The following is a 143,444-nucleotide window of genomic DNA, read 5'->3' as shown; positions in this document are numbered from 1 at the left end:
TTCATCCATTGTAAGGATCTATGTTTCACTGGGTTTTCCACGTTTTAACAATAGTGACCCAAAACAAAAGTCATCATTTCGTTTTGACAGCTGCGCTTGTAGTCCTTCCTCGGAAGATTGTAGTTTCACCTTGGCAAACGTCATCAACATGAGACGCCGAACGAACGCCGCGGTTCTCTACGCCCTTACAAATTCTCCTTCGCCGTTTTCCGTAACTCATGTCACTTGGCGTGGAGGTCAATATAAAGTGTTTAAAAATGAGATAGGATGTAAGTTATTTATTTAACTTTTCCGCAGTGCCTGTGTTGCCCGGACATGATCGAGCACAACTTCCGCTTTGTAAACCAATCAACTTTGCCTATTTTTCAGACGCGTGTATACGTGTAAATGGATTGGCTGGTTCAATTTTCTTCGTCTCTTTTTGAATTTGGTGTTAGTTCACATGGGACTGTTTATTTTCTACCAGTAACTCTATGTACTGTAGACAGTCAGGCGTATCTTCAGACACTAATGAGCTACACTACAGACTACTGCTCTACAAGTGGCAAGAATTGCTAACCTTTAAGGTGAGTCACGATTTTTACTACCGTTCGACTTAATAGACGTTACTGAACCCTTTGGCAGCTCTATTTCGGCGCAACAGTAGGTCGGCAGCTGGTGCTTTAAAACATTATGGTCAAAATAACTTTGCTGAAACATAGTGTAGATATTATTGTCAGGTACTTGTTAAGTAGTAATAGTTAAAAAATGTCGTGCAACAATGTTAATCGGTGCTAATTGGATAGCTTGCAAGTATTTAACATAGCTTTTTGTTTTATAGTTTCCTGAGTGCAAATCCCTTTTTTGAATAAAGGGTCAGCCAAGATGGAGATGAACTTGGCTGTAAAGTCTTTACTTGCCTGGGTAAGTTGAGTTATGTTAGTGGACATTACGGTGAAATGATTGCACTAATGTTTAGTTTTAACCCTTTTTTGTTTTGTTTTTTTCTCTCCAAACTATAATTTTATAGGTGAACAGTTTAAAACTCTGTGACTCAGAGCTGACCACCGATGACTTGCAGGACGGAGTGATCTTACTTAGACTTGTTTATATGCTGTAAGTATGCTGGCAATGCGGTGTAATGTTTAGCTTGTGTAAACAGGGAGTGTCAGCGACTGACAGGGTGTTAAACGTTGGTTGTGTGCTTTTGGAAAATATAGAGCTCCTACTTCCTTGCAGTAAACCTTTATTTTATTATATTTTTCTTCTTTTTCTTTGTCATTTTAGGAAAAAGCAGCCCATCCCCTGTCTAAATGATGCAACTGAGGATCGGTTCAGAGTCATTGCAGAGTTTCTAGAAAGTGAGTTTCTTTCTGGAGAGACTTCTTAAAAGAGTGTCTTTTTGAACGAGTATGATATTAATACAAGATATATGTAATAAAGGATCCAGCTGGTGAATCACAGCACTTTAGCTTATTGAGGTTTATGTTGTTCCAAACCAATGACTGAAGTACATATGATCAAAGGGAATTTCATGGTCTGATCGGGCTTAAACCGCTTTGTATTTCAAAAAGTGTTGATGTAGGAACTTAGAGCTCATCCTTACTTTAAACACATTGTTTTCTCTCCCTTAAATAACAGATATTTTGCACCTTTGGACACACCCTGCATTCCTGGGTGGGATCCAGATTGTGTCCTGGTAGATGGACTGCTACTTATTTAACTTTTTTCTACTGTTACAGGGCGTGTTTTAGCCTACAAGCCAAATTCACTCATTCATATAACACACATTAACTCTAGTGGATAAGTGTTAGTTTGGGGTTTAGTGTCTTGCACAAGGACGCTTCAGTATGTGAGCAACTGACCTTCATGTTTAAAGATGATTGGCTTTTCTTCCTGAGCCTCACTGTAAAACTTCCTCACTGGTACCATTTTTATTATAATGTGTGATAAATATATTACTGACCTGAGCATGTGTGTGTTTTGTTGTTTAGGGGACTGCAGATTTAATGCAAGCAAGAGCTCTTCTCTGCGTTGGGACCACATTAGAGATGGCATCAGCCTAACAGCTGAAATTTCAAAGGTAAAAAACTTCCTCTTGTTTTTCATTTTTCTTTTCAAAGGCCCAAAGAAAGTACTTATCATACTTCTTTATTGCGACATCACTAGGTGCTTTTGTTGCTTGTATACCATGATATGATGAATGACCACTGCACTCTGAACATGTTGGACTGCGATGTGGAGGTAAGCTGGGAGCTGCTGGTGTATTGTGGTCACACTTATACATCTCATCTCATTTACCATGAGTTGCTTGGTGCTATTATTTTTAATTCTATGTGTATTTATTTATTCCCACTCTGCTAGCGGGAACTAGCACACCTAACTAGTTCCTTTGTGATGGAGAGTGAGGGTTGTGTTTATTTGAGCGAGGAACTTGACGCTCATCTGAGAGGAAAACGTAAGTCACAAATATGTCACTTTTGTTTTTTCCCTCCGAGGTAGACTGTAATAAGAAGTCTTTAGCAAAACAAACTAACTAACTGGCTTGACTCTATCGTGCAATCTTTGTCTCAGATTTGACTTTCTCTCAAGAAATATTTGAGCAATCAGCAGCCACCTCTGGTACCAACATGTCAAGCATCTCTTCCTTCTTGGGTGATGAGTCTCCTTTCTTCCACCGAACCAGTAGAATTAAATTTGTGGACATAGAAACTGTGGCTTCTTCTTCAGTCAGGTACCAGATTTGACTTAAATATTTTCAGGTTATGTTACAATATTCATTTAAAGATATAAGACAGTTTTATGGGTTATGTTAATCCAAACTTCCTCGTATTACATTATCTTATAATATACATGATGAAAATCCACAGGTTGTCATCATTTCGTTGAAAATCTTTACCTTTCTGATCTGCTTAATTCACACAGCAGTTCTCCTCTGGAGGATGTAATGAACACACCGAAATTTCAGCTGAGGAAAATGCAGCGACAGATGATCAAGGAGCGAGACTACCGAGATAGTTTGGAGAGGGAGCTGGCCAGCAAGATTGCGCTCATTGAACAAAGAGGTACTATCTGTTGAATGTATGGTTTGCATTTTGTTAGACTTATATGAGAAATGGCAAAATTCTTGTTAAAGCACCACTCATGTTTGTCTAAGATTGTCTGCATTTTCATTTAAGCTTTTTATGCTTGTTATGTTTTCAATAGACTTTGCTTCGTGCTTTGGTTTTCTTTTTCTCTCTTTCCCAGAGTCTCGCATTAACCAGTTGCAGTACCGCCTGGATAAACTAAAGGAAGAACAAGGTGATCAGGAGCATGTTACCAAAGAACAAATTAATGAGCTTGAGATCAAGAACAATGAGTAAGTACCCAAGAACAGTGATTTATGAACCTATAACTAGGTATGGGAATTGATAAGATTTTCACGATTCCGATTCCTTTTTCGATTCTGTTTAACAACTTGATTCTTTATTGATTCTTGTTTTAAAAAAGAAGAACACACAGGTCGATTAGCTTATAACTTTGTTTTATATCTTCTCTTTGAACAAGATAGAAATTTAGGAGTAACATGGCCTTACAAACCCAACAGTGAGATCTTAAGAGATTCACAGCCTAGGCTTCAAATTAATTGAAACAGTGGGAACCGGTTCTCAACAAGAACCGGGTTTCGATTCCCATCCCTACCTATAACACCATATAAAATCATCATTTTAATATCACAACCATAACATCTAATTTCTATCCACAAAAGTTACACGATATTTTGTCATCATGTTGCTTAGCAACCCCCTAACAACAGACTAAATTCTGTACAACAGACTAATAGTCTGTACTTCAAGACCTTTGTACAGAAGTGTTTAAAGTAACATTTTTATTTATTTATTTTCCAGCTTACAGAAGCGTCTTAATGAGATGCTGAAGCAAAATAAAGACCTCAAGACAAACACTTCACTCATGGAGCGTAAAGTGGATGAGCTTGCAGATGAAAACGGTGTGCTTTCTTCTCAGGTAATAACATGCAAAATATTCTGTTTTGTTTTTTTGTTTTTTTTTAAGTTGTTGTTTGTTTTGTTTTGTTTTTTTCTTGAGGGTCTCTTATTTACAGTAAAGATCTAATGACCGTGTCTGCTGTTATGGCTTCCAAACCTTTTGAGGCAAATCTGTGATGTGAGTGAATTCTCACTCATGACAGGATTCAGTAAAGGTCATGTGCATTTCATGTTTCTGGAGAGTGTTGCACTAGTAGAAACTTGAGGAGTCTTGAGGAGTTTTTTGTGTCAGTTTTGAGATCAAAACATGGATTTGAAAAACCTTTTTATTTTTTAAACATTTTCTCAGGTGAGAGCTGTGTGCTCACAGCTTGCCGCCTTTGAGACAGAAGTTGGTAGACTGACGGAAAGTCAAACGTCTGCTCAGGAGGAGTGGAGAAACAAAAGAAACCATCTACAGTCTGAGCTCAACCAAGCAACTGCTCAAAAGGTATAGATTCACAAGAGATATTGTTTAACATGCATTCCTATGTAATTCAGAGAAATCTGAATGCAAAAAGGACAATGAATAGGAAACATCATGTCTGTTAAAGACTCAGAAGAAAAGCACATTTAAATGCTCATGTCTGCCTATTTTATTATAAATAAAGAAGAGTAGTTATATTAGTTTTGTGTTGACTGTAAGTAATCTTATTTCTCCATTGATCTCATTAAATGTTGGGTTTTATACAAATTAATTTACTGTAAGCTGCTTCCTTTCTCATTTCTCAGGAACTCCTTACAGAACAAATTCAAATCCTTCAAGGAAAGATTTCCTGTTTGGAGGATGAAATAAGCAAGGCCAGTAAGGATGAAGTAGGGGAAAATATGGGACCCATAGTAGAGGTAATTATATGTAAAAGCTAACAATTTTAAAACCAAACTTAATTGAAAATATATAAAATATTATGGTAAGCGATAAACATCTTGAATTGTTTATTTTCAGTTTAAGTTTGGAAATTTTATTTTCTACTTCATTGATTATAATTGTTGGTTCTTCTTAAATTGCCAGAGAGAAATGTTGGAGACTGAAATCAGGGTTTTGAAGAATGAGCTAGAGACTACACATTTCTCCCTGAAAAAGGCTGAGCTGGAGATTCATGCTAAAACTCAGCAACTGGAGGAATGCCACCAAGAAATTAGGGAGATAAATGAGCAGAGGGGAGTTCTTCAGGAAGAGATCCGAGTCCTTAAGCTTCAGCTTGAGCAGGTTGAGCAGCAAAAAAATGAGCAGACAGACAGGCTACAACAGCATATTGCTGCTTGTGAACAAGAAATTAAAAAACTACAGGAAATTAAGCAAGCAAAGAAAGATCTTCTTCGTCAGACTGAAGAAAAGGTGAACGATCTTGAGACAAAGTTAACTGCTGCTACTTCTCTGTTGGCTGTTAAAGAGCAGCAAATTAACAGTCTCAAAGATGAAGTTGACATTCTTACAGATGAAACTAACAAAAACAAAGATGAAATTCAAGCCAAAGAAGAAGAGCTTGCCAAGTTACTTCTTGAGAAGTCTAATGTGCAAGAAACTCTCAGTGACAAAATCCAGATCTTAACAGCTCAAGTGGAAGACCTTAATTCATCTCTCAAACAAGCGCAGCAGGAAATTCACGTGAAGCAAGACTCACTGGATAAAACCACACAAGAGAATGTCCAACAAATAGAGCTACTTCAACAACAAAGTGCTGAACATATGGAAGCACTCGAGAAGCAGAAGACAGCATCTCGAGAAGAAATGAAGAGGCTAAATGCAGATATTCATGCTAAGGAAGCACAGATGGCTCGGCTAGAGACTGAGGCCTCTACACGCTCTGAATTGCTGCAGCAAGAACTTGATGATCTGAACAGCCAAATAAAAAGCATGACCCATTCTCTTGAGATGGCCAAGGACCAGGCTCAAGCCAGAGAAGCTTTAATGGCCAAACAGCAAGAGGAAAGCACTTTGCAGATTGAGGAGCTTAGACAGCAAATTTCAATTCTTGAGGCAGAAGTGAATCAACTGAAGCAGGAAATCCAGACTAAAGAGGCTGAGGTAGATGAGATAAAGACCAACAACTGCAAGGAGTCAGAGGCTCTACAGAATGAGATCCAAGCTCTTCAGGGTCAAGTGCAGTGTTTGAATGAATCACTGAAGACTGCAACAGAGCAGGCTCAGGTTAAAGAAAACCTGCTGAAACAGAAGGAATTTGAGTTTTCTCAGGAAAAGGACTCTCTACAAAACATGATGATGACCTCAGAAGATGAGGTAAAGCGGCTGAGGGAGCAGGTCGAGGCCAAAGAAGAACAACTGGTCACACTTAGAAAAGAGGGCTCAATCCACTCTGACATGCTAGAACAAGAGATCGAAACTCTGAAAAACCAAGTATGTGACATGAGAGAGTCTCTCACAAAGGCAGAAGAGGAGTTTCAAAAGCAGCTTGTTGTGCTTGAAAAACAGGAGCAGGAGAGCGTCGTCCAGAAAGAGCTACTGCAGCGACAACTTTTTGCCTCTGAGGAAGAGATGAAGCGAATGAAAAATGAGGTCCAGGCAAAAGAGGAACAGATGGCTCTGCTAGAGACTGAGGCCTCTACACGCTCTGAATGGTTGCAGCAAGAGCTTGATGATCTGAACAACCAAATAAAAAGTATGACCCATTCTCTTGAGATGGCCAAGGACCAGGCTCAAGCCAGAGAAGCTCTAATGACCAAACAACAAGAGGAAAGCACTTTGCAGAGTGAAGAGCTTGGGAAACACATTTCAGTTCTTGAGGCAGAAGTAAATAGACTGAAGCAGGAAATCCAGACTAAAGAGGCTGAGGTAGATGAGATGAAGACCAACAACTGCATGGAGTCAGAGGCTCTACAGAATGAGATTCAAAGTCTTCAGGGTCAAGTGCAGTGTTTGAATGAATCACTGACGACTGCAACAGAGCAGGCTCAGCTTAAAGAAAACCTACTGAAACAGAAGGAATTTGAGTTTTCTCAGGAAAAGGACTCTCTACAAAACATGATGATGACCTCAGAAGATGAGGTAAAGCGGCTGAAGGAGCAGGTCGAGGCCAACGAAGAACAACTGGTCACACTTAGAAAAGAGGGCTCAATCAACTCTGGCATGTTACAACAAGAGATCGAAACTCTAAAATCCAACATGAATACTATGAGAGAGTCTCTCACAAAGGCAGAGGAGGAGTTTCAAAAGCAGCTAGTTGCACTTGAAAAACAGGACCAGGAGAGTGTCGTCCAGAAAGAGCTACTGCAGCGACAACTTTTTGCCTCTGACGAAGAGATGAAGCGAATAAAAAATGAGGTCCAGGCAAAAGAGGAACAGATGGCTCTTCTAGAGACTGAGGCCTCTACACGCTCTGAATTGTTGCAGCAAGAGCTTGATGATCTGAACAACCAAATAAAAAGCATGACCCATTCTCTTGAGATGGCCAAGGACCAGGCTCAAGCCAGAGAAGCTCTAATGACCAAACAACAAGAGGAAAGCACTTTGCAGATTGAGGAGCTTAGGAAACACATTTCAGTTCTTGAGGCAGAAGTAAATAGACTGAAGCAAGAAATCCAGACTAAAGAGGCTGAGGTAGATGAGATGAAGACTGAGAAATGCAAGGAGTCAGAGGCTCTACAGAATGAGATCCAAAGTCTTCAGGGTCAAGTGCAGTGTTTGAATGAATCACTGAAGACTGCAACAGAGCAGGCTCAGCTTAAAGAAAACCTGCTGAAACAGAAGGAATTTGAGTTTTCTCAGGAAAAGGACTCTCTACAAAACATGATGATGACCTCAGAAGATGAGGTAAAGCGGCTGAGGGAGCAGGTCGAGGCCAAAGAAGAACAACTGGTCACACTTAGAAAAGAGGGCTCAATCCACTCTGACATGCTAGAACAAGAGATCGAAACTCTGAAAAACCAAGTATGTGACATGAGAGAGTCTCTCACAAAGGCAGAAGAGGAGTTTCAAAAGCAGCTTGTTGTGCTTGAAAAACAGGAGCAGGAGAGCGTCGTCCAGAAAGAGCTACTGCAGCGACAACTTTTTGCCTCTGAGGAAGAGATGAAGCGAATGAAAAATGAGGTCCAGGCAAAAGAGGAACAGATGGCTCTGCTAGAGACTGAGGCCTCTACACGCTCTGAATGGTTGCAGCAAGAGCTTGATGATCTGAACAACCAAATAAAAAGTATGACCCATTCTCTTGAGATGGCCAAGGACCAGGCTCAAGCCAGAGAAGCTCTAATGACCAAACAACAAGAGGAAAGCACTTTGCAGAGTGAAGAGCTTGGGAAACACATTTCAGTTCTTGAGGCAGAAGTAAATAGACTGAAGCAGGAAATCCAGACTAAAGAGGCTGAGGTAGATGAGATGAAGACCAACAACTGCATGGAGTCAGAGGCTCTACAGAATGAGATTCAAAGTCTTCAGGGTCAAGTGCAGTGTTTGAATGAATCACTGACGACTGCAACAGAGCAGGCTCAGCTTAAAGAAAACCTACTGAAACAGAAGGAATTTGAGTTTTCTCAGGAAAAGGACTCTCTACAAAACATGATGATGACCTCAGAAGATGAGGTAAAGCGGCTGAAGGAGCAGGTCGAGGCCAAAGAAGAACAACTGGTCACACTTAGAAAAGAGGGCTCAATCCACTCTGACATGCTAGAACAAGAGATCGAAACTCTGAAAAACCAAGTATGTGACATGAGAGAGTCTCTCACAAAGGCAGAGGAGAAGGTTAAAGTCCTTCAGGCAGAGTTGTCAGTTGTCAAGACACTTGCAGCTGATAAAGACCAAAGTATAAACACACTCAGAGAGGAGGTCACTGCTCAAGCTAACGTGATACAAAAAACAAAAGCTGAAGCTGAAGCCAGTGAGAAACTTGTGGCTGAGATAAAACAGGAGAGCTCCAAACAGACTTATGTTCTCCAAAATGAGATCCAGGATTTGAAGGAGGAGGTGGAAAGGCTTCTGGCCAAAGAGCAGAAATTAGTTGAAACTCAGCAAGAGTCTGCTCAGCAAATAAACCTCCTTCAGCAACAACTTGCATCCGCAACTGCAGAGTTGACACAACATGAAGCAACACAAGCTGCTAACATCCGGTTGAAAGAGAATGTGCAGGAGATGCAGGTTACCACACTCAAAGAGAAGGAGACTCTTGTCCAAGAAAAACAGGTGCTTTTGGTTAGAATACTCCAGGCAGAAAAAGATCACGAAGCCATAGTTTTTGAGAAGGAAAGACTTCTCCAAGCCAACCTGGCCCTAAAGAGGGAGAATGTAGCCTCACGGAAGCTTGAGTCTGTACTGCAGCAAGAGCTGGAAATACTGAAAATGGAGAATGAGAAATTGCTGAAAGAGCGAGAGAAAGCAGAAGAAATTGAGCTAATCAAGAGAGATCTGCAGGAACAGCTTGCCACTAAATCAGAGGCTGCTGAACACTACAAGGCTCAGGTTGGTGTGACCAGAAACTGTTACAAAATATATTTTACTGCTTGTGACTGAACATCTGTTTGGATTTGTTTGAGAATGTAATCATTTTTGTTTCTGCTTATCTCTTAATATAATAACTGTTTTGTTCATGAGAATTTTTTTGTGTGTGAGATAAATGATCTGGACTAGAAAATTAAGATACGTGTTTTGAATACCACAGATGGAGAAGGCTGCAAATCATTACAACAGCAAGAAGCAGCTTCTCCAGAAAAGCCAAGAAGAAGTGGATGCTCTCAAGCTTTCTCTTGAAGCTAAAGAGCGTGAAATGCACACTATGATAATGGAAAAGAAAGTACTTCAGCTTGATTTGGACAAGGCTCAAGCCAATGAGAAGACACTTTCACACAGGGTGGCCAGCTTGGAGGCACAGGTTAGTATTGCAGTTTAAAGCATGATGATTGAACACAATAAGCAGAAACACAGAAGAAATTAAAACCACATTTTTTTTTATTTTTATTTTTTTTTAGCATTTTAACCTGTTCTGTCGCAATTTCTTTACTTTCAGCTGGCCTGTGCTGACCAGAATTTAAGAGTACAGAACAAGATTCATGCCAATGGAGGCAGTGCAACAAGCTCATGTTTCTTTGAGGTGCCTTACTCAAACTCGGGGGTTTGCACTAGAGCACAGGTGAAGAGAGCTATGAGCTCAGATAGCCTGGACCAGAGCAGTATGGAAGACTCTCTAAACTCCACAAGGTAAGTGTAGGCTTAAGGTTTCTCAGAATCTTTTTGTAGGACTTGCTCACCAAACAGACGGGAAAATAAATTAAACACACAGAACAAAGTTAAAAGATTGTTTTTCTCTAAAGAAGAGGAGATGCAAAATCTTTTAAAAGCTGTGACTTGAGTAACAGATAACTGAAGCTCATCTTGTAAAGGATGGCTCCAGCTGAAGTCAGTGTGTTCTTGGACTAAAATGCATTACATGACTCACACAATGATTGCAGTAATGCATTACAAATGGAAAAGAATCCAAATGGGATGACAAATTGATATTCATGTTTCAGGGGCTGTGGCCCATAAATTCTGACATGCCTCCACTCTGTTCCTACACACATCCTCAAACTTCCTTTCAATCCCAACGACACACCTGTGATGTTTCATGACTACTGTAGTACTGACAAAACACAATATGTCCCTCTAGACAACTAGACTAGACAAAATTCTGAATATCACCTTTGTGGTAGTTCTCACAAAAACAACTGTATACATGCAGACACTCACTGTGTGGAAGGTGAAAGTTTTACATTGGATTTGGAAAGATTTAGTGGGGGTAGTGATTAATGCACACTGTTTTCTTTCTTTTTTAAAAACAAACCTTTTCAGAAAACTCTCAGCGCCCAATGAATCCAGCACACCACTTGTTCGCAGTTCAGAACGCTTGGCAGCCAAACGCCGGGGTCTAAAGGCCGAGTCACTGGAAACTTTGTACTTTACTCCTATAAACACCAGACAAGTCAAGAGGTGCTTTTGTGGTCATACTCCTTACACATTTTTAGCCCTAGATTGGTTGTGATCTTACCAAGACGTGTTTTATTATCAAGACAAGATTTAAGAATTAGCAGTGATTATATCTTGTCCCCTAATATTGTGCGATTATGAAACACTTTGAAACTCTTTACTCCTTTAAGGAGTGAGTACTTTATTTCCTGGTTACTGTAGTAAAATAATTTATTATTCAGACCTTTTAACATTTGTTCTTAAATGTAATTTTAATGTATAAAACTGAATAGGACACAATTTTACAGATAATTGTGTCTAAATTGTATTTTATGTATTAGAAACAATACTGATTTAATTGCTTTCAAAATCTTTCATTTTCAAATTCCTTTTCTTTCTCATCCTCCAGGACCGGTGCAGAGGAAATTATGGATTCAACCCAAAAAAATCCAACTTCGTCAGTCAAACGCCGCAGAACCACACAGGTTATAAACATCACTATGACCAAGGTGGAGGAAACACACACGCTTACTGCACAATAATACACACTGATAAAATTGGTTCATTTTTAATATTCTCAGTATTTTTTTTTTTTAAAATTACAGGTGTTTCAACTTCACTCTTTATGTAATTTAGTCACTATGCTGATGAAGGTGTACTAGTATTATTGTTATTGTTTCGTTTAACCAGTTTCTAAAATTTCTCTGATGATGCCTTTCTCTAACAAGGAATCACTGTCTCAAGTTTTAACTATCATACTAAAAGATTAGTTGACTAATAGATCTTTGTGTACATCACTTGCTTGTTGGCAGCACATAATAATTGACCGCAGCACCTTAACAATATATTTAAGGGGTCCAACGTTTCCCCTTCTAAATATCCCAAAACTTCCATCCAAGTATTACTGTAGTTGTGACTGTTGATTTCTGTTGGGTAGAAGACCCCGGGCTGCGGTGAAGCTGATGAGACCTTCTACAGCCTGGCTTCAGCTCGCTCCCAGCCAAACCTTGCTAATGCAAACTCCGCCCGGCCCGTGTCTATGGAGCTGTTTGACACTCCCGCCAGAAGGACCAGCTCTGCCAGCGACCAACTCATTGGGCTTCCAGGGTACAGACGGAGCACCATCCATGTACAGCGTGAGTAAAAGGATCAGTTTTCCCTCCTGAAAGGAAAGAGTTGCAGAATCATGATGGAACTTCATTTAAGTTTGGAGTTTTTAAATCGTAATTCTAATGAGCCTTCAGAGAGAAACAGTATTATTCATAATGCAGTTATTGCATTATTCAATTACTGTATAGTTGGAGCAACTTGGGCTGCTTGATTATGGAAGAAATCATAATTACAGTTATTACAATTGTAAAGATTATTTAATTAAAATAATTTCTACTAACCACCTCCCTTTACTAGTTATAATTCACATTTTATATAACTAAATTTATATAAGTATGTAACTTGTATTTGTGGGTGATTTCAAGCTAAATTTCTGTTACTGATGTGGCCCACCTGCAGTACCTTTGTGGCCCATAAGGGGACGCTGGCCCACACTTTGGGAATCACTGTTTTTGGTGGAAGCTGAAATTGGAGCTGCACGTTCATAGTAACTAATAACTGTAAAACCTGAGATTTGTGTGTATGTGTAACTGTTTTGCTTCATCTGTTTCTTTTAAGCCACCAGTACCTTCTGCGTTGGAGCAGAAAACGAGCCTGATGGTGGACCTGAAGACTGGCTGAGGATTGCGGAGCTCCAGTCCAGGAACAAGGCCTGTCTGCCTCACCTAAAGAGCAGCTACCCTGTTGAGTCTGAGGTGATAAGAGAAGAACTTGGATGCCACATTTCTCAGATAGTGTGTTTGTTCCTAATTAAACGTCTGTATACTGAATGCACTAAAATCTTTCTTCTTTCTTCTTCTAGACTGGAAGGAGCGGTCCATTGGTTTTTACAGATGAAGAGCTGCGTACAGGTGACCCGTCAGACACAATCCGCCGAGCATCCATGGTTCCAAGCCAGCTGCGGGATTCCCTCATCTCACATCGACAGTCACTCATGTTGGGGCAGGTGGGTGCTGCTGCCGGCACTCGCTCCGACCGTCTGTCCTTGATGCCAGGCCAGCTACCCTCAAGGACCGCCAGCTCCTATCAGCTGAGGAGCCCGAAAGGCACAAAGCAGCCTTCATCCACATTGTCCCTACACCAAACTTCACCTGAGGTTGGTTGAACAGTACCATGAACGGGAAACTGTGGTATACTATTACTGGTGGAGAGTATATTGTATAGTTATTGAATAGTCATCCAAAATAAGTAGAAAAACGTTTAAAATGTAACTTCATGTTTGCTTTTTATCTCAAACTGAAGAAAAAGATGAAAGCCAGCTGCTTCCCTCGTCCACTCACCCCGAAAAACAGGAGCGTGAGCAGTGGTCCTTCGAGCTCTACTCTTCGTGCTGCCCTCAGCCCAGTGAGTGTAATTTTAGCTCACACAAAATTGTGGCAAAACTTTGTTTTTGAGCGCTTTGCTAAGTTTCACTTGCATTACTCTCAGGCTGAGCGGAGGCAGTCAATGATGTTCACCATCGAAAACACCCCTAAAAGCAATAACTACCTGAAGAAACATCTGAACAAGCTGCGCAGCTCTGCACGAAAATCCCCAGGCGACAGCTTGAAGAAGTCGCCTGCTCAGACGAGCGCACGCAAGCACCAGGAAAAAATGCCATCGGGGAGTTCACGTGGTGGTGTGAGACAAGCCGGGAGAACTGGAAACTTTAAATCACCTCAGGTGGTAACGAAAGGATCGAGGAAATCTCCCCAAGCTGCCAGCAGATCTGCAAAGTCTCCTGGATTGACAGCCAGCGCTCGCAAGGTAAACATCTGACACTGCAGTGGTTTATGAAAGGGCAACAGAACAGGGTTTTGTTTTTATTTCTGACATGTGCAACAACATTTTACTGTATTCAGATGTTATTAAATCTTGTTTTGTAGCAGTGTTGCTGAAATGCATTTTCCTGAGTTTTGGTTTAATCTTTGTCTTTTTCTTTTTTTTCAAACTTACAGATGATGCGAAGGATGAAAGTCTGACGACTGGTCAACCCTCCACATCCGTTCACCCACAAATAGTTCTTCAGGACTTTGTTTTTAACAGTTCATCATTCTTTTTCCATGTTTGTTTTGCTTCTTAATCTTTGTATTATATGTACATGTTTCTCAGTTAATCGATTTTAAATGGTATTGCAGGAAATGGATATTTTTTTTACCTGCAATTGTATTTTGATTGTTTTTAAATAAATTTCTCAATGATTTGGGAGTTCAGGCTCTTCATTTCACTGGTGGTGCCATAAATGGCCAGAACAGAAGCCTAAATTGTTGAGGCATGTCAGTGTTATTGACTTATTGCATTACCTATATGCACCCAATGCTTATTATTATGATTATTATTATTATTATTATTATTATCATCATTATTAATAATAATAAAACTGCTTAATTCACCAAAGATTGTAAGGTTTCTTACATAAAAAGTTATTATTTATGTTTTGAGATTAACGTCCAGTGACTGCATTCTCTCTTTGATCCTGGAGTAAATGTTAGGAATTAAGATGACTTACTTTAGTACTATTACTGTTTTTAAATGTCATTGAGATCTAATATATTAAAATTTCCTACAGACATTTTATTACTGTTGTTTGTCATAAAATCCAGTATTAGATTTCCAGTAATGGACATATCTTCATAGGCTGCAAATACTAAAACTGAGTGCACACTGAATAGTCAAAACAGTTCAGGTACTTCATTTCCATCAGTGTCACTGGCCGATTGAGTGACACCAGAAACACTTCATTGTAAATGAGCTGCAGAAAGATGGCGCTGATGTCCCTGTAATCTTCATCATGGGACTTTTTTTTTTTTTTATTTTTAAAGCTGCCTCTAGCAGAATGTTGAACCTTGATGTCAATATATCACATTTTATATGACAGTCTAAATCCAGTAAACGGATTTTTAAAGTGTTTACATGTGCAACTTATGTCTTTTTTTTTGTCTTATAAGAGTTGTCATTACATTTACTTCTGTAGATGGAAACACCACTGACAGAAAGGGTGCACAAAAATGATTTTAACATAAATATAAAAAATACATTGCATAATCATTGTTAAATTTAGCATTTCAGGTAAAGAGGTTAATTAAAGACTTACAAAGATGAGAAGGTAATGCAAATGTTAATACTTGCATTTCCATCTTCCTCCAGTGATATCTTGATCCAAAAGACTGTATATTCTATTGACACTACATAAGAAACATTTAGAGTAGTTAGGACTACTCCTTGGCACTCTGTGACTCTATTTTGGTGTTTTCTGAGCTTACTGGATGATCATGCATGAGCATGAGCTACACCTTGGCCCAGTGAGCTGGTATATCACAGCTCCACTCTTCCTGTAGACTCCCTTCATCTCTCTTTCTGATTGTAACACTAAAACTCATCTGCTGTAGCAGATATCTTGGATTTTTTGTTGTTGTCTTTGTTACACATTGCACACTGCGTGCATATACTCATTCGTGCATATACTACTGTACTACTAACGTACTGACAAACATTGGTTTTCTTCATGTCATTATGTTTTTGTGAATGAATTTTATTGTCTAAGTTACCATCTTCTCTTGTGTTAGAGTCTGTGACAAATGCACTGTAGACTAGACGAAGGATGGAATAAGTTAACTTCTCAACTTCTATAACTGCAATGGTTGATCAGTCATTGTAGTTTGCTGATAGTGTGTGTTTTTGTGCAGATTTGTTTTGGGATAAGAGCACAATCCAGCTCTTTGGGAGACTGATGAGCAGTAGGCAGGATTTTATAAGCTGAGCCTGACTGATACAATTTTTTTCCTGATTTTTAAAAATATCAACCCCGGCCAATAGTTTTTTCCTTCAAACACACAAAATATAGACAGGCTTCCATAATTTTTGTGTGTAGTTATTTATCATCATTAATATGACAGTGCTGTTAAAAATGTATTTGTTTTTACTGCCACAACAAGTCATGGATTACTAGTTTGTGCTCTGCTCAACTCTCCTTGGTTTAGCTGGATGTTGTTGGTGGAGATACAGATACCTGTTGCCCTCTGGTGGACAGACATCAAAACAAAATTAACACTCATGTTTGAAGGATGCCCGTCCAACTGTTCTTTATAAAATGCTTACAATTTCATTTATCAGCCACTGCAAATGCAGGTACCGATATATTAGCAGATCATCGGTTGGGCTCTAGTTCTGAGGTAACTGAAGCAGCTGTAGTGAAGAACAGAATGTGATTTGTTCTGCTGCATGTTTGCTCAGTAAGCCCTCTTCTGCAGGGAATTTTCCTGGTTTTGAGCTAAGGCTTCTACTTGGTTTGTAGAAAATTGCTGTTAGGTGTGAGAGGGAATTCCCTTTTGACTTCATTGCGAGGTCTTGACAGTGTAATGTTAAAAGTGGTTAGAAGGGTTGCCTTGGAGACACATTCAAGGATACAACAGTTTTTTGCCATTTATATTTGACCAGTTTTGTGGTTTTAAATGCATAAGTACCCAACTTAAGTAGCACCTGAAAACTAAGCGGGAGGTTCAGTTAGATTAGGGTTAGGCAAAGGAACAGGGCTGTGCTGTGGGGAGTTGTTGTTGTATGGGTTATTGAGCTCTGGCTTTTTTGGGCCTGTTTTGTTTTTTTGTCAGTTTGTGCCTTTGGGGTTAATGCTTTTGTTTCCTGGTTATGGCTGCTGTTGTTGCATCTGCATCTAGTGAAATTAGGTTAACAGTAGAATTAGGTTAAAATTGGGTTGAGCGGTAGACGGAACTACTGTTGTTGTGGTTGGAAATAAAACTCAACTTGAGATGAGCACGTTAAGTAAGAGCAACACAGATGCTGATGGTCACGTCTCTGTTTCTCCTGGGCCTTTACTTTCTTCTGATTAAGGAGAAATCTTCGTCCCAGTTTTGTCATCAGAATCCTTATATGTGAAGCATGAAACAAAAATTAAAGATTGGTTCAGGTGGTTGCACCGACTAAAGTGCTGAGGATGTCCCTTGATCAATCATGGCTCTGTAAGAGTTGCAGCTATATTTAGAAGTATTTTTACCTCACTTAATTTTAGAACCTCTCATATGTGTCAGGTGACTGCAAAACCAAACCGGACCATTAAATCATAAGTTACGGAAAGTGCTGAGACCATTTCACAAACTAAGTTCTGCCGTGTTGGGTTGCAAAAACCTTTTTCACACCAAGGCAGATCTGTGAAACAGAGAGCAAGTGTGGTCACCCGTGCGACCTGTGCTGTTGGTACAAACTATGTGAAATTTATCACCTGCTGGTTTTGTGATCTGGCTTTACTTAATAACATTGTGTTGGGTCATGTAAGGACGCTGCCACTGAATATCCATTACCCCCCAACTAAGAAAGTGCTTACGTGCTTCCTGGGTTTGGAAGAGAAATTCTCTCATGGGCTTTGTAAAAATGCTTTGTCTATGGTTTCTCTAACAGAAATAAAGAAGGTGTGGTCAGCTGCCATTCTGTTTTTTCGGCATTCCCCTCTTCTTTTAAGCAGCAGCTAGCTTCATCACTGTTTTGCATTGCTCAGATTGTGATGTGTTGGCTTTTGTTTTTGCCATCAAGTCACGTGGATGATGCTTTGCCAAGACCAAATTGCTCATGAATTCATACGCATGGTTTTCTACAATGCTTTTCTTGCTCTCTTGTTTTTGCTCCTGCTCCTCTTAAAGCATTTCTTTATCTGCCGGCATATGAGTGTGGTACGCAGCTTTAATGCTGCATATGGCTGCAAACTGAAGACTGTATCTGGGAATAATAATTTACATTTGAAATCAAATGCTTTAGGTTACTGTTGTTTTGATTTGGTGCCATAAGAATAAAATTGAATTGAGCTCGTATATTAACCAGGTGTCAACTATATTAATTCGTTTTTCAACTTAGATGAGTTGTGGCTGTAGGTGTTGTTGTTGAGCTGTGTTACGCTGTATATTATAGCTCTGTTACCTATGGAAATAGGAGTGGGATTTATTCAGTACTATTTGACATATGACGTTCTAAAGTGTCTTTGCACTGAGCCTGTAAGTTTAACAGGCTGACATCATGGAAAAATGTGGTCCTGGTGACAAAAACTAGCACAAACCTAGTTTTCAGTTTGTGATTGTAATAGCACTGTAACCACATAAGAGACCTACATCAAACTTCACAAGTGTACTGTTAAAATTGAAACAAAAGGCATGTCCGGTCACTTGGATGAGAGACATAGAGTAGTAGTGTTTCTACTGCTGCGTAATGCTACGTCCTGATGAACAGAATTTGGGAAGATTTAGAGGATCAGGCATTTGGTTGGCACTCAGCAGTAACATTTGTGTGATTGTGTGTGTGTTTGCAAAGAACACTACGATCTGCCACTCTTTTATTTAGTTAGCAATAGTTTTCACAATGATGCAGCAATTCTTGGTGACATAATAAAAAGTTGGGATTCAGATCAATGCAATCTCATTGTTACTATGACAGAAGGTACAAGCGCTGACAGTGAAAGCACCGTAGAACTGCTTTAACATGCAGTGATAAAAGTCAAACCAAATTTAGTACATACAGGTTCTTTTATTAAGTTTAAGTAACACACATCTCTGAATGTGTGTACATTTAGATTGCAAATATATTATATGTGAAAATCCATAAATGATGAAATTTAGTAAAAGAGCATGCAAACATCAACAGTTCAGAAACAAGAACAGTACAGGGAGTGAAGTAAGTGCAGTGATACTACAAACAAATACAATAAGACACGAATCACTTCAAAGAAATAAAATAAACAAATCAGTAATCCTCACTGTGGAAGGAGTTTAAATCTCTGTCCTTCATTCTCTACAGCCGGTTGAGCTGGTCTGAGCTCGTGTTGTAAATCGGGTTATTGTATTCACAGTCTAAAAAGGAAGAAACAGCAGTTCAGTATACAGTATTATTTGATTAGTAACATGCCCACAGATGAAGTCAACACTCACTGTCTTTGTTTTTCTTCCTCTCGCGGCCAACTGGAAAAGAAATGTGAGTTAATAAAGGAATCTGTGTTTTGTGCTTATTGTCAGACATTCTCCTCATTTATCATCAACTCAAACTACCTCTCTTTTGATTCTCCGCCTGCTTTGACGTGGCGTGTTGCTTGCGAAGATCGCGTTGGTTAACTGTGAAATAAAATGGATGAATCAAAATCGGACAGAACTGAACTCATAATAATAAAATCATTTAAATGTAAATATAATTAAAGATTACCGTAATAATGCCGGCTGAGACTTGCTTGCCGTAATCTGCTGAAAAGCTCTAATGGGGTAAGAGAAGACAGTTACTTCACACTGTTATTTAGAAGTCACCAGTAATGCAGTAAGTAAATTGACTTTTTCCAAGCACCTAAATGAAATCTCTGTCTGGTTCTCTGACTTTCCACCCTTTCAAAGTGAAACTGATCCACGTTTGGATAAATCCCACCACTGCTGTGACCGGGCTGTTGAGGCTGAATGCTGTCCAGATACTGCACAGCTCCACGTGAGTCATAGTGATTTCTGGGGGGTTCTGCACTTGCTGGCCGAAGGTTATCATTTTCTGTTGTTCAAAAAAAGATTTGTTTAAAATGTACTCATCATTATTTCTCAGGTGGGAGACAGTTACTTGATTGTATTTTAGCAAGTAAGGAGGGAAGAAAAGATGAGTAAACTCACCGTAGACAAGATTATTACCGTAGGCTCCTGCTGCCTGTTGTACACGCACATGTACACCCACTGGTACATTGATTGTTGGCATAGGTGGAGCACTGGCATCTGCAGTGGCACATTTGTCAGAGCAACTTAAGGGTCTATTCAGAGATTTTTGGGAAGACAGCTATTCCATGTCTTGGCAAATTTTTACAAATTTTGTCTGCTAAATATGAAGCCAGCAGGTAGTTACTGCAGGTTAGCATGTTAAACACTGAGCTGCATGTAGGAAACAACAAACCGGCCTGCGTCAGTTACCTTTTTCCAGTGAAACAGCAATGTTATTTTAGTATATATATTATATATACATATCTTTGTAATCCCAATTTAAATTCCCTTTTAGTTTTTTAGTGTTCGTAAAATATGGTAACAAGTGAAAAAAAAAATTACAAACAAAGGATGTAACACAGATATGAATGTATGGCATAGACTCTGTACCTGCAATGGTGGGAATCTCGGCACTGTCCTGTGTTTTGTTTTTACTGCAAACTGAAACAGAAGCAAACAGTGTATTACTAAACCACCCAGTTTCAGCTTTGTGTCTGACATGTCAGGTTCTCACCTATGCATTTCCAGTAGATGTAGAAGCTGACAACAACCATCAGAAGGAGTGCAGCCACACCAATACAGATGTAAATGACTGGCCACATGTCGGTGGTACGTGCACCTGCATGAAAAGTTGTGGTTTTACAAAATATGTGTCACAGGAAACAGTCGCTTAATCATTTGTCCCTTCTCGTGTAATCGGTCTTGAGGTTTGTGACCCTGGAAAGGAAGAAACTCTACAGGCTGCTGTTTAGTATTGAATATTTAACATAGCTTAAAATAAATCTCCACTTACGACTTTCCATGACTTGAACACACTGCCATCCACAGCGGTAACACCCTAGGTCAGATTTTTCAAGCTCATCAATTCTAATAGAGTAGTTCCCGTCGATTTGCTCGTTTGAAAAGACTTTGACCCGGCCATTTCTGGGGTCCAGGAACTTAACATGCCCTTGAGATGAAAGCTGGACCATCTCTGCCTGCATTGTGGCAGCGTGTTTCCATGTCACCCAATTGGAGCTGTTTGGTCGAAGGTTACATGGTAGGAGCACAGACGAGCCAAGTGAAACGGTCTTACTGATCTTCTCACAGAAGTTAACTGAATCCTCACAAGATTTTTCATCTTCAAGGAAAAAATGAAATATAATCAAGTTTAGTTAGTTCATATTCAAATGACCAAAAAGTCATCACAATAAATACAACTATATTATACAACCCTTACACATTGATTCAAACTGGCCTGTGGTACTACGTTAGTGTAAAAATTTATGATCTTTAGTAAAAATGTTAAAATGATTTAAGCAATTTTAAATGTTTCAACAGAGTAACCATATCTTATGCCAATGTACAGTTACACCAAAAGTAGTTAAAAACTGAAGCGGCAAAGGATCTGTTGATACAAAAACCACAAAGCCTGAAACAAAGTAATATAAAATCAATTATCATCATAATTTTGTGTGCTTGCTGTCTTCTCTGAAAGACCGATATTTGAAAAAAGCTTATATAGGGAATGAGAACAGACATTTTTTAATAGGTCTTACCACAGCAAAATAAAAATTTCAGTTAAAAGCGAACAATGTTTACGATGACGATAAGATTAGCTGAAGAGAGCTGACGACAAAAAAAAAATCTAAAAGCTTATAAATATTAAAGAAGATAATATTATATTATAAATATTATAGAATATTATAGAAGATATGTTATACTTGAACAACAATAAACAAACACATAAAAACAATATAGTGCATGAAGGGAAGGTTTTTTCTTATCTGATGGGTCATATGTTATATATTGGATAAAGATACTAGAAATGAAAAAAAAAAAACCCCAACTTGTTTAGTTTCTGCATACACACAAAAATTTAGGCTGACCACAAATAGTTGCACAAAACAATATTGATAAGGAAATGTGCCCACACTGACCAGTACGTTAGGTAAAATTCAGCCTTTCATTAATGCAAATATCACCCAGTGACATAACAGCAACTTCATGCATTTAGGCAAGCGGACATGATCAAAACAACCTCTTGATTTTCAAACCGAGTATCAAAATAGGGTAGAAAGGCAATGTAAGTGACTTTGAATGTGACATTGTTGTTGGTGTCAGAGGAGCTGTTCTGAGTATTTCAGAACAAAATGCTGATATATTGTGATTTTTCCACACAACCATTTCCTGTGGGCCACTTTGTCAGCTAAGAATGGGAAACTGAGGCCAAAAGTCACGCAGGGTCACCAAAATTGGACGAAAGCAATTTGAAAAAACGTTTCATAAATCTTGATATCAGCCACAACATTTGAGTGCTAGGGTCAGAATATGGCATAAATGCCTACCTGAGTATTGTTGCTGACCATATCCACAGTGTGCCTTTATGACCACTATGTACCATCATTTGATGGCTACTTCCAACAGAATCACTGTAGTCAAGTAGTCACCAGATCTTATTCTAGAGTATTTTTGGGATATGGTCGAACAGGAGATTCACATCATGGATGTGATGAATCTGCAGCAACTGTGTGATGCTATCATATCAATACGGACAGAAATATCTGGGATACTCTTACAGCAACGAGTTGAATCTGTGACACAAATCATTACAGTGGCTCTGAAGGCAAATCCCGGATTCAACGCAATATAAAAATAATATATCTAAAGAGGTGACCGGTGAGTGAAAATGCATTTCTCTGTATTAGACAACAAAATGTCAAAGTATATTTGACATTTTGACACAGTCAAAGTATATTTGACTGTCAAAGTATATTTGACAAATCAATACATTATTGATTTGAAAAGTGAGACATTAGGTGAGAAAATATTCTATCAAAAGGTAGCTATCACACCATGGATCATGATCCTGCTGAGAGAATAATTATTCTGTCTTTTAAGTTTGTCAGTCTTTTTATTTATCTGGTTATTTTTCAAATTCCCTCTGCCTACTTCAGAGCTCACACTTCCATCAATTAGTACAGATTCATTTAGATCACTGTCACCAAAAACGAGGCATAGATGGTTCCCCTCTGTGCTCTTTTGTGCAGTCTGGCTGGAGTTCATCATACAAACATTTTAATCACTACATGCCTGTAGGCTGAATTCACACCTTCACTCTTCCTAAATAAAGCGCATATAACACGCTTTGAGTGCTCCAGGAGAGTAGCAAAGCGCTACATAAGAATGAGTCCATTTACCATTTAAATCACTTGATTATTATATTTAATTAGAAACATCTTATTCTTACTTACTCTTGTTGTGTACATTCATGTCACACAAGTTTAGACATTTTTGAAAGTATACTGACTGTGAAGACCAGATTAAGATGAAGATAAAAACCAAATGAAGACCACAAAAAAGAGCATGAAGACTGACAGTGCTTCACTTTTTCACTGAACTTGTGTGATCTGTATATGGCATTCAACTAACCTTTCTCGCATCATTTACAGTTTATGTTTCCTTAATATTGACAAAATTATTTTATTAGAAAATATATTCAGTGATATGCCTTTTTCTATCAATATGAGTAAAATCGGAATGTTACAAAATCACTGTCTAAATACATTAAATTTTTCATTAACTTTTCATTAGCCGACTTCTGTCTATCTATCTATAGATTTTTTTTAAAAAACTTACCATTTGAAGACACACACATGAGGCACAGGGTAAAAAGGAGCGGCCACCTGGCAGCGTGCATCTTCCTCAGCATCTCGTACAATGTGAGCAGCACGATGCTATATTAATCTATTCATCATCACAGAAAGAAACCACAAGACCACGAGTTTCAGTTGTTTAAAACAATGGTTTGCCATATTTACCTTTATATGGGAGTTATATGTTTAGCACAAAAATCAGTGATCTTAACTGAATGCTAGTAATGCTACATTTTTAACTGACATGTGTAAATAATTACATTTCAAAGATTGATATTGTATTTCTAACTGAAAGCAGAAAGCACCTGCTGCGACATTCTGCTTTAGACCACTTCCTGTGGAAGCTTGCTGATATTTCCTGGGCAAGAGGCCCCCTTATGAAAGCCACGCATGAATACATAAAGTGATCATTAGCTACTATAATCAAAAGACAAGTAGTACATTTTACCCACATCAGTCACAATGGCTGTGTTGCTAGGCAAACTGCTGAAGTTTATTGTGGGTGTTGTAGCAAGTTGTTTAATAAAAATATCTCAACAACAAACTCCGCTAAAAATCAAAAGGCTTCAATACTTCAATACTATCCAGATTTCACCCATTTATTGAGACTAAATGTTAGTTTTTATCAAAAAAATATATTTCAAGAGTAAACTGAGCATCAAAATGTAAGTCTTAATGTGACAGTGTAATAACGTGACAGAATAATAGTTTGTTTGTTTACACTGTATCAAATGTGGTAATACTTTGTGTGGTTTTGTTACCTTGCAACTTGCGAATATATTAAAGGTCACATACTTCCACCACTCAAAACCATACCTCTGCAGTACTCAGTGATAGCGCATGGTTACTGTTGGGAAATTCTTTATACGAGTCAAGGTGTCACATCCTTTATTTAAGTTGAGTGTACAAGTACCCCATAAAAATCTCTACAATGCATGCTTGTAGGAAATGTTTACTGCTGTTTTTAAGACTCCGTGTTTCAGTTAATTTTGAGTATGTTCTATTTTTCTGTCAGCATGTGGTATCAACGATCAATCTCAGTGTTTACTTTGATTATATCACTGTTCTTTGCATTTTTTGCTGTTCCTGGCAGCTGTGTTACTATGTTTGCACTGAAATAAATAGTCGATGTGCAAAAGAGCAAAGCTTATGGTTATGGTAGTATGAAAAGTATCTTCCTTGGAAAGTTGGCTTACTGTCACGTTTAGAGTCTTTGATACCTCAGTGGTCCATGTGACTGACATGATATTACACCTTAGATGGTTCTGTGGAGTATTGTCCTGCCTTCTATTTCTCTGGTATACTTCTTCAATCTGGCCAAAGCTGTGAGTCTTTGCTTGGCAGTTTCCAAAGCTTCAGGTATGGACAGCTCGCCATACTTCTTAGGCACCTTCTTCATTACACCTTTCTGTAACTCCATTAGTTGGCTAACTTCCTCTAGTCTCCTTCTCCATGGAGGGTACTGCTCTTTGTGGCTTCTCTTTTTGTAGCCAAGCATCTCATATGTTGAGACCTGTGTGATTGCAGGGTCTTTACCATATGTCATATAACGTTCCTTGAGGCGACTGTTACTTAAAAACTATTACAATTAAAAAGGGAATTATGAAAACAACCAAAAAGTCAATGTGTTCTTTGTGTGAAAAACACATGAGTGAAAAAATTGGACAAAATCCATCAGTTTAAAAACAGAAATGAGTAATGTAAAAATATTAAAACAAGCAAACATTTTAATGAGACATCTGATTAAAGCTTCTTTCCTGATTGTGCTTCCTTGCTGCTTCATCTTAAGTTTTGTGTTTGGTTAGTCTTTTATCTTTTATCTGAGACAGTGCTGAGCAGCATCTCAGAGATACAGTTCAATTAAATTCAAATAAATTTTATTTATATAGCGCCAAATCACAACAAAAGTCACCTCAAGGTGCTTTATATTGTAAAGTGGACCGTACAATAATAGTAATCTATAATATAATATAGTGTGCAGTGTGGTGTGGTTTTGCCTCCTGCTGGCTGTTTACTGTAAAAGCTCAAATTCAAGCTTTTCATAAACAAGGTTCCTCTATGAATGCTGACATCTCTGAAGGGCTGCATGATGGAGAGCTCATTATGACTACAAAATGGAAAAATGGCAAAAATACAGTGGACATACAAACAAGCTGCAAATGAGTAGCAGTAATTAAAAAACATATGATATGTCAATTAAACAGGTGATGTGTAGGATAACCATGTTAAACTGTGCTATAGACTCTAACAGCTGCAATGACCTGTGGTAGCGCTCTTTCCTACACTGTGGGTGTAAAAGTCTCCTGCTGAACGAGCTGCTCAGTGCTCGTGCAGTCTTATAGAAGGGGTGGGAGGTGTTGTGCATGATAGATGTTAGCTTAGACAACATCCAGTCCTCCCAATTCTGCTCGATGTCCCCCTGTCATCGAGGGGGGGCCATCGCATCGATGCATTAAGGCCTTTAGTGCCTCTACCTGCATTTGTTGAGCTTCTCTCTCTTGGGTTTGAATTTGCTGATAATCCTCATCCGCCTGCATCCGCCTACTGCAAATCAGTAGCATTTGTTAGTAAGCACTCTTGATTCTCCCAGAAACATGGATGTGTAGTTTACATATTACTCATTAAACAATGACAACAAAAATGCAAATAGAACTGGTAAATGTTAACAATTAATAACACATCTAGACAGGCTCATCTGGTAACACAAGAACATTTAAATAAATTGCCTAGACTAGCATATGGATGATACCTACCACATGGAATGCAAAGATACAGTTAGCTTCCACAGTAACTCCCCTCGATACAAATTACAGGTCTTGCAGTCAACTAATAACCACAAAAGCCCTGGCCGGTAATAATCTTTTTATTATTCACAATTGCTTCATAAACGCACAGAAGGAAATGTCCAGCGCATTTAAGGCTTGGAATCACAAATTGTCTCCTGTGCACCTCCAGACTCACAGATTCTTCTCCTGGGCCATTCACACTGTTAATAACTTGATTAAGGCAGCAGCACCCAGGACAGAGGAGGTGAAGCCTAGACAAAACACAAGGCATTATTTCACAAAGAAAAAAACTAATATCCTCGTTAGGGGTGGAGCAGGTATTAACAAGGTTTAACTAATTAAGTGGTTGATTAATGTAAAAGAAAGTAGACGATTTACAATGCAGCTCTCTTTATCTCTCTTAAAGAAGAGATAATATAAATTCACATGAAATCACATTCAAACACATGTTTATTGTATTTCTACTCACATCCATAAACTAGAAAGTTTAGCATTGTCCTCACAGTCATCAATATTGGTTCTGGGATGGCTTTGATTGGAGCTGTAAGTGTCATTAATAAGTATAAATGTTCTTAAAAGATTGGAACAAGATTGTTGTCACAACACTGAATTAAATTCTGTTTACAGGAAACCTTCTTCTGTGACATTATCCTCTCCATTTTACAAAGAAAAAGAAATCTTACAGACAATAGAAGCACAAAAAATCTCAAAATTTGAGAAGCAACACACAAGTACATATACAGAGATATGTCTTTTTTGTATATGAAAAAACACCATGGTGCTTAACTACACTATTTATGTAGAGAGAGAAGAATGTGCAAGTATCATGCTTGTTGACATGAAGTGGAAGGGGTTACATGAATAGGATGTGGGACCTATGGAATCTGATGGGAAAACAACTAGTAGAAGGACCTGCTCTCACAGTTAGAGATTGATGAGGTACAACACGTATACTACGGCAAGAGGGAGCCAGGAAAAGGTCGGGGGAGATATCATCATCACCCCAACCCAAGATTGGGCACCAAGCCCCAAATACAATAGTAGAAGGGGTGTTAAGTGTGAGAGGAACTAACCTGAAAGATAGGATCATGGCGACGCTTGAAACCTGGACCCTCCGTAGCTGGTTAACAAGTTGGCATGAAGTGCCCTCTAAAGGTCTATTTAATGATGTGAATACAACACTGAACAATTCCTACTGCGACCATCACCAAGACTTATCAGCTGATCAACACTGCGGCAGCAGTGATTAATGAGATGCTGGCTAAAAAAAGAGAAGCCACAAAGAGCAGTACCCTCCATGGAGAAGGAGACTAGAGGAAGTTAGCCAACTAATGGAGTTACAGAAAGGTGTAATGAAGAAGGTGCCTAAGAAGTATGGCGAGCTGTCCATACCTGAAGCTTTGGAAACTGCCAAGCAAAGACTCACAGCTTTGGCCAGATTGAAGAAGTATACCAGAGAAATAGAAGGCAGGACAATACTCCACAGAATCATCCAAGGTGTACTCTCAGTGGCAGGGGAACAATATGAGAACAGCGCCAGCAAGCCTGTAGATGGAGCAGTACTGGAAGAGCATATGGGAGAAGGACGCAACCCACAACCACAATGCTCAGTGGCTAGTGGCTCTAAGAGTAGACCATAGCAACTTCCCAGAACAGGGTCCAGTAACCATCACGGTGGCAGACATCCAAGAAAGGGTTTCCAGTAAGAAGAGCACCAGGCCCTGACATGATCCACGCCTGACATGATTCTGACTGCACTCAATGAGTGTTTGGCAGCACAAATGAACCAGCCATTGAGACACACCCAGAATGGCTAACTGAAGGCCGGACAGGCCCGAGCTCAAAGGGCACCCAGAAGGGACCCGTTCCATCCAACTACTGGCCAAAAACCTGCCTAAGTACCACATGGAAGCTCCTTCATAGCGGTGAAGATGACCAGGCACATGACTCAATAAATTAGCGGGGCACAGAAAGGAATACCAGAGAAGTGAAAGACCAGCTACTGGTAGACAGAGCAGTTGCCCGTGACTGCAGGAGTAGACTGACCAACCTGTGCACAGCCTGGATTGATTACAAGAAAGCCTATGGCTCGATGTCCTACATGTGGATCCTGGAATGCCTAGAACTATAAAAGATCAACAGACTCTTAAAGCCCTCATTGGGAAATTAATGGTGATGTGGCGGACAACACTGGAGCCCAACTTAAGCCTATAGCACAGGTTACCATCAAGTGTGGGATCTAACAAGAACATGCCCTGTCCCTACTGCTGTTCTGCTGTCAAGGCAATCATGCAACACAGAGACAGAAACCAGAAGACTAAGAACTCTAACAATGAACCAAGAAGACTAGAAATTATAAATAATGACAAAATCAAAGTCCAGTAATAATGTAAAACTCAAAACACTGGGTCACTGACCCAGGACGGCAACAACTGCATAGGCCAGAATTCCCTAAGTGACATCATTGACAGGACTGGCTACGGATACTGCCTATGCAATGGAGCAGTTGTCAGCCATCTCCTATACATGGATGACATCAAGCTGTATGTCAAGAGGGAACAAGACATCTATTCACCGATCCACACCACCAGGATATACAGCAAGGACATCGGAATGTCATTCAGACTGGATAAGTGTAGTCGGATGATAAAGAAGAGAGGGAAGGTGTTCAGAACTGAGGTGATCGAACTACCAGAAGGCAACATTGCAGACATAGAGGATAGATTCAAGTACCTGGGGATCCCACAGCCAAATGGGAACCATGAAGAGGGCACTAGGAAAGCTGCAACCACCACGACCTGCAGAGGGTCAGTCAAATCCTCAGGAGTCAGATGAACGGTAAGAACAAAATCTGGGCTATCAACACCTACGCCCTGCCCGTGATCAGGTACCCTGTTGGCATAATAAGTTGACTGTACGCTAAGCTGAAGGAAGGAGGCCGGGGACTGGTGAGTGTCAGCACCACAGTCCAGGATGAGACAGCAAACAACCACGAATATATCAGGAAGATGGCCCCAACTGACTGTGTGTTCAGTGAATACCTCAGGCAGCAGAAACTCAAGAAAGACTAAGAAGAGGAGGCACCATCATGGAAGGTCAAGCCCCTGCATGGTATGTACCACCGGCAGATAGAGGAGGTGACTGATATGCAGAAATCCTGCCAGTGGCTGGACAAAGCTGGACTGAAAGACAGTACAGAGGCACTAATCATGGCAGCACAGGAACAAGCTCTGATGGTGGGGTCTATCACACCAGGCAAGACCCCAGGTGCAGGCTGTGTAAAGATGCCCTTGAGACAATCCAGCACATAACAGCGGGGTGCAAGACAGGGCATACATGGAACGCCATAACCAAGTGGTTGGCATAGTATACTGTGAAAAGATTTTACCTTATTACCTTTATGTTTAGCTTATTTAAATTGCACAGTAATGCCTGTACATAGCGTGTCAGCAAATTCTTTAACTGGAACAAAGTGTCTGCTCAAGTTTAGACAACACCCACATGTATTGTTTTAACCCACTACAAGATCGTTAATCAACTTGTCCATCTTTGTCTGGCAAGGCTGCATCCTGTGCAGCCTCGTATGCAAGCACCAGATAAGAAGTTGTTTTTTCCTAACTTGTACTCCCCATGAGTGTTACGTGAGTAAGCAGTATATAATAAAGTCTGACCAGATGCCTGGCGCGCTTTGCCTACACGTTTCTGTAGTCGACGGAACGTGTCAGGCAATCGTCCATGTACATGAATTAACTCTGGGCCCGTGATTCTTTGCTTTCCTGAGGTTTTTCTCCTTACATTTCTTGGTCCCCCGAGTCGGAGTTGGAAAAAGCAACTTGATTGTTGTGACTCCAAACCAGAGATCTACCTGTATCCTGTCACCGTCGGGGGGCCGTACCGCAGACTGTCGACAGCCTCCTCAAGGAAGGAGCGAAAGTCCTGGGACGTAAAAAATTCGGGTCCAGGCCGGTTAAGCGGTCCACGACGCTGGGATCCAGTGTAAGACCTCAAACATAGACGGAGAGATCTTGGAAAGGTAAAGAATCCACTCAATCACACTCGCGTAAAACGGAAATAGGTTTCACCCGCCGAAAGGGTTTGACAGTCTAATCCACTGTACGGATTTCTAAAAATACGTGTAATAAGGTTAACCCACTGTAAGGGTTCATAGGACTAATCCGCCGAAAGGATTGTAAAGTAAAACACGTTAAAGGTCTCACCCGCCGTAAGGGTTTAGGAGTGATCCGCCGTAAGGATCTGCGCGACTGTGTGTAAATGTCTGTGTTTTCTGTGTGTCGGAAGTAAGTACTACTTCCATTGTTACTGTCTTTTTATTTACTGTAAGGAGCTCAAATACTGGTGACAAAGGGGAAAGGTTGGGTTTCATCCCATAAAACTGGCACCGCTTCATGAGTAGTATGAAGTAGAAGGGCGTGTCAGCAACCGCCCCTGCGTCTCGTGCCAGAGACGGCTCTGCAGTTGTGTGATAATGGGTAATCAGCCCACCAAACTCACTGCTGATGAGCAGTGGCTAGAGAAAAATGTCCAGGCGCCGGACAAATTAGTGTTTATACATGGAGATCAAAGTAGTTTAAATTAGTTTAAAAAGGGTTGGAAACAGACCCGATTGAATAATGAAAAATAAACGAACGGCAAAATTAAATTACAACTTATCTTTAATGTATTCATACTAATAATAGCAAGGATAACAACCTGTAAACTGGTGTTAATGATGAAATAATATTAATATGAAGAGGCACCTCAGTCAGTCATGATGTGAGGTGGATAATTGTTGAAAGTAATCTGCATTAAGCTTAGGGTTGCTCAAATTCAGTACAATGACATATGAAGTAAAATAGGTAAATATTTGAACTAATTAAGTGCATAGAGGCACTTGACCTGCTTGAAAACTTGTCATCCTGGATGAGACTTTGCTGAGATATAGAGCAAACCTATAATAACAACTAATATGCTGAACCCTGTATGAAATAGCTGTAAACTACATGACGGAGAAGCTGAATTGAATATGAAAGTGCAAGTCTTTGCCACTGTGGGGCAAAGCACGCAACCACTGTGTGAGGTTACGTTTTGGTCTTTTCTGAGCCGATGAGCAAGCTACACATTATCAGATCAGAAGCTGGCTGAGAACTCATAAAAGAGAGGGAAATAGAACTATGATAACTGTGATAACTGGAGTGTGCAGAGTTTCCGTGAGCAGTTTTCCTGCATCTTGACTCATGTGTGTAGAGTGTTCATAGCATCATGTTTTTGTTTATTTGTTTTGGAGGGTTGAAAAATAGTTAAATAAACTTGTGATCATATTTATGGATCACGATAGCACATGCCATTGGCCAAATGATTTATTTACGCAGATGAAAAAAGTGAGTGTGAATGTGTCTGACGTCACAGTGTTTTTGTGCGCTGTGTAAAAGTAATTGCCTCTGATTGTGAGAACGGTGATTCTGCAGGTCACCAGCTATTGAAAAAAAAAAAAAGAGTAAAAAAGAGACAAAATTTACATTGTAGATGAAAAATAATCATAGGAAAAAGGTTTTGTGTTGATCAGCCAAGAACAACTACAATCTCATTTTCTGCTTTTAAGAAAGGACAGTTCACAAAAACAGAGAGAAAGAGAGTTGTGTGTGTTGGTTAAGCAGTGATAATAATAATGAATATGTTTTAGTTTGTCACTTTCAGGTGACAAGCAGACCTGAATCAATTTTCCACATGCAGCGGTCGGAAGAAAGTTATAGTTTAACATCATTAGAAACATTCAGGCCAAGTTTCTGGCTAACTTATTTACAGCACCATGTGTCTCTCAAACTCACAAGCGAGCTCTCACTCCTCCCTGAAGACAAGGAATGCAGCTCCAAAGAGCAATGACATGGCAGATAAAGAGACAGCAAAGTCCTGGGCAAAGAGTCCCAGCAAGCAGCAGCAGTGTGGACAAACAGCATCAGAGAAGAAGAGCAAACCCATCATCCTGCCTGATTGGATGAATGGCACTGTGTTCCCAACAAGCTGCAAATTCACTGTGCATGTGACAAGAACATTTGAGGAGAACTGAGGAGACTGTTGGAGTTTGACATTTGCCACTTTTGGAGAAAATGGCAAGAAGAGACAGTGAAACACAGGACAAAGCTGAAGGAGAACTGCCTGCTATTGGACTGTTGAAGTGGGAGAGGACAACAGTGAGAGTAAGTGTTTAATGTGGGAAATCAAAATTGGGTTAGCAAACCTGGGAAAAACAAAACTGACTGCTTAAGTGGGAAAATTGTGAAGGAGTCTGAAACACTGCAAAAAGAAACATACAAAATCACACACACACAAGCAGAACATGTCTTAACTCTACTAACACTTCCAAATACAAGAGAACTCATGAAGATTAGACAACATCTTAAGCATGTGAGTCTGTTTACCATCTTGTCCAAGTCACTTAGTGTGATGCAAAGATCAATGGACTCATAGCACATTAGTTACAAAATGATTAAATAATAGCAGAGAAATGTGTAGGAAAGGCAGCTTTAAGAACATGCTCTGCTGGATATGCAGCTCCACAGACATGCATTAAACCTGCCTAGTAACACAAACACCCATGCAATGAAAATTAGCTTGTTATCTCTTATCAGTGTTAAAATAGTGTGAATTTAACAGACACTTGTTATCAAATGCTGAATTTATCCAATAAAAAAATTGACTCTCTAGGTTGCAGGACAACAGTTTAACTTTTGTGGGGAAAAAAGATTCTGGTTTGACCAACCAGTGATCAGACAATAAATTTAGTTGTTAATACAGTAAACTGGGAGATGCTTTCTGCTTGACTGATGCAGCACAAATAATTTACTGTATGAGGGAAATTCTATTTTTGTGATAACATTTTGAACATGCATTTCTGTTGTCCTGTCATCTTAGTGGGTTAATAGCTGATATGCAAATTAGTTGATCGTTCTTAGATTAATGAAAGGTGACTGAATTCTTAGCACGAGTGAATGGGATGTGTTGGAGTTTGTTAGAGTGGAGACTCTAAAACACTGAGTTTCCTGTTTTGATGTGCGAGTGTATCCTGTACCTAGATACACAACTCTGAATACGTCAGAACAAACTTCTTTTGTGAAGTGCATGACAACATGTCACATGTTTTATGATGAATTAAAAAAAAGAAAAAAAGAAAAAAAAGGAAAACTGAATAAAATGGGTGCGTGTGGCCTAAATGAGTGAGAAGCACAAATCTGGGGATTAAACTCATAGCTAATAACATATTAGGCTTATGTTGTGTGTTGTGCAGCTGATGGTTGGTTCGGAGTGAATCTAGCTGATGATTTTTCTTTTGTTGTGAAGTTGAGCCTGCCAATTAGTATGATAGTATGATAAACCATGCTAATGGTATGATTTACCCTCCTGAGATGAGGAGCTTGTGTCATGACGTAACAAGGCTTTTTTATTTTGATACTTTCACAGTGCACTGAAAGTTTTGTTCGATAATCTCTGTCTGAGCAGATCTGCACGATTAGAAGCGCTATACAATACGTTGTCAAGAAAATTGTTACAAGTGAGTTTCTCCACATTAAAATGGGCTCAGGAGAAAGCCACTTATTTGGGACGATTAGAAAATGAGAGTCCCTGCCTAAAAAGGATTCAGCGAGGTAATCCGATCTAAAATTCTTCTTTTTTCTTTTGAAATGACGTCATTTTGCTGAGGGTGGAAATCAAATGCGGCGATGGTTTCCACTATCAGCAAAGAAAGAATGGATGAATGAATGAATGAATAAATGGAAATAAAAACAAACTGACTGACTGGTAAAAGCTGACAAGACTTGACCACGACTCAAACTTAACCTCCACCTAGACAGGCCAAAAAGGGTGGATGAATTTATGTGTTTCTTTTACAGAAGCAGAAAGATGCCAGCAACATCCGAGGTTGCATACCGATTTAACTTTTAAATGCCACTTTCTGTGTTTATGAATCTACCAGGGGTGTGTTATTCATGGGTTTGTGTTGTTCACAGAGATTACTGTGAGAAAGAGTGTATACACCTGCGCAGCGCTAACATTTACATTTCTTTTCTACAGCATTACAGTTCTTCATGTGACTTGATCATGTGATTTATACCAGAACACCTAGTTAATGTTTTTCTACTACAGGATTTCTGGGTTTATGTGTGAAGAAACTGTGTTTACAGGTTATGAGTGGTGATGCTGTTACACTATGTTTTAGGGAAAATGTGAAGGTTATTTTGATTTCACTTCCAGATCTTGTTTTTCAGGCCATGATGGTGTGTATGCAGGCTCCTGGCGGAGCCAGTTTTTAAGCAAACTTAATATGTAAATCACACTAACATCTTTTACTGCAGGATTATAGGTCCGAGGTGGTGCTGCTCCAGAGGAGGAGATGCCCTGATGTTGCCTGGGACATGATCTAGCTAACCTCTTTCTTTAAGACAGGAATCTAGGTTTGATGAGTTGACTCATGGGAGTGTCCATGCGTCAAGAGGAGGGGTCCAGGATTAACATGAAACAATGAATTAACATTAAACTATGTTTTATATGATTTTTGCAGCGATTTGTGTGATTAACAGTTCATTCAATGGGTATTGAACCTATGCAAGTGGTGCATCCATGTTCAGATGAGGCTTTGATGGCCTATAAGTGAAGTTCACTGAACTAAAGAATGTGGTTTGATGATTGTTGACATGCTCTCCAAATAGAAGTTTTTCCTCCTAGCAAGGAAATACAGGTGCAGCAGTCATCTCCTGAGAAATCTTCAGAGGCCCGGTGAGAAGCAAGAACCATTCCAGGCATAGCTGACAGCCCAGGCAGTGGTTGAGGTCAAAGGTCGAGCTGGTTGGGGCCCATCATGAGATTAGACTTTGGAGCCGCAGCAAGGACCACGAAGCTGCGTTGGAATGAGAACTGTGCCAAGGGGGATTTCCAGAGGCCAACAGAGGAGATTTTGGACAACAGACGGGCACCTGAAGGATGAGGGGAGCGTGCCAAGCTCCATCGACAGCGCAGGGGGAGTCCAAGGATGACATCATGATTCTGTGAAAAGCACAGGAACCAGAAGCTATGGTGGTGATAACAGCAGTTTCCTATGAACATCACCTAATGCTGTGTCACTGTACTGTGCATACAATGACACTCTGAAGACTGCTGTGATCATAACAGCAGTAAGATAACTGGACCCACCACCCTTTCCACAGAGGGGTTTTTTCTGCAGTAGAAGAGTCATAAGTATTCCTATCACAGGACAGAAAGTTCTCCACGCCCTTTTCCCATGGATAGGGACTGGAAAACATGCTCTCGGAAGTGAGACACTGGACACTGGACTATAGATTCGGCTTGTTCCTCAATGCATCCTGCAAGGTCAACGAGGGACATAACCAAGAAATGGACGCTCTCTGAATTGCTGTAATGCAATATCGTGTAGCACTGGACATGATCCTGGCTGAGAAAGGAGGATTGTGTGTCTTATTCAACACCATGTGCTGCACCTACATGCCAGATAATGTACTGTGTTCTTTAAACATGGCTTCAGATTCTAAAGAGACTGTTGATCGGCGTTGGACTTTTCCTGGTTTTATTTTACTTTATTATATTTTATTTTGCTTTTCTTTACTTGTGTTATACCTTGTTTAAAGGCTGTAATTTCACAGATGATAAGTTTATCACTCACAACATACGCAGATGTACCACAAACCGATGAAGATCATGAAGACTTCTTTTCCTATTTGTTAAATGAAGATGAAGTGCAACTAATTATGTAGTAACTAAAAATGTGAAAGACAAGTAGTTACTTACTGATGACTATGATGTAGACTCTGATACAAGTGTCTAAGTTGCCCATAAAAACCAGCAAATGCATTCTATGATGAACTAACTGAAAATACATGTTGTAAGAAGTTATGTCCTGATAAATGATATGTGTTTTGCCGTACAATTCAAAAACAGGCGGGAATGTGAAAAGATTTTACCTTATTACCTTTATGTTTAGCTTATTGAAATTGCACAGTAATGCCTGTACATAGCGTGTCAGCAAATTCTTTAACTGGAACAAAGTGTCTGCTCAAGTTTAGACAACACCCACATGTATTGTTTTAACCCACTACAAGATTGTTAATCAACTTGTCCATCTTTGTCTTGCAAGGCTGCATCCTGTGCAGCCTCGTATGCAAGCACCAGATAAGAAGTTGTTTTTTCCTAACTTGTACTCCACCCATGAGTGTTACGTGAGTAAGCAGTATATAATAAAGTCTGACCAGATGCCTGGCGCGCTTTGCCTACACGTTTCTGTAGTCGACGGAACGTGTCAGGCAATCGTCCATGTACATGAATTAACTCTGGGCCCGTGATTCTTTGCTTTCCTGAGGTTTTTCTCCTTACATATACAGAAACATCTGTGCCGAGTATGGCCTGGAAGTCCCGAGGTCAAAATGGGAGACGCCCCCAAAGGAGGTGGTGAATGACCGAGCTAAGATCCTGTGGGATTTCCAGATAGAGAGAGACAAAATGGTGGTGGCTAACCAACCGGACATAGTGGTGGTAGACAAACAGAAGAAGATGGCCGTAGTGATCGATGTAGCAGTTCAGAATGACGGCAACATCAGGAAGAAGGAACACGAGAAAATTAAGAAATACCAAGGGCTGAGAGAGAACAGTGGTCCCAGTGGTAATCGGAGCCCTAGGTGCAGTGACTCCCAAGCTAGGCGAGTTGCTCCAGCAGATCCCAGGAACAACATCAGAGATCTCTGTCCAGAAGAGCGCCAAGTGTAACATTATATCATAAAAGCGACTCTAACATCAGTGTTAAAGTTCCATAAAAACAATCATGTTTGGACATTTAATTAATTTTTCACAGTTATGCTGAAAATTGCACTATTTACAATCATTATAGTGCGTCTTGATGATCTGTTTTATTTCTGATGTGCCTTAGCTTCTTGATTGTGTCTCTATACTCCACTGAAGTCTTACACCGAGATGTTCAGCTGCATGACCCAGTCTTTTAGCATTGAATCAGCTCATATTAAAGTGCACTGGATCATAGATGGGTTCATTTCCCACTCATTTCAATCACAATCCCTCTATATCTGCTACGGAAAAGTTTGATTTCTTGATTTGTTTTAATCATTTCTTATACATTCATTCTCAAGAAAGTATATTTACTTTTTGTTTGGACAGAATGTTAATGCTCAATAATGCTAAAACCTACACCATCTACATCAAGAATTGTATCTAAAATTCCTAAATTCTGTCTGCAGGAAGGTTAATCAGGAGGGAAGAGACATTGGCCCAACCTATGACAACAAGGACAAATATAAGGACAAATAGAGTAGCTATAATAGAGTAGGGGGTTGATAAATTATATTAAACATTTGTCTTTAAAAAAAGAAACAAGGAATGACTGTTTTGGGTTTTTTTTGGTTTACAAATCTGATTGAGGGAAATAACTGTTAGTAACATGGTTTTTAAATGTAAGGCTAGTAGTTTAGACAAGTGTTTAAAATCCACATTTGCTAAGCTAATTGGATGATAAGAACAACAACTCCTTGTGGAGGATCCTTGTTCTTCTTCATCATTAAAGAAATGAACACTTAGTACAGTGTTGGAGGCAGTTGGAGAGACTGAGATGCAAAATCAAAACCAAGACAGATGTGAAGAGGTTATAAGGAATAACAGACTCTGAAAAAACACACACAAAGTAATCCATGTAAACACACAGAATGGTCACTTTACTTTTAGGAGAAAGCGATGCTCATGTTCCCTGGCAATTTCTCAAAAAACATTTGTGGTGAACCTAAAAAATGCCCATGTTGCACTCAAAAGTTATGCACAGACAATCATGTTGGGTGCATTATCAGTGATTAAACATGTGATCTTGTTCTGTATCCTCCATGAATGCAGAAGGACTCTCTTGATCTACTTCAGGTGCTAAGCTGTGTGGGTCACAGGTAATTTAGAGACACCCCTGCTAATAACGAAGGATGCACCCAAACTGAATACTGAGGTGTGTTTTATCAAGTAAGACATCAAGTAAGGCTGATACCAGAAGACAAGCCACTACTCTGGTTTTGTGGTGTGAGATGCAGGGCAAAGAGACTCCAGCTGTTTATGAATGGCAAGGTTTTGGGTGGTTATAGACCACCAGCTGCTGATTTAGCTGTGGCCAAACCAAAGAAGAACAGAGCCCAGAGAGGGTGCACTAGAACTGTGTTGGTACTGTGTTTCTGTCATCTTGGGCGATATACAGACCCTACCAAACCATAACAACTAGAAATATGTCTGTGAAGGTTCTCAGTCATCCAGGTCATCGTATTCATCTTTGCAAGCTCCTTTGACAACAACTAGAAATGTGAACAAAGTTTTGGCATCTTAATATTAACCACTAGGTTACATTATGCCATTCACCATGAGAGCTACAATCCTCGCTCCAGCAGGTTTGGGCTAACAATAAGGATTGAGATCTGCAAAGGTGGGCTTACTGTGGGAGTTTGGGCTTGGTGGGCTGCGAAGGTACTGCAGGTGGCCTTTTTTATGGAAACGCATTGTAAAAAACAGGACCTCTTCTGACCACGGGGAAGGTCTTTATTTGTAGCCAAAGCTCTAAAACTTAGGAAAATGTAGTAAATGGTCCAACATTTATCCTCTCTTTCATATTTTTCAAAACTATCCGGTGGGCCAGATTGGAGTCTGGGGATTCTGGTCTTGATGCTTGACACCCCTGATCTCGATGATTGAATCCCAAAGTGTGGTTGGAGCCTTTTGCTAATGCTTTCCAGGTGGGCAGCAGTAATAACCAACCCCTAATCAAGGCTAAATGTATAATAAGGATGTTGGTCATCTCCATTTGAGGACAGGCATGCAGAAGTTGCAGTGTGTTGCAGTACACTGGAGTGACAGTAGAGGGAGATATTTTATTTCAAGCCAACATGAAAATAATCAAAGCATTTAAACATACATTATTAACACATTCAAATGTAAATACATATCAGCCGCCTAGCTTAATAGTTGTGATTCCTCTCCTTGATATGTGTTGAAGCTTTGTCCTCCTTGGTGCCTATGTACACAGTGTGCTGCTCCCTCCGCAAGGAGGCTCTCCAGGCACACACACAAACACACAGGCTGTATCCCAATTCAGGGTCTGCAGCCTTAAAGACTGCATTTTAAGGCCAAATACGTCACACCGACGCGACGAAGGCTGTCCCAATTCAAAGGCTGCTCGAAATGCGGCCCTCAAATGCGTCCTTCGTTTCACTGAATTTTAAGGATGTGGCAGTGTAGCCTTCGTGGCCCAACATATCCCAGAATGCATAGCGCGGCGGTGGGTGTGGATCATTTTGCTGGGAAAAAAACGGCGGAAAAGGGGCGCCCGAAGAGTAAACTATTAAAAGTAAGTACTGAGTATTATGTTACTTATTTATGTGCGAATGTTTAATAACGAAGAACATTAAAACATTACTGTTGGCCACATGTCGGCAAGGTTATGTGACAGTAGCGATGTTTGTAGTAACTTGGTTTTAAAGCCTTTACTTTAAAATATACGCCGTTCAATAGTTGACGTTAATCTTACAGAGAATGTGATGATTTTATGGATATTTAAAGTAAGCACTGAGACAAATTTAGTAATGCCAATATATTAAAAGAACAATATTTGTATCCCATATATATAACACAGTTATATATACAGTGTCAAAGAAACCTGTCTTTGAGTGAAGATTTAAGGTGACAGGAAATATAAATAATATAAATAAATGCAGCTTGAATCTTTACTGAAGCTCAGTATTTGAAACAGAGTTCATTCACTGCTGTAATAACTAATAATGATTGAAATTATAACTTTAATATTGGCCATATTATATTTACATTACCAAAGTGAAATGACTTTAGTCTCATGAACAACATTAGCTAATTGTTATTTACTAGCTAATCTTAAATGACTGTTCAGTACAGAAATTAAGCCTAATAATCATGATTTCACAGTCCCGTGGTCTCAGCCTCAGATACTTATCAAATCAAAGCTCATGTAGAAACACACAAACAAATGAACAAAAGATTTTGTCCTTCATTTCTGTCAAACAAAGCTGTATGAAACGTTTCCAGCTGTTAGTGTCATGGTTGCTAGGCAACCTGGGCAGCGCGACGGAGGCTACACCATCCCATTTCACAAGCCTCTCACTTCCAGCCTTAGCGGTCTTTGAGTACGCGGCCCTTGTGGACCGTTAAGGCTGCGTACTTTAAGGCTGCAGACCCTGAATTGGGATACAGCCACAAACTCACTCCAACTCGTGCACAGGGAAGCAAGGGACCAGGAGCAGATCACACCAACAAACAACCATAAGCATTCGCGAAGACAAATGAAAGTAATAAATATTCATCAAACCCAAAAATAACGCATGATCCCTGGGTCACAGTCCCAGCCCCATGTGGGTGCAACAATATTGTTTCATGAATGACTTTTTCACAGTAGGCCTACTATTCATCCATACATACAGTGATATGATTTGATTTGATTTTTTTTTTTTTTTTGGAAAATGTGTTTCTTTTCTCATTTTATTGATTATTATTAAGACAGAGATTTGTTAAAATAGATCTGAACAGTATTGCAGAGGCAGATTTGTCATGATGAAAACAAATCACAGGTTTTGTTAAATGCAATTTAAATTTTTTAACTTTACCTGTGAGTAATTTCCAACCAAATATCTGTAGTTACAATCTAGTATCACGGCAAATTAACTGTTTACAATCCAAAGCATTTCAATTTTATATTTTAATGGGCGATTGAGGCGGGATTATAAGTGATTACATTACAAATTAAATAAACAGAAAAGCAGTTGGGGGGGAGGGGGGGGGGGGCTTAAAAACAACACAACGTCAGTGCCTATATGATATTAAAATAAATAAGTAAATAAAAAAACAAATCTATTTTCCATGCAGTTTTAAACCAAGTAATTGGATTAACAAACGTAACAATGAATACAGATTTTAATCAGGCATTTTATAGGAGACCCTTTCCTGTTTTTCCTTGCTTAATCTGCTTTTAAAGTTAATTGTTGCATGTTGATGTTCTTTTACCTTTTCCATTCTGCCTTGCCTTTGATACTAGGGAAGTCCATGTTAGGATGCCTGGGTCGTTGACCCAGGGTTTTTGAGTTTATTATATTATTTATAATCTTTGGGTTTTTGTTAGAGTCATGTCTTATGGTTTGTCTCTGTGTAATCCTTAGTTGCTGTCTCCCCTGTCTGCTGTATCCCCGTGTCCAGTCTGTGTCTGCCCTGGTCCCACGTCTCTGTTCCCTCTGTTATAGTGCCTGCATGTGAGTCTGTGTCTTTTGTTCAGTCTGTGTTTTGTGTTTCCTGTTTTACTTTGAAGGTCTCTGTCTTATCTCAGTGTGTTCAGTTTACGCTTCCTTGTCTCGTCAGTTCTGATTTGCCCCAGCTGTGTTTTCCTCCTGTTGTCCATTCCCTGATTGCTCCCTCTATGTATTTAAGCCCTGTGTTTCAGTTTGTCATGGTCGCGATCTACCGTTTATCTAGCTGTGTGTTCTGTCAGTCTGTTCGGGTAAGTTTATTTTAGATACTCAGTTTTGTTGCTTTTTTTGAGTTTTACATTAAAGCTGTATTTAAGTTCACCTTTGATTTCCGTGAGTCTGCATTTTGGGTCCTTCATGTCACCACCCCTGCGTGCACACAGCCTTCACATAACAGTCCAACAGTAATACCGAAATACATATTGTGGCTAATGTATGCTTGGCAGTGGTTGTGCAATGAGGTGTGTTTTCGCCTCCCACGCGGTGTTTGCTGTAAGAGCTCGCATCGAATCTTTCCATTACAATCAAGTTTCGTTTTAACACTGGCATCAAACTGCAGACTAAGAGCTGCGTGATGGCCACGGTCGCGATCAACTCCTTACTGAACTACAAAACAGAAAAATACATTGATACAAAAAATAAGGCAGTCGGAGTGTTGCACAGACTTTTTCAGTTATCTGTCATTGGTTACATAATAGGGTAAGTGCATTATTACCACGTATAATTTCCTACAATGTTATTGCTTAACGGGTTAACTTAAAATAAGTCACTGAACAAATATAATAACATTTGGGCTTTGTCTGTAGCATATCGTTTGGTAAACAGAATAAAACAAACAAACAAAAAATATTAATTTTGAATGAGCGGTTCATTTATTGTATTGAATAGTAGGCTATTTGCACGTTACACGCTTATTCTATACTTTAAAGAAGTAAGCAAAATTAAAAATAAAATGCTTAAAATGTCAGAATCTTGACCTGTGCCTTTGAGCAAATACCACATGAACGTTTCTCTTTCACTGTTTATTTTTATTTATTTATTTTTTTGCCTGAACCTATGCGCACTTGTGGCATGCGGTTCAGCGCCTCGCTTTACCCGACACAATTCAAAGGTGTTGCCTGGGACACAACAGGGGCGGAAAACGGAACACAAGGGGTCTATGCCTGGCTTACCGATGACAGCCGAAAACCGCACACAGTAATCTTTAGCGTTCATGTGGGTAGAATGTAGAGAACTGTGCATATAAGTCTACACAAAACAATTTTTACAAAACAGTCATCTTTATAACTGAGTTTAAATGTTTTGGTGTGTGAAAATGCACAGAGTCCGATTATATTAGGTTTATGACGTGCAGGGTTTGAACCACGATCTGTTAGGATTCCTTTAATGTTATCAGCACAAAGATCAGAGAGTCCCTGTTATAGTGGGAGGAAAAGGGGGGCTACCCACTCATTCATGGGGGTGGGGGGGACTTTGATCAAAACTTTGTTTGTATTAATAGTGGAGGCTTTGATGCTGCTTCTATCCCTTAGAAAAATTTGAAAAATGGGTTAGACCACTTTCACAGCTAAGATATTAGGTTACTGCTAATGCACACTGTTACTGTGGTCTTACCTCAGATAAAGAAGAATATGAAAAGCACAAAAATGTGACTAAGAAATGATTTGGCTATGAGCTGCTGTTAATATCAGATGTGACACTGTGTTAATGAGGACAGCTGAACACAATGAAACAGCAGGTCCTTCTCCAAATGATGTGACACAAGGTGAGATCATATAGTGGCAACTAAACAGTATTATTAGGAATCATTTTTGAGGATTGCAAATGTGGGGAACTGTGCAGACTTTGTGGAAAACCTTTATCATTGATTTTCATTGAACGTGGCATATGAACTGCTCATTACTGGCCACCCCAACAATACCCACTGATTGCCGTGTACAGCCGCTGGCTAACTTATTCCTTTAAAACATTCGTCAGAGATGTGGGTCAACAAGGAAGAGGGTCGCTGAGACTGCTTGTATATTGTCACAGTTTGCTGTTTTGGGAGACTCTTTTGAGTGTGATGTAAATACAGAACACAGGCAGGGGTTAGCAACAAAACAATCTGCTTTATTTGGCTGTTGTAAAAAGTCCAAAACGCAAAACAGAACCATATGAGAAGAAACTAAACTGAGGCATGGGAACAGACCGGGACCAGGAGACTGATGGGACAGATGAGACAGGAAGATGGCATTTTCTATAAACACTGAAGGGCAATCAGGGAAGTAGATACAGTGGGGCAAAAAAGTATTTAGTCAGCCACCGATTGTGCAAGTTCCCCCACTTAAAATGATGACAGAGGTCAGTAATTTGCCCCAGAGGTACACTTCAACTGTGAGAGACAGAATGTGAAAAAAAAATCCATGAATTCACATGGTAGGATTTGTAAAGAATTTATTCGTAAATCAGGGTGGAAAATAAGTATTTGGTCAATAACAAAAATACAACTCAATACTTTGTAACATAACCTTTGTTGGCAATAACAGAGGTCAAATGTTTACTATAGGTCTTTACCAGGTTTGCACACACAGTAGCTGGTATTTTGGCCCATTCCTCCATGCAGATCTTCTCAAGAGCAGTGATGTTTTGGGGCTGTCGCCGAGCAACACGGACTTTCAACTCCCGCCACAGATTTTCTATGGGGTTGAGGTCTGGAGACTGGCTAGGCCACTCCAGGACTTTCAAATGCTTCTTACGGAGCCACTCCTTTGTTGCCCGGGTGGTGTGTTTTGGATCATTGTCATGTTGGAAGACCCAGCCTCGTTTCATCTTCAAAGTTCTCACTGATGGAAGGAGGTTTTGGCTCAAAATCTCACGATACTTGGCCCCATTCATTCTGTCCTTAACACGGATCAGTCGTCCTGTCCCCTTGGCAGAAAAACAGCCCCATAGCATGATGTTTCCACCCCCATGCTTCACAGTAGGTATGGTGTTCTTGGGATGCAACTCAGTATTCTTCTTCCTCCAAACACGACGAGTTGAGTTTATACCAAAAAGTTCTACTTTGGTTTCATCTGACCACATGACATTCTCCCAATCCTCTGCTGTATCATCCATGTGCTCTCTGGCAAACTTCAGACGGGCCTGGACATGCACTGGCTTCAGCAGCGGAACACGTCTGGCACTGCGGGATTTGATTCCCTGCCGTTGTAGTGTGTTACTGATGGTGACCTTTGTTACTTTGGTCCCAGCTCTCTGCAGGTCATTCACCAGGTCCCCCCGTGTGGTTCTGGGATCTTTGCTCACCGTTCTCATGATCATTTTGACCCCACGGGATGAGATCTTGCGTGGAGCCCCAGATCGAGGGAGATTATCAGTGGTCTTGTATGTCTTCCATTTTCTGATGATTGCTCCCACAGTTGATTTTTTCACACCAAGCTGCTTGCCTATTGTAGATTCACTCTTCCCAGTCTGGTGCAGGTCTACAATTCTTTTCCTGGTGTCCTTCGAAAGCTCTTTGGTCTTGGCCATGGCGGAGTTTGGAGTCTGACTGGTTGAGGCTGTGGACAGGTGTCTTTTATACAGATGATGAGGTCAAACAGGTGCCATTCATACAGGTAAGGAGTGGGGGACAGAAAAGCTTCTTACAGAAGACGTTACAGGTCTGTGAGAGCCAGGGATTTTCCTTGTTTGAGGTGACCAAATACTTATTTTCCACCCTGATTTACGAATAAATTCTTTACAAATCCTACCATGTGAATTCAAGGATTTTTTTTTCACATTCTGTCTCTCACAGTTGAAGTGTACCTCTGGTGCAAATTACTGACCTCTGTCATCATTTTAAGTGGGGGAACTTGCACAATCGGTGGCTGACTAAATACTTTTTTGCCCCACTGTATAGTTGAACTAAATCACGGAGGATGTGAGAAGGCGAAGCAAAACTAAATGAAAAGCACAAGGGACAATTAACTATCAAAATAAAGCAGAAAGTGAGAAGCGATAACTAAACTACACCAAGTTCATTGCCCTGGAGAACAGCTACAATCTCAGAGCCAGTAGCTGGCCGTGGTTTAAAGTGCCCCTTGCGAGCACAGAGTCAGGAAACATTCGGAAAGTCCTCCGAACGTTCTCATTGTCTCACAACACGTCCTCTGAGAACCACTGGTCCCACATTCAATAAGCCCAATTTTTACTTGAGCTTAGTATTTGTAAGCTTTCATTATAAGCTCCTATCAGCTAAATATGCTAAAGTATTTTATTCTGCCTATGTGAACAATGTAAATCGCAGTGTGGAGTAAACCATTTTGGTTCTTTTTAAGAGGTGAAAGGACCCCTGAGCCTCCACAATATGTTGAAATCAAAGTTCAGTCACACAGCCAGTTCATTTGGGCAATTTACTTATGGAACTAATTAATTAATAATAATAAAAATGTAAACAAAAAAAACCAAACTCTTCATTCCAGGCCTTGCAAGGTTAGAGAATCCCACTAAGCCAACAACTTTGATACACCTGACTAGCAGTATCACCCCTCACTGCATACTGTATGTCACAAAAGACAGCTGAAAAAGGCAAAAGCATATAAAATATTTGCATAAGGTTTGCACCAAAGCTTTTACCAAAGCACTGCAAGAACACTGGGTATTTCTGCTTTGATTTAAAGGTGGGTTTTCATAGTCAAGCAAGGCTACCAGGAGATAGATGATGCTATCCAGAGTTCTGTCATAACTAAAGTGAAGGGAACTGCAGTGACCAACACCAGTGAATCTGGTCTGCTTGTGTGGGGACCTGAGGAGTATGTCATCCCCCCACAGGTGAGAACACTTTTAATATTTCAGACTAGATTAAAGCCATGCACTGCTGATGAGACTTTGACATCTTGTCTGTTATTTTCTTTTTGTCATTCAGGGTGAAGATGTTCTGTTTGTTGTAACCAGCTTCTTAGAGACACCAAACCAGAAGATGGGTTACTGTGCTGAGGTGAGAACATTTTGTTTTCACTTTAAATCACTGACTGGGTGTATTAGACCACAGTGGTGGTATTTCTAACTTTAACTATATGAAACGGCACGCTAAGAGGTGTTTTCAGATTTGATAAATGGCAGCCGTGATCATCAGGTCGTTGTCTCAGTTTTAATTGCCGGTCATTTGACAGACTCTGGCCCAAAGAAACATTTGCCATCAAATAAAACAATTCTTTTAACATTCCCTTGTTTTACTGACAACGGAAATATTGCCTCTCCTGTTGATTTCACTTTCACTTTAACCTTTCACCTGCCAGCCCAATTTTTATAGCATGCACCACACCACAGGCAGTTTCCTCTTGCAAGTACAGGTCAGATAAAGTGTGTCATACTGTGTTGCAAGTAAATGATGTTAACTCTAAGGAGAGTATCCACTATTTATTTAGGGATTTGTTTCATTTTGTCATTTACTTACAGGAAAAACCTTTTTCTCAATAAGTGATTACATGAGATAAGTAACACCATAAAGTGCCAGAATGTGGAAGAATGATATTTTATGAAACTACTTTATCACTCTGCATGTGAATATAACAGACTGTGGAGGCTTCCTCCAGTGCTTCATGGCCCACCTGACAATAGCGTGATGTGTTATACACATTGGTTTGTGGCTGACCTGTAATTCCTCTCCTGCATGGTAACATATTGTTTGCACAGTAGCAGAGAAGTGTTTTCCTCACACCTCTTAACCCATTTTGTCACCTCCATCATCATCATATGAGTGTGTGTGTGTGTGTCACTATTCATGATTTATTGTCAGCTCACAATATACAGTATGTAAACCCAGAAGACTCTCTGGGTTGCCTGACTGATAGCCATCAGCTAAGAAGAAGAGCCAAACAAACAGCCATAAAAATGTGCTCTTATAAATATTGACTGAAACCAAAAGCAGGGTCTGACACCTGCAGGGGAGCCTTTTGGCATCACGCAGCATGTGCCATTTTTAACGGTCGAGTTCTAGTAAAATAGAAAAAGCACAGACATGCATCCATTTAACACCCTTAACTTCATTTGACTTTCATATTCACCATGTTGCTAGAATACAGAAATCTTCTATTTTAGATTAAGATATTCTTGGATGCTAACAAGTTCTGACTGCTTTAAATATTGAAATTTACTTTTTGTGTTATATTTGTAAATTCTGACTTTGTATCCCTTATTTTTGACTTACATTTACGTATGTATTTATCATTTAGTTCAATATACTATATCACGCTTTGTTCTGTGTTCTGTTTTTTCTTTTTGGTTTTTTTTGACATTGCCTCTGTCCTTTTTTTGTTCTCAGAGCCACAAAGTGCTTAATGCCCACTGTAGTGTTGACGAGGACTGTAAAAAGGGAAAGATGGTGGAGTCTGGTCATGGTGAGAAAGAAACATCCTGATATTAAATCAGTATTGTGAAACATGTCTGAATCGGAAACTCTTTTCACATGATCATCTAGATGTTTTTAAACAGTTTTTTTTTTTGTCTGTTGTCTAAAGGAGTCATGAGCGGCAAATGCATAAGAAACAATGAAAACTCCAATGGGACCTGTGAAATCTTTGGCTGGTGTCCAACTGAAAAAAACATCAAACCACAGTGAGGACATATTTGAAATGACCGATCCTCCTTTCTCTCTGCACTAACATGCACAAACATTCAGGGAAATCATGTGTAGTTGTCATTTATCAGGTCAGCACAACAGGTTTGGCACTAAATCTAAACTAAGGATGTCCTAAACTGAGACACTTAGCTTCATGACCCAGTCTTATAATAGTATTGTATCAGCTCACATTAAACAGAACTGGGTCATAGATGGGTTCATTTCCCACTCAGCAATTCAATCACAATCCCTCTATATCTGCTCCTCTATATACAGGAAGGTTTGACTTTGATTGGTTTTTATTGTTTTCTTATACATTTATTCACAAAAAATTATATTTACTTAACATTTTGTTTTCACAGAAAGCCTTTGCTTAAAAATGCTGATAAGTTTACCATTTACATCAAGAATTTCATCCAGTTTCCTAAATTCTCATTTTCAAAGTAAGTCCTCTTTAACATTTACAACAATATCTCCTTGTACTTTATGACTAGCTGGATATTGCTGTGTGCAATAAGCAGTTCACATCCATAAATATGTGTTTTTCTTAACTCTGAGGTCCAACATCCTTGAAACAACTGATCAATCCTACTTGAAGAAATGCAGATATGATGAGAAACAATACCCCTACTGCCCCATCTTTCGCCTGGGAGACATTACGAGAAGAGCTGGATGCAACTTCCAAGACATGGCCACACTTGTTAGTATTACATTGTAATACTTAATGATCCCAAATCATTCCACTTAATAGTTTGGGATCATTAAGTGGAATATCTAATCAGCCAATTACAATGCACCAAGTCAATGCATTTAGGAATTAAGACATGATCAAGATTACTTTCTGTAGTTTTATTCCTTGATAGCCACAGTGTACCCATTTTCTGACAGCTTCTTCCAGCAGGATAACGCACCATGTCACAAAACTCTGACAAAACCTGATCTCAAACCGGTTTTGAACATGACAATGAGCTCACTTAACTATAATGGCCTCCAGTCACAAGAGCTAACAGAGAACCTGTGGAATGTGGTGAAATGGGAAATTAATTTCCTTGATGTGCAGCTGACAACTGTGTGGTTCTGTCATGTCATGTGGACTGTTCTCTGTGGAATGTTCAGTGCCATGAAGAATTAGTTCTTCGTGTTCTGAAGGATTAAAGGGATCTGATCTGGTACAAGCAGGATGTAGCTAATGTTTAACAAATGTTTTCTATACAGCTGTGAATGAACGCAGGTAAAACACCACTAATGGAATGCATACAGGTATCCAAATTTGAATACATGTATAAAAATAAAAATCTTAGAATAAGCATGTTTTGGCTGTTTTGTTAGGGTGGCGCTATTGGCATTGTGATACAGTGGAACTGTGACCTTGACAAAGGCACCTCTCACTGTAATCCAGAGTACCAATTCACTCGCCTGGATGCCACTGTCTCCAACAAGAGCATCGCAACAGGATTTAACTTCAGGTGAGGCTCACTGCAGAGCATCTTTGTTGGCATGGTGCACAGACATGTAATCATTTTTACAACTTATGAAAGGAATAAAGAACCATAACCATTCTAAATTACCTAAAGGTTATTTATGTTTATGTTTATTTTATTTTTCATATTCTTGTTTTCTTCTCTAACAGACATGCACGATACTTTAAAAATGCTGCTGGTGAAAGCTATCGATCTCTATACAAAGTTTATGGCATACGATTTCATATCCTGGTATATGGGAAGGTATGTAAAATGCATCAGTGACAGAATGAATGCATAAATGGTGCCAATGCATTACAATAAGATAATTTATGTAATAAAGCCAATACATATAACACCAATGCAAAAATACCATTATTATTAGTAGTAGTATCCTATCTTCTTAGGAGAGGGGTTATTAGGAATGATTTGACAATTAGACAGAATACAGTAATTAAGGGCATAAAATGCAAGAACGTGGAACATAAAATCAGCCTTTATGCGGATGATGTGTTACTTTTTCTCCAAAACTCACAAACCAATCTCTCTGGGATAATTCCTCTTCCCCGCTGTTTTTCTTTCCGTCTTTCTTTCTCCCTTTTCTTTCCCCCAGTCATGTCTGTCCCGTGTGTAGCAAGTGAAAATAAAATAAAATAAACAATAAAAGCAAAGGTGAATCAAATAGACCAATACGGCAAGGCTGGTGGTCCATTTGGTAAAGTAAATCTGTTGGGCATCTTTCTTTGCCTTTAGACAATAATTCTGATGGCAAAAGAACCAAACGGAACTGGTGGGGAAAAAAAGAAAAAAGAAAAAAGGAATGATTTGACAGAGCACTGCAGTCTTTGCTCTTTGAACAAAAATAAATTGTAATAAACTCCTATTTAAAAACATCTCTTCAGTTTCTGATCTCCTCCACAGGCTGGAAAGTTTGCCATAGTCCCCTTGGTCGTCAATATTGGTTCAGGACTGGCTGTGATGGGAGCTGTGAGTATTATTAATAATTAAATCAACATGATATTAAATGAATTGAACAGCCTTTTTTTTTGATATATCACAGAATTGAATAAAATTCTTTTCAACAGGGAACCTTCTTCTGCGACATTGTCCTTCTTTATTTAACTACGGGGAAGAAGTCTTACAAAGACCAGAAGTTTGAAGTCTTAAAGTATGAAAAGCAACACACAGTACAGATGTATACATTTCTTAGGTTTTTTTCCATATTGAAAGGACCACAGTATGTGTGTATAGAGAATAATGAGCTAGGATAACTTCACATTAGATTTTTTAAAATACATATATTTAATATGATATATAATTTGAATAGTTTGATTGATTTAATAATTGAGTCCAGTAACATATGCTATTTAAAATCAAGACATAAGCTTGTGTTTTGGGGTTAATTAAAAGCTATTATGGTCCTCACAGGACATAAAACATGCTTAACCTTAAACATTTCCAGGAGTTATACTGAGCCCTACAACACTGATAATCACTTTATTACAAGTTCCCAGTTTCATTTGTAGTGAGGTGTTTTCATTGTGGTTTATTACTTGTTATTAATAAAAAGATCCTACATCATTCATTATTATCTAACTATTGAAGTAATACAATTTTTACAAATTTTCAGTCAGGAAAAAGTGAAGAAAGGTGAAAACGTCCAGGAAACGTGCAATAATGGGCTGTCAGAGGGGTATGTTTCTGCTCTCATTTGTCTTTAAAGACTGTATTGTTGCGTGTGCATATGTGTTTGTGTGGATTTTGATTTCTAGTTAAGGATATATGTTTATTTATGACTAGAAAAATGCATTTCTGGTGTGATCTGTGGTTAATTTACACTTCTTTACTATTTGTTACAACAGGTCTCTGATCTGCAGAAACTGTGCCATGAAAGATATGAAGAACAAAATGGAAAAGGACAATCAAAATAGTGTAACATATCAACTATTAAGTGTTCAAAGGTCATGTCCTAACCTCATTTCACAAGTTTAGCCATAAAATATTTTAGCATCATTATGAAGAACATAAACCAAGTTTACTGAACTTTTATCTGTTTACTTTCATGGCTGTGACTTTTTTTTTTCTTTTAACACTATTCAGTTCAATTTAGAGTCATTTATATAACCCCAGTTCACAATAACAGTCACCTCAAGGTGCTTTATGCTGCGTCCACACTAGCCCGGATAAATTTGAAAATGGCGTTTTTGTCTGAAAATGCTCCATGTCCACACTATCGTTTTCAGTTGTTTTCACAGAGTTGTGCGCCCTCATTGAAACGGCCAAAAATTCCAGTCCTGCGCATACATGAAACGCAGGACGAATTGACCCACCTCATTTCTGTCTGCCATTTATTTACTTTCCGGCTCTTTAAAACGTTGCAAAAAAATGTTGAGGAAAAGCACAGAGTTTTTTAAATGGACTAACAACGAGGTGGAGTTGTTGCTGCGAGTATAACAAAAGTACAAAGTTGCAAAAGCGAGTGAGAATTGAAGAAATTGAAGAAAAGCTATCTGGAGCATGTACAAACTGATATTAATCTTTAATAGGGCTGTCAAAACTGAGAGCAAACAAAACAAATGCTGTATAATGCCCTCTGCTATCTTATTTTAATTGGTCACATGACTGCATCACATGACTAAAATGTGTCATTGTTTTCGAAAAGGCTCCGGGTTCACTGTCCACACTGCGACGTGAAAACGGCGCTTTCAAATGTATCTGCTTTGGAGAGCGTTTTCAAAACATTGCGTTTTCCTTAACAGAAAACGCAGTCTCAGTGTGGACGGAAGGCCAAAACGGAGAGAAAAAGAGGCGTTTTCAAACAAAAACATATTAGTGTGAACATGACCTTATACTGCAAGGTCCTTAAAGCACTAGAAAACACCACGCGTAAGGGAAAACTCTCTTTTAACAGGAAAAAGGTTTCTGGCAGGGCCAGGTTTGGGTAGGGGCAGTCATCTGCAGTGGCCTGTTGGGGGTGAGAGGAAAGAGAAAAGAAGAAAAAGACAGTATAGGACAAAAGGGACAAACACACACAGGGAAAGAGACAGCGAAAATCTAATTCTATGCTGCAGTGATATGTAAACAATTGGGGAGTTAAGGAACATGAGTAGTGAAGGAGTTGCACAGCAATCTGAGCCCACTGCAGGATAGCTGAGTCATGGTTCTTCATGTGGTACTCTGAGGCCTTTAAGATATGATTGGGGCCTGATTCTTCAAGATTTTATAAGTGAGAAGGATTTTACATACAATGCTGGATTTACCAGGGAGTCAATGAAAAAAAGTTAATATTTTAGGACTTTTATCTCTTTTTCTTGTCCCTGTCAGTGCTCTTGCTCCACTGTTTTGGATTAATAGTCCAGCCTACAAACAATGCAAGCATGAACTATATTTTCAGCATCAGTCCTATATAGGAAGGTTTCCGTTTAAGAGATACCGTGTAGATGAAAGAAATCAGTGCTACATTTTTATTTAAATTGCCTAACGACGTATAAGCATGTATAACGTGAAAAGTACTGATACAAGCACAGACCCCTGTGGAACTCCATGAATGTGTGATGAATAGTAGAATGTCCAAGCGTCATGGAGGGCTTTTGTTTTAATAGAGTAACAAACAATTTGCACTGAGCATGTACCACTATAACCAACCAGATCAACCTCTGTGGGACCAAAGTTTAGGTGGCTGCTTTGTGTTGTGTTCGCACATCCCACTGAAGAGCATAACAAAGAAGGGAGCACTTCTTTAAATTTGATTACATCACTTCAGAAAGGCATCTAGTGTTTTCCAGTGCTGTGCTGTGTTCTTTAGAAATACTGTTAAATGTTCATTGTGTGTTTTAGTTTAAGTACCCCGAAGCAGCTGTTGTTCTGTTTTGGTATTATATAGGTTAAACTGAATTTATTTCAACTGAACTGAATTTAAGTGAATTGAACAAGAGCTTCAGAGAACACAAATCCCCACAGAAAGAAAGTGGTCATACAAAAACTTTGGTAATTTATGCCGTTTTTGTTGCGTCACGCTGGTGCTGGGCTGGTTTTATTACAAAATGCTACATCAGCCTGCTTTTATAACACACTGATGTCTGATCTTTGACCTTGAAACAATATATACTATAATTTTTCTGGGTCAACTTTGTACTAACAGTGAAGGTCAAGGTCAAATGCTAAGCCAACCTAGCTACACATGAAGTTTTAAGAAAAATTGTTTGTAGTATAATATTTGATGTGAACTGAGCAAAAAAAAAGAAAAGAAAGAGAAAGTCTGCAGTCATTCAGAACGGTTGGTCTGTTTATGCTTGATTTTCATTGTTAAATATTGGACACCTCATGTATGAAATGGGCATTCAGTGTCATTTTATCACAGCATTGTTTTTCATACTTTATGTGATTATGTGAAAAACTTCAAATAAAGATGTTGATAAGAAATTATGTGTTTTTTCTATCATACCTTTTAGTTGCTTCCTGGGTGTGATCTTTTGTAACGCTCCTATGTACACATCTACACACAGTGAAGACACTTGCACAGATGCTGTGTGACAGTTGATCAGTTCTTGTTTATAGATTGTGTAAATATTGCAGCACAGCCAACATGAAATGCATTCCTTCCTTTTTTTCTCAGATAGGGGATTTAGTCAGCCAGCTGTAGGTTAATATAGTTTGTTTATTCATGGTGACATCATTGAAATAATCAGATTTTAAAAAGAACTTTCTGCCGAACAAATAATTTTTAAACATTAGCTGTGGAAGTGCATTTTTAATGCATACTTCATATAGATGAATGATAAATTAATATATGTGTGTGTTATTTTCATTTAGAAAATTACAAAAATTTGATCTGAATTTGTATTTCTATTTTCCTTTATAATTTAAAACATTGTGGATATAATGTAAATAATGCAAATAGTATTACAACTACTAAAACTTCTTATGTTAACATAACTATGATAATGTAACTTTGGTAATGTAATTGTCAGAGTAACAATATTAAATACTTTGTCAATATTAAAAGCAAGAGTGTAATAACACAAACACAACATTAAGGTTTTTGGCCCCAAACTCAAACTGACTTAGACATAATTTCTCTGGTTGAATTGGTGGAAAACACATTAGTTTGCACCTCCTCAGTGTTGCCTACAGATGTCACCAAAGGACAGCTTCACAACTGTAGCTTGCACAGTATCTCTGTGAAGGTTCTCAGTCTTCCAGGTCACCGTAGTCTAAGAAGCTTGGAAAGAAAAGCGTCTGGACTTTTTGAAGTTGATTAAAGATGTTTGATCTCTCATCTGAGAAGTTCTTCAGACCTTGCACACTATCCCTAAAAGATAGCAACGGTTGCAAAGCTGAATAATGCTTTCTGACAATAAATAACAAAAAACGCTGTGTCTAAAAAAGTGGTAAATCTTTTTCAAAAGAATACTGGAAAGCACTGTATAGGAGACTAGTAAAGCAAGACTTTAATTTAATAATAAAAGAACTCTACCTCCCGAACTAACGCAAATATTAAAACAAAGAAAAGCAGTAGGGCTTGTTTGCACTGAGAAGCCAGATTGTTCAGCTCCTCAGACCTGAGGAGCCCAGATGTCATCCAAAGACCAGGAGGCGCCACCAGGAGCCATTTAACAGAGGACACCTTAAATAAACTGTAGGGAGCATCAAATAAATATTAAATATTGACAATGAAAAACTAATTCAAGCACTTATTACTTCATTCATTACATATCGGTTGTGGGCAAAAGACCTGCAACTGACAAATAAAGGCTATCTCATCATCATCATCTTGGTTGGACTGTTGTAATTTGTTATTATCAGGAAGCCTAAAACCTACCTGAAAAGTCTTCAGTTGATCCAAAATGCTGTGTCAAGATTATTAACAGGAACTAGAAACAGAGAGCATATCTCTCCTATATTGGATTCTCTTCATTGGCTCCCTGTTAAATCCTGAATCAAATTTAAAATTTAAAATCCTTCTCATCACATCCAAGGGTCTTGAATAACCAGACCCCATCTTATCCTAATGATCTTACAGTACCATATCACCCCATTAGAGCATTTTGCTCTCAGACTGTAGGCTTACTTGTGGTTCCCAGAGTATTTAAAAGTAAAATGGGAGGCAGAACCTTTAGCTTCCAGGTCCCTCTTCGGTGGAACCAGATCCCTGCTTGGATTAGAGAGACAGACTGTCATGGTTCTGGGTCGGTGACCCAGTTTTTGATTTTTGTACTCTTATTTTTGATATTATGAATTATGACAGTTTGTGTTTTGGTTTCCCAGTGTTTATTCTGTGCTCCCTCTGTTTTCCGTCGTCTCTGCCTGTGTATCCCCTGTAGTGTAGTCAGGTCTCTGTGTTAAGCCCGTGTCTCTTAGTCTGTCTTTGTGTTTGTGTTTCCTGTTTTATTTTGAAAGTCCACGTCTGATCTCAGTGTGTTCACTTTACGCTTCCTTGTCTCGTCAGTTCTGATTTCCCCCAGCTGTGCTCTCCTTTTGGGTCTCATCCTGTATTTCTCTGAGTCAGTGTCGTGTGGTTCCTCAAGCTCTGTGTTTCCTCGTGTGCCTCGCCCTCAAGTGTAAGTTTATATTTCCCAGTTTAGTTTTGTATGCTTTCCCCTGTCAGCAAATAAAGCTGAGTTTTTTGAGTTCATCCTTCGAGTCTGAGTGCCTCCATCTTGGGTCCGACTCCTACCTGCCACACAGCGTTCCTGACAGAGACTCCTTGTCTAATTTTAAGATTAGACTTAAAACTTTCCTTTTTCATCAACCATACAGTTAGGGCTTGATGCTGTTATATTTTGATCAATGCATGGAAGTCATGATGGTGATCACTCCAGTTTGGGGCTTTTTGATCAAACTCTTATATTGTCTGATACACAATTCTGTGCTAATTTAATAATGTGATAAAAAACTGAAATCTCTACATATTCTTAATGTTGACAATGACAACATGACAATCATGAGACAAACCTTTGCACATGTGTATTTGAGGTAAAACATCTAAGACCAATAAAAGACTTACAAAACAGAGAAGTTACCTATGCCTCGTTCTTTGATATACATAAATAATTTAATTATGCTTTCTATTTAGGAAAAAAATAAATCTCATGCTCATGTGTTGGTTCTTATATTCTAAGGCCTCAACCCTCTGTTGTCTGTAAGACTTGTTCTTCATAAAGTTGAGAAGGACAAAGACACAAAAATAGGTTCCCTGTTGAACAGAATTTTATTCAGTTTTGTGACTTGTGTAATACTGTCAGCCTCTTTTAATAACATGTTTAATTAATTATTAATGTAATTGTCACTCAAATGGCTTTTGTATAAAAGCGATTAATATTTAGGTTCCAGCAGTTAAAATATTTTTGTTTGTAAATTGCTGTTTTTTCTTGTTTATGATATGCGTTTATCTTGGCACAAAGAACAATTTTTGTTGCCCCGCTATTATCGCGAGGTTTGGGCGTGATTATAAGAAGCTGTGAGGCCTGCGGTTCATCCACTAGCTGTAGAAGGTATTTGTTATAATTGTGTTGTAATAGTCTGCAAATTTGTAATATATGGTGTTCAAATTACTTTATATGTTAATTTTGAACGCACAAGACTATAAGATTATTTGTCTAGAACGTCCAAAGGCAGCCACGAGGTAATATTTTCTTAAAGCACACGTATTACTTTCAACTGAATAAAGAGCCTAAATCGTTTGTGTTTTATGTTTGTAGTTTTCACGGTGTTCAATAAGTAAAAGAAGCCGTGCCTGTGATTTTGTTTCGGAGTTGCAGTGAAAACTCGCCCCAGCCTGCGCCAGTGAGAAGCTCATTAAGAAGAGCAGTGAGTGACGGTGCAGTGGTGCGACACAAGAGGTCGCCATCACACAAGCTCACCGCTCACAAGCAGCCAAGCACAATAGCAACAACATTATATAACTGGAGTAAATTGGAAATTAACAAAGGGCAGTGTTAAAAGTAGAGTAAGAGTGGTTTATATCCACAGTGAATTTCTATAACACATCTGTCAAAGGTTACTTAATTTCTACTGTACTTTAAAGTGATGCTTTGTAGTTTATGAAAGTGTTTTCTGTGTTTGCTTAAGGTAAAACTACATGTGAAGTTTACAAAGTTCTTCAAGTTAAAGTTCACATATATTAAGAATGAAAGTCGTTATAGCTAAAGTATATAATAACAGTAATCCCAAAGTAATACTCAAGTTACGTATAATAAGTTATAATAAATTTAAAGAAGTATTTTGAAATCAAAACTTAGTGCATTGACTGACATTTAACTAGACTCACAAGATGGCTGACAATGATCATGAAGAGCAATATGCTGTACCACTTACTGCTTACTGCTGAGCAGATTACAGAACTATATATAATATAACTTCCGGCACCGCTCCGAGCTGGCAGCCAGCATCAGCAGCTCCGACCTGACCGAGTCCTTTTTTCTCTTTAATATATGCTTCTTTGTTGTTCTTGTGTTTCTTGTTTTTGTTTTTCTATTGTGGACTGCTATCCCCCACAATGGAGCTCAGAATTTTATAGACAATCGTGTTCTTTATTACATTTTTTACGGCATCTGTGTCCGGAAATCACGTGGAGGTCCGACCTCCTATTGTTTAGAGCAGGGATCAGCTGTTAGCCCTCTGGGCGTCCGCTGCCCTGCCTACCGCCGAGCAAGCCAACATCCCCCGCGAGGTGAGGAGGAAGAGACGCGGTACTCGGGCCAAGATCGGGCGTCGCACTAAAGTTAGGAGGTACTGGCCAGCAATTCCATCTATTATTATGGGGAATGTGAGATCTCTCCCCAATAAAGTAGACGAACGGCTCTTACCCAACATCAGAGGAGCTACAGGGAGTGCAGCCTGATGTGCTTCACAGAGTCGTGGCTAACTCCGGACTCACACGTAAACATGGATGGTTTTCATCAGATCCGGGCTGACAGAACAATGGAGAGTGGAAAGAAGAGAGGAGGGGGTCTGGCTGTGTTTGTGAACGATAGATGGTGTAACTCTGGGCATTTATCTATCAAAGAGACGCTATGCTGTAAGGACATTGAGCTGCTAGAGAGTACCGCGAGAGTTTACACACGTGATTATGATAGCTGTGTATGTCCTGCCCTCTGCTAACGCTGCAGCAGCCTGTGAGGTCCTGCACACTGTAACCAGCAGACTCCAAACACAGCACCCTCAGGCCCTTTTCCTGATCTCTGGGGACTTTAATCACATCTCCCTGTCCTCCACTCTCCCCACCTTCATCCACACCAGAGACAATAAAACATTGGACTTATTGTATGCCAACACCAAGGAGGCATACAGCTCATCACCTCTCCCTCCCCTGGGGGGCTCAGATCACAACCTGGTTCATCTCCAGCCTGTGTAATATTCTCAAGTACACAGAGAACCAGCTGTGAAACGCACAGTAAGGAAATGGTCGGCAGAGACTGAAGAGGGCCTGAAGGACTGTTTCCGTTCTACTGTGTGGGACAACCTCTGCAGCCCCCTGGAGGATGACCTCAACAGCATCATAGACTGCATTCTTCCATTCTTCTATTCTAACTACAGACTGTTTGTAAAAGTGAAAGAGTAAGAACACTGAAAAGGGTAAAGAGATCAAGAGGAGAAACTTTCAGAGCGCGAATTGAATGAGGTGATTAACAACATAATGTCACCTGCAGAGATGTACAAACCATTTATGAACAAATACGCCAAAGGACACGCTGGAGAGATTATATCTCTCGGCTGGCCTGGGAATGCCTTGGTGTTCCCCCGGATAAGCTAGAGGAGGTGGCTGGGGAGAGGGTGGTCTGGGCTTCTCTGCTTAGGATGCTGCCCCCCGGATAGAGCGGAAGAAGATGGATGGATGGATACACCAAATACAAACTGCAGATTCAGACGCAAAGCGCAAAGTAGATGTATGTACTTCACTTTCCTCATTCATTGTTAAAAGAGCTGAAAAACAGCTACAAGGAGACTTTGCAGATAGTGATTAAGAGCCATGGCCAGATGTTGGGTCGTGGTTCGGATCTCAAAGTACCAAATCAAGGTCAAAATCAAGAAGGTCTAAAAGTGGTTCAGGTCAAACTGATGACCCTCTAAAGTTAAAAGTCTGGCAGTTGTCATTTGAAACCATGATTGAAAGAAAAAACATTTCAAAGAATGAAAGACTATTATCTCAGGAAGTAACTCGGTAGACCCACAAAGAGAGCGTTGAAGGATTTCTCCTAGTGGGCAGAGATGAAGCATACAACTCAGCTTGGGAAGTGCTGGAAAAGCTATTTGGAGATCTTTTCACTACAGAAAATGCTTTAGAGACAAACTTCACAGTTAGCCTTAAATAAGCTCCAAGGATGGAAGTGAGTTGAGAAAGTTTACTGACTGTGCAGCTGTGATGCCACAAATAAAATCATTAGAGGTTCTTAATGACTGTATGGAAATTCAGAAACTCTTGTTGGTTGACGACAAGATGGAAACGCACAGCTATGAAAATTTGTAATGAATTTTCCATCAGCTAGCCATATGGGAGGTATCTGGGAACGCCAAATTTGGACAGTATGAAGCATACTAACAACAATGCTAGACAAGTCCTCAAATAGGCTTGATACAACTAGTCTAAGAACAGACAATGGCATCATTAACAGCAGACCGTTAAGTGTGGAGTATCTTAATGATCCTTCGGATCCGAAATCATTAACTCCTAATTACATATTAACGATGAAATCTTCAGTCATTCTCCCCCCTCCAGGACGGTTTTGCAGGGAGGATTTGTATTTGAGCAAAAGATGGAAAAAAGTACAATTTCTAGCAAATGAGTTTTGTCCACTTCTAATAGCTAAAGTAGGGGTGAAGAACTCCAGGCCCTTAGGCCAGTGTCCTGCAGGTTTTAGATATCACCCTGGGTCAACACACCTGAATCAAACGATTAGTTCACTACCAGGCCGCTGGAGAACTTCAAGATATGTTGAGCCATAATTTAGCCATATAAATCAGCGTGTTGGATCAAGGATACATATAAAACCTGCAGGACACCAGCCCTTGAGGCCCCCCACACCTGAGCTTAAGTGTGACTTTTAATTGTCACATGCTTCAGTGCATCGAAAGTAAGCTGTACCAACTGAATAAAACCAACCTTTTTTTGTCCCAGTCCAGCCCTGCTCAAAGAGAGTCAGATAGATCATCCTGTTAATATATGTTTTTAATGTTGTAAAAAACTTTTTTTTATTTAGCCGTAAAGTTTGCTGCTTGGTGAATTCCTACTGAGACGCAACTCCCCAAATATGGTCACATTTGGCTTATGTTCATATGGGAACACCTGAAATGCCAAACTAAGTGCTTTAGAACTATAGTCCACAAACAGACTGGTGATGCTTCTGTTGCTGTGTCAATCGTTTGTGCAGCCTATTGTCTGTTACATATCATAAATGTTGTTTATTGTATGTTGACTCGCATTTAGCTCACATCACTCTTGTGTTAACCGTTCAAAAAGCCTTACAAAGCAGTTAACATGATTAAACTGAACAGGCTGAAAGCTGAACGATAAAAAGTCCAGTCAAGAAATTGATTTTAAAAATAATCTTTAGAAAATGACCCCCAAATAGTGTTCTCTCATTTCATAGTATGAATGCACTGCAGAGTAACCTTGAACACTGGGTGGTAAGAAAACAAGGACAAAACTGAAAAGGTGTTCTCTCGATGTGGGATATGTGTTTTGAAATACAAATAGATAGATCAAAACTAATCACAGATCTCATCAGAGAAATCCAAAGGTAAATATAGCAACACTGATAATAATTCATAGTAGCAGGTTGAACTAGACTTTAGGAGCTCTTATACACTCTGCAAAAAAAAAAAATCCACGTTAATCTGTTACTGTAAAAAGTCTTTCGCTTTCTTCTTCTTTGAGACAAAAGAGTTGAAACAAAAACATTAGACATAATTTACTGGCACATTTATCACAAGGAAGTGCATGCCTCAGTTGTAGTTTGGTATGTGGTGTTTTAGTATAAAAGTACCTGAGCGGGAGGATTATCCACATACCATCTGACAACATGAAGGTCCTGCTGCTTACGCTGCTCTTCGTGCTGCTGTGTAGCACCCAAGGTGAGGCCATGTCATTCTAGCTTATATTCCATTTTAAAAGCAAACTTCTGATTGGGCTAGAAAATAGGTTTGATCTGAGGGAATCATTTGATTACACCTGGACTTCCTGACTGAGATGAAGGCTGTTGTCTTAGTATTGTAACATGTTTTGATGGATTTTGTCCTTTTTTTAATTAGTGCTCACTCTCAATTGCTACATCTGTGTGGATGAAAATGACACAAGCTGTAAGACAAAGACAGTTTGTCCACTGTCAGCGCAGTACTGTAAAACCACCCAGAAAGGTGCGTAGGATTTGTTTTCTACTTTCATTTTGTTTGTTCTCATGTTCATGATCTAATATGTGCGCTCTTATATCTTGTAAAATAATACAATTCCAACAATGGTGTGATGGTTTAGTGATTGTATTTTTTTTTTCTTTTTAAACAGGTGACAGAATTTCTCGATCATGTGAGGAGTTCTGTGCTGAGGACTATTTCACAACCTGTTGCAGAGAGGATTTGTGCTAGGCCTGAAGCACCCCTCCCGTCACTTTCACTTTCTGTTTAATCAAGTACAATGAAAAAAATGAAATTACATTAATCTGAATGCAATGTCATTTGTTTATTTACCCAAACAGAATCTATCAAAATCACGCACACTTGATTAGAGTTTGACTTGCTCTCATTCATTATGATCCCAAATACATGACTGGTGATTATGGTCATGGATTTTCTTGTATTTTTTTGTTTTTCTTAATGAATAGATGCGGGAAGCAGGGCGAAACACACCCACACCCTCTTAATCCTTTCCTGAGTGACTTAGTGGGTCAGAGCAATAAGCAATGCTATGTGGGTCACTGTCTATCTCCACTGTAATAAAAGTTGGACTATTTTTTTAAACTGCTAAAAAAAAACATTAAAAGCTGTTCTCTTAATCAATTTGTGTCAGCTGTCTTTTCTTACAGGGCACAAGTGTCTTGCCTGTTTCACACATTAAAATCTTCATACATTTTCACACGGCCACAACCCCCATGTGGACACTGTAAGACTCCCTCACTGGTTTCATTTGGGTGAGGTGAAACTGAGCTGATAACCATGGACCATAAAACGAACATCTCTTTTTAATGGTTCAACATGAGGTCTATAATCATTCGATGCTCAAATGATTTAAGATTTTTCATTTAATCTTTTTTTTTACATGCATGTAAACACAGTCAGATCTGTGGTTGGCACAGGTCACTCGCCTAGCAGCATTCACGCATCCTGCTTTGTTTTCAGATATGTCACACCTGTTGGTGTTAAGAACCCACAGTATGCAACAGGCCAGACTTGTTCTCAGAAACAATGCACTGCTGCACTGTGCATTGTTTTGTTGATGGAGAGATAAAAATACAGCAGAACTGTATACAGACTAGAAGGCCATTTTAAAGAGGCTCATTAAATCATGGGAGGTTGGCTGAAGTCAGCCACGAAGTGATTATGTGGTTCATTTAGGACTTGTGCCACATTAAAAACCATTATTGCGCTTACCTTGCTGTGCAAAAGGCATAACCACCACAACATCTGACACTAGAAGACAACAGTGACATGACTAATCGAAATGAGCTGAAAGGCAGCAAAATACATTTCAGCATCACGTCGTTTTCTTTGAAGTACTTCTTTTATTTTCATGTTTGTGAAAATATAGGTCATAGTTTTTAATCTCTCCAGCTGTTTTCTGCTCTGCATTAGAGGAGCTCAGACAGTATGATTTGTGGATTAAAAGAGCACCAGCTTCACACTTCATGTGTTACAAGTTAGTACACTTTGAACCACTCCAGAGGGATGATTGATTAGTCTCTAATCAATTAGGTAACAAAAAACAAGAAGAAGAAATGCACTGGATGCAAAATAACCTTATATTTTTTGTGTCTCGCCACAATTTGATATGTGAAAACGTTCCTACATTTATTGTGGTTTGTCAAAAAGTTACTTTAAATATTTCAAAGCTGTGGAAAAATACTTGCCTGCAACTGTTGCCCACACAGGAAAGAGCTGTTACTGAACACGTGAGAAATTGTGTGCAGCGCGCTTAGTGTAGTGTTTGTTTTATTGTCTAAAAACCTGCCTGGTTGTCACAGATGAACAGTCTCCTTTCAAGTGCCTTTTTTCCACACATTACATTCCCTTTTGCTATGCTGTCTTTAAATTCCTAACTTGTTAAGCCAAGCACAGATATACACATTGTTTTACCTCACTACATTTATTACCTTCAAGTTCAGATTTTAACACATACAATGCACATGTATTTAAAGGATCACCCCATAACTGTGAAAAATAAACTGCAACTTCAAAACTACTCCAACTGCTACATTAAAGCACAGCTTACATATACTTAAAGCACATATAGTTGCCATCACATCCACGACAGCATACCGTAAGTAGTATTTGATGTAACTTTATGTAAACAATCTGTTTATAGGCTTGTGTAATTTGACTAGTATAAAGATGCAGGTGGTTAATTGGCTAGTACATTTGGTTTCAATTTTGTATTAGTGCTAACTGATTACAGCGTTACAGCTGTAGATGTAAAACCTACATTAAATTCCCACTGATGTAAGGAGGAACACATCTTAGCACTTAAAGCTATAGATGATGATGACAGAAAGTAAAGAAATTCCACTACTTACCTTGCATCATGGCAGAGATTAATGCCTTAGTTTGCATAATGACAATAAAAAGTCTTGAATCTGGGTTTTTGTGTGTTACCTCAGAATCACAGGATGTTTTTTTTTTTTTTAATATATGTTTTAAAGATTACCCTGGCAGGTCCAGATGTTTATTCTTGCACTCCGTTAATCAGCTCAGTGTGCCCAGATTTAAACCATGACCTTTATGATCAGTCCTATCTATACAATGTGCACCGCTGGAGTAAAGTGGATATAAGAAAATCACTTTTCCAATAAAACGCATGAAAACGCTGCTTATACATTCATATATTATTGATCTCAAAAACTAATGTCATCTCTAGTCAATTATTCTTAATGGAATGATTAATTTTACCTTGAACCAGTGATCCTCATAATTATTGCTTAATATTTATGATTGATAATATTATTGAGGCAAAATACTTTTTAGTCTTAAGTCTTCATAAGTTACCTTTAATGAGGAAATTTATCTGTAAATTTTTGTTTTTGTAATTAGGTCAGAATAAATAAATAACATGGCTGCTCGCTGCTTCCCTACTGGGAAAAAAAAAAAGAAAAGAATCAAAACAAAGACAGAGTCTGCTGATCCACCAATAGTGGGCTTGTTGTCAGGAGTGAATCCTGCTTTAGCTGCTAGAGTAATGGTGGGCCATCTATTGGATTAGTGGAGGGATTTCACTGTGGTATTAATCTGAGAAGACAGCAGGCGACCGAGGCTGGCCTCAGACTGAGCTGTTGTGTCTTTCAGCCTCTGGCTTTCACTCGGCTCGCTGTTTGTCCTCCATCTGACGCACCAAAGCAAACTGAACCCGAGACTTCGCAGCCAACATGAACCTTTTCTGCTTTTCTCTGGTAAGATGCATGTATTTGTCTTCTTTACAGAACAGTCTGTGTGTGAGTCGCAGAGTAAAAGAGAAACTTGAGTTGCAAATCTGAGGTTAGCCACAAGAAATATATCGTGAAGATCAATAAATAACACACTATGCATACCTAAATGTGTGGGAAGCTACAGAGTGTCTATCTAGGTTTTTAATCGCAGTTTTCCTATAAATAAGCAAAACATGATGCTAAAGCGCGGCACTAATCTAATGAGAATGCTTGCTGCTACGTCTTCTCAGTAAATAGATCATTGATAACCGGCTGCAGAAAGTTTGATCATTAGACAAGTCCCGACATTGTCTTCTTATCTTCCTTTGTCTGAAAACTTTAAGCTTTGTTTACCATAATGTTTTAAGCAACATTTCACAGCAGTTCTTTTATTACAGTAGGTATTTTGAAGCCCTGGTTTATGTATTACTGTCTAATTTCTTTATGCCTACAAGTGCTGTTAAAAGTGTTTATTAATGAAGCCACAAAAGTTAAGATAAGAAGCAGGAATACACACGTGTGCACAATATACACATGGGTACCTCAGATGCTCCTGCAGCTGTCATGCTGCACGTGGGGATGTGACATGTGGGTTGATACTTTAAACTTGTCTCTGCACAGATGTTGGGGATGTTTACAAATGATCAGACTGATTCATCATTGCCTAGAATCTCTAACGGATGTCGCACCTTTTAACCACTCTGCTCAAATAACACATACATCAAGTTTTCGTGCTGCCCGTTAACCGAGGTAGAAATCTAGAAAAGAGAAAAAACAAACACAAAAAAGCAGCAGCATCTCAAAATACACACTTGTTCCCCTGCAAATACAGGAACTTACACTTCATTTGGAAGCTTTTTTGTTTAAACCATTTTGCACTACATCTTACATTTTGAGTACTCTGTAAAGACCTGTTATTGGCCGGCAGTCATATGAGTCAGGGATTGATTTTCTAAAAGATGGAGGACTCCAGTTCTGTCTCAGACCACTCATTAAGAATTTTGTGGTTTGGTTTAACCAGGAATGGTTGAGTAGATAAAGAATACAAAATCAATACTATCGCTATCTTTTATCATGTACACTGATGAGACGTCACAGTACAGTCAAGATGAGAGAGAAATTGGTTATGCGTTCCTAGAAGGAATCCCAACGAATCAAACAAAATTTAATCCACGCTGAAATCAGTTCTGTCAAAATTCCCTCATCCATGGTTGACAAGCAAATTTAAAGGAGCTTTGGAGCAGTGACATTTCCCTGCAGTCATATCAAATCCTCATAACTAGAATTTTCATATTTTGCATCTGATTACAATGAAATGCAGATTTATGTGCTGGAAACATGGATGGAAACAGATGAATTTCATATTGCCAAACTGCAGCCCTCTAACAACTGTGTGTCTTTTTGTCTGTCCACTGGGCATCAGGAGGGATCTATGGACAGCCTGTACGAGGCGGTGCAGAGCTCCAGCGACGGCCCACCGCAGCCTGTCCCAAGCCGCTCCTCCAGCCGCTCGTGCAGCCGCTCCTGCAGCCCGGCAGTCTTGCTGGATGATGGCACAAAGTGGCGAGGCTCTGGAAGATCTATATCCATGGTGTGTGTCATGAAAATCTCGTACATTGAAGCACGTTATACAGACTGTCAGCGGTGCAGGCTTGTGAAAAATCATGACCAGATTGTATGGGGTCACAGCCTTGAGGAGCTGTGACATGTAACCAGATTGAACCTAAAAAAAAATAAAGCTGATTATTAAATGATGAGCAGAGCCAGTTGACAGCTGCCTCTGAGGCGAGACCAAATGTTCAATTTCAGTCAATCTCTACATGAATCAGCTGGAGGATTTTGTTGAATGTGGCAAGTTGCTCATTTAGTACAGACAGCCTTAATGCTTTGTTTTCTTTCAGGAGATGCCTCAGATGCAGAGAGCCAACTCGAACAAGAAGAAAAGAAGGTGAGCTCAGACGTAAATTACTCAAGAATGTTAAGATCGTCCTATATGCCCCACATTACATTGCTTTAAGCTCGAAGCTCAATCTGCTCTATCTCCACATATTATGTATGTCACTCCGCTTCGAACGGACAGGAAAATTGTATTAAAAACATCAAGTAATCCTGGAAGGAATTAAGGCTTCTGTTCGTCTAGTGCGTGCTGTGGCCTTATTTCTCTTTCTTTTGTTGGTCGAGCGTGCAGAAAGCATAAAGCTGCCCTGCCAGTGACAGAGCTTTCCCATTGAGTAATAATATGGCTTGAAAGGCTCCCTGTTTATTTTCACTGTGGGTTAATACTGTAAATCCTTCCTGCAGCAGAGCAAAATAAATTGGAATGCTGCGCTTAAAGAAGAGGGATTGACGGTCCGTAAGACACAATAGGAACCAAAAAAATCTATATATTGTTCAGCTTTGTTGGCAGAGAACTGTATTTTGAGAAGAAGGACCCTTCACACTGTTGGGCCAGCAGAAGGCAGATTGCGGCTTTGGGCTAGCTGGACTAAGCGGATTCAAGGTCAACACCTTTTACTCCTTTGGCCTTTCTTTGGACAACGTACAACTTTGTTGACGCTGTAAACACATAGAAAGATTTAACACAGTGGACATCTGCACAGCATGAGTCTGCAGTCTTGTGGTCACGTTTTAAAGCTCATGTTTTGTGGTTTATGTGCTCTATAGTTGGCTTTTTGAAGTCCCAGGCTCTTTACTTTGTTGTGAAGAAAATAATAATATCTAATTTGTTTTAAATAAAAATAATAATCCAACATAATGAAATATTTCTTTGCTATTTTACTTTTAGAACACATATATCCAAATCTGCATCAGATAATGAAACACTAGGTGAGTATAACAATTTCTAAACTTCACTTTTTATTAGTGCTAAAGTGTAACTTGTGCATAATGATTGTTTACAACATGTGTTACAGCCCTGACTCCCTTAACACAAACCCTGAGGTAGACTGCGATGAAATAAATGTGTATTTTGGAAGCTTCTAATATTATTTATATTCAAACTTCCAGCGAGCTACCAGGCTTTATGTCCGTGTCTCATAATGCTGATAATGATTTTACTATCAGTGGCTTCCAGTCACCCCAACTTTTCACTTTAAAACCTCCAATGCTCGTCTCTCTCCACGGCAGACACTCCCGACTGTAATACTGCAGTGTGGCAGCATGCCAGGAGCAGAGAAGATTTAGTTCACATCACCAACAATCACAATGAAGGTAAGCAGGAAATAAAGAGGCTAAGCTCATCTAAAGTTTATGCCAGCACTCATCTGGAGTCCCAGCAGGACACTCAAAGGCAGGGTGGGGATTTCGAACCCAATTCAGCATTAAAAAACTACACCCCAGACTATCGGACACTGTGATCTTAAATGGGCGGGACCATTGAAATTTGCTTTTCTGTTAGCATAAAGTAATTTATCAGCCCATTTAATCTAAACCCTGGGATGTCTTAATATAAGAAGAAGAACTGCAATTTTAGCAAACTGTCTCAATTTGTCTACATGAAAAAGAAATGCTGATGCAGTAAATGGAAAAAATGCTGTCAGCACAACTCTCTGTGTTCGGGTTTTAAGACAATTAATGAATACAAATACAGAAAAGATTCTGGATGCTCATTGTCCAGACTGTTAATGGAAATACCCAGTTCTTTTTGCAGAGTTTCTATAGTAGATCATTCAATTGTTTACCTATTACTTAGTTACTTTGTTGTAGTATGAACAGCAGTGGAGGGAGGTCTATATCAGCAGGACAAGCTGTAAAATGTAGTGAAATTCCAAAGATGTCCAGTGGGACAGATTGGAGTCATTTTAGGGCCTGATTCTGGTCCCCAGGCCTTATGTTTAACATTGGTCAACAATCTGCAATAATGTCGAAAACAACAAGTGAGAGAATGTTTAATTTGATTCTAAGAGTTGCTAATCATTTAAGCAAATTCCTTAAAAAGTCCTCAGGTGTACACATTGTGTTGTTGCAGAGATGCGAAAGACGAAACACAGGACAGAAACCAGAGGTGGGAAAGGAAGTCATCATTCTGGCACCAAGAAAAAGGAGAAACAGACCTCAAGCCAGGTTAGAAGAGTAGTTTCACTTTTAGACTGTTTCACTCAAAACCCTCTCTGCAGACATGTTTCAGTCATGCAATGCATTCAGATCTTTGTGGGTACCACAGCGGTATCAGTTTGGTTTTAGGTTTTAAGACCATTTTGCAACTTCATTTGGTTGGCTGGTTTTAATGCCTACTCTGAAGTTTATTGCTCCCAAAAGGACGTGCCAGCATCATGTTTGAGCACCTTCAACACACCACAGCAGAGCATTTAACAGCACCGACACCACCACCTGATGTGACTTCCTGAGAGCTACCGCTGGCCCAAATGGCACAATCTTTTAGCACAAATGCTGATTGGGTTTTAATACAGTGCAGATGGTTCAAAGAGGGGTGCACCTCTCTGTGTAATCTCTGGACCACATGGCAGAGAGGGATGTGAAAACTCTGTGCGTGCGTGTGTGTGTGTGTGTGTGTGTGCGTGTGTGCGTGCGTGCGTGCGTGCGTGCGTGCGTGCGTGCGTGTGTGTGTGTGTGTGTGTGTGTGTGTGTGTGTTTAGAAAGGTTTAAAGGCCTCATGCCAGGTTTCTCAGTGGCCAATCTACCTATTTCCATCATAGTTAAATGAAAACAAAGCATAGCTTGCCAAAACCGGTTCAGCAGCATTTTTCCCTTCCTCAAAACACATTATGACAACACTGACATTGTCACATGATCGCTGAGCACATATCTGCAAAGACTTATAATGTTTACAAATCTTGCAATCCTGTTATCCTTTGTTTGTTGAATCTCATTACTATTAATGGTAATGAGATTTTCCTCACCCATTCAACTCTGCCTGTTTGTAGTAGTCCTGCACAGCTCTCCCCTCTAACAGAGAGCAGGCACCCTCCCTATCTGTCTCCTCACAGATCTAAACTGGAAGTCAGCGGACCGGCTGAAAGAATCTAAACTTAACCCGCTAAATTTTCCATTGCTCTCATCGAGCCCGTTAAACACTCCCTGCCATGTCATAGAAGGTCCCACACAATGAATCAATGTTAAGGGGTGTGGGATATTAGAGGTTCTGGAATGAAAGTGTTTAAATGGTGAGTGTGTGTGCATTTGTTTATCTTTTCAGAGTGTCCATGCCAATGGAGTGGCGACAGAGTCCAAAGCAGCTGTCAGGAGAAACCCCAAAAACAGCAAGAAAGCAGGCGGGAAAAGTGGGAAAGAAGGGACAAAGAAAACAAACAGCTCCAGAGGTAGGAGCTTTCACCAACATTAACCATCATTTCAAACTCTTGGTTGCACCTTTATTCATAATGGTTAACACAGCAATCAGCTGTTTAATATTTTACACCGGACACAACCCCAAATGGCTTTGTGTCTCCTTCTAGAATCAAACCAGGTATCTTTAGCTCGTTACGCAAACGTGTAAACCACTATAGTATATTTTATACAAAAGAATTAATGTCTAGTAATCATCAGTAAATTTAAAATGTATTCACGGTACAAATTACATGTCGGAAGATTGGTGGTTCAATCCATGTCTGCATGCTATCCTTGAGCAAGACAGGCTACTGAACCCTGAGCTGCTCAGGATGCATTCATTGCAGTGTGAGTGTGTGTGAATGAGTAAATGAGGCAAGCGCACACTAAATGACAACTTTAACATTTAATATATTGTTTTATGCATTGACATCATAGCTGATAAAAGTAATACTTGCATTATGATGATGTGAAAACATCTAACGCTTCGTGTATCTCTTAATCATAACCAAAGGTTTTTGTGGTTTTGTAGAACCGGTTTCATTCTTGCGGCTGTTTTCATTCCCAGAGGGTCAACTTTAACTGTTTAGTCAAAGTCACCGATAGCGCACAGGACATCCTTTAGTGTCGCCACTGTGACCTGTTGTAACAATAGTGACGTTGCTCCTAACTTGTTGCATTTTAAACCAAACCACAGTCTCTTCCTGAACCTATTTAAAACACTAGTGAATAAAATTCAGTTTTTCAGCATTTACTCTAACCTACACCTACACCCCGCTGCCTTAAAACAAAGATCAGAAACATTGCTTACAACTTTACAATAGTAAAAGAGGTTTTTTTAAAAATGATATTGTTATTTTTAAAATGTATTAACTGCTTTGTAACTATTTTTGGTTATCCTTATTCATGATGTGTTCCCAGCAAGCTATCTTGCCTTTGTCCTTCCTGACGTTTCTAGAATATCTATGACTCAGTTATGACTAAGAAAGATTTTGGCTCAAAATAGCAGAACAGCTACAGTTATGTGGCAACTCCAGTTTATGCCCTTTAAAAAAGTAATCAACTTTAAATTCTACTTCTGCTTTTAAGAGTTGCAGCACCTTCAAATTACGTGTCTGTGGCGTCCTCACACCTCTCAGAGGGCCACAGGATGTGAGGGTTACAAAAGCCAAGGACATACTACGCATACTCTGACCATACTGTTTGGCCAACCTCCTGTTTCCTCCTTCTCTCTTTTCGGTACTGCTTCGACATGTAAAGTGATCCTCACAATGAACTGTCTCATTTGACTAAGTCATTTCCAGTTCAGTTTAACTCTGATGAGGGTTAAACAGCAAATCATTGCATCATCTAAGTTAAATAAAGTTACACCTGAGTCTGATCCCAGTTTGAGAATGGTGAGAATTGTTGACTTTAAGTCACTTTCTTTCTTGTCCCCTCTCTCAGTGTGCTCCTCACCTGGCATGATGAGCCCACAGATGGGACACCAGTTTCCCGAAGTGCCGTACAGATCAGACAGGAGGCCCTACCCGGGTAAATTCTCCACCCTCCCCTCTCAGGAGAACACAACCCCGGGCCGATGCACTGACATGGCCAGCCTTCCCGGTGGAGCGACGCCCACCCACCACCAGCGGTGGAGTAACCCTGCTGACAGCAGTCTAGCCTGGGGGACCGTACAGCACACCTGCCGCAGGCCTCTAACAGAGTATCGCGTCTACTCCCATGACTTCATCACGGCGCACGTGAAGGAGTGGGAAGGAAGACAGGAGCACCGGCAGGTAGTGGCCCAGGATGGTTGCTTGAAGCAGGACTGTAAACCTGAGATTCCCCCAAGGGTGCCGCGATCTATCACTGATGTGGACCTGTCAGAACCAAATGTAAGTTTCATGCTGATTGCCACACAGTACTGAGACTGATTTTGCACAAAGAGCAGTGAACTTAAAATGGCAACAGTTTTTCAAGGTACTCAGCAGATTGGTTGTCCCGAGAGAACTTCCTCTGAGGGTTTCAGCTGCCTTTCGACCCAGGCTGACTGGATGACGCTGAGATGAGGGTTTTGTGGTGGACATGTGATCTGCTGTAGGATTCCTATTTGTCTTGTCACTCAAGATAGTTGTCTGTGGTTTGTCAAATGCAGTCAAATGCATTTAGGACCAATTAGGTGCCTTGCTGATGACATTTTGTGGCCTATGAGAATTAATTCTGGTCACTATGTCAGTGCTATTGACATGTCCCCAGCCTCCTCCCTTGCAGAACATTTTGCATTTTCTTTAAAAACGTCTCCTACAGATGCTAATATTGGTTGAACATTGAGATGTAGGTGTGGAAATTGATGACTTTGTGGATTTTCCTCATTGCGTAGCTCATTGCTAACATCACGCAACGGAGTGCACATTTGCACGCACATGACATCTCTCAAAGCTTTAGACTCTAAGCAATACTCGGTGAGCACGTGTGGCGTGTGAGCCATGTGTTGCGCAAAATCAGTTGTCAAAGCCCAGGATGACTAGGGAGAAAATTGTCTGACAAAAACAACCATCCAGTACAGAGATTACAAAATCCCCATGGATCCGTGGTGTCATTCGTTCTTAGAGTCAGAAAGTCATTTAACAGAGAATAAATCCCCAGAGGACTATAAACAGAGATGGTGCAGGGTGTTAAGACTCTATCTTGTCCTTTTACGAACTTCCCGTGAGATAGTGATAAGAAAAGAAAACAATCAAGTGATGTGGTTTTAATTTAATTTCCTCTGAATTTGCTTATTTCTTGTTTTGTCACTGGGGAAGTTAACATTAGCTCTGCAGAACTAACAGTGCACACAATGCATGTCAGAAAAAACAGTTTTGATCTACTTTTGGCATAAAACTTTATCTCAACAAAGTATTTCAATGGAGATAGGGTGGATTTTTTTTTAAATCAGACAGGAAACCCCTAAAGTAAGAAATTTAAAATCTTGATCTAGAACAAAATGAGTTTCTTTTTTGTTGTTGTTGTTGTTGTTGATTGCAAGCAGCAGCATTAGACTGAGGTTTAGGTCTTCAGAATTCCCTTTTCCACAACCGACCGCAGTGTAAACATAGTGGCAAATCCCCAATGTGGCGACATGAGAGAGGCAAGGTGGAATCCTGTGGAGGCTAAAAACTCCCTCACCTTTTCTGATTCAGTGGAAACACTATGAGTGTGTGGGTGTGTTTGTAGATAATAGTTTTGTAACGTTTATCATTTGTCACCGATTTTAGAAAAAGGGTGACTTGTTTTAGTGTATCCAAAAAGACATAAAGTCAAAAAACCCTCAGTTACACACCGAGAGGGGAGGTCGACCGAAAGGTATTTCGACACACCAAAGTTGCCACTTTCAGCTGTTCCTCTGTCATAAATCCACACTTCCTCAAAAGCGTTCTGCCCCACATTAGGAAATGAACTCAGAAGAATAATTACTCCAGCATCATTTACCGCAACAGAGTTCCCCATTGCTGATAAAAGGGGAAATTTGAGGTATATTGAAAGAAGAATTGAATTAAAGAGGTTTTGTCTTCTTTTTATTCCTGAACTATATAAAATAGCTTTCACTGTGAAGCTTTTAGCCTCATTGGATAATTGAGCAACCTGAGTTGAGTGGCTAAATGTATGTGATTGTGGCATACTTATGCACAGTTACAGACCAACATGGTGGTGTGGCTCACCATCAGCATCTAAAAGACGAGTAGCAGATACAAGACAGATGTTTGAACAAGCAAATGCCACATTTATAAAACTGAAGTGCCGCTATTCCTGGAAGTGGTTCTAGTTTTTTTCGCTGAGCCGGCCACAAAATGCACACATAAGCATTCGTATTTTTCCCCTTTCAGAGCTGCACTGAAAGAAACAGTGTGAATTGCCTCACATCCTGTGCGTTCTAAGGAAGTGAGCCAGCCAGCCCATCAGACAGACAATCTGTGTGTCAGTTAACACTTCTCTGTAGAGGAGTACAGCAAAGGCAAGAGCAAACGACTAAGATCCGACTAACACATTGAAAGAAAAAAAAAAGAAGTTAAAAAATGTTACAGAGGGCCGCATCTAATGTGTCAGACAAAGCAAGGAGCAAACCAAAGGTAGGTGAAAACAATTAAGATCAAAGCTTCAGGGTCCAAATTTTACTTGTGACATCGACTCCGTTACAAATTTGTAGAAGATGAGGCTCAATCTAACATCGCCAACTGCATGAGTGTGCAGACTTTTTATTTAAACAGGGAAAAACTGAATTAAAAACTAGAGTCTGCTTGAAGGGGAGCGATGTTTTTGGAGAATATGTCACAATTCATTTTCTAAATGGTGAAGAAAGTCTTTAAAATAAAACCTTGATTTCTGCCAGTGTATTTTCAGTCAGAGAGTGCACTCAGAGCTGCATTAAATCAGCCTGCACAGGGCTGTCTAGGAGTATGGAGCTCATATTTAACCAGGATTTCCAGGGATTATTCATTTATATGATTATTTTTGGTGCTGTGCTGGGGAGATGATGGAGGCTTGGGAGAGATTAGGCTGACTATTAGTTTTATGAAAACCTGGGGGGGGGAAACTGAAAGAATTAAAATTGAGCCAGAGCAGCAACGACTTGTCGTGTCACCAGTGCGCTGAGGGTAAACTGGTTTTATCAACGTACTTGTGTATTCGGTTAAGTTTAAAACACAAGCTCTCATTTAGTGTGTACTCAACTTAAAATTGTAGATTTTAAAGGAAGGGTTTTTTTTTCTTTTCTTGTTGGTTTTGTCCTAGATGTTTTAAGACTGTTAAATGAAAAACTGATTATATTTGGCCTGTGAAATCTCGGGTCACAGCACGATTGTGCTATTCAGACGTTGTTTAGCCGTCTTTGTGTGACATCGCTTTTTAATCTTCCCCACAGCGCTCCACAAGCTTTGGCAAATTTGAGGGTCTCAGACATCACTCATCACAGGCCAAACCGAAGGAAAATGGAACCGCTATGGTTTGTAGATGTGCTTGTTTTTCACTTTTGTAACCCTGATGTCAGCAAAATTTACTTCAATAGCAATAATAGTGTAACCGATGCATGAGACTGCCATACTTAATGCAGGTTTTTCACTTATACATTAAAAAGCGGACTGAAAGCGACACATAACATAAAAACATGTTGTCAATACTAAATATAATTGTAGAATTGTAGAAAAGAAAAAGAGTTTTGTTTTTGTTTGTTTTTATTTTAGGTTTTATTCCTTAATATCCTCGTTTAGTTTGTACTAAACCATGTGTCTTCACGCAGGTCACAGAAGAATGTGAAAGTTCAGACCCAAACAACTCAGCTGGACTCAGGAAGAAGATGAAGGAGATTTCACTGACCATGCGCAGAAAAATGGGCAAAAAACATGCCAAGTCTTTCTCCGAGGAGACGGTGAGTCACTGAATCACTCACACACACTTTTACATCAATTAACCGAGCACTCTGATAAGGTTTTTGACCGTTCGCATACACACATTAATGCTTTACTTCTCCAGCGCTGTTTTATTCTAAAGAATTTGTGCGCAAGTGATCAAAAAGTCCCTCAGCGTGCAACAAATTCGAGGCCATGGACATCACTTACTGCAAACCTGCTCTGTTTATCACTTTCATCTCCTCTGAAACCACATCCTCAAACTGTGACGCGGTTGTTGGCAATATTTAGATGACTGTTTGCTGTCATCTGCATCGAAAAGTGTCTTCCTGCAGTTTCTGTGTTTTTCTCAAACAGCGATTGAAAGATAAGATGTTTTGATTAGCTTTGGAAATTTCATAGCCTACACCTCCACCTCCACTTTTACATGGAGTCGTTTGATTAGTCTGCCTAATTGTCCACACTCCGTCCCTGCTTATCTGTTTATGTAACATTGCTGCCATTTAAAACCGTGGGCCTTGTCGTTTTTTGCTTTCCTTCAGGGCGATGACACAGACAAAGAGCCAGATGCAGAGACAGAAAGCAGCCCTCCAGCTGAGAAAAACTCCACACAGACAAGCAACTCCTTGGAGAGTCTTTACAGTGGCCAGAGCTCCTCCAGTAAGTATCTGCTAATAATGCACACCCAGACATAGTGAATAAATGTGTGGTTTTAACCAGTAATACTCTTAGATGAGCAGAAGTGTGTAATCCTCCTGTGCTGTGTTGTGTTTGTGGGTTCAGGTGGTGTGACCAGTGAGTCCAATGGCTCTGTTCAGAGAGACAGTCTGAGGCTGGAGGAGGACGGCTCATATCACGGACAGTTCTGTGGCCGAGCTCGAGTCCACACGGATTTTGTTCCCAGTCCATATGACACGGACTCCCTCAAACTCAAGGTAACCCCCCATGTCCACGCTTTACGTGGACATGGCTGTACTTAGACAGGGAAACATCTGCAGTAACAATGAAGCAGTCTCAACCATCTTTTAATAGATTTTTTTTCCAAGGTTGGTGACATCATCAACATCATCAGTAAGCCTCCAATGGGCATTTGGACAGGCATGCTCAACAACAAAGTGGGCAACTTCAAGTTCATCTATGTCGACGTTTTGGTGGAGAAAGAGGAAGAAGAGGAGACTCCCAAAATCAGACAGCAGAAGCTGTGCAAAAGACCTCGACCTAAAACACTGCTGGAGTTACTGGAACGCTTGAATCTGGAGGTGAGGACCAGATCTGCTCACCTGGGATCTTTTGTCTTAGTTTAGGGGACGAATCACAAAGTTTTCAAAGACTTAGTCATGACAGCAAAACATTTAAAGACTTGTGCTTTAGTTTTACAGTCGGTGGTTGCTCTTGTTTTAGGAATATGCTTCTGCACTGATGCTAAATGGCTATGAAACAGTGGAGTCCCTGATGCACCTGCAGGAGAAACATCTTATAGAGCTGAACGTCAAAGACCCAGAGCACAGACAGAAGCTACTCACTGCTGCTGAATACCACTACACAGAAGGTCAGAAACACACCACATAGCATTAGAACCATTGTGACTGGTTCTAATGCTAACAAGTAACAATATGCAGCACTTAGTCAAGGGAGATACTGCTTCATAAGAGTTCACTCCTGAAAAATGAACATTCTGAAAAATAAAAATAAAGATCCTCTCATGAAGGTTTCAGTATTCAGAAGTGGCCTGCACAGACTGGCTCGCAGCAGAGATACAGGAGTCAGCAAATGAGACTAACAATATTTGTTAGCAGGCTAAATTGGTGTTATGTTAAGCCTGAAAGCAACACCACACTGAATGTAAAGCAGCTGTAAATACAATACAGTCTTCACAGAGACTGTATATTAAAGAAGCTAATAGCTACCTCACTTATTGTCAATCACAATTTTATTTAATAGCACATTTTATTATACACAAACTAAATGCTTTTAACATAATAGAATAATACATAAAAACCTAAACCTTTGTTCCCAATCCTACCCTTTATTTCCTGTCTGTAACCCGTCCCAGCAACCATAAAACAAAGAATAAAAATTGTACAATTGGCTCCCGTCTTTTAACCAGCAGTCATAAGAGTTACATTTTCTGAGTAAATAATAACTCTGTGTGTGTGTCTTTACAGACAGCAAAATCTTTGTCCAGTAATTAAATATAAAGTCTTTTAGGCAGCATGTGGAGCTGCTTTATTTGATTATGGTTAAAACATGGTAGAATTTACTCATTAGCCAATCAGAAGTGAGCATTCAAACAAACAGCAAGATAAGGTAAAGACTGTATTAAATAAAAACTCTCTTTTTTAAATTAAGAAAAATATTTTATATTTACCATAAATATAAAATGAATGGAAGTGTAATTCTGTCATTTTATTTCTGTGGGACAATAAAAAAGGGTTCACTCTGTAAATATGTGGGTGGAAACAGGTAAAGGCTGAGACATTTGTGCCGTAGAGAATAGAAATACATCATGCACACTGTGAGAGGCTTATTGGTGACTTCCTGTTACTCAGATAGAAAGTGCTTAACATGACAGAAGGTGTTCCTGTAATCTGAAGTCTGGAAGCAGTCTGACTGATTATCAGAAATCCCTGCATGAATGAAAGCAAAACTTTCCAAAACAATCCAATATGACAGTGGAAAAACATCCACATGCCTTTTTTGTGGCTTTGTTCATGTTTTACTTTGTGTAATTTAAGCAGATGTGCACAAAGTCAAAGTAAATGTCAGTGTAATTTCTTTTTTAGCTCGGCTTGGTTGACAGTCAAACTAAACAGATGGCAGCTGCTGCAGCGTGACCCTGCCAAGCTCACATTAGACACCAGTAATTTAATCAAGCTGAGCTAGATTAGTCAGATTAGCGGCTTCTGTTGGTGAATTTAAAAAACAATGAGAAAGATCGGTGGACTATTTTTGCAGTTTACAGGAAAAAAAATTAGGTGACATATTTTCTTCTAGAGTTTCCTGGTTCAAATCATATGTATTTGGGTCATGTGACAGCTCACCAGCACATCCTCTGGTCTGACACCAATAAGCAACATTTGCGATAATGCGTCGCTATCATCGCAATAAATCATATTAAAATTAAACGGTGTCACCTTTCCGCATCTAATTATGGCTTCAATTCTGCAAAGTAGTACAGATTTGAATATTATGACATTTAATTGAATTCACTTTGGTTTGTGGCTGCAGGTGATGATGTCAGGGATGTGGAGGAGCTCAAATCTTCCCACAGTCTGCAGGAGGAAGACAGTGACTGTCCCAGAGACTCGGGCTGCTTCATCCCGTCAGAGTGTTCAGACAGCAAGGAGGACACAGAGGCGGTCACAGACGCCGTGGAGTCCTAAAGCACGTGTTTGTCATTTGTATACTTTGATCAGAGTTTAAACGTTGCACATTTTCTTATGACTTTGATGAAAATGGTTTTAAAAGACTCATTCCATAACTTTCTGAAAATGTCACAATTGTATCCCTTGTTCCAGTGAGGGAACAAGGGATACAATTTGCTTTGTATATGCTAAAGCTTTCTAATGTGGAAACTTTAGCATATACAAAGAAGAGACAATATTCTAAACTTCATATTATCTTTTTGTCACTTTATCACTATGATAGGTATAGGCATTGAGTTTTGGCGGTAAGTTGCCAAAAATTTTGTCACATTAATGTCATTTGTATTTATTGCATTCTAAATCTTGAATTGTTTTTGCGTGTAAAGCTTTTATTTATCACAGCTGCATCCTTTTGACCTTTCTTGTTACGTCTGATCTCTGTTTAACTTTCGGTCTACTTTCCTTTCCTGTGATTTAAAAGCTGTTTGTATATTCAGATCTTGTCTGTAATGCATACTCTACAGATTGACAAGTATACTTTTTTCTGAAAGTGCATTTGAATGAGATTGTGTGTGAGAGAGCCTGTGTGTGAGCATTCCTGTGAAAAGGAGCATTCATTTATTTTCAAAACTTTTTGTAAATAAAACATTTTAAAAATGGAGTTAAATATGTGGTTTGTGTTTATTTAAAGACTCATTTAGTTTGCCTAAGAGTACAGTCTCTGATAGAGCCAAGTCCACAAGTACATCTGTACACACGGATTGCACTTCTACATGAATTTAGCTTAATTAAATTAAGGTCTACTTTTAATACTACTATTGCTAATACTACTACTACTACTACTAATATTTAGTTAGTAATTAATTTATTATATTTTGCTTTTATTTATTCATTTTTGTATCGATTAACTAATTAATATAATTAGTAATTTATTAATAAAAAAATTGTTTCGCCTTTCCCTGATTGGTTAACCTCGTGCATACGTTTCAAAATGCTCCCTTTGCGGTTGGCGTTGCTAGCTATATGGGATTTGTAGTACAAAGCGGCCGTTTTCTGGGTTTTTGGTACCGTTTGCGTAAACGACGTAAACTACATTACCCAGCATTCCCCACGAGCCGTGCAAAGTTGACGTGTATTTTGTTGGTGAACTGAAAATTTCCCGTTTGTCGTCATCCAGTTGTCAAAAGCCGGACACGGTTTCGACACAGCTTTTAATACATTTTTTGTGAATTTTAAGCGTCCGTTGACTTCGTAACGGCTTGTGACGATGGCCGGAGAAATCTCCATGGTTGGTGAGTAGAAGCATAGCCGTTTTAGGGTGCTAATTCATGAGCTAATAATGGTTTGGTCCACCTGTGATGCGCGCGCTGTTACCGTCCCACAGGTTCGGTGATCCTGGCCCTGTTCTTGGCTGGCTACCTGGGTCAGCAGTACCTGCCTCCCCCAAAACCCAAGGTGATCGGCTTGGACTTGGGCACCACCTTCTGCTCCGTGGGGGTCTTCCACTCGGGCAGCGGGGAGGTGGAGGTGATAGCGGATGAAGAGGGGAGGAAGAGCATCCCTAGCGCGGTCTCTTTCACCACCACCGCGGTGCTGGCCGGACACGAAGCCGTGGACCTAGCTGACATCAACCCCCAAAACACCATCTACGATGCCAAAAGGTTCATCGGGAAGATTTTTGAGCCAGAGGTCCTAGAGAAGGAGAGCGCTAGGTACCCGTTCAAGGTGGGTCATCCTGGGCTGGGTTTGGAAAGTTTTCAGCTCAGACAGGCAACCAATCTAGCCACTTTTCCTAACTATGTGTATGCAGTGATATTAGATCCACACTTTAAAAAAAGCATCCTCTCATCCTTCTCTTGCCATAGGTGATAAACAACAATGGCAATGCAGAGTTTGTGATCTCCACCAACCACACCTTCACCGTTACCCCAGAGTTCATCAGCTCCAGGCTGCTGCTGAAGCTGAGGAAGATGGCCGAGCGACAGCTGGGTGTGGTGGTGCAGCAGGCCGTCATCTCAGTGCCTGCAGAGTTTGATGAGAGGCAGAGGATCTACACAGCGAGGGCCGCTAACCTTGCTGGTCAGTTTACTAATGAGTCTCAAGACTGCACATAATTAAACTGGGTTTACAGAGAGCTTTACCCAGTCTTTGAATCCATTACAGCGCTTCTTCTCAGGCATCATTAAAAACAACTCGTACCCCACATTAATGTTAGAAGTGTGTGCATGCTAACTCTTCCTTCGCTGTCTTCCAGGCTTGGCGGTCTTACGTGTGATCAACGAGCCCACAGCTGCAGCAATGGCCTACGGCCTGCACAAGGTGGACGTGTTTAACGTGCTGGTGGTGGACTTGGGAGGAGGGACTTTGGATGTGTCTTTACTCATCAAACAGGGAGGCATGTTCCTCACTAGGGCAATGGCAGGTAATGTGCTTCACAGCTCCAGAAATAAAAGTTTGGTATAGTTGTAATAAAATTGCGATAGACTAGCGACCCTTTCCAGGGTGTACCCTGCCTCTCGCTCGGTGGCAGCTGGGGTAAACCCCACCATTCCTGACTGTAAAATATAATTTTAAAACACCGTGGTAACAAACAAGCAACGTTACATGCTTCTATATACTCTAGAACCTTTTTTTATGTTTGTCACACTTAAATGTTTCTGATCATTTCATTTATTTATTTATTTCACACTTGGTTCAACAGTTTCAGCAGTCATCAGACAAATGTCAATATTAGACAAAGATGAGACAAGTAAACAAAAAATGCAGTTTCTAAATGAAGGTGTTTGTTATTAAGGAGGAAAAAATACAAACCTACTTGGACCTTTGTGTAAAAGTGATTCCACCCTAACCTAATAACTGGATGGGCCACCCTTAGCAGCAACAACTGCAATTAGGCGTCTTTTACAGCGCTGTGGAGGAATTTTGGCCCACTCATCTTTGCAGAATTGTTGTAATTCAGTCACATTGGTGGGTTTTTGAGCATGAACCATCTTTTTAAGATCATGCCACAGCATCTCAATCAGATTCAGGTCAGGACTTTGACTAGGCCACTCCAAAGTCTTCATTTTGTTTTTCTTAAGCCATTCAGAAGTGGACTTGTTGGTGTGATTTGAATCATTGTCCTGCAGAACGCAAGCATGTTTCAGTTTGAGGTTATGAACAGGTGGCTGGACAGGATGTTTTGGTAGACAACAGAATTCATGGTCCCATTTACCACTGCAAGTCTACCAGGCTTCTGAGGCAGCAAAACAGTCCCAGACCATCAAACTACCACCGCCATATTTTACTGTTGGCGTTATGTTCCTTTTCTGAAATTGTGTGTTACTTTTACGTCAGATGTAATGGGACACACACCCTTCAAAAAGTTCAGCTTTTGTCTTGTTAGTCCACAGAGTATTTTTCCAAAAGTCTTGGGGATCATCAAGATGTTTTCTGGCAAAACTGCGACAAGGCTTTTTTTCTTTTGCTCAGCAGTGGTCTTCGTCTTTGAAATATGCCTTGCATGCTAAATGACCTTATGTTTGTGTGTTTATTTCTAAAAAGCTGCATAGCTCCTGCTCTTCTGAATACCAAATAAGTGACTTACTGCATCTTGTGGTTCAAAGTGGTGTTATGTAAGATTACAGGAGTACTGTGTCACTGTTGTTGTGGTGTCACCTCAGAGAAACGTTACGCTGAGGGTGGGGTGGGGGGGGGATGGGGCATCGATACAGCATAGTATTGCAATATTTTGTATGGCGACATTGTATTGATACAGGGACATCCATATTCAACATTTTATTAAATAAATGAAAAGAATTTGGGAACACTGTAAACAAGAGAGCTCACCTCATGCACTCCTGAGATGATGTTAGCCAAGCAAACTTACATGAAGTCCACTCGAATGTGTTAAAAACTATCCAACTAGCTTTGACAAATCTACCTACTTGTTTAAAGCAAGTTAACAGCTCAGCCACTCAATTAAAAATAGGACAGCAACTTGTTTATGTCTACAAAGAAATTGGTGGCTGCCTGGTGATTGTATTGAATATTTTCACATTCTACAACATATTATAACTTGTGGCGACTACATTTTTTGGGTGTTGCACATTCCTGACCACTTTTGAACAAAAGGCAGTTGCACAGGTTGTCTGATAGGAGGCAACCTTTCTGCAAAACAGTTGCAGTCTGACTTGGACGGACTGCAATCACTTTTGAGAATGTTTGCAAATAATTGTATCATTTCTAAATGCAGACAGTCTGGTTGAGTCTTTGGCGATGAGCACAACTCGAGGGGACTTGACTCAACTGGCTGCCTGCTGAATGTAATATTGTTGTATTCCTGCAGAACAGGATTGCTACTGGCAACCACGTGATACTCAAAAATCCCATCTGTTTCAATCATTACTGGTGAATGGCTGCAGAATGAAAGCACTTACTCTTATTGATATACTCTGTATTGTGACAGTGTTGTATTGTGTATACTGTACCTCTATACTATCAGTCTATAATGTTAAACGGCTCTTTTGTTTGTTTGCTTTCAGGCAATAATAAGTTGGGAGGTCAGGACTTCAGCCAGAGGTTGCTCCAATACACAACAGAGCGAGTCCGGCAGGAGTTTGGAGTCCCACCCACCCTCAAGGAGGACATCCACCATCTCCGGCAGGTTGTAGAAGCTGCCAAGCTAAACCTGACCCTCCAACCTAGCGTAACCATCCGGGTGCCCCTGCACCTTCGCACTCTCGACAGCTTAGACAGCTCCACTCCGCCTCCAGTTCTCTTCCAGGCCGTAATCACTCGCACGCTTTTTGAGGAGCTCAATGAGGACCTCTTCCAGAAGATTCTGGCACCTGTGGAGACCGTGTTAGCTGAGGGTCACTTGGACAAGAAGGAGGTGGATGAGATCGTTTTGGTTGGAGGCTCCACCAGGATCCCGCGAATCAGGAGGCTAATTAGTGAGTACTTTGGAAAGGAGCCCAACACATCAGTGGACCCTGACCTGGCTGTGGTCACCGGCGTGGCCCTACAGGCCGGCATCATGGCCGGCTCCTGGCCTTTACAAGTCAGTGCCATAGAAATACCCAACAAACATCTGCGCAAGACGAACTTCAGCTAATCTCTGTTCCAGTGTTTCATTAGTATTTCATGCTTCTTTAATGCGCTTCTTTAACATCTGCTGATGGGAGGGAAAAAAAACACACACACAATAAACCCGTCACCAAAAAGCTTACGATGCACAGCGGTCCTTCTGCTCGGTTGTGGAAATCGAGCGGACATCAAAGAAAGCAGACGGTGTACTGAAACAACATTCCTCTACAGCGACTTGTAACATCAGAGGTGAACCGTCTGGTTTCACATTCTGAGTAACAGCTGCTTTTGTTGTGCGCCAACTTGCAGTAAGACAGCACGACAGTGTCTCTGTCACGTATCTGCTGCCCCGTTCAGCTTCAGCAGTTGATGCTTAGTGGCATCAGATACTTAACTTGTGTTCAGGGAACAGCCACATCTTTAGAAAACATCAAGACTAGCCAGTACTGCTCTAGCTATTTATTTATTTATGTGTAAATTGTGTGGGTCTGATTGTGTTCGTGTGAAAGAGACAATGCGTGTAGGTGTTTAATTGACCTTTAATTTGAGTTCTTAATTATGCCTTTCAAAGGAGCGGCTACATTGTTTGACCTGCTCCCTCAGAGGCCTTCGTCCTGCTCATAATTTTGTAGAAGTCGCAGCAACTAAGTGAGACCAGTTAAAATGTGTCCATATGCTTTTAAAACACTCAAATGTAGTGTAACTGTGAGGTGCAGAGTTCAGTCAACAGATGAAGGTACGTGCTGTAGAAAGCCTTCGTTTTTGTTTTGTTTTTTTACAGTACTGTAAATCATTAGCATCGTGAGTAAAATCCACATAAGGCTATTTGCCTTTAAAAGGGACTGAGGAAACGTGCTCAGTGTTGCACTTTAAGGACTCCACATGTTGACCAATGAGACTTTTTTGTGCAATAGAGCTGCTTTGTTTAAATATTTGGGAGGACGGACTGCTGCTGTAGTTCAAGATGAGGACGACCAAAATGTCACTCATCTGTGCCTTGTGTGTTTGATGCTGAGAAATGTGTTCCTGTCACATTTGGATATTTAAGAACGTGTTTGAACGAGATACAAGAAATGTTTGGTGTATATCCAATTTGGAAGTTCATCTCTGGAAAACAAACAGATAAGCCGCTCTGGTAGTTTTTTTGACCAAGAATTCAGTGTGCTCACATTCCTTTGAAGTATCGCAAACTCTCTCCCCCCCCCCCCCCCCCGTTGTAATTCATAAATACCTGCTTTTGTATTTCACATTTTGATGTGTTAGAGCCTCCAGTAAAGATACTGTATGAATCATTTCAATTCCTAACAGGAATAATACCAGGATCTATTTTTATATTGCAACTTTCACCAAGTTCAATTGTATTTGCCTGAAAATGTCAACAGTCTGCTTTTTGACCTATTAAAATGAGTTTCCGTCTTCTTCACTGTCCTTTCCTTTTGAAAAGTCAAACTTTTTTCAGTTTTGTATTTATGACTGTCGGGTACTGGGGTGGGGTGAGGCAGATGAAGCTCGTGTACTCATCTGAATTTTATCTGAGGCCTCTAATAGAAGGCGGAGAAGTTCAGAGAGTAGATGAGTGAAGCTGTAATACCTCCCATTAAGAACATAAATACATTTAAGCTCTGACATACATGAGTTACTCAAAATAACAGTTTCACTTGTGCCAAGTGACCTTTAGCAGATAACTTAAATAACCCTTTTTAAGATCTTAATGAGGACACTGCACCCTTCTGAGAATTATTGAACCCACACGCTTTACACTTATCCAGACAAACATGATTTCAAAAGCTGTGCAAGAGAAAAGAAGGGAAATATAACCCAAAACACTTTGTTTTATTTCATTCCTTAAGACTTTAATTTAGAGTTTATAACATTTGCTTCTGAGGCACAGTAATACCCAACATAAGAAAACACAAAGGTAATCCATCTCTTGACCTGTTCTGATACCAGTCGTATCCCTTAGATTAACTTGCAGCTTCATTTTCACATTTGGCGCCCACTTCATCTACCTCACAGCGGTCGTGCTGGTTGCTGGTGTGAAACTTCACACCAGCAACCAAGCTTTAGATGCATTTTGTTCGTCTGCACTGAAATACCACAAGACTTGACTGCTGTACTTGAACTCAAAGGCTGTACAGGAAGTGAAATCTAATAGGACCAGACTATTGCTAAACTGTCACGTAAGTTCAGATGCCTTTGTGGGCTAGAGCATCTCACGCATTAGTCACCTTTTACATACAATTACACACTCAGCACTGCACACATTTATATACCCAGTCAGAAAACACACGATACACATTAAAAATGTACATTCACCATAAAAACAGGAGCACAAGTCTCCCCCCCGGACCATTTAAACCAGTTGTACTGGGAGCACAGCTCACATGAGTCAGTAGAAGGGATACTTAGAGTTACATGCATTGGTAGGACAGCAGGGCTCTGAGCCTCTATCAAAATAATTCTCTTACATACACCATGTGAGTTTGTCACCTGGAGGAGAAGGCAGGACTTCTGTAAACAGCTTCTGAGTTTTTTTTTTCTTTTCTATTTAAATATAAACATTACTGTTGGTAAGTTTACTATAAACTACAGCATAGTGCTGCCAGGAGGCAGGATACAATGGGCTGTAAGCTATTAGCCCCATGCTGCGATAAAGCCACAATAAAAAATAAAATTCATCTGAAGAATATCTGATGGCGCTTAAAAGAATGAACTGCTTTGGGAAATTAGCTCAAAAGAAATAAAGAAAGTTGAACTCTGTAAAGAAACAGGCCATGGGAACTCAGAGGAACATTTGGAAGTGAGAGGAGGAGGAGACAAAATTCAATCAGTACAAAGTGCTCTTTGAAATTGTACAGTATGTGTGAGGGGGAGGAAAAATGGTACTATTTACAGAGTATACACAAGGATACTGCAGTCTGCCGGTTAATCGGGGCAGCAGAGGCAGAGAGACACTTTTACACTGATAAACTGGAATGACGGGATCGCTGAGTAGTGTTGTTTTCATCCTGTGAGGCCGAGATCACTGGCTGATGCCCTGATTGCCGTAGTAGTCGTAGCTGTCTCCATAGAGCTCCTCGGCACTGCCAACTCCGCTCCTCACCTCTGGAGGGCGCCAAAGGACAAGAAACAAAACAATTTGTATCAATGATACATTTCCAGCTCTTTCTGACCTCATCTCATTTACACAAACACCTTTCCCCAGCAGGTTAACAACACTGAAGGATTGGAAAAATGATAAAGAACCACAAACAGCTGGCACTTACATCACTCACCTTTGACCTCCAGTACCAAGGGCTGTCTACACAGACTGGGACATGATTTTCCCCTGGCAGGATTTTGGGGGAGGACAGATGTGTGAAGGGATGGATGGATGCAGGTATGATGATGAGGAAAAAGGGCAAAGTAGGCAGAGAGGTGGAAGGTAACAAGGGATGCAACGGATGAAGGGAACAAAGGAAGAAGTCACTGCTTGTGAAGGATGAAAAGGTGCTGAACATCACACGGAGGATGTAGGAGGGAGGCTGTTACTGGGGCTGACCTTCAACATGGAAGAGAGGAAGAGGAGGACCAAGAAGATTTACAGACACTCAGATGCATGCTGGGATGGACTGGCATGCTATTTGGGCACCTGAAGTCTAAAAAACAGGTTGCGGAGGTTCAAGAGCCCAAATTAATGAAAAATAAATAAATAAAGACTGGTAAATAATTCAATTTTTCTTTATTTCACTGCACGGGCCTTACCAGAGAAAATAAGTTTCTCCTTCATGACGTTGATGTCTCCACTGGACCTCCTGACCGCAGCATTCAGCATGATCTGTTCAGGGTTGTAGCTGCGCATACCGCTCATCCGATACCTGCAGTGTTTGCACAGGCTGGATCAGAAATCACCACGAGACACAAGGACACCCTGAAGACAGCTGCACTGGATTACAGCCTGGACATTTCAAATTGTAATAAGAAACCTGGTCTGTGTGCATGCCTCACTCTGTTAAAATGTACAGATTGGAACAAATTTTGTTCAGAAATTGTTTGTTTGATACTTCACATGCTATGATGCAACATCCAACCGATGTCGGTCAAGTGTATGAAGTATGGCGTTCAATTTGGGGAAAAAAAGAACAAACGAACAAAAAACAACAGACTTCTCATAGTGTGTATATATGTATGTATGTATAGGTACTGATCGAGGTTAATTGTGAGTAATAAGGTAAAAGCATCACCCCTTTATCTTTGGAAACACTTGAACGTATTTCAATAAAGATGTGCATTTTGCTGGCAAAATGATCATTTAATTAATGAGTCAATATTCACTGCTCTGTTCTCTTAAAATATACTGTCACATGTCTCATAGAAAAAAAACCCCAATGTTTCATTAACAATTGAAAACATATCAACTATTTTCTTATACAAGCGGTTTAGCACTGTTTTGTCTTTGCTAGATTATCGTTCCTGACAGGCCACTGATTTCATTTCCTGCCTGCCACAACTTCATCCTCGTTTTAATGAAAACAGCCCCGATTTCAATTCAATTAACTTGGAAGCATTAGTCACAATGAACTGTGACTAATGCACAGAAGCATTTAGAGACACAAACAAGCCAGGATTCAGAAAGCCAATCCTGAGGCCTTTCCTGGATGAATCGAGAGCTCCAATTCATTTTGGACATTTAGTCGGTAACTTATTAAGACTGATGAGACATTTAAACTCTCACTGTGGACTATTTTTTGTGCTGTGTGGGTAGATTACATTTCATTTGTTTAGCAGAGGAGAATGAGGATGAGAAGTCGTCGCTGTCATAGAGGAAAGCAGCAGCGCAATACATCCATTCAGGTGAGACAGAGAAGAAGGTGAGAATAAATATAGGAAGTGGAACTAAGGTGGAGAGAAAAAATCTGGATGAGATGGATGATATAGTAACAGCAGAAAAAAAAAGAGGAAATCAACGATGCATCAAACAAAGGAATGATGGGTAAAGATTATGAAAGGTAGGAAGGTGGTGAAAGGAGAGAAGACTTTGGGTCAGGAGAGGCGACCCAGTTACCTGATCATGTGATAGCTGAGAGAAGATGCCAGAATGCAGCAGGAGGAGGAGGAAGAAGAGCATGCACGTCAGGCAGAGGAGAAAGGACGAGGAAGAGGCGGAAAGAGAAAAAAGGACAAAAGAAGGCGGGAGACAAGAGATCAGTTTAGAAGCCAGCAGAAGCTATTAAATAGCTCCAATAATCAGAGCAGACTCATTTTGGACCCTTATTGTGGAACAGATTAATAAATAAATCAATGCCCTTGGTGCCAGTGATGACAGGAGGACAGGCCATCTGTCTCTGGGGTCATCAGAGAAACAAACAAACAGCACTTTTAACACATCAGAAACGCAGGGCAGGGAATGTGAAGGGGTTAGCAAACAGAAAACGCATTTATATAAAGACATTCACCCTTCTCCGGCCTGGGACACAACAGAAATACACATGACGGCTTATAATGCCACAAAACAAAATGGGTTTTAAAGGGATTCTCATTTGATTAAAAAACAGCATCATTATGTATGAGCTGCTGATGTGTTCCAGACAGGGAGATGTCGTCTGAGTAAATGTGTTTGTCAATTAGCAGTAATGAGTGTATTTAAGTGTGAAAGAGGAATAACACACCTGCAGAAAAATAGAGGAACATGAGCTGTTGTGTAAGAGCTCGCTTTAATGATCTCACTGCTGTGTGTGTACTTACTTTTGGAAAATGAATATGCCTATGACTACAGCGAAGGAGATGAGGTCTGCGGACACCCACGCCAGGCAGTACTCATTTGGTCTCTGGAAGCGCGCGCACACACACACACACACACACACACACACACACACACACACACACACACACACACACAGTCATGATAGATCTGAGTTTTGTCTTGAAGTCATTTACAGCAGGATCCATCACAGGGTGGCGCTATATGCCAAAGAATACAGTTACACTTGTGCTGAACTGTTTTTTTTCTGAATAAACCCACTAAAATAGCAGTTTTTTTAAAACAAACACTGACACTGTCAACATTATAATTTACTACAAACATAAATGCAAATCTCTACTTCCTTCCCCATTACCTTCTGTTGGTCTTAATGACAACTCATAGCATATTTGAGAGGATATTTTTCACAGTTGGGTTTAACAGACAGCGCCGCAGATGCTACGAAAGCCTAAACTGTCCCTGAGCCGTAGCAGTGAGCTGGAGGTCATGTCCACATGTTGTCATGCAGAGTTCCCGTATGGTGCCACAGATGGGGGGAGCGGTTTGGCGCGCTGCACATATGAGGGCGAGTGGAAGGATAGCAGAGAGGCTGCCCATGTTGAGAAGTTTCAACAGGAAGACTGAACTAGAAAAGAATGACACTACAGCAAACAGGAGTTCAGTTCAAAGCTAGGCTCTCCTTTTGATATCAATCAGTAAAATCTAATTTAGTCAAAGAGAGGATGAAGCTGAAGGAGAGGGAGGTTAAAGAGGGCCCTCGCAGCCTTTACAATAAGCATGTATCTAGTAGCTCCCTTAATTAGGTCCAAATTAAATTAAGATACAGGTGGGCTCCACTCGAGTTGTAGTAGCATCTTAAGGACCACTGATTGAAGCAGGATAGAGCCAAGCTAATCAGCGATTGCTATAACTAAGGCTCTGAATACAATTTTATTTAACTTTTATTTGTTTGGCATCTATTAAAAACAGGTAAAGATCCTTCAATATTAGAGAGAAACCCCAGCAATGAGACATGAGTAAAAGTAAGAATTTTAAACAGTAAGAGATCTACATGATGCCTGCTGGTTGGAAGAAGAGGCTCAAACTTACAGTTTATAAATGGGATGTCTCATTCTCTTTGATTTTCTATAAATTAATAAAATACCTGCTGAATACACATATTTTAAGACAGGTCTGCAACAAGATTTGGAGAGCAGAAAAGGTCTGAAAAAATCTTAATGCAGAAAAGGAGCAAGTGGGGGGGGGGGGGGGGGGGGGGAGGAAATCATTCAAATAGAAGATCAGACCCCCGCATTTTGTTAACTTAAAAACAAAATGTGAATCCAAAAGACTTATATAAAACTATACTGTGTGTGATGAGTCCTTACCATTAACCAGATGGGGTAAGGCACCTTTAGGAGGACATGCGAGGCCTCTGAGGAGACTGATGACACCCCGCTGCACCAGAGCACCGAGTACAGCCAGGGCTCGTTGACTGTGTAGAGGGTGAGATTGATGTGGGCCTCGGAAAAGTTCCTGGGAAAAAAGGTGGAGAAAAAAAAGGAAAACATTCAGGCACTTATAAATCTTTGTGCTGAAGCTGCAGACTGATAACACAACATCAGGGTTGTGTGTCTTCCTACCTGATTTCCTCTCTACTGACTTGGTTGTATCTGAGCAGCAGGCTGCTGATGCCGGACTGCTCCAGAACTTGAGGGCTCCGTTTCACCACTGAGGTCTGGATCAGATCAGGTGCTAGCTGTCTCACCTGGGCTCTATTGTCATCAGGCGTCCACATCACCTGGACACGGCACAGCACGTCAAACAGTTACAGCTCTGAAACTATCACCAACACAACTATTTTAATAGGATTTGCATTTGAACTCATTCGTTTTGCATGTAGCATGCAAACAAAGAAACACCGGACATCAGGCAGTGAAAAAGAGCAAACACACACTGTCATTTAATCCCTATATAACTACCAGGCTTTGAGGAACCCCAGATTGCTGCACAGCTTGTAGTGTATCGTTGATCCAGCTGTCGTAGCAGGGGTGCTTGGGAGGAGGTCTGCGCAGCCTGAAAACCACCGTGCTGTTGTGATATGAGGCTAGTTTTAGAAGCTGCTCCAGGCTGCACACGGTCTGGTTGGCGATCCGTTCCCTCTCACGTTGAAGCAGCGTGTGCACGGTCCAGAAGGGGTCATCCTGAAACATCACACACACATAAAAAAGAAAAAAAAAGGGATCATCAGCTTTACAGTTTAAATGAAAGAAAAATACAGGTTACAATACAGCTTTATAAAACTTAAAAGATCATTCAGTACATCGTTGGAGGACGCCACATTTCTCGCTTCACTGCTTACTCCCTTTGGAGAAGATCCTGAGAAGATTCTTTTACTCTATGATAAGATGCTATTTCACTTTTTTTTTGTTTTTAGAAAACACTTCATTTCTGCCTTTTATATATTGTAGAATATATATACACTACAGATTAGGTGATGAAAAATCATTGTTAAAATTACATGGAGTGGTGGTACGGCTTTTCTTAGAAATGCAATATCTATCCACACAGTGTGCACACATGCAGTGTAAACACAAGAGGGGAAAGTAATGAAGATTCAAACAAATACAGACAGCCACATCTCAGTCTTTGCACATCATGGTCTCATCTCATAAGATCTAAGCTAAAGAAGGAAACATTTTAAAGCAACAAACCTGCACTTTTAGACATGGACAGATTAATGGAAAAGCAGTCCTTGAGTGATGGCTGTTTCATGTACGAGGATGACAGTGAAACATGGCACTCATCGCACCGCAGCTCCCAGTAAAGCTTTGGTGGGTGTTAACATTTTGATGAAAGTCAACGACATCATGAATGATCAATATGCAATGTCGTATAATACTTATGGCTCACTGGGATAATGGCTTTTGTTGCACATCAGTGAATCCCGGCACGCTAAAGCTAAGACTGCTTTAAAATAAATTCACAGATGTAGTCCTTATTAGAAACCAAGAGCTACCTTGAGGAACCAACGTCCAGCGTTGAGCTGCTGCAGATCCGTCCAATTGAAAAGTGAGGCTTCGTCCATCTGTCTATCTGGAAAAACCTTCTCTACGTCTGTGGTCCTTCGCAGGGTAAAGTCACGCATCAGGAAAGGAACACCATCCATGCTAGCAAACAAAAGAGTTAAGTAATTAATATTTGCAGCTGATGTGTACGACAGAAATGAAGGTTCCAAAAATAGCAGAGAAGAGATAAGAACTGAAATCGTGCCAAAAAAGGAAAATGCTGCTGCTGACCAATATGGGAATAAAATAATAATAAAAAAAAAACCTGAGCTCACATCAAGATCATTTCCAGGAAAAGACAAAAGGAGAAAGCCCTTCCATTCTCTGTATTTGTCATTCAAATACTAATGGGAAAAACAAACTAAGCATTTGACTAACAAATATTCTGCTAACACATATAGGTGGGTGTTTGTCTGTGTTTGAACTGTTAGTTTCCAAAACATCATCATCATCATCATGTGTGGGGAAAAAAATAAATAAATAAAAATCATGTTATATAGTATGAATGCGTGCACACATGAGCATTTGTCTCCAGTCTGCTTCAGGAGTGGAGTCTCTTTGTGGATCTGGCTGTCATCAGGTCTAATTACTCAGCACCGTTAGAAGCCCACCTGTCAGCAGCCTGAACATCACACACCCATTCACCTCTCTCAGGACTGTACAGTGAACACACACACAAACATAAACAGACTGCACCAAGATTGCTGCAAAAACATCTAATCACATTAGGATGCACTGACGGCCTTAAAACACTCTGCACTATGAAATGTGGCTCTAAAACACAAACACGCACACTCTCCACCTCCACACAATCACTCATCCTTCATAGCCGTACATGCATGAGTAGACATGGGCACCCACTATTCATCATATAGCACGGCCACTGGAGTATCCACCCACCCAATTCCCTGCCTTCCTCCAAGTGTGCCTCTCTGAGCTCAGCCCGTCTTCATTTATTATGTTGGTAAAATCATGCAGGAATTGATAACTACGGACTGCTACTATACTTAACAGCGGTATGTTCAATGCATAATGCCTAAGATTGTCCTTTTGGTATTTGGAGTACACAATAATGATAAAAAAACAAAAAACAAAAAAACAAAATCCCAAGCAGGTCTAAATGTGATATGTAGTCCTGAACTGATTGAGAAATTTTTGAAAAGCCAGTGATTGTGATAATCTATGAAACCCAGTGTGTGTGTGTGTGTGTGTGTGTGTGTGTGTGTGTGTGTGTGTGTGTGTGTGTGTGTGTGTGTGTGTGTGTGTGTGTGTGTGTGTGTGTGTGTGTGTGTGTCCTTTGTTTCTGCCTGGGGGTGGGGGTGGTGGTACTAAACCTTTTATTTGCTTTGCTTTATCATTCTCTTGTATTGATTGTGTGTGCGTACCTGATAGCCACGTCAGCCTCCAACCCAGTGACGTTCATCTGCAGCGCTCGCTGGAAGGACCAAATTGTGTTCTCTGGAGCAAGCTACAAACACACTCACAGTAAAGGACAAGCACAGAATTCTTTTTATTTATTTATTTATTTTTTAACACATAGCCCCGTAACAATGTAACCTAACTTCTGACTTTTCTGAAGTTGGAGCTACATCTCTTGATAAGAAAATGACACAGAGAACAAGTTTTTACATGTATTTATAAAGCTTTCACACTCTGTGTTCAGAGGGCAGAGGGTGTATTATTTTGTGAACAGGACAAAGGATTGTGTGTAATGAAAAAAGTCACAGCTGCAGCTTGCCCTTTAACTCTTCTGGTCGAGGGTATGATCAATACCATACCATCACTTGCTAGAATAGTATCATCCTATGAAAGCCTGTGAGTAAAGCTACTTGCCTGGGAACCACAGGAAAGGAATGATGCTATAATCAATACAGAGTGATTCTGGGACAAAGAGTCCAGTGATGTGATCACTGTTTCCCAGTGGGAGTCTCACAGCCTTCCACAGCCACTCCTAAATTTAGATTCCACAGTGAGAATCGATTGCCTTGCACAAATAGCACAAAAATCTGGGTGTGTTTTTGAGCGTGTGCGTGACTAACTGTTCTGAACAACCATCTTCTCGTTCCTTCTAACAGTTGTGTAATACTCAACAGTATGTTTTGCCAAGGGCTTAAATTTGTCTGCAGGTGATGTTAAGAATCAATGGCATTAACCCAAGCACATAAATAAATCATGCAAAAATGCACTTTGCTTTCATATGTTCAGATCATATGTTAATGTGGCTAACCATTCCAGCTCCAAGTAAGAGTCTAACTGGTGCTTAAAAAAAAACTACAAACAACACTTTGTCTTTGGCTGGGTTACAGCTCAGTCCAGAAGAAAATGTAGGTATGGAGCGCTCCCAGCTCACATAGTTTTTCTATTTTTCAGTTGCACAATCACAAGTTAATATGCTGACACAGTCCTTTTGTTTTTCATTCAGAAAAGTGAGAAAAACAAAACAAAACAAGGGACTAATATAAAAAAAATAAAAATATAAAGCAGCACAATTTTTCCTGGGACTCTGGGAGCCTTGCTGCAAAGCCAATATCAGGACTCTGTATGTTACTGTACAAACATGTACATCAATTTATTTATTTATTTATTTTGTTTTAAATTCTCATTCAGAATGGAAGCTGGGCATCAGCTGACTCACCATAGGGGCTCCCTGATGGCCAATAACAGCAGGGCGTGGTTTGAGGGTGGCTGGGTCCATGATGCAGGGAGAGGTGATATGTAGGGGCACCATGTAGAGTGCTAGTAACACACTGACATACAGCAAAACCACCACCACCTGGAACACTGGAAGAAGATATGCAGCATCAACATAGTTACAGTTATTAGCTGTGATATAATGAAGTCTAGTTTGACTTTGGGGAAATTTGCTTTTATGATGATGACTGTAAGAACACTCCAATAGGAGCATAGCATAATAACTGGAACAGGGGAAATGGATAACACAACATCTACCATTCAGCACCTCCAAAGCTCACCAAACAGCTCATTATACAGTTTGTGAAAGATGCTACGTGCTAGGAGTGCGCCAAAATCGGTTACCTCTGTGCAAAGGCAGTAAATATCTGAATGTTCAACAGTGCTTAAAACTACACAGTGGCCAACAACACATCCATCGGGGCCATAGAGATTACCCTGTGTCCAACTCTGTATAAGTGTGTAATGATGGCTGAAAGTGGGCACCCACACACATACACCCACACACGGGAATGTATTTGTTTCAAGGTCAGCTCCGGGGCGGGGTTCGGTAGCCAACTCTTGTTACACACAGGAGACTCACACAACCCTCATCCACCCTCTCACTCGCACACGCACTCATACCCTCTTTGATATTCAGTTGCTGTTCTGCACTGAATAAGAGAAATTTTGCCAAGACCTTTTCACCTCATCAAGTATATTAAAAAAAAACCAACAACTAAACAGTCAGGCGAGTTATTTTCCATCTTTCAAAGAGACAAGGGCAAATTCTCTTGAGCAATGATAATTTAGATGTATCAGGTTTTATCACTAAAGACACATTTATCTTTGAAAAAACAATAACTTGTAAGTAATTAGCAGTTAATGATATACCATTAATGCATCAGTTTTTTGGTAGCTAACACTGTGGCTCCCCCTTGTTCAAAATCTCAAAATCATAAATCACAAAGACTTTCAAGTTCTTTTTAGGTGTCTGCTTTACAGACACCAGTGGCAGTGAGAGTGAGGACAGAGCACACATTCAGAGCTACTGATCCCCACAAAGAGTCCTGAAATCAAGGACAAACAATTCAAAATGTCCTGGGTGGAAAACATCACATGAGACTGGAGGAATGTTCGTTATCTTGGACACCCTGGGTGGAGGTCTTGGCCTCTTGTCTACATAGTGTTAATCATTCACAAGTCCTCCTGTGTATGTGTGTGTTTGTGTGTTTGATCTGTGGCTGATGGTAACGTCAGGTAAGAATGGACTTGAATGTTGTGTTACAGAAGCACACATACTCATTTTTTCTGCACGGGTGACCTGTCCAGCCACAATCCAAGATAGTGCCGTGACTGCGGCGAGAGCCCCGATGTGCAGGAACGGGCCTGTAGCCTGGACAGAGGTGTGAAACAGAGAGGAATGCGGGGGTAGACAGAAAAGGTTAGAGAGAGTAAACGATTGAGTAGAGGAGGAGAGAAACAAAGACAAAGAAGACAGAGAGACATGGAATTACAGATATTATCTGGAGTTGAAGCACTGGCAGCACTATTTAGAGATAATAGCTGTAATTTGTACTGGCATTTAATTTTAATGGCCACAGTTGGAGTGAAATCATGTGTCCACTTCAATCACACATTTCTAGTGGTGCAACAATCCCAAACGGACACACTAACTATAAGGTTATTTAAACTTCTCTGATGTAATTTAATTTTAGAGACACTGTAGTCGCTGTAGTACTGCATAGACAGTTTACATGATTACACATTCCTCCAAATGGCAACCAGCAGAGTATCAACTGCTACAGCAGACACACAACGATTATTTTAAAGGGACATTAAAAAAAAAAAAAAAAGTTGTATATGGATGTATAAGATGGACTGATTGCTGTAGACACTGATGTGTAGTGTAGGAATTACACCAGTTTAAATGGGCATGTGCGAACCTCCACAGCACTACAAAGGAGAGACACTTCAGTCCACCCTGGCTGTCTCTGTGAAAGAAAACTGATTAGAGCTCCATTACTGAGCCATTATTATATCAAGGCCGACAACCTCTGGTCAAAGTGTTGGTTGTTGTGTGAAAACAACACGGTGCCTCTCGCCTGTGGATCACAACACTCACTTTAGTACGGAACCTAAGCACCAGCTGTGATGTCTACCCATCACAAGTAGTTTAGGGTGATTTAAGTCTGCTGACCTGCAGGGAGATGGGGATGACATCCCACTCTTGCGCCCATGTTTGATTGACAGATATGACCCCAATGATGGTGGTGAGCAAGGCAGCAGTAACTCCCATCTGTGTGGAGAAAGAGGGAGAGAGACCAAAAGAGGTTGTTTGTTTAGACACACATATGCACCAGAATAACCCAGAGTAGCTCGCAGCTCTTTCACATTTCAAACAGAGTTTGGTAACTGTATTTGATTTGCTGACAGCATTTCTGAACAGCTTGTTTTCTGGGATTTTGCAACTCTGCTGAGACAACTCCACACTATAAGTTGGGAAGTTCAGCTGATCAGCAACGATTGGACACAGCGACACACACAAACACTAAGTAAACACATAACAGAGTTAAAAATACATATGTAAAACTCGCCCGCCCCCCTTCCACCACTCATTTTTCACAAACCACACACAGACACATTAACAGTTGCTCAGCTTCACATTTGGCATGTTACCTTATGAAGCCAGTGCAAATTTAACTGCTGCCCAAGTGCAACGTGGCAAAGTGCTAAAACCTGAAGAGAAAGACAGAAAGAAACATGAACAAGGTTCAGAACAAGCCTGCTGCCTTACAGATCTCAACTTGTTAACCGTTGTTATGTAAGTGGTTACCATATCTGGCAACACATAAAGACAATTTAAAAATCTCTTCAACGAAGCAATTGCGATCTGTGACTCACAATTAGAAAAGCAATATAGGTGAAGCCAGCAGCGGTGGTGGCTAGGATGGGAACAGTGCCATCACTCCACTCCCCAGAGCGGTTGTACAGGAACCTGCAGAAACAAGGATAACAACATTTCTTGTCTTCATCACACCTGATAAAAAAAGTGTGTGAAGGCTTGTGAGAATAGAGTGTCAGTGTATATATGTGTCCCTATTTTCTCCCACCTATTATCAGCCATTTTTCTTTCTTACAAAACAAACATGACTGACAAAGTACCAACAACATTATGTTAGATTAGCTGCAGAAGTCCACAAAGAAACAGACTTGTACAAAGAGACAAAATGATGCAATCTACAGTTGAAACATGACATTGATGTAAAAAGCTGAAAATGGAAACTATTGGTTTACTAAAGGTCTCTGTTTGACAGGCAGACATCAATAAAGTGCTCTCAAGCTTAGTGTTAGCAACAATAATGCACAGACTCTGCACAGTGACCACAGACACTGTTTTTGTGCCACAGGGAAAATCTGACAAAAATAGATTATGTAACATTATTAATGGATGGTTGGACAAATTATTGAGGACTGGCTTCTGTCTTATGGGATGCTTTACTATAACATGCAACTACATATAGCTATATATAGACACATAAAAATATACGCATGCTACTCTGAGTTTTAATCCTCTGAAGAGTGACACTGGGTGTAACACCAGGTCCACAGCTGCAGAGAAAAGACGAAGTGCCTGAATGTATTTGTTTCTGTGCATTTCTTTGGGTGTGGGTGTGCACATTTTTAAATGACAGCTAGGTCCTTTACATTCAAAGCCTTGTGCATGATTCTAGTGGCATAGAGCCACAGCAGGGTCACTTAGTGCAGATGCTCCTCAGCCCTTTGTGAATGCTTTTTATGCTACACATGGACAGAGATACTCCCTGCAGCTAAATCACTCAGTCATAAAGACAGGGATTGCAATTGCTGTGATCATCTCTGGAAATCCCACAAAAGCTGGGTAAAAAGAAGGAAATTTGCTATAAAGAGGGATGGCAAATGTCTATTGGAGATGTAAATGTGGATAAATACACACAACTAACAGCAGATAAAACTGGACTGTCTGCAGAGCTCCAAAGAGGATGGCAAACCTAGCCAAAGCAAAAGGTAAACAGGGGGCATTGTAGTCTACTATAGCTCCATATATTCTTGGATACTACTAGGGTTGTTTTGCATGACTCAAAAATAATTCTTATTTATCCTGCCCTGGGCTTGGTGCAGCCACTCAGTTCAACCACTGTCTGGAACAGCCCGTTTTAGCTCCCTTTCATATAACTTTCTACTGTCTGGCTGCCCCTCACAAACTCGATCTAAACAGGAAATGGGTGAGCTGTGCACCTAAGATGGTCATTTTAGGGATATTTGCTTTCAGTTAAACTGCAAAGGACCATGAGTGGGGAAAAAAATAATAAAAACAAAATCTACCCAAAACTAGTCTGAGGCCTTTAGGCCCATTTTAAGTTAGCTTTGTTACTTATTGTGAATCAAAAGCTGGGCTAAATGAAAAAAGAGCTGGGAGATCACTGAAAACTACAGAGGTGAAGAAACGAGGAAAGGTAATGGAAGCAACGGATGATAATAAGAGGAAAAGGTGACATTGTTGCAGAGATCCCTGAGAGGAGAACAGAGAGAGGAGAGGGAGGGGAAAGTTTTCATCTGAAATCATGTGATGTCTGCATGCTCTTTAGAGATTTTGCACTAAAATGGAAACATCAGTGTCGCTAATCGGTTAACATTTAGTATCTTAAAAGGCTCAGTTTCCACAGACATTGATTAAACCCATTCCTCAACCATAAACACAGGAGGCCTTCACTGAATTTTTCTTTTAGTCTAGGATTAAACTTAATCCAATTTCTGGGAAATGCGGCCGTAGTGTCTGCTCTGTGAGAAGCTGTAAGTGGTTGTCTAAAAAACAGTAGGGGGTTAACAAATACAAATGTATATTGTCAAATATACATTTGTTTGATTAAATGTGGCCCAGGACTGAGTGGTGTACAAAACAGGAAGTTGATGGGTGAGGACCTCTGTGATGTAATGGTGTAATCTGCACAGGGTTGGGTGGTCTCTGTTCAGATTAATAATGCCTTGATTATACTCCGTTGCAGACACGAACAGCTGGAGAGTCGAGGGTCGTTCCTATTTGACTTCTTTAAAGTTTGTTGCCTGTGGTGCATGTGTAGTTGGTGCATTGTAGAATAAATTATTCGCAGACAAGACTGCATAATCACAAAATGCTAAAAAAAAACCAAAAAAACAAACCCAAACAAAAACAAGCAGGCAGATGTCCCTACAGACCCTTGCGCTCACTGCTTTTCACTGATTGTGAAATGTACATCAGTCAGATCTGAGCGGACCATAGCTGATCGAAGGTGCAGGAAGTATAATTGAGGCTTCTGGCAGAAAACAGGTTAAACTGATGGTTTACAAAAACAACAAGCCAACAAGTAAGGCTTGAATGTGTTTACAGCCAAAACTATATGCTGGCAGCCTCTGACAACACATAGGGGCACTTTTGTACTCACCAGTTGAACTCGCTGTAGTCATTATGTGCCTCCCACCAGAAGTAGAACCAGACAAGCAGGAGACAGAAGGTAAGGAGGAGGATCAGGGACCACAGAAGCTCCCACTGCACACACAGACACACAATTATTTATGTGGCTCCTCCATATTTAATTATAACAGACTTGAAAAGATGACTTAAGTCCTTTTGACAATAATAAAAACAACTGAATTACAAACAATCTGCTGAATTCTACACACAATAATAGAGACACTCTGTATAAATTATTGGATAGACAGTCACAATTTAAGTACCACAGCAGAGACCAGCAGAGTTCATAACAAGTTAACTTTTCCTAAACTTACCTGAGCACATGGCACCGAAATGACCCGAGTATTCCCTTATACACTTTGCTCATTAGCAAGGAACAGCTTTTAATAAAGTTTGTATGCAAGCTGTCCTCATCTCCATGCACTTTGGCACTATGGCAAATGGGCTAAATCTTCACAGAGACAGAAAGAGACCCTGAGGACATGCATAAGAGCTGATGAGCACACAGGCATTTCCATCGTTCTCAGCAAACTTTAAATACATCTACAGTTGTGCTATTATCCAGACAAAAACCTTCTGACCTTTTCTTAAAGCAAAGAAGATTGATTATAAGAAAAGCTCATTGCGTCCTGATGAACTAAGCATCAGCAATGATTGCTCACAAACCCTTAGGTAACGCACACAAAGCTGATTGAATAAACCCCGTGGGCTAAAGAGTAATGGGACTTTAAATGATTTGATACCAGTGACATGCAGTGAGTTTTGTGGAAATCACACACACCGTTTGATCACAGTTATATAAAAAGTCAGAGTTTTGTGTAATCTGGACCAATTGCATGATACACATTTACTAAGAAAATCAACTTTTCAAACCTGCTCCTGGGTCAGAAACAAGTGTCTGTAACTGTAGTGCAACTGTAGTAAATGTACATGTGTGGTGTGTCTATAGAAGTCTGAGACGGTCAGGCAAATATCTGCATGAAGTTTAAAGATGTTACTTATAGAATCTGGTATGTTTAAAAATTATATCTAACTAATGAAATAACTGATTAATAAAAAAAAAACTGTTTTTACTAGTTTAAGCTTCTTTATTTGTTGTATTTGTTTATCCTCTGTAAGTAAATTTATATTTGAAGAGCCACTTTGAGCTCCCAGAAACCAGTTATGAATATTTTATAACAATAATTAATCTTAAAAAAAAATGAAAGAATAGACAAAAACAAAACAAAACAGATGAATGTATCCTTGCTTTTGGCCTAAACATCAAAAAACATAAGTATAAAAAAAATTGTGAGCTTTATGTGGGTTGTAGTGTTACGATAAAGTCACTTGGTTAAATAGCCTAAGCAGCTAAAATGCACCTCTGCTGAGTGCTGAGGATCAGATCATTATCACCTCAACCAGCTGATGTAAGGCGGTATGCCTGACCTGCTTTTATCAGCTCTCATTTTCAAGGTGTGTGGGTGGGTTGGGTTTTTTTTTCGTTCTTTTTTTTTTTTTTAAGCTTTCCAAAAGCTGGAGCTAAAGGTTTGGGGATCATGAATAAGCTTTTCAGCTTAAAATGATGTTAAACACAGCATCTAAATGCCATACTTTGACCTCAAGCTAGTTTTAAGAGCTTCCTTAAATTTCAGCATGGATCATATTCAGACTCTTATGAAATTCCTGATGGAACACATGTTATTTCACTAACAAAAAAAACCCACTACAGTAACAATGAATAAATAAGTCTCTCAAAAACACTCAGTTATTTTCTGAAAAACAACTACTGCTTAGCTTCCACTGCAACATAACAAACATTTACCTGGATCCTTCCTAACATTCAGATAACAGCTCAGCGTGGTTACAAAGAGGTTACACTGATCTCTGTGGGAGGAAGAGCTGTGTGTGACAGGCAGGTCTGGCCCAGGTTTCCATGGCCCTTAATGACTACCTGGAGACACCTGGGAGAGCCGACCTTGCTCTTGAGAGGAGCCATTGTTTGACCTGGCTCCCCCCTCCCTCTCATTAAATGCTCCACCTTCTCCTTTTCTTTGGATGAACCTGAGAGAGCTGCTATGATGCACAAAGTCTTTACTACTAATACAGAATTAATATGAATATGAATATGAATATGGCACACAAGGAATCAAACAAGACAACCACAAGTCAAGAAGAAAATTCTTAAAGAGATCATCTTGATGGGTCTGTTAGTCTGTCTTCCTGTTTCCCAGCTCACTCAGCAGCAGAGCTCATTCAGTCAAAGATGACTTGACCTGCCCTCGTAACGTCACATTACCATTCTGCACAGCTGGCTTTTTATCCGGGCAAAAGAACACATGACACAGACCAACAGCGGGCCAACGGAAATCTATGAAAATACAAAGCAGCTCTGGGAAACAGAGTGTTTGAAAAGCACTCCAACACTTCTCCAGGCTTTATTATGACAACATTTCCAAGTAGAGTGCTAAGTTGTTTGACTCTTTAGGAAATCACAAGAGCGTATTCTCCTGAGGAAGACCAGTTATGTAATCAAACTTAGAATCTAAGTTATGCTTATTTATCTTATATGTATAATCTTGGCTGTGCCTGTGTCTGAAATGACCATATTAAAAGGACAACATATATGATGCAGTCCATACTGCACAATGAACTAAATCAAATGCATTTCTGAAATGCATTTCAGAAAAAAAGTGTAAATATCTGAAAAGCTTGGAAGTGGCAGAGCTAACTGCTAAAAATAGAAGGATCAAATGGATCAAGGAAAATATTGCTGCAGCATATAAACACTCATGTTAAAACCTTAAAAGGATACATTCCAGAAAATCCTCCGCTTGCACTTTGTTCACTAAACTCTTTGCAAGTAGTGGAGACAAATGCCATAACAAGCTTTTACCTACAATGTTGATATGCTGCTTCTACAAAGCATCAACATCCCTTCAGTCACATAAAGCATTCATCATTTATGAAATGGTACTGTACATTATGCTCTGTCAAAAATATATATATACAGGTTGCTTAAGAAAACATTAAATAGTGTCAAAATAATAATAATTGTGATTCTCTATTGCAATCAAGAAAACAACACCAGTGAATTCATATCTGGAAAAGTCAGGTATGGAGCACAAACTGTATGTGGTGTGGAAAAATATACCTTTTGCTCTTTTTCCAAGACAGCTGAAAGCAGAGAAAACATTGCTGTTTTAAATTAAAAAGCTGCACATAGACTTACTTATGGGACCAAGGGCTGTGAACAACCCCTGCACAGGATAAAATAAAAGTAATAAAAAGAAGTCCAAACAAATTTATATGAGTTACTCTTCCCCACCTCCTTCTTCAGCAGCATTTTATTTTTAACTGCTCACAGCAGGGCCAATACAGTGGATTATTACTGCAGCAGCCAACAATATATTAAATAAAGCCTACTAGATTGTTCCTCTGTCTGCAGTAATGTTCTTTTGAATTTTATGGTTTAAAAACAATTCAAAATGTCAGCTCGAATTCAGTGACTTCCCTTTGTTGCAGCTTAGTAAATATTCCCATTAGAGTGTAGTTAAAGGCATTTGGAATGTTAAGTGGGAATGAATCAACCAAACTCAACCCAACACTTACTGCAGACATAAATAAGAGGTGAAAAAAAATCCACAAAAACAACAGCAAAGAATCTCAAGAAAGCAAATTCAGCAAATGGTCATGCCCATGGGTTCCATACTCTCAGGCAGCAATTGAATTTGCATTAAAAGGAATCCTTATATTATGAATCCACTTTAGAACTTGTAAATTTGGATGGACTACCTCAAAAGGTATTTAATTCCCAAACTGTTGATGTGTTACTTTTGTTAGACCCCTGGAATCAAAGTTGAAGGTCTACAGTGAAATCACTCCTTGACCGCATCATTTCGGATCCACAGTGGTAGCTTTTGTGGAGATTTTCTAGCTCCTTCCAGTTGGTACTTTGTGACAGATAATTGGTTCTCAGTCAAATTTAAAGCAAGGAAATCAGGTAAATACTGAACATCATCATATCTAACAAGACGGCACAATCAAGGTATCAGTGGGTAATATGCTACCTATAGCAGTTACAGAGGTTTTGATCTTTTGTCCTTCTTTTCACTGTAAGGGTGACTGCTAACTGCCAATATGGCTGATTCAATCTGTTCTGTGTTCTCCAACAATGCCTCAATATGCCAGACTGGATTGAGTCTACACAGTTTCACACTCAAGATGGTAACTATTTATACTCATGAGCTGTTCTACAACAACACTTGGACAGGGTTGCACAGAAGAAAACACGTGATGTGTGATTATTATACAGAACTGCAAATGGCCTATTGTGTATACTTTCATTTGCATCTGATTTGTAAGTGTAGCCCAGACAGAACTAGGATGTTAAGTTCTGTAGAATGGATAAAAATAAATTCACCCATGGAAACCTGTCATCTTGTGGATTCACAAGTCAAGTTGTGTAACTGTGGCAAATGTGTCTTAAACTTACAAAGGCAACTATAGCATGCTACTCTGAGCTTACCTCTGGCTATGTGATCAGCAGTACATACCACAGGCCCATGTCACCACGTTTGACACTTTCAATACCTTTAGATACAAAAATGCTGAAAAACATTTATTAGCGATTAACCAGAAAGGCTGTCTGTTAACTTATTAAGGTAGTGGCTATGGTTAATTAAAAAAATAAAATTGTAATGTTAATGCTGAAGATAAATCACAATTATTTATGTCGAAAAGGTGTTATTTTTCAGTTGAAGTCCTAGATTGATGCCAAGAAAATCTACCAGCAGTCACAGAGTGGCAGCCGACCTTAATAAATATATAAATATATATAAATATCTGATCAGCAACAAAAATATGGTGCCAGGTCTGTATCATGACAACCCCAATAAAAACAGTATACATTTGCCTACTGCTCCTTTTATAAGAGCTCAGTGTGAAATAAACTCTGTAATGGAGGAGTCATGAGACAAACTGTCCTTGTGTCACATACAGTATGTCTCCTTGTACAGTGACACAGTGTAAGCTGTCAACACTTGCACACCAGTATCACAAAGCTGCTTTCAGAGCACCTTTTGTGCTCAGGTTATTATTTATACATTGTGATTTAATCAAATGTAATTTATATGGGTTGGGGGGAAAAAAATCGATACTGTGTAGTATCGTGATATTTTGTTTGCTAAAAATGTATCGATACAGGGACAGCAGAAATTGATATTTTGTTACAAAAAAAGTTTTTGTGGACTGGAACATTTTTTATTTAATGTAAAATTATATTTTGTTTTAATTTACTTTCAAATTCTTCAGTTGCTGAAGGGGCTGCATAGTTTTCATAAATTGCATAGTTCAGAATAGCTATAATTGTACCAGATGGTTGCATTCAGTTAAGTTGGACTAGACTGTAATACAAACCGTTCAGTTTGTCAACAATAAAACTGACTGAAATGAGAGAAAGACTGAGTGTGAGACTTTGATATTAGCTAAAATGAATATTGATAAAGTTTACCTTTACGTACAGAATCTGAATATCGCAAAATATTTTTAAAAATTGCAATAATATTGTATTGTGCGTTAAGTATTGTGATAATATCGTATCGTGGGATGTATGGTGATTCGCACCTCTAGTAATTTAACTGTGCTAGCTGCAAATTAACTAAGTCGATTATACGCTATATACACACATACTAATCAATATGTTTCCATATGTGATCATCTCAGTATATTTTAATGGCCATAAATATACAAAAAATGGATTCAGATTCACATATTGATCTCCAAAAGTTGATTCTGTTCATCTGGACGTAGCGTTTTCTGGGAGAAACGTTTCGTCACTCATCCAAGTGACTTCTTCAGTCTCAGCTGACTGCAGGTTTCCCCAATCTTATAAACAGTACATTTGCATAATGACTGAAACCAGCCCACTGAAGGAACAATGGGCTGTGAGGTCAGTTCCTTAATCATAATTATGCAAATTCTCATGACCATTGATCAACAACCACTGACCAAAACCCACTGATCAATGGCCATGAGTACCATTCACAGAGAGTTGGGGAATGGCTGCAATCACAACATTGTAAGATGGCGAAAGATGTACCCTTAGGCCCCATCCTCGATTCAGAGATGGTCTTTCCCTTTTCACGTAAATGAACTCAAATCAACTTTTGAGATTTATTTTCCTGGATGATTGAGAATGCATCAAGACATTCACATATTGACCTGCTAAATTACTACAGATGATAAGTGGAAGTGGAACTGGAACTGTCAACAACAACAATAGCAGTGACAGCAAAGATGTTAATTTCGTCAAGTTGTTAATTTTCATTTATTTGTCAAATTTTAATTAAGATTTGACAAAACAAGTATTTGAGATCACAATGTAATGTAATCCCTAAAAATTTAATAAATAAGAGATGTACCAAAATAACTAACACACAAGTTAACTAATTTTGATCATTTGTGACATTAAAATAAATACTGTACAAAAACAGAGTGCACACTGTGAGACAGACTGAACTACACATGCTCACAGACTACATCTTAAATTGACCGAGCTACAAAAAGAAAGAAACATTTAATTATTGTGAAAGTAACACAGTCAAAATTCATCATCTTGTCCAAATCTGCTTTGATCACCAAACCTGCAGCCCATCTCCTCTGCTCCTCTGTCTGCAGCTTCACCTCCTCAGGCCTGGAACATTTTTGGCTGCTGTGCTCTGGATTTCACTCCATTTGCTCAGATTATTTCTGGTGTTAATGACAACTTCTCTTAAGTACACATTTACATTACAGATTGATTTTAAAAAAAAGAAAAAAAAGAAGAAAAAAAGCTAATCCAGCTTCCCAATGGTGGAATGTCACAACTTTAATAGTCTTTTTTGTTTTTTTTTATGCTTTGGATATATTGCATATTGTGTCACCAAATGTATTCAACAGATATCAGATTTATTTACTTCCTAGACATTGGTCAGGCTCTGCAAGAAACAATTAAATGATACATTTAATTAGACATGGCAGCTTGACACAGTATGCTGCAATTAAACATGCCAGCACTGCAGGATGCTGCTTAATTTCCTTCTGCTACCACAGATCAATACAGGCAGAAAAAAAAAACAAAACAAAAAACCCTTTTTCTGTAAACTCCAACCTAACATGCTCCGCTCACCTTGTCTCCATCTTCACTGGACATAACACCTCAGTCACTTGTCACATTCCTGAGCAGATCCAGTTAAGTCTCTGGCATTTCACACAAGCCGAGTAAGCATTTTAAAATGCAGCTATATTACCAGCCTGCCAATAGCATGAGTGGGAAAAATAATTCAAGGCCACATTACTACTTTTATCATAAAAAAACAAATTCCATACACAAGATTCAGTTTAAGAAATTTTGCATATATGAGAAATGTACACACAGCCAGCATTTCTTCCTGAAACATGAAGTACACCCATCTCAACCCTGTAGATCAGTAAACTATCGGTCAAATGTTCAAACACGTTTTCAACCATAGGAAGGTCTGGATAGGAGACCATGTAAAAAAAAAAAAAAAAAAATCCTAAAAAACAAACAAACAATGCACTTCAATTACATGCTGATTGATTTAAAATCCTCTGTACAGAAGTAGATATACACTATGTGTCACTGTCCAATAGCTCTAACTTTAGACATTTACTAGATTTTACTTGTTTGAAGGAGGCCACACATTTTAGAATTTGTTGAAAAGTCACTGTTTGGATCACAGGGGTGAGGACCACACACTGGGAAGAAGTTCAGGGATTTTCTAATCAAAGAAGATAAAGTAAGTATGTTAGCAGAGTTGCGGTACTTTGTTTCAGTTCCTTAACAATAATAAATATGCGTCTGCCATAAAAAGAAAAAAAAAAAAAAAAAGACTGTAAATGCAGAGAAAAAAAAACATATCTGCAAAATGTTCATGTCCAAGGCAACAGTCCAGAACAGAAACTGCACATATATTTAATCCGACAAGTGCGTAGGAGAGGGACAAACTGGTCCAATGCTGCAAACAGACTAATGTTAAATGTCTAGTCTGTCAAATCACTGGTCCAAAAACTAAAACCATATAAAAATAAGCTGCTGTTCATCATTTCCAAAGAAAAGGAACAACTGTTATAATCTAATACTGTTCAGTCTTCAAATATCTTCCCCTTTTATCTGCTAGCACAAAAATTCAATGTTGCAGTGCAGCAATCACTCCAAGTAACTGCTAGCTCTAGCTCCTTTCCAGTATTTCACAAGCCAGGGCAAATGTAGACCACAAGATTACCAAAGCTTTGCTTCTATTTTTGAAGCCTTTGTCCCACTGAATTGTAAAGACTGGCTAGATGGAAATACTTTCAATTATTACTGAGAGGCCAGATCGGCTTGCACTGTGTGACGCTGGCAGTCTTCCTACAAAGGACCTTGAACAGACAGGAGGCAGCGTCACTAAGGTAGCCAGTCAACCCGAACGACTCATTAGAGTGAACAAAGATGAAAAAGGGAGAGAAACTATACAACCCACTTGTGGATTATAAATGAGTCTATAGTTGTTGCTTGCTTGTCAAGCTCCTGTGATTCGCTGAGGTCCAGTTACACATACCTAACACCAGCTCCAAGTTGCAGTTTGCTTACAGAGATCAGTGAAGGTGCAGTTTTTTATGAAATCACCACAGTGTAAGCTAAGAAACATTCTCTATGGAAATCAGTAATTTTCCCCCCAATATCAGCACTGACAATTTTAAATATTAAATGAATCCAAATGAATTAAAACAGACTGAAGGGTCCATTTTTGCACTGGAGTCAAGATAAGTGCTACCCAGCACCACAGGCTCAAAACAAAGGATGAGCACCTTGGGGGATTGGGGGTGCTGACTTGGCACCATTTATTCATTTGTGCTTGTAACAGGAAACAGAGCTACACTGTGTCCAGGTCCCTCCAAACAGGAGGAAAAAAGAAAAAAAAAAAAAAAAAAAAAAAAAAAAAAAAGGAGGTCCAGTGTATTCCATTTATGAAATGCGGGTAAATATACCCTTTTTGCCTTCCTGTGTTATTTCTGTGTGTTTACTTATACACCTAAACAGGTTTATGTAGGTAATTTGCTCACATCAGTGTGTGTGTGTGCGTGTGTGTGTGTGTGTGTGTGCGCGCGCGCGCGCGCGCGCTTGTGCCCTTTGTTTCTGCCAGTTTAGAGTATATTATATGGGCATAAATAAATGAATGTAAACAAAGACATGTGCTGTGTGTTTGAGTCTGTTGGAGCAACATAACCCAAGTGTCCTTCCAAAATAGCAGAAAGAAAGGTCACCTTATGCAATACTTTTGGCATCCAGCTAATAGTAATGGTGCTGCAATTTTATAAAAATGAGCCAAATGAGCCTGAAAATTAAATTATTAAAATAAAAAATTCCCCCATGTAGGCATTTATATTTACAAATGACTTGGACCCCAAAGTCTGCTGACCTGTCAGTGATAAATGGGACCCTTCTACAGAATGCTTGCAGTGTTTTCTGTACGTGACAGGCTTGAAGTTCTCACACACACACACACACACACACACACACACACACACACACACACACACACACACACACACACACACACACACACACACACACACACACACACACACACACACACACACACACACACACACACACACACACACACACACACACACACACACAACCTTTTTTAAAATTAAAAAAAAAAGGGTGCAGATTGTATGTGATGACATACAGGTAGAAACAATGGAGTATTATAACTTCAAGCTTGACCATAGAAAGCTCAAGGTTATTGAATGAGGGAGAAGCCAGCAAGGACATAATATGGTCACATGTATTTTTCTTAGTATGTAAATTAGGGTATTTGGAGATCATGGTGTGGATATAAAAGCACACCTCTTTGGAAGAATAAGAACAGTTTTATAGGATTTATGCATTTTTTCAGTAGTATATTCAACAGAAAATGTTAAAACTCCTACACATCCAGCTTGTTATTCAGGGCTGTGAGGAAAAAAAAGAAAGAAAAGAAAAAACCCACACCACATTACTGTAGCAATACAATAATAATAGCTTTTAAACTTAGCAATTAAACTTTAAGGAGAAATGCCAACTTTTTAATAAAGATGCTACTCTTAAAAATGTAGGTTTAAGGTCACTGGAAGATCTATAAAAAAGCCAAGTAAGTGAGTTTAATTACTAAGCAATAAATAACAGAAAACCTTGTTTGTGGAAAGGGAGTGAAATTCTCTAAGGACTGTGGGAAACTGACCTTGGTAAAATAAATTGCACACAGAACAAGATGATCGGATCTCATTCCTCCACAACTGTGCGCTGGCACACGTGAGTGCGTGAACAGCTTCAAATTCTCTTGTAACAAAGAATGAGAGCAGGGACAGCACTGACTCCATTTCCTACTGATGTCCTTCTTGTACACAGTGTTATGTAAATCTATACACTAATCCAGCCATCATAAGAGTTTCTATACAAACAAAAGCTCTGTTAGAAATGAAAAAAAGGAAAAAAAAAAAAAATCAGGTCAGTCAAATGTCATTCTTTCAATTAACAGACTGGCTGCTAGTGTTGTTACTATGCATCTCTAAAACAATTAGACAAATCTGAGAATATACTGTAAATAAACAGGTCGCAATTACTGTGATGGTGTCATTCTATGATCTGTATGGGTTTGAATGCAGGCTATCCCAAAAACTGCAAATTTTTTCTTTCACTTTAATTTCAGTGTAACCTGACTTTTTATAGTCAAAAGAACCTGTGTGAGCAGCAACTCTGTAATAAAATAAGGAAAAAACTGAACTGAATCTGACAACAAAGCCTTTAATTCATGTAGCGTGCTCCTGTCTCAGAGGTTTCCCTAAAGTGTATTAGGAATGTTATGAATGATAACTTTGACTATGTTACAATTAATAGAAAAAATATGGTTCCCAGTCACATCAGCAGAGTTTTGGTTAGGTCAGTCTCACGGTTGTTGGTATGCAGCAGCCCATCTTAACACTCTGAAACAGATAACGTCAGCTGAATTGTCAGTGCTTAGCTAGCAAACAAAGGTAGTGGATGACAGTCTCTGGGGGTTGCAGCAGTCAAACAGAATCAACCTACTGTGACATTACTGTAATATTTGTTGCTCCAGCTAGGCCAACATAACGACTATGAAGTCAGCCTCTGGGGGCTTCTGCCCAAGTTGTTTCCATTCTTGGCATACAGCAGCTGACTTGTCCCCCACACAATATAAGCAGAGTTGCTAAGTAGTGCAATAAACACTCAGCACCAGATTGACAGTGGACAGTGAAGGTAAAGTCAATTAAACCTTGGTTTGCGTGGTACTCGCCAGGTAGGTTGTCCCAATCAATTTCGGAAAGTATTCACACTTCTATGGATTTATCTTGTCCAACTTTTTATGCTGTTTCTTTACATAATCCCACACTGACAAAGTGATGGTGACTACAAATGATTTTTTAATCCCTTTTTGTTGGACACTTGAAATCTTTGCAGTGTAACAAACATGTACTACGTCCTGAACTATGTGCTATGGTACAGTGTGAGGTAGGGCTGGGCGATATATCGAGTTTTTAAAAAAATATCGATATATTTTCATACAAGATATAAAATGTGACAATATCCTTTATATCGATATAGTCTATGTTACGTTATAATTATACTTGTGGAGCCACAAGTTTGCCTCTCTTTCGTCCACTTTTGTCTCTGTGCAACGTTACTCGGCCTCGCCTCACCTTCACTGAATACAACTCCCCCTCCTCCCCAAGCTTCACCTGCAGGCAGCGACAAGATGGACACGGCAAATCTCCGTTAGCGAGTTGTGGGGCTGGACGGCGTCAACGTGTTAGCGAGCTAACCGCACTAACCACGCTAACGACATGCAGCCCACAGGGGCTGCACGGCCTAAAATCCTTTCATTTTCTCAAAAGTTGACAGCGCGCCTTATGTATGAATTCTGGTTGTGCTTACTGACCACGAACCGATTTTAGGTGGTACACGGCGCTCAGCAATCTGTCAAAAAATGTTTTAGTACAACTTTGGTAAGCTACGGAGCTGCAGCGCTTGATGGATTGTCGGAGCATTACGGCTACCGTAGTCTGGAGCCTCGCGGAGTGATACGTACTGTGCTTCAACATAATATTACCGTATTGTGTGTGTATAAGGGCTATAAAGAGGATTTCAAACTCAAGTCTGTTAGTCACGCAGTAGAAGTTGGGAACAGAGCAGCTGGGAAATCTGTCTTTGTTATTATGCTCAGCGTGTGTTAGTTTACATTTTGACTGCACAATTATGAACTTTTTGTTATGCACAAAAACAACATTGTTTTCTTTTATTTATGGAGCATGATTATTTAATAAATGCTGATAATTTATTTTTGAGTAATTTCTTCATGTAAATCTATGCTGTATGTAAATAAAAATGCCTGTGTGACATCTGGGACACAGTGTGACTAAGAACTCTCTTTTTGTTCTTAACTTATGGCTTTAAAAAAATATCGAGATATATATCTTATATCACCACCCAGCTAAAAAATATCGAGATATGAATTTTGGGTCATATCGCCCAGCCCTAGTGTGAGGCATTACTCTTTTACAGAAAGGAACTCATGGATAGCAATATGTACTGTACAGAAATGGTAAGGTTTCTGCATTGTTTAATAAGGGGCCTCTCACCTTGGTGGTGTCATCATGGGAGCGTTGATAGCGTTTCCATCTGCAACCATAGATCCCAGTGATGCATGACAAACAAAGCTGGCGCTCATAGACTTGGAGGGGTTGGTGTTTCACCATGCTCCTTCAGTCAGTCCGGCTTCCAGAGCTCTAACATCCCACTGGCTGCGAAGGATCCTGTGAGAAATTACAAACAGCGTTAATATTGAAGCAAACAACGTAGCAACAAATTGTTGAAACCACAAAGGCTGTGTTTGACAATCCATGGAACAAATGGAGTAACATGTCTGGCACTTTAATAGAAAACACATGCTGCCTTGAAAAGCTCGTCCTGATAAAAAGCACAGCTTCAAATTAAGACCTTGTGCATGTTTCCAATGACAACTGGGACTGCTGGCAGCTTTTCATCAATATGATCAAAGAAAAAACATGGCAAAGAACATTGGTAAGGTAATTATCTATTGAACATCACATTCAAGTACATGACCAAGAACATGAATATATCACCCACTTATAAAAGGTCTGGTACAAGGCAGCGTGCAGGCACCACTTCTCTCATTAATCAGGCCAATATGAGGAAATGCAAAAGCAATACCAACAAGTGTACGTGTAATAATACAACTGTGACATTTTAGAAAAAACCTTTCAACCTCTGGGAAACTTTAAAAAGGTCAAAATGTCAACTAAACCTCCAGGTAAAGCAACATGATTGTCCTCACTACCACTTTATTTTTTTATAATGTGCTATAAAAACAGGGGGTCTCTGCATCATTTGGCACCTTATCTGAAAGTCTTACACTGCCAGCACTCACTATTAATAAGGCTACAAACCATGGTGGAGTAGCAAGGCACATTATACTTCAGAAGAAAAAAAAAGTCTTGATTCATCCTTGTCTGATGTCGTTTTAGTAAACATGGTAGGCAAGACTAGTCTGTGTTATGTGTGAATAACTAGAGTTATGAGTAATCCTCACCAATGAGCCTGCTGCTGATTCAGCACCAAGACTTTGTAATCAGCTATAATAACAATAATGATATTACAGCGGTGCGGACTGTTATCACAAGTTTACCTCACTCTCCAGGGACACGATGGAGCCTGTTGTGCTGCAGCTGCAAAACACACATCAACCAAATCTGGGGTTGAAAGTGCAACTTTGTGTTTTCAAAGCAGCAAATGATGCATACATAATGGCAGGGTGAACAAGCCGTGTCGATGAGAGGCAAACAAACATGAATAAGAGGCTACAGCGAGATGCAGACTTGCTTCTAGCCAGTTATATTCCTTTTTCCTTGCAGCGGTTGCTAGTGTGTAGCGTACTTGCATCTGATGTTTCAGAGTAATTCTGCACTCTTCCTGCTGTAATCAGGCTGTCTCAGTCTCTGGACAGCTGCTCATTAGCATCTACAGCATGGGCCACGTTTCCTGTTATTAGTGAAACTGCTCTGAAAAGGGTGGGCTAGACCCAGGCAATAATGAATCTAGCTCACCCCAGCAGGACCGCAAAGACGGTCAGTCAGTGTGTTATAAATGATTTGTGGGTTAAAATGAAAAGTGTTAAATGTAACTTCTCCAATGCAGCAGCTTTGTTTACAAGCCTTTTGTATAAGTATTATATATTAACAAGCCAAACATTTTTTCATAAGAAAAAAAATCTGTACTCTTACAGGACAGTTAGTCATGCTAAAGGTTATCTACTGTCTGAAGATCTGTACTTGTCAAATTCATTGCTTGTACTGTGTTGAAGAAATGAATATCAATTCACTGATACTTGCACAGTTAATATAATTACTCAGTGACTGATATAAAATTATTGCTCTAAAATAAAACCAGGCATAGAGATCACATGATTACAAAGACTCACTTCTTGTGTCCCAACACAATGCACAGGTGTGTTCATTAATCACCTTATACTGCACCAGTATATTGGCCAACATCAAACTACTTTGTAGCCAGCCTGACTGCTGCAAAGCAGCCTAAGGGATTTAGGCCTTGGTCAGACTGAGCACTATTTCATGCTGCCATGGCCATTATAAGTGACAGTTCTTCTCAAACCATGTCCTCCAAGTTGAAAGAGATCAGAGCCTTGTAAGGACATGATTAGGAGTATAATTACGGAAAAATATCTACAAATCTGCCAAAACACTAATGGCATAAAAATCCTCATTTTGAGCCAGCAAAGAGTCTGACATGTTTGATCATGACATTAAAAAAAAAGAAAAAAAGAAAGTGAATTGCCACCTGCCTGCACATTAAAGCCAATGTGTCGTCATCAGGGGTGCAGCAGTAACAGAGAGCCAGACAGAATACTTGCTATTCTGGCCAGACTCTGGAGGGGTGTACATACAGATAATGTGGCCTTAACGTAAGACGTTTGGCTTCTTCGTGGACCCTCACACAATCTTCACTTGACCACTTGCTACTCTGCGTCGTTCTGTGTGTGCGCACAAATGCACAAACACATTGAAATGAAACTAAAAAATGTCTCAGGTTCTTTTACTGGCACGACACATCAAGTCTGTTTATAAACAAACAAAAGGGTCCTAATTGATAAACAGTTTTGAAACATGCAGCCCTATTTTTTTTCCTTAACAAAAAAAAAAAAAGACATTAATCAGTAGAGAGTCATGTGGGAAAAAAAGTCTGACATTAAACAGTCTTTAACCTACAAGCTTATGAGTACAATCTCATAAGCAGAAATAGCGTAGGTCATATGAGTGAATCTCATGTGTCCCACCTCCTGCATGTTTTTGTTAAACCACAGTATTTCTAGTAGTGAGAGAGAATGCAAATTGGATTATGTCCCATTGTGTGATACACATGAGAAAGGAACCTCTCACATGCCTCAACTCACTGCCCAAACACTTTCTAAAGTTGATGTGGAAAAATTGCAGTAGTAAGCAGCTTTAGCTGAAATCAGGCACAGTGTAGATTGGTCAAAATGACAAAAAAGGCATCAAAATCAAAATTCAGCTCAGCTCTTCAGTGAGGAAAACACACGCACACACTTTTGACATCTTCAAAATGTCAGCTGGGGATTGTAACAAAAACCCACAGCGGTTTGGAGTTTCAGTTCAGTTAGTGGAATTACACAGTTCAAGCACCAAAGACTCAAAACAAACAAATGATTTTAATTAATATTTTTTTAAACGAACAGAAGTCAAACATTTCGGGATTCTGAAAAGAGTTGCTTTTCACATTACTGCTGCCGACACTGGAACAAAAAACAAATATGGATTTATGTTTGGGCTTGTCGACCAAGCCTTTAAGACAGGAAAACAAATGTGAAGCTGACACAGCAAAGTTTGGTGTGATCACAAAGGCAAACTAACAAACACTTTCAGCACTGTCATGCCATCTCTTTGTTGACATAATGTTCCAACCGGTTGCCACAGAAACACCTCCATGTTGTTACAGGAAAGGCTGATGTCATAACTTGTTTACCCCCTAAAAGCTTCCATTCATGAAAGTGTTACATCCACTTGTACTCTCAAAGTCAAAAGAATATTACACGCCATAACTACTTTAGTTGAGATAAACATCAAACGGGCCTTTATAATTCCACCTATTTGATGAGCAGCACCGAGAGCACAGATTTGTCACCTTAAAATGGAAGGCTTAAGCATTTTTCACTTCGGGGTTAAATACCCCCATCGCTCATCTCCTCAAGCCTGAATAAAAGAAAGAAATGCTCTTCCAATAATCCCTTTATCAGCATAATGTCTTAGCAAAAACTCATCAGCCAAATACAGCCCAGTGGACACAATTCTTAAATAAGACGCAATGAATTAGTGAAGCCTAGTTAATTACAACACGAGTCGTGATGTTCACCACAGACTGAATACATGTTCAGCCAAGACTGGAGCTACACTATCATATTTTGCCAACATGGATGTGACACCTCTGACCACAGTAGGTGTGGAAATGTAACCACCATAAGCAGTGTGGGCTGCTCTGTCACAGTGACTCACTGAGTCACAGACACAACAACCGAGCCACAAAAACTGAAACTTTGATTAAAATCTTTCAAAAATTGCACAGTAAGAAAAACTGAGCTTTCTGCATATTTAGCAACACATCAGAAGAATAGAGCAACTTTTCAGATCCTGTCACCTAAATGGCCTCATTCTGGACTCAAACAGATTAGGCAGCAAAGTCAACAAGTGCTCAAAGCTTTCGTCACACGAGAAGCAGACTTCCTGCCATTACGGTCTGTCACAAGGTGTCTGAACTTGTGTGGAGAGGAGGAGAACATGAGAGGGGTTCATGGAAAAACCCCTAAACAGCTTTTACCATCTTCTTTTCTGCTGCCTCATTTCCTCCAATCAGAAGTACACCCAGAGAAAACAGTCAGCAGGGGAGGAAATGCTTCAGCAGTTTCCCAGCAGAAAACATCGTCTTCCTTTGGTCAGGGAACTGAAAGAGACCAAGCAGCAGAGAACTGCACGACCAAACGCAAACCTGCTAATTGTGAATAATATATTCTTAAAAAGATACTTCACAAAAACAAAAACAAAAAAAAAAAAAAGGGGGGGGGGGGGTTGCCTCTACACATCTGCTGCAAAGTAATCAAGACCAGAAAACAAAACAAGATAACTAGTGAGGATGGACCTGCTGAGAATGCAGAGAAAAATGCTCACTCAAACTTTTCAGTAGATGACCCAAGGGTTACATACATAATGAAACAAGAGGAGGTCCAGGAAGTTCTGACAATGCAAAAACTGCAGCTGCATGTCATGTTCCAATACTCTGACATGCTTATTGAGATGTGCAATAGATACCTAGTAACTGAGCTCCATGGAGACTTTGCTAATGGGTGATAAAGCCTATTATAACGAGCAAAGGGAGAGCACTGACATCAAAGCTGTTAAAGCTAGTTCATTCTAGAGGTCTTTTATTTAGGCCACGGAAGATCAATTGCGCTTCACACAACATTTCTGACACCCTCCTTTTCTTGTGTTTAATATAAACAAATCATTATTGCTGCTTACTGTTAAAAAAAACCCATGACTTCCTGTGCACTTTAATGACAGACCTGCATCACAAGATTCCAGTGTTTACCACATCTGATTCACAGGTTAACAGTGCAATGTTGTTCACATTTATATATTTATTAATAATAAAAATAATGATTAAAGTAGAAACAATATAATAAAGCCAAATAGTTTCCTGCATTACACTGCATTGAAACCTCTGCAAGTCTTAAATTGCCTAATGTAAAGATCAGCCAGGTTATGTGACATCTGAAAAGACGCGCACGTGCACGCACGGCAAATTCCTATTACCGTGAGAAAGAGGCTGGTGAGTTTCCTGGGAAACCAAAAATCTGGAGACATGTTAGAACAGGCCAGTTGACTGACTGTTTAATTTCTGTGTTTATGCCCATGAGTATGTAAACCAACTGCAAGGGGAAAATAACTCCAACCAACAGATTCTGGTACATTGTGATTAATGTATAAAGATATTAATTAAGACTGCACAACATGCATTAGTAAGACAATAACAGCACTTGGCTAAGAACAACAGTTACACTTTAGTAATGATTTACAAGTACTTTTCATCCTTAGCACTCCTTAAGATAAAAACACGTGTGTAGTGTGACAGAAGGTTCACCAATAGCTGGTGAATGTATTTACTTGGTATCATTTAGTAATTGTGGGCAAACATACTAAATCATAAAAAAAAAAAAAAGGAAGCAGATCTCATTTCAGCTGGGACACGAAAGGTCATTTGACATGGTGACCTCAAGCCTATTCCTTCATGTATTCATGAGAATTAATGCAGTTTCACCTATAAGCAAAGGCCTATGGCTGTTGCATATTCAGTAACATGCTTCAGTGTTCACGCTCTCCTAGTGCTCTCAAGCTTATGATATAAAGATGAAGAAACAAAAAACAAAAGCAAAGCTGCATATTCAACACATGAGCAGAGAGTCGCTGACGCCAGAACATTCTGGCCTGAGAAAAGAAGAAAACAGTACAAACAAAGCTCAAATAAAGGGTCTTTGAGGTTTTTCCTGCTCATGACCAACATTTTGAACAAGTCATAATTTGCCATTAATGTACCCCAATTTTGAAAAAGACAGAATTATTAAATTAGGTGAATAGAATTAGGAGGACTTTGGAAAATGCATTATAATCGTATAGCAGTTAAACAGGACATGTTAAACAGCACGACAGTCTGAGAGTTTGTTGTCAAGGTGAAAGCAAAAATTAATGCGCTGACCAGAGATACTGTCAGTAACATTTGGTGATTAGTAGAGGTGGGAATCACCATACATCCTACGATACGATATTATCACAATACTTAACGCACGATACGATATTATTGCAATTTTTAAAAATATTTTGCGATATTCAGATTCTGTACATAAAGGTAAACTTTATCAATATTCATTTTATCTAATATCAAAGTCTCGCACTCAGTCTCTCATTTCAGTCAGTTTTATTGTTGACAAACTGAACGGTTTGTATTACAGTCTAGTCCAACTTAACTGAATGCAACCATCTGGTACAATTATAGCTATTCTGAACTATGCAATTTATGAAAACTATGCAGCCCCTTCAGCAACTGAAGAATTTGAAAGTAAATTAAAACAAAATATAATTTTACATTAAATAAAAAGTTTTAAACTTAATTAAAATAAAACATGTCTTAAATTAAAATAAGTAAACTGTCATGTTTATTGCTGCTAAAAAAAAGTTAAACACATTTGGACAGTGAAGGAATGTCAGGATTCTTGCTCAGAAAAAGGAGCTGATCAACATGCTCTGAAGTCCATTCCACAAAAACTTTTTTGTAACAAAATATCGATTTCTGCTGTCCCTGTATCGATACATTATTAGCAAACAAAATATCACGATACTACACAGTATCGATTTTTTCCCCCACCCCTAATGATTAGTAATAATGATATGCAATGTGAAGTTGCAGGCGCTTAGGTACACTTATTGCCCTTTACACGCATATGAACTTAAGTCTCTTTTCTTAATCCATAGGGTTTAATATGGTGTGGGCCTACACTTTGCAACTATAACATCTGCAACTCTTCTTATGACTTGCTGTTGTTCCCAGTTCCTTCCATTTTGTTATGCCACCAACAGTTGACTGAGTAGAGGGAAAATTTCACAACTGGACTTGTGGTGGCCTCCTATCACAGCATCATGCTGGAATTCACTGAGCTCCTGTGAGCGACATATTCCTTCGTGATTGGAATGAATGGCCAATGATTATTTTTCACTGTTGTCCAACTGAGTTTAACAGATGAAGACAACACAGCATTTTTCTGTAATAAAGCCTGAGATTTAAAAGACCAGCTCCAGAGCTGAGCTAATTCGGAGTATTACTTTGGCTGAAAGTCAGATAGAGGACGTATTGAAAGAAGGGATGCATTTCAATCATTTCAGCAGCAAATAGAAGAATTAGTAGAGCCAGTGGGGGGTGGGGTGCAAAAACATTCAGACAATGCAGTGCTCTTCAAACTGACAGCTCATCAATCTGCAAAAATATAGGTCAGCAATAATCAGATGAAAAATAATTGATTTAATCACAGTCCATCAGTGTCTCTTAATTAGAACACTGAAAGCGGAAAGAGGAAGCGACATTATTGTCATTACATTATTTGAGCAAAACAAGGGAGCACAAGCACAGAGAAAAATCTCCCCACTTAATTCAGGGCGGGCAAAACAAGGTGTTAAGTGGGTCAAGTGATGCATCAGTAAACGGGTCAAGTAACGTTCCATTTTTTTTTAAAACGTAAGAATAAGGAGTGGGCTTTAGCTGCAGTATGAAGCGTCCTACATGGCCTAAAGGTGACCTAATAGTAGAATATATATGGAAAGCACGCCACCTAAACACCCGTTTTTATCCACACTTTGAAAGAACCAAATATCGAAAAGAAACATCTCAGTCAACCTTGTAGGATTTGAACTCCTTCCTGTTGTGATGTGACAGTACCGTCCTCTCATCTGCCTTGCAACTGGTTAGGCAGCTGATTGTTTGTGGGTTTGGATAATTACCACGTTAAAATAAAGATCACACGACTCCTGTCTCCTTAATGTATACATGCACTGTGCTTTCGCATCAACCTTAGGACAGTATGTGATTTCAGATGTCTTGAGGATGAGGAGGAACATCCAGAATAGGAGGTCAATACCACAGAACAGTGTCAAGCTCTGAAGAGCTATGAGGATGGAGTTTTATGACTGTGTCCAGGATACGCACACAAAAATTCACAAGAACTCCAAACTTCAAAGTTAAATATTGTGGTTTCATGTGGCAAATGTAAAAGTGCTGAAATGCTTTTAACAACTATCAAGTAGATGTACCATCTACCACATTCCCCATCTCAGTTTAACATATTAGCATGCTAAAATCTACCAATAAGTAAAAAACAAAGCATGGCTCAGTGTAATGGTAACATAATGATGGTATGCTAAATGAGTCAGAGAATAGCTAAAGTGACTATATTCCATCTTGAGGAGAACGAGAACATGTAAGCTAGACTAAAGTGGCTTTACACTTGAAGAAAAGTGTCAGCATTATGGTGGCTCAAAAAGAGAACAAGAAAAGAACAAGTAGGTAAAAACATCTCTACAAAAACACAGATTGTGTGTTTTAAAAAAGGAAAGAAAGCAGCAACAAAACTGCAGAACTATAAAGGATGCTTTGGGAAAGGCAAAGGAAAAGAACAAGAGTGTGTTGTTTCTTTTGTCAAAGTTTGCTTGCAGTGTATGACATCTGGATCCCATCTTATATGAAGCAGAGTGACTTATAAGCAGCTTTACAGTCTCACTTTCATCTGGATTTAATCAAAGCTTCGATAATGAATGAAAGCCAGGCTTTAAGGTTCTGTGCCCAGCATGTAGAAGCTTCCATTAAATAGAATGTTTCAGCTTTCAAAGATAACATTAATTCATTAAAATGACCCGTGAGCCTAGTAATGAAAAAGGAAAATATATAAAGTTATTCTTGAATAACTCTCCTCTAATGCCTAGTGATAAGGTAATAGTCCATTTACTGCATCTGCAAAATGTACTGTGAGAAAGGAGCCAAAGGCAACAGACATCCAGTTGTGACGAGCACTTTTCAGCCTGGGAATATTTCTTTTAGGCTTTCTTTTTTTCTTAACAATTTATAATATTATTCAGCTTGCAGTATCACCACTTTAAAGGTTTCAGAACTGATACCGTGACCTGGAACATAAACAGCTGACAAGGATGTCCATGCCATGCAGAGATAATACTCTTGTTTGGTGGTACAGACCTTAGTTAGTGATATAGACCTTAGTTAGCTTAGTTCACTCAGACCTCTTCAGTCACTGTGTTTTTCCACAGGGAAGCAGGAAAAGAAAAAAAAAAGTAGTTGGACTACAATGTGGTATCAAGGTGCCATCTGTAAGTCTGCACGGGGCCCTTCTCCACCATCTGTGTGTTGACATCACACCCGTCTCTGTCCTCCACTGTGACTGCCATCTGAAGCTGAGAGGCAGGAACAAGCAAGCCAATGCCGCCATGGTGGTGAACATTTAGCTGCTTTAATTTGGGATGATTAAACATAGGTGACATAACTACTTTGCAACAAGAAATAAATGGAAAACACTACTGAACTGAGTTTTCATCCAATAAGATTAGATGATAATTTTAGATTAGATGATAACCTGAGGCACTAAAGATATGAAAAGAAATGTACATTTTGTTTTTGCTTGCACATGACAAAACAGACTTCCGTCAAGAAACTACAATTGTCTTTTTCAAGGGGAACATTCAGCTCTGATAAAATAACGTGCCGTTTTGGGCTTTGAACAGAGCTCAATTTGTAAACTAGGAAAGACGGTGCACCAAAGCCCCCAGTCTTCCTCTGGGAGTGAAGGCCAGGATAAAATTCACTTGATGAGTAGTTCTCGTCTTAATTTCTTGTCTGTTGGGAATTGGAGGATGCAAACACAGTTAGTCCCATCAAGAAGTTGGAGAATTCACAGAAAGCCGTTATTGAGACCTACACAGATCCTTCCATACTTGTGTATGTTCAAAGCTTAACGGTGGTGAGAAGTCACAGAAATTTTCTCTGGAAATAAGATGACACGTAGGAAAGCAGAAGTTTTCTGAATTTTCTGTCGGGCCCTTTAGCAGCCTCTTATTTAACCAGAATTCATCAAAAGCTATAGTTAATGAAGTGGCTTCATGACATGTCCGTGTAACAACAGGATGTTGCTACTTGCATTCCAAATATCAAAGCTTGATTTGACTTTTCTGCAAATGCAAATCTGCTAAATAGGTAATGTGACTATGTCACCATCCAGAGCTGGTACAAACCATGTTTATGTCTAAATATAAGGGAAACAACTACAGATTCTTGTGATGCTTGTGCATTTCAAACTTGTTTTAAAAAATACATTTTTATTACCAGTCAACTACAGTTCCATAGCAAGCTACAACAGGCAAAAACCTCACAAACTTCCAACCCAGCACAAATTCCACCCTTGGGTTTACCAACATGTGCTCCATTACAGACAGCAAGTCTGTTCAACAATGGGGGGAAAACACCCAGAAATGTGAGGAAAAATTGGTTGCAATATGAAGTGCTATGGAAATTATAGTCTTCTGGATGTATCACATACAGCTTTGTACAAACAGTGTTTCATTTTCCCCCCTAAATATAAATCCTAATCCCACTTAGTTATCCATTACATTTGCATTAAACATTTGCTATAGCTTCAGTGAGTAAACAAATGAATGACAACATTTTTCCCTATGGGTACTATGAGTTCAGAGTATACACTTTGATATGTGGTTTCCTTCTAGCTTTACAGCACCAATGACATTTTCGTTTCTTCTCTCATATATGGAGCTTTCAGATAATACATCCTACATCTCAGCTACTGATGATATTTGGCATATTTTCTGACAGGGAAATATAACCAAACAGACAAAGTGTTTAGCTTTTCACTGCAACTTTACACAGAGCAGAGCTCCAACACATAAAACTTGAAAGCTTCTTTTAAAAGCTCTAAATATTTCTAACTCTCTCTCTCTGTGTGTGTGTGTGTGTGTGTGTGTGTGTGTGTGTGTGTGTGTGTGTGTGTGTGTGTGTGTGTGTGTGTGTGTGTGTGTGTACACAAGAAAAGGGTAAACAAGTGAATCACTGCAATGAACACTTCACTGTTCTTAGACCCAGTATGTCACGAGTTCTTCTGAACCGATTACCTTCAGTTGTAAAGTAGACTATTTTATCTTTCATTGTAAAAGTAAGGCACTGGATTAAAATTAGACCCTGTGTATAAAAACCAGGAAATAGTAGGAATATTTGCTGTCATATATATTTATATAATTTATGTTGGAAAAATGAGAAAGGAAAACCATCATTTGGATATATTAATATGAATTATTTGGTTCATTGTCTCATTTCCAAAGCACATTAAAGATGGATAAAATGTTTTCCCCTTATTGGACTGTTATAAAGAATATTATGTCTTTTGTATGAGAAACTGGAAATAAAATATCAGTCCACAACCAGCAAAATTGTTGTTTCTACAGGCCTTTAGATCTGCTGTTAGAAATCAGACATTCAAATAATTTAGGTACAAGCCTAACAACTATATAAGACAAACTGGTGCATAGTTGATGATCTGTGCATATTTTTCACATATCACAGAGTGCAAGGTCAGGAAGTACAAGCAACATTTCCCAACATGTCACCCTGCCAACACAACTTTTCAGAACGGGCATCCATTGTTAATCAGTCATCTGAAGCATCAAACAATTGAATAAGTATTTGCAGTTAAAATTCAGTTCATAAGGAAAATGTATACTACATAAATAAAGCTAGACTCTGGTTCACAAGACCGAACAATGACAAGCGACTGACAGCAACATGGTGACCACAGACATTGATGAAGGAGGAAGAAGGGGGAAAAAATAAAAATCTTTTACAGCTTCAGAAAAAATGTTTTGGTTTTGGTTTTATTTTTTGTGCTGCAAAATTAGATTTTCCTCCATATAACACTCAAACCTACCATAAATGTTGCCATAAGACAGATTCAGACTGCTAAAAATCCACAACTGAATGGGATCCGGTTGGCAATTGCCTCCCATCAGGCAACCTGTGCAATTGCCTTCTCAACAGGACTATCTGTGAGGAACACTTTGATCTCTGGACAACCATTTAGTCAAAACAAGTTGCAATATCATCCCAAGGTGGTATTGCATGAGATATTCATAGTATTCCTAAAGAATTTAAATATATTTAATAAAACATCAATATCTGGATTGATACAATGTCAGAATAGGCTGCTGTATTGATTTTTTCCCCCACCCCAACCAGTGGCCAACCATCAAGCTGTTTCCACATTAAAACCAGTCGCTCATTGCAGACAGCTATGAAGCTGACTGCTGGTGTCTTGCAGACATTTAAGGTTCTGGTTGCCTAGGTAACCAACTGATACAACTACTACCAAGTCATATGTCTATCAGCAGTATCCTGGGTTCTCATTAGTAGTCAATTTAATTGTTCACCTGGAAGTTAAAGAAAGAGCTTTTCTTGGGTCCCACCCACTTCCCTTGACCAGTGGTCATTTTGCTAGAAGTCGGCAAATATGGCTTCCTTTGATCTCGGGTCAACACGTCATATCAAATGGCTTCCAGTGTGAATCAAAGTGAATCACTCCATTTTTGCACACAGCTCATAGTGAAACTTTTATAATCTGTCCAACTGTAACTAAATGCAGCGAATATGTGCATCTACTGGGGAGGGGCTGATTTAACAGTCACGTTGGCTGGGCCCTGATGCACTTAGGTACTGAAAGACACACGTTTGATTTAAGGACTTCAAGCATTCTCTGATTTTTTTTTACTTATAAATTTATTTTTTGTAAGTAAAGAAGAAGAAAAACAACCTGGGACTTATGTGAAATTTCACGTCCCTATTAAGAAGTATATCTTTCCCCGCCCAGACAAACCTGAGACAGTCAGGTGAGGGGCATTTGATAAACTTTAAACATAAAAAAGAAAGAAAAAAAAACAGCTCTGCCCTTTTATACTTAAAAATTTTAAAAGAAACAACAGTACAGGTTATTGTATTTATGTCTAAAATTTTACACATAGCTTTAAAATCCTTTTGCTCAGTTGAAAGAGGAGCAATAACTTTGCCTCAAGGTAATAGATAAATAAATAAAAAATAATGTTCTGGCTGCCATCAGGAAAGGAGCTCCCCTACACTGTGCCATCCCGTAGAGGTTCAAAAATACAGGATCAGCATACTCCACTCCAAAGACAGTTAATCCATAAGAGACCAAAAAGCTTGCATAGTCACTTTGAAAGTCTTTACTCAGTCTCAGTCATTGATTTTACTGAAACTCTGTCTAACCAAGCTCCAAGTCCTTCAAAAGTAATAGTTTACATGCCTGTGAGACATAAATAAATACCATCTGTTAACACTTTCTGAACAGAAAGTGTTAGTTTGTTGTTGGTTTTTTTTTTACTAAAGTGTAATTAGTAGCAGATGGGGAAGTGTTAAAGCTGCCACGAAGGTTATTAACAGTTGACCAAATGGATGCTGTCCAATGGACAAAGTCTGAAGATGAATAAACTTCCTCCGATAAAGTGCTTCATAAAACAAATCTAGAGGGTAATCTTGTATTCTTGTAGTACACCAGGGAAATCCAAACAGCAATCATCCTCTCCAAACAGAAAAAATAATAATAGTGCCATGAATTATGCAAGTGGTAACCTAACAGCAGTCCACTACACATCAGCAAATGCACATTGGGCATATGGATGGAGGACCCCGTGTTCAGCTTCCTTAGTTCCACTTGCATTATGAACCTTACTGTCCAATAGATAATGAAGAGAGTGCAGCTGATGTATAATTCGAGCCCCTCCAATGGGAAAACATCACCATGGGCGTATCCACCAATATGCCGTAAGTGATGCGTAAATGCACATGGTCATAGCTAATGGACTGCATGCACTTCTAACCTCTGCATGTGAAAAAGGACACTTGACTTGCCTCATATTTAACCGCCGACACGTTACGGGACTGCTGGCTAGTGGTCAAGAGTCTCTGGAACATATTTTAATGAGGTGTGTAACTGCAAATAAACTAAAACAGGTTAAAGATAGATACACTCACCTTTCTGGGTGCCTTTATTTGTTTTCAGCTAGCTCGAAGGTTCCGTGTAAAAAGTTTCTTTTCCGTTGAAAAAGAAAAAAAAAAGCCCCCGACTCAACAGTCAAACGGGGACACTCCGTGCCAGCGGTAACGGATGAGGAGCCGAAGTTTCACCAAGAAAACAAAGGAGAAAAATGCCGGCTGAGTGCGGACGCTGTGACCGGTGTATGTCCTAGCTAAAATAACTCCTGTCTCCTTTATCTTTCAGCCGCTCCGTCCGGGTTTTTCTTTGCCCCTCTCTTCTCTGTTAACTCAGCCTCCCCTGCGTGAGTACGGATACTTACACCGACAGAGTAATTCAATGTACTGACTAGTGGGAGGAGTGAGTGTCGGTCCTTTTATCTCCAGCCCTCTGTTACAGTGAGGAGGCGTCACCGGGCTGACTTTACTCCCGGCCTGCGCGTTCATGACACATCAAAAAGACACAGCCCCCAAACCCTCCAGTTTGTTTGAATTAAACAAAAAGAAAAAAAAGTGACCAGTTTTCTGATAAATTTGGACACATCATGCCGCCGAAATAAATTCCTTTCAGCACTAACACCTCTGACGTCAAACGGTACCCTCATTACCATCAGCTGAGATCTCAACCGAAAATTCGAGGCGACACGAATGCATCAGTACTCAAATACAGTAGTTTATAAACCAAAGAGCACTAGCTTAATCTGTTATCTTAACTGCATAACTAATTCACCAAGCTGACATTAAGAAATCTTGATCAAAAGCTGACCTTTGTTTGACAAGTGCAACAAAAGCCATCTGAGCTTGAAATGAATTTTTATCTGCTTTATACGTGACATCACAACTGTCATAGCATAGATTTTAAATGTTTTGTTTTTGCTGTCACAGATTAAGGTACAATGTCTTTCCATTTAGCCAAATTCCATTTTACACATAATTTCTTGATGTCCATATTTTCTGTGATTCTCTTTACCAAGTGAATAGCTAAAGCTCTGTTTTATAGGATTTTTAAGACCAATACCGATGCCAATATTTTGTCATTTAAAATTCGATATTCAGCTATATGAAACATGAACACATTTCTCTCACGTTTATTATCTGTACTTTGTTTGTTTGTTTGGGGGGGGGTTGTTTTGTTTTTTAATGTATTAGTTTATACTCTGTCTAACAGCTCAGATCAGCTGGTTGTTGTGTTTGTGGCTCTAAAGACATTTGCAGAGTGCCCTCTAGTGGGCAACTTATTCAGCATTAACACTCATAACATGATTGAATATCTCCCATGTCATCTTTACTTTTAATACTTTTATTTATTAGCCATAATAAATAGCAGTCTTGACAGATCGACAAACAGCAAATATTGGCCCAAGAATAAATTGCTTGGGCTCTGGATCAGTGTACCTTCTTGCACCACTTGAAAGCATTATATGTGATTACATTCATTTAGAAAAATCACAATAATCCACCACTCATTTCTCTGTGCACTCAGCCTTTTTTTCAGTTCAGACTTGATATGCAGACACATGTCTATGACTCATCAAACGAAAGTGATTTATTGATTTCTGTCACACAAACACCATCTGCAGTTATAATCAGAGACAGCATGTAATGGCAGCAGTCCCTCGTGATTGACCGCTGGACGCACTGTGAAATGTTTAGTACTCATGTGCAAAAATTGACCACATGTGGAGAAACCATGCAGAATTTCTCTGCACATAAAGCTTCTTGTGATAAAAGTAAAACTTATTCTCACGGTGATGATCTGGTTGTCTTAGAAAATGGAAGTTCACAAGTGGGAGAAATGACTCATCTGCAGATAGAGCATTTGAAATTTTCAAACGTTTTCAAGATGAGTTGCATTTAATTGCTTTGCCTGAACTTTGGGTGTTCCTTATGTCAAGAGATGTGGGAGTTGTGGTTAAACCAAATCAGGTTTATCACCAAGGAAACAGTCAGTGCCAGTGATTCTCAGCTAATGGAGATGAAGAGCTGAAGCTATCTTACATAAAACAGTAAAAATAATGCAGTCTGCTTTCACAGAGAGATGATCAGTGGGAGCAGATGTAGTGTCACATGACAAAGAAAAGGTCAGGTGAGAGAACTCATGGGGTAAGGGTAGGTGTTGGTTGTCAAACAGCACATTAGTTTTCTGGCACAAGTAATTCAGATACATGTTGTCAGCCACCTCGGATACTCACATACATGGAGTCACCAGAGGCACACACACCTTGACATTATCTCTCTATGTGCCTCTGTGCGTGAGGATGCAAGAGATCCTATGACAAATCCCCATTTGATGTGGCTGGCCCGGGCTTCCCTGGTCCTCTCACCACAGGTTGGCATTAGTCAGCAACTCCAGCTGCTGTGCATGCTTTTGAACTCCACCCATTTTAAAATGCCAGCCAGCATGCACAGACCGAAAGGGTAGGATGGCTGGTGGGGGTCTCCCCTGCAGGTATTATTATGTAATATGGCAGAGCTTGTGACTGATGCTCACTAGAATGAGACAAAATTTGAAAAGAGCAGGAAAGATTTGAATATGGATGAATTGGTGAAATGCACAGACAGTCAAGACTGAGTGACTAAAAAGCCAACACTGCGGCTTTCTTCTGACTTTGTAGGTTTGCTGGAATTTCACAGCTGGGTATGATGTTTTCATAGTTCTCACATCAACTCAGAGAGGAGCTAGCATGGCAGCAACTCAGTACAATATCTTGTAGAGGAGCTGATGAAGCTATTGGACGAATTTAAGCAATTTCATCATATATTCAACCACAGTCCAAGAGGTGCAATTTTCTCCTGACATTGGCCGCCAGCAGTCAGCTCTTGAAGGTTTATGCTTTTGGGAGGATTTTTCAGTTTCCCTTTGGTTTTGATATGTAAAAAATATTAGGACAGAAAGTGCTACTCCTTGACTATCAAACTCACAGCTTTGCATAATTATATGTTTCAGATCAAACAAATTTAAACCTGAGTAAATACAAAAAGCTCTTTGATGCCAACTTGTTTGATAAATTAAAGCAGGCTTAAAAAGCTCCAAAAGGAACACTTCATGAAACTGTCTAAAGAAAGTCAAGAACAGCTGAGAAACAAAGTCAGTGACATCATTTAATCGAACTACAACGCCATTTCTAAGGTGTTGTGAACCAGGTGAGCGCTATTATAATTATTAATTAATTATACATGTAATTATTATAATGAGGAAAACTAAAGCTTCTCATGAATGGCTGGTCTACAAAAATTTCCCCAAGAGTGCATTGATTACTCATCCAGGGATTCACAAAAGAACTCAGAATATAATTTAAGGAACTGCAGGCTTCACTTGCCTTAGTTAAGGCCCGACTTCATTATTCAGCAATGAGAAAGAGACTGGATAAAATTGGCATCCATGGGAAAGTTCAAAGCTCATCTCACATTTTCCAAAGAAACATCTTGATGGTTACCAAGACTACTGGGAAAATATTCTGTGGACTGACGAGAAAAAGGCTGAACGTTTTGGAAGCTTCGAGTCCTGTTACAGCTGCATAAAATGAACACAGCATTTCATAAAAAAGAACATCATATAAACAGTCAAATATGGTGGTGGTAGTGTAACGGTCTGAGGCTGCTTCGCTGCTTCAAGTCATGGATGACCTGATGTAAATAAAGGAACAATGAACTCTACTCCCTGTCAGAAAACCCTAAAGGAGAATGTTGGGCCATCAAGTTTAAGCCCACTTGGGTTTTGCAGCAAGAGAATGATCCAAACCACAGCAGCAAGTCCGGCTCAGAATGGCTTAAAAAAAAGAAAAGACAAAATTAAGCTTTTGGCCTAATCAAAGTCCAGACTCAAATCAGGTTGAGATGCTGTGGCTTGACCTTAAACAGACTGTTCATGTTCAAAAACTGTCCAGTGCGATTGAATTAAAACAATTCTGCAAAGAAGAACAGGTCAAAATTCCTCTACAGTGATGTGAAAGACTCATTGCCAAGGGTGCTCAAACTATTTATTTGGTTTTGGGGGGCAATTATTTTTCCCACACAGGACCAGGTTAGAATAACTTTTTTTTTCTCATTTAAAACATGCATTTTGTATTCATTCAGGTTATCTTTGTTTAGAATGAAAATGTGTCTGATGATCTGAAACATGTAAGTGTGACCAATATGCAGAAAACAAAGAAATCAAGAAGCAGGCAAAAATTTCCCACAACACTGTGCACAAAGGCCCACGAGGTGACTGTTGTTGTGATTTGGTGCTATATAAATAAAAGTGAGTTCAATAAAACTAAATTGAATTGAACTGAACTATATATAGCATGTGTACGCATGGTTATACCTGATATGTAATGAATCGAAAATGAAAGAAAGTAAGGAAAATATTTTGTATATAGTGTATTTGATTCCAGGTCGAAGCACATTTTGCTGCATAAAATGCAGAGAAGCATGCAGGTTGGATTCATAAAACAAAATAACTAATGCAAGACTAAATATTAAATGTAAGCAGGTACAGTTTAAAGCATGTAAATAATGCATGCAAGTTACTAAGCCTAAACAAAATAAAAATAAAAGAATAGATTGAACAACAATTAATGCATGACACATCAAACCAGTTTTAAAGATAACAATAAAAAAAGGGGTGGGGTTAAGTATAATAATAATACAAATAGAGACAAGTTATCTGTCTGCCATGGTCACAGAATACGGTCAGAACATTATGTGCAAAACATGGTTGTGTATATCAGGCACTGAAAGATTATATGAGAACAGAATATGATACTAAGGAGTCCTTCATTCAGCCAGGTCAGCTTGACACAGAGAAAAGCAGAGAAAATAATTACTTAAGTTTTAGGCTTTTTAAATTAGTTTTATAAATGATTCAGATGATTTCATTACAAATTAAAACTAAAACTTGATAACAATTCACTAATAAACAAAGTCTGCAACAAGCACCACAATTACTATCACATCTAAATAAGTTAATTATCAGAGAAGAACAGTAGTGTGGGGAAGCTCAAAATTAATTTGGGATAATATGCGGTAATTATGTAAATAAAGAACGGATTAAAAACAGAGCTTAGATTTTTTAATGGCTTCACATAATAACTAACAACAAATAACTAACTAACTAAATAAATAAATAAATAAATAAATAAGGAAGACATTTTAATAATTAAATTACAGTAAAAATATGACAGTAAAAGTGTGTCCACAGCCTGGTGTTGTTCCGAACTGATCGCCTACCAAAACGTGAGTGCCAGTGCTTTTGCAATCTCCAACATTTTTGGTTATATTGATAAATAGGCTTTAATAAAGATGAGTTATGAAGTTAAAAATAACCTGTTTTGCAAGTATCTTTATGACCCTGCCTTATTGTATTGTACATAGGCTAAATGTTCATTCTGGCTCAAAACAACTTGATACCTTTCATGAGATACATGTTTGAGATATGGTTGCGGTATGGCTGCTCTGCTCTGAGCATTACCCTGCGGTTCCCCCACTGCTCTGCACAGGCATGCCAAAAAATGATGTTACCTTTGGCAGTCCTGGGTAAGAATATACCCATTTTCTTAAAGATATAATATATGAGATGATGGGGCTTTGATTTAACAGTTACATCATTTTAAAATGATCTAACAATAAAACCCCCGATGGTTTTATTGTTAAGATCAGTAGCAGTTCCAAAAACTGGCCCATGAATTAAAATGCATAAAAGAGGCAAAAGTTAAATATAACAATAACTACAGCTTTGGCAATTTATTTCTGAGGATGCTGCCAAAAACTGCAGTGGTGTGATGGTGTCATGTAGTAAGTTGTGTTTTTACGCCATCTAGTGGTTGTTGATTCACATCACACATTTTATTTTTATCTGTGGGTCTGATTAGCATTTGTTTCAAATTTGAAATGATTGCCAGTGGCTGGGCTGGCTGGGCCTTGGGGGCTTGGGTCGCCAGGGGTTGTGGGTTGTGGGTGCGTGCGCAGAGGCTAACAGAGATGGAAGATGAACTCATCCTGGGTGTCTGTTGTCTTATGTAGTGTGGGAGTTCACTGAATGTTGGGGTGAGTGTTTTTTCCTCTGCAATGGGGTCAGGTGGGCCACCCCAAGCTCTGTAGGGCTTGGCGGTGCTGCTTCTGTGGGCCCCATTCTGGATGGGCCCGGGCTCCCTCGCCTTGCTGGATTTCAGGGAACAGGGGTGCCTACCAGGGTCAGTGGCTGGCTCCAGGATGTGTGCATGAGAGTGGGAATGGATCTCTGTGTCTGTGTGTGCCTGTTTGTCTGTGTCTATGCGTCAGGTTGGGTCTTAGACTGCACCTCTCTCAGTACATCTCTCCCCACCACACTCCGTGCCGGTGGCTGATGCCCCCACCTGTCATTGTATTGGTGGTTCTCTGTGTCTGGGGATGGATGCCCAGGTATATATTGCTCACTCTTAGTGGCTGCTTGACAGGGCCTCGCCCACGTGGCTTGGCCGGGTCCCTTCTGGGGTGTGGAGGGCCCTGAGTTCTCCTCCTTGTGCTCTTGCGCTCTGGGGGCCTCTAGATGTCTGGGGCCCAGATCTCCTTCATGCCTGCTTCATGTCTTGGGGGGAAGGGGTATGGCTCTGTGCAAATCTTCTTTTAATGTCCGTAGTGCCGAAGTGCAATAGCTTTATTGCAATTCAGTACATTGCCTTTATTTTTTAAAGATTTTTAAATAATTTAAAGTAATTTCTCCAGAAAGACTTCAAACCTGAAAATAATCTCCTACTTTTATTACAGTAAAAAACAATAACACACAAAACAAAATGGTCACATTTTAAGGAAGCATTCCATTTGTCCCACCAGGGGGCATATTTATGCTATATAGGCCCTATGAAGAGAAAGCCATGACTGGTGATGACCTTAGCCCTAAATTTAACCCTATAGGATATGTATTCGGTTTCCCCACAAAAAAAATTCTTTCTGTTTGCTTGTTTGAAAAGGAATTTACAAATTTAGGGTTAATGTTTGGAACTTGGGTTGGGATCATCACCAATTATGACTGTACAGCCTTAAAACAATAGTGGATACACAGTCACATCATGAAACTCAACTTTTTAATAGAATGTACCTCATATGCCACCAAAGCATGCAAGTAGGGCTGGGCCATATCATACCATTCACGGTAATACCGGTATAATGTTGGGCAACGATAAGAAAATGAAATATGGCGATAGAATATGGGTAAGACACGCATGCGCAGTGCCTTTGTTTTCATACACACATGGCGGAAAAAGCATGGCGGCGACGGAGAATAAGAAGGGCGAAAGCGGATCGTTGAATGAAACAGATGAACCAGAATTGGTTTGTTAAAATACTGCAACTTCAGTGGTGTGAAACTGGTTTAGCTTTCGTCCGTCAGACACACAACAAAGCACATTTTTTGGTAGAGCATGCTAGTGGGCCGTCGTTATTACCGTGTTTTTTGGAAAATACGGCACACTTAAAATCAGTCCTTTGATTTTTCTGAAAATCGACAGTGCCCCTTATAATCCCGTGTGCCTTATGTATGAATTGTGGTTGTGTTTACTGACCTCGAAACGATTTTATGTGGTACACGGCGCTCGAAAATCTGCCAAATGTTTTAGTATGACTTTGCTAAGCTAAGAAGCCGCACCGCTTGTAGTGATGTGTCGGTCGCGAACGAAACGGCTCTTAGAGCCGGGTCTTTGAAGTGAACGACGCGAACCGGCTCCTTGTCGCGAGCTGTGGTTTTTTTTTTTCTTTCTCTCACCCTCTGTCTCGCACTTTTTTCCGCTTCACTCTGAACGCCTTTGCGCTGGGAAGAGGGGGGAGGGGCGGTAGTTAGACTGGCAGTAGCACAGGAACAGAGCTGGAGGGAAAGAGAGAGAAAGAGAGCCAGGGACTACAACCTCACATTAGAAAGGTATAGTAATCATCCACAACTATTTTCAGTTGCGGATGATAAAGGATTCAGAAAGTTTATTCATGCAGGCCCATATGACAGAGAATATGCATGTTCTTTTTGTTTTCATATTTTAATTTATATTTAATTGTGTTGTGGTTTGCAGTGTTTTGTGTTGTTTCACTTTAAATTTGTTTAAAAGGAAAAAGCTGAAAATTTAAATAGTTAAAAGTTGAAATGTGAATAGTTGGTTTTTGTATTATATGATTTATTTATTATTTTATGTGGAGTGAATAAATAAAAGTATATTTACGGTGGCCCCTGGAGACAAAGCACGTACAAATTTCAAAACACGTACAAACCCCAAAACACGTAAAAACTCAGAAGCACGTAAAAACTCCAAAACACGTACAAAAGACAACAGAAGTGCTCCAGAATGCTAGGGGCAGGGTTGAGCTTTTGTTACCTAGTGGCTACACAAGCCAGCAAGTACCAACGACCGTATTTGGTGTGTGGTAGTAAGAGGTAAATGAACATATTTTTTTTTAATTATTTGAAAATATATATATGAGTGCTTGTGTATATATACATAAACAACACACATATGCTTTCAATTGCATAATTTAAGTGATCTAGGTAGCTCTTTTTTGGAAGTTCAGTTAACGCTAGAAATGTGTTTTGTCTCTAGGGGCCACTGCATATATTTATATATAAACATATATATAAATAAAACCACTTTTTTTTTTACATTAGTAATTCCTTTTGTGCATAATTTTATATTTTTGTTAATAATAAATTAATTAAAGCAACAAAACAAAGTGAAGAGCCAGTTCGGAGCCAAAACAGCCGGCTCTTTTTAGTGAGCCAAGCCGAAAGATCCGGTTCTCTAAAAAGAGCCGGAAATACCATCACTAACCGCTTGATGGATTGTCGGAGCATTACGGCTATCGTAGGCAGGCGCCTCGCGGAGTGATACGTACTGTGCTTCAACATAATATTACTGTATTGTGTGTGTATTAGCTCTTTTTAGGTTTTGTGGATATTATACATGGTTATGCTGAGGATATGTCGGCCAGTTTCCACTGGAAATGCCTTTTGGTTAAACTGTCAGCAAGGAATTTGCATTTGCACTGTAAAATTGTTATATAACTAATGCATATAAAAAAACCCAGCTGCTTGTTTAACACTAGAATTACTGAGCCTTTTTTTCCCTGGTGCAGTCCCTACTACTAGATTTACTAGCCTGCGCAAATTTGCGTAAATTCCCCCCGACCCTAACACCTCTTGGCACCCCGCTGAGATTTTCACAGGTCTTCAGCTCCATTGTTCTCCTGCTTTTGCTGTGCAAAGACGCCCTCCCCCAACCCCCAACCATGAGAGATTCAGGTCTTTCCTTCCCTGCAAGGCTACTTTCCTGCCTTACCTGCAGCGTACAATACACCATGGTAGTATCCTTGTCACTACATTGCATGCCTGTCCATAAACACATATACACAGAGTTGTACATATATTTATATAGCCACACCTTACATAATATGCATAAAGTCTAGTTATACACACACACATCTATAGCTATATCTATCTATATCTATCTATCTCTCTCTCTCTCTCTCTCTCTCTCTATATATATATATATATATATATATATGTATATACACACACACACATATATATATATATATATATATATATATATATATATATATATATGTGTGTGTGTGTGTATACATATATATATATATACATACATTTATATATATATATGTATATACATATATATATATATGTAGATATAGATGTGTGTGTGTGTGTGTGTGTGTGTGTGTGCAACATTGGCATTTGTTTACTCAGATCCAAGGCAGGCCAAACCTCTGTGTTACAACCTACATACAAAAGACACACATTCACAATATATGGGTACACAAGTCTGTTTTATTTCAAAGTGTTTCAGACTTTACAGCGTTTGCAGACCCAGTGTCCATCATCCCTGCATTTGGCACAGGTGAATTTCTGACATGTTGCACAGGTAAACCTGCTGCGATTCCTGTTGCAGCTCTCTTGCACCTGGCACTGCGTTGTCTTTCCAGTCCCTGGCACAGCAGCTGCAGCAGCTTCAGCAGCCTGCCTCTGTGCTAATATTTCCTTGAGCTGCATGAATCGGCAAAGAAGTTGCTGAGCTAGAAGACTCAGAAACAATCTTCTTTTGCCTATCCACCCTGTACATGCCTTGTACAAAATGTAGGCATTCACCACCGCCAGGTCCAGCATATTGTAGAAAACAGCTACTGGCCACCTGCATGTTGCTGCTCTTACGGAATACATCTGCGCCATTTGGTCCAACACGTCTACACCACACTGTAAAAGCAGAGAGAGAGTGTTTTTTTTTTTTTTTTCTATAGGCCTGTATAGCACACATCAGAAAACATTGTAGCACTGGTGTAAAATTGTACACACATTCACATACCTTCATGTGGTTATAGTCTGTTATCGTGTTGGGTTTCCTCTTTCTGTCGTCACCAATCATCACGTCTTGGTGCATGGAACTTAGAACACACACAGTTTTTTTTAGGTGCATAAATTGTCAAGGAGACACCGCCACTTCTAAGCACTGAAGTGGAGAATACCTCTTGCTTTGCAGTATCTTTTGCAAGTTGAGGAAGTTCACGCCGGACTTTATTCACCGTGCCCAGTAACGTTGTATTGCGCTGCAGCAGTCTGTGCGACAGTGACAGTGAAGTAAAGAAATTGTCCGTTGTGACGTTTCTCCCATCATCCAAAAACGGCCCCATAAGTTTCATGACCACATTCTCTGCCAGCCTCTCTCCCTTCTGACAACTGGGGTCCTTTCCCAAGTAAGGAGATGCACTGCAGACATATTTGGTGTCCAAATCCGTGGCCATCCAGAACTTGATCCCAAATTTGTCTGGCTTGGTTGCAATATACTGTGTGAATGGACAACGAACCTTGGTAGGGAACAGTTGTTCATCTATGGTCATGTGTTCTCCTGGAGTGAAAATCTTAGCACAGTTCTCGTTGAAGCGTGTCCAGATGTCGGAGATCGCCGCAAATTTGTCTGTTTTCACCCGTTCTGCCCGCGTGTCCTTGTCATCAAATCGAAGGTGTTGCATAATTGAAATGAATCTATCTCGGGGCATTGTCTCTTTGATTACTGGCACCAGAAATCCTTCTGACAAGCAATCCACAATGGCACCAACAGGACACATGATTGCTCTTACAAACAGGATTGAAATGAATGCCATCAGTTCATGAACTGACAAATTCCAGTCCGGCTCTGTTCTGCGGGCTTGATGGACCGTGCACTCTCTGATGGTGTGCAGCATTCCCACGTCTAACAGGCAAAGGAAGCTTTGGAGCACACTTGTAATCTTACGTTGTCAGAAGATAAACAAATAGAGAATGGTAAATTTACATGAACCTCACTCTAAATATAATATGTAATATGGCAATGAGGTGTGAATGTGTGTCTTTTATATTTGCAGGTCAGTCAATGTGTGGGATATTTTGTATAGATACGGCAGGCATTTCTGAAAGTTGTAACACAGAGGTTTGGCCTGACTTGGATCTGAGCAACTCTGAGTGACCAAATGCAAATGTGCCAGGCCTCAAGGATAATGGGTGGTTTGCACAACAAAAGCTGGAGGAGAAACGAGCTGACGACCTGTGAAAATCTCAGCAGGGGTGATTAACACCTCGGGACTTGCACCAGAAAATAAAAAAGCCAGTAATTCTAGGGGGTTTTGGGTTTAGGGAAGTTACGCAAATGAAAAGCTCATGAAAATACATTGATTTTTTTTTTTTTGCACTAATAAAGTTGTGGAGTTGTAAAGTATTTTGTCTAGTGTCAGTTTCAAATGTATATCGTGATAAATATTTTTGGTCATATCGCCCTGCTCTACATGCAAGTATACCATCAACACTGACACAAATACAAGAAAACAGCCTGAATAGCTGTCCACTGTAGTGACCACCAGTGTTGGTCAAGTTATTCACATTCACAATATATAGGTACACAAGTCTGTTTTATGTGTTTAAGTGTTTCAAACTTTACAGCGTTTGCAGACCCAGTGTTCATCATCCCTGCATTTGGCACAAGTGAATTTCTTACATGTTGCACAGGTAAACCTGCTGCGATTCCTGTTGCAGCTCTCTTGCACCTGGCACTGCGTTGTCTTTCCAGTCCCTGGCACAGCAGCTGCAGCAGCCTGTACTAATATTTCCTTGTGCTGCATGAATCGGCAACGAAGTTCCTGAGCTAGAAGACTCAGAAACAATCTTCTTTTGCCTGTCCACCCTGTACAGTGGGGCAAAAAAGTATTTAGCCAGCCACCGATTGTGCAAGTTCCCCCACTTAAAATGATGACAGAGGTCAGTAATTTGCACCAGAGGTACACTTCAACTGTGAGAGACAGAATGTGAAAAAAAAATCCATGAATTCACATGGTAGGATTTGTAAAGAATTTATTCGTAAATCAGGGTGGAAAATAAGTATTTGGTCAATAACAAAAATACAACTCAATACTTTGTAACATAACCTTTGTTGGCAATAACAGAGGTCAAACGTTTACTATAGGTCTTTACCAGGTTTGCACACACAGTAGCTGGTATTTTGGCCCATTCCTCCATGCAGATCTTCTCAAGAGCAGTGATGTTTTGGGGCTGTCGCCGAGCAACACGAACTTTCAACTCCTGCCACAGATTTTCTATGGGGTTGAGGTCTGGAGTCTGGCTAGGCCACTCCAGGACTTTCAAATGCTTCTTATGGAGCCACTCCTTTGTTGCCCGGGCGGTGTGTTTTGGATCATTGTCATGTTGGGAGACCCAGCCTCGTTTCATCTTCAAAGTTCTCACTGATGGAAGGAGGTTTTGGCTCAAAATCTCACGATACTTGGCCCCATTCATTCTGTCCTTAACACGGATCAGTCGTCCTGTCCCCTTGGCAGAAAAACAGCCCCATAGCATGATGTTTCCACCCCCATGCTTCACAGTAGGTATGGTGTTCTTGGGATGCAACTCAGTATTCTTCTTCCTCCAAACACGACGAGTTGAGTTTATACCAAAAAGTTCTACTTTGGTTTCATCCGACCACATGACATTCTCCCAGTCCTCTGCTGTATCATCCATGTGCTCTCTGGCAAACTTCAGACGGGCCTGGACATGCACTGGCTTCAGCAGCGGAACACATCTGGCACTGCGGGATTTGATTCCCTGCCGTTGTAGTGTGTTACTGATGGTGACCTTTGTTACTTTGGTCCCAGCTCTCTGCAGGTCATTCACCAGGTCCCCCCGTGTGGTTCTGGGATCTTTGCTCACCGTTCTCATGATCATTTTGACCCCACGGGATGAGATCTTGCGTGGAGCCCCAGATCGAGGGAGATTATCAGTGGTCTTGTATGTCTTCCATTTTCTGATGATTGCTCCCACAGTTGATTTTTTCACACCAAGCTGCTTGCCTATTGTAGATTCACTCTTCCCAGTCTGGTGCAGGTCTACAATTCTTTTCCTGGTGTCCTTCGAAAGCTCTTTGGTCTTGGCCATGGCGGAGTTTGGAGTCTGACTGGTTGAGGCTGTGGACAGGTGTCTTTTATACAGATGATGAGGTCAAACAGGTGCCATTCATACAGGTAACGAGTGGGGGACAGAAAAGCTTCTTACAGAAGACGTTACAGGTCTGTGAGAGCCAGGGATTTTCCTTGTTTGAGGTGACCAAATACTTATTTTCCACCCTGATTTACGAATAAATTCTTTACAAATCCTACCATGTGAATTCATGGATTTTTTTTTCACATTCTGTCTCTCACAGTTGAAGTGTACCTCTGGTGCAAATTACTGACCTCTGTCATCATTTTAAGTGGGGGAACTTGCACAATCGGTGGCTGACTAAATACTTTTTTGCCCCACTGTACATGCCTTGTACAAAATGTAGGCATTCCCTGCCGCCAGGTCCAGCATATTGTAGAAAACTGCTACTGGCCACCTGTGTGTTGCTGCTCTTACGGAATACATCCGCGCAAGCTGAGGAAGTTCACGCCGGACTTTATTCACCGTGCCCAGTAACGTTGTTTTGCGCTGCAGCAGTCTGTGCGACAGTGACAGTGAAGTAAAGAAATTGTCCGTTGTGACGTTTCTCCCATCATCCAAAAACGGCTCCATCAGTTTCATGACCACATTCTCTGCCAGCCTCTCTCCCTTCTGACAACTGGGGTCCTTTCCCAAGTAAGGAGATGCACTGCAGACATATTTGGTGTCCAAATCCGTGGCCATCCAGAACTTGATCCCAAATTTGTCTGGCTTGGTTGCAATATACTGTGTGAATGGACAACGAACCTTGGTAGGGAACAGTTGTTCATCTATGGTCATGTGTTTTCCTGGAGTGAAACTCTTAGCACAGTTCTCGTTGAAGCGTGTCCAGATGTCAGAGATCGCCGCAAATTTGTCTGTTTTCACCCGTTCTGCCCGCGTGTCCTTGTCATCAAATCGAAGGTGTTGCATAATTGAAATGAATCTATCTCGGGGCATTGTCTCTTTGATTACTGGCACCAGAAATCTTTCGGACCAGCAATCCACAATGGCACCAACGGGACACATGATTGCTCTTACAAACAGGATTGAAATGAATGCCATCAGTTCATGAACTGACAAATTCCAGTCCGGCTCTGTTCTGCGGGCTTGATGGACCGTACAGTCTCTGATGGTGTGCAGCATTCCCACGTCTAACAGGCAAAGGAAGCTTTGGAGCACACTTGTAATCTTACGCTGTCGGAAGATAAACAAATAGAGAATGGTAAATTTACATGAACCTCACTCTAAATGGGTTTATATAAATATCATATGTAATATGGCAGTGACAAACCTTAGCAGACTCTGTGGGTCCAGCTTGCGCAGTGAAGCATGAGCGATTTGCTCCTGCACTGGGCATTCCATTGTCCTCCTCTACCCACACAGTGCCTTCTTTTGCCGTCTGGCTCAGACAGGGCTTCCCAGTACCACAGGGCCTCTTCCGAGGAGGCATGTTGGGTTCTTGTTCCGTCTCCTTTTCAGATTCTTCTGAGGAGGTATCAGTGGCCTGCTGGACAAATGAAACCTCTCCTCCATCAGAATCTGCTTCGTCCATTTCCTGAAGCAAGGCCCAAGCCTGGTGCGCAGAGAGGTTCTTCCTGCGTGGCAGTGATACGGAGGCCATCCTGATGTGCGTTCTCAGAAATGCAAAGAAGAAATGATTCTCCCTCCTGGTTGGTCTGCTTTTATGCACAGCACTGTGCTGTAGTCAGGCAATGCCACTCCTACACATACACAAATCTCTCCTGGTTGGGGGAGGGTGTTTTGCACAACAAAAGCAGGAGAACAATGGAGCTGAAGGCCTGTGAAAATCTCAGCGAGGTGCTAGCACTAGAATTACTGAGCCTTTTTTTCCTGCTGTAAGTCCCTACTACTACATTTACTAACCCTGTGCAAATTTGCGTAAATTCCCTGAACCTAACACCTCCTAGCACCCTGCTGAGAGGCCTTCAGCTCCATTGTAGGGTTGTAACACAGATTTTTCTCTTGCCTTGGATCTGAGCTACTCTGAGTGAACAAATGCAAATGTTCCAGGCCTCAAAGACAAAAACAGGAGGAGAATCGAGCTGATGACCTGTGAAAATTTCAGCAGGGGTGATTAACACCTCGGGACTTCCACCAGAA

General features: G+C 39.8%; 7 protein-coding genes across 12 annotated transcripts; 5 read left to right on the top strand and 2 right to left on the bottom strand.

Moving 5' to 3' along the window:
- The first annotated feature begins 192 nt into the window (after positions 1-192).
- Positions 193-14,187, top strand: numa1 (nuclear mitotic apparatus protein 1). 3 transcript variants are annotated; one of them, XM_087850923.1, is made up of 24 exons: positions 193-566; positions 821-903; positions 1,010-1,095; positions 1,267-1,340; positions 1,974-2,062; positions 2,149-2,223; positions 2,344-2,437; positions 2,554-2,713; positions 2,908-3,044; positions 3,229-3,340; positions 3,870-3,987; positions 4,318-4,458; positions 4,740-4,853; positions 5,020-9,417; positions 9,617-9,826; positions 9,962-10,152; positions 10,783-10,920; positions 11,306-11,405; positions 11,834-12,032; positions 12,565-12,701; positions 12,809-13,102; positions 13,249-13,350; positions 13,435-13,752; positions 13,944-14,187. In XM_087850923.1, exons 2-24 carry the CDS (start codon positions 865-867, stop codon positions 13,965-13,967), a joined length of 7,350 nt encoding a protein of 2,449 aa, XP_087707049.1. In that variant the 5' UTR covers positions 193-566; positions 821-864; the 3' UTR covers positions 13,968-14,187. The 3 variants fall into 3 exon arrangements, with proteins under 3 accessions (XP_087707049.1, XP_087707048.1, XP_087707047.1); XM_087850922.1 differs by having other exon boundaries at positions 2,905-3,044; positions 11,837-12,032; XM_087850921.1 differs by having other exon boundaries at positions 2,905-3,044.
- Positions 14,188-18,597: 4,410 nt separating this feature from the next.
- On the bottom strand, positions 18,598-23,402 carry LOC102793703 (uncharacterized). The gene is made up of 10 exons (XM_006804681.3): positions 23,322-23,402; positions 20,497-20,823; positions 20,218-20,322; positions 20,094-20,144; positions 19,623-19,721; positions 19,315-19,506; positions 19,180-19,227; positions 19,029-19,091; positions 18,912-18,941; positions 18,598-18,833 (listed from the first exon to the last, which is right to left on the bottom strand). The coding sequence occupies exons 1-10, from the start codon at positions 23,392-23,394 to the stop codon at positions 18,775-18,777; spliced, it is 1,047 nt and encodes a 348-aa protein (XP_006804744.3). The 5' UTR covers positions 23,395-23,402; the 3' UTR covers positions 18,598-18,774.
- Positions 23,403-41,997: 18,595 nt separating this feature from the next.
- On the top strand, positions 41,998-51,455 carry LOC102790711 (P2X purinoceptor 5-like). The gene is made up of 13 exons (XM_087851504.1): positions 41,998-42,122; positions 46,064-46,214; positions 46,309-46,380; positions 47,707-47,782; positions 47,903-47,999; positions 48,366-48,446; positions 48,562-48,703; positions 49,333-49,469; positions 49,634-49,727; positions 50,385-50,450; positions 50,549-50,631; positions 51,094-51,156; positions 51,326-51,455. Exons 1-13 carry the CDS (start codon positions 41,998-42,000, stop codon positions 51,453-51,455), a joined length of 1,317 nt encoding a protein of 438 aa, XP_087707630.1.
- Positions 51,456-61,474: 10,019 nt separating this feature from the next.
- On the top strand, positions 61,475-62,403 carry LOC102790417 (lymphocyte antigen 6D). Its single transcript, XM_035913845.2, has 3 exons — positions 61,475-61,535; positions 61,713-61,817; positions 61,963-62,403. Exons 1-3 carry the CDS (start codon positions 61,484-61,486, stop codon positions 62,040-62,042), a joined length of 237 nt encoding a protein of 78 aa, XP_035769738.1. The 5' UTR covers positions 61,475-61,483; the 3' UTR covers positions 62,043-62,403.
- A 2,550-nt stretch (positions 62,404-64,953) lies between these two features.
- samsn1a (SAM domain, SH3 domain and nuclear localisation signals 1a) lies at positions 64,954-79,746 on the top strand. The gene is made up of 15 exons (XM_035913817.2): positions 64,954-65,053; positions 66,492-66,659; positions 66,970-67,016; positions 67,854-67,894; positions 68,195-68,278; positions 69,036-69,130; positions 70,224-70,347; positions 71,801-72,231; positions 75,237-75,317; positions 75,612-75,740; positions 76,263-76,380; positions 76,504-76,655; positions 76,767-76,979; positions 77,122-77,269; positions 78,949-79,746. The coding sequence occupies exons 1-15, from the start codon at positions 65,030-65,032 to the stop codon at positions 79,101-79,103; spliced, it is 2,010 nt and encodes a 669-aa protein (XP_035769710.2). The 5' UTR covers positions 64,954-65,029; the 3' UTR covers positions 79,104-79,746.
- Positions 79,747-80,174: 428 nt separating this feature from the next.
- On the top strand, positions 80,175-85,355 carry hspa13 (heat shock protein family A (Hsp70) member 13). The gene is made up of 5 exons (XM_006804671.3): positions 80,175-80,377; positions 80,470-80,810; positions 80,951-81,164; positions 81,340-81,507; positions 83,609-85,355. Exons 1-5 carry the CDS (start codon positions 80,353-80,355, stop codon positions 84,178-84,180), a joined length of 1,320 nt encoding a protein of 439 aa, XP_006804734.1. The 5' UTR covers positions 80,175-80,352; the 3' UTR covers positions 84,181-85,355.
- A 624-nt stretch (positions 85,356-85,979) lies between these two features.
- Positions 85,980-128,270, bottom strand: gdpd5b (glycerophosphodiester phosphodiesterase domain containing 5b). 4 transcript variants are annotated; one of them, XR_015719980.1, is made up of 18 exons: positions 127,889-128,270; positions 113,767-113,940; positions 101,072-101,175; positions 98,514-98,607; positions 98,289-98,348; positions 97,810-97,908; positions 96,912-97,005; positions 95,575-95,720; positions 94,325-94,407; positions 92,891-93,041; positions 91,854-92,075; positions 91,515-91,672; positions 91,260-91,407; positions 89,877-89,959; positions 87,897-88,009; positions 87,694-87,790; positions 87,419-87,480; positions 85,980-87,257 (listed from the first exon to the last, which is right to left on the bottom strand). XR_015719980.1 is itself a non-coding variant. In XM_087850918.1 (17 exons), the coding sequence occupies exons 2-17, from the start codon at positions 113,881-113,883 to the stop codon at positions 87,175-87,177; spliced, it is 1,770 nt and encodes a 589-aa protein (XP_087707044.1). In that variant the 5' UTR covers positions 113,884-113,940; positions 127,889-128,270; the 3' UTR covers positions 85,980-87,174. The 4 variants fall into 4 exon arrangements, 2 of the variants coding, with proteins under 2 accessions (XP_087707044.1, XP_087707045.1); XR_015719981.1 differs by lacking the exon at positions 87,694-87,790 and having other exon boundaries at positions 87,419-87,693; positions 127,889-128,268; XM_087850918.1 differs by lacking the exons at positions 87,419-87,480; positions 87,694-87,790 and adding an exon at positions 89,197-89,211.
- Between the last annotated feature and the right edge of the window lie 15,174 nt (positions 128,271-143,444).

The sequence above is a fragment of the Neolamprologus brichardi genome, chromosome 14 (genome assembly GCF_056152115.1).
Source record: "Neolamprologus brichardi isolate AB-2024 chromosome 14, ASM5615211v1, whole genome shotgun sequence".
NCBI lineage: Eukaryota > Metazoa > Chordata > Actinopteri > Cichliformes > Cichlidae > Neolamprologus > Neolamprologus brichardi.
This window is presented reverse-complemented; position numbering and strand designations above follow the sequence as displayed.

Excerpts from the sequence above, each read along its gene's own strand:
- samsn1a (XM_035913817.2), top strand. The coding sequence starts at position 65,030 with ATGAACCTTTTCTGCTTTTCTCTG. Across the intron at positions 75,741-76,262 it reads AGTCTTTCTCCGAGGAGACG|GGCGATGACACAGACAAAGA; the intron begins GTGAGTCACTGA and ends GCTTTCCTTCAG. Across the intron at positions 76,980-77,121 it reads TGGAACGCTTGAATCTGGAG|GAATATGCTTCTGCACTGAT; the intron begins GTGAGGACCAGA and ends CTCTTGTTTTAG.
- LOC102790711 (XM_087851504.1), top strand. The coding sequence starts at position 41,998 with ATGGCCACGGTCGCGATCAACTCCTTACTGAACTACAAAACAGAAAAA. Across the intron at positions 42,123-46,063 it reads GTCATTGGTTACATAATAGG|GTGGGTTTTCATAGTCAAGC; the intron begins GTAAGTGCATTA and ends TTTGATTTAAAG. Across the intron at positions 48,704-49,332 it reads TCCAAGACATGGCCACACTT|GGTGGCGCTATTGGCATTGT; the intron begins GTTAGTATTACA and ends CTGTTTTGTTAG.
- LOC102793703 (XM_006804681.3), bottom strand. The coding sequence starts at position 23,394 with ATGCTGAGGAAGATGCACGCTGCCAGGTGGCCGCTCCTTTTTACCCTG. Across the intron at positions 20,323-20,496 it reads TGTTCAAGTCATGGAAAGTC|GTGCACGTACCACCGACATG; the intron begins GTAAGTGGAGAT and ends CTTTTCATGCAG. Across the intron at positions 19,092-19,179 it reads TCTCAGCCGGCATTATTACG|TTAACCAACGCGATCTTCGC; the intron begins GTAATCTTTAAT and ends TTTATTTCACAG.
- hspa13 (XM_006804671.3), top strand. The coding sequence starts at position 80,353 with ATGGCCGGAGAAATCTCCATGGTTG. Across the intron at positions 81,165-81,339 it reads GAGGGCCGCTAACCTTGCTG|GCTTGGCGGTCTTACGTGTG; the intron begins GTCAGTTTACTA and ends GCTGTCTTCCAG. Across the intron at positions 81,508-83,608 it reads CCTCACTAGGGCAATGGCAG|GCAATAATAAGTTGGGAGGT; the intron begins GTAATGTGCTTC and ends GTTTGCTTTCAG.
- LOC102790417 (XM_035913845.2), top strand. The coding sequence starts at position 61,484 with ATGAAGGTCCTGCTGCTTACGCTGCTCTTCGTGCTGCTGTGTAGCACC. Across the intron at positions 61,536-61,712 it reads GCTGCTGTGTAGCACCCAAG|TGCTCACTCTCAATTGCTAC; the intron begins GTGAGGCCATGT and ends TTTTTTAATTAG. Across the intron at positions 61,818-61,962 it reads CTGTAAAACCACCCAGAAAG|GTGACAGAATTTCTCGATCA; the intron begins GTGCGTAGGATT and ends CTTTTTAAACAG.
- numa1 (XM_087850921.1), top strand. The coding sequence starts at position 865 with ATGGAGATGAACTTGGCTGTAAAGTCTTTACTTGCCTGG. Across the intron at positions 13,351-13,434 it reads TTCGTGCTGCCCTCAGCCCA|GCTGAGCGGAGGCAGTCAAT; the intron begins GTGAGTGTAATT and ends CATTACTCTCAG. Across the intron at positions 13,753-13,943 it reads TGACAGCCAGCGCTCGCAAG|ATGATGCGAAGGATGAAAGT; the intron begins GTAAACATCTGA and ends TCAAACTTACAG.
- gdpd5b (XM_087850918.1), bottom strand. The coding sequence starts at position 113,883 with ATGGTGAAACACCAACCCCTCCAAGTCTATGAGCGCCAGCTTTGTTTG. Across the intron at positions 101,176-113,766 it reads CCCATGATGACACCACCAAG|TGGGAGCTTCTGTGGTCCCT; the intron begins GTGAGAGGCCCC and ends CTGTGTGTGCAG. Across the intron at positions 97,909-98,288 it reads ATTTGCACTGGCTTCATAAG|ATGGGAGTTACTGCTGCCTT; the intron begins GTAACATGCCAA and ends TTCTCCACACAG.